General features: G+C 43.5%; 3 protein-coding genes and 1 non-coding gene across 5 annotated transcripts; 1 reads left to right on the top strand and 3 right to left on the bottom strand.

Moving 5' to 3' along the window:
* Positions 1 to 23,538: 23,538 nt before the first annotated feature.
* trnat-ggu (transfer RNA threonine (anticodon GGU)) lies at positions 23,539 to 23,611 on the bottom strand. The gene has a single exon. It is a non-coding gene; the product is annotated as a tRNA-Thr (tRNA).
* A 7,208-nt stretch (positions 23,612 to 30,819) lies between these two features.
* LOC142398450 (tissue factor-like) lies at positions 30,820 to 81,808 on the top strand. The gene is made up of 7 exons (XM_075482431.1): positions 30,820 to 31,066; positions 32,408 to 32,522; positions 34,461 to 34,550; positions 48,352 to 48,458; positions 54,568 to 54,746; positions 79,639 to 79,804; positions 81,483 to 81,808. The coding sequence occupies exons 1-7, from the start codon at positions 31,000 to 31,002 to the stop codon at positions 81,620 to 81,622; spliced, it is 864 nt and encodes a 287-aa protein (XP_075338546.1). The 5' UTR covers positions 30,820 to 30,999; the 3' UTR covers positions 81,623 to 81,808.
* Positions 81,809 to 89,943: 8,135 nt separating this feature from the next.
* On the bottom strand, positions 89,944 to 131,199 carry LOC142399498 (uncharacterized). Of its 2 annotated transcripts, none has more exons than XM_075484217.1 (10): positions 130,759 to 131,199; positions 125,941 to 126,102; positions 125,464 to 125,661; positions 105,962 to 106,120; positions 99,922 to 99,999; positions 99,534 to 99,675; positions 98,090 to 98,134; positions 97,347 to 97,805; positions 95,155 to 96,641; positions 89,944 to 92,291 (listed from the first exon to the last, which is right to left on the bottom strand). In XM_075484217.1, the coding sequence occupies exons 1-10, from the start codon at positions 130,984 to 130,986 to the stop codon at positions 92,250 to 92,252; spliced, it is 3,000 nt and encodes a 999-aa protein (XP_075340332.1). In that variant the 5' UTR covers positions 130,987 to 131,199; the 3' UTR covers positions 89,944 to 92,249. The 2 variants fall into 2 exon arrangements, with proteins under 2 accessions (XP_075340332.1, XP_075340333.1); XM_075484218.1 differs by having other exon boundaries at positions 89,945 to 92,291; positions 130,786 to 131,198.
* LOC142398655 (uncharacterized) lies at positions 115,222 to 117,765 on the bottom strand. Its single transcript, XM_075482738.1, has one exon. It carries the CDS (start codon positions 117,763 to 117,765, stop codon positions 115,222 to 115,224), a length of 2,544 nt encoding a protein of 847 aa, XP_075338853.1.
* Positions 131,200 to 131,869: the final 670 nt, after the last annotated feature.

Genomic DNA, 131,869 nt, shown 5'->3' with positions numbered 1-131,869 from the left:
TTTTGGGGCTTTTTATGCCTTTAATGACAGGACAGCCAGAGAGAGACAGGAATGCAAGGGGCAGAGAGAGAGGGGAGACATGCAGCAAAGGGCTGCTCCGTGCGGGACTCGAACCAGCTGCAGCGAGGACTACAGCCTCCGTACATGGGGCGGCTGCTCAACCCACCACGCCACCGACCGCCCCAACAAATTACTTTTTAAAGGAACGTGCCAAACACTGAACATAAGTCTTTGCAAGAGTGATTTCTTCTCAGAAGTTGAATAGTTAAGTAATGTAAACTCAAAGGTTATCAGAAAATGGTCAGATAAGACAGGGTTATGAGGGAACACTGTTAACTGTTCACTCTCAATGCCATAAGTCAGCACAAGATCAAGGGTGTGATTAAGGCAGTGAGTCGGTCTGTGAACACTCTGAGAAAATCCAATAGAGTCTAATATAGAATTAAAGTTCATATTCAGGCTGTCATTTTCAACATCTACATGAATATTAAAGTCACCCACTACAATGACTTTATCTGTACTCAGCACTAACTGGGATAAAAACTCTGAGAATTCAGACAGAAACTCAGAATAAGGGCCAGGTGGACGATACACAACAACACATTGTGTTTAAAACAAACCCAGTGGTAACTCAAGTAAGACTCTAGGCTTGCAAATGCAAAAGGCAAAACTACTACTTTCCATCATTTGCAAGTTGTAGACAGTTTGTTTGCGTATGGGGCATAGGGAATTTTGTTTACTGTTATGACCTTCAAGAATAATTAAAGAACGAAGTTGACATTAAACAATTATTGTGATGCATTCCGTCTCCCAACAATGCTTCCCTTTTGTCTTCTTTGATAATCAAAGGTTGTGTGGTTGTTTGGTTTAGCTTGAATCAAAATGACAGAGTGTTTACTTTCCACACAGCTCAGTGCAGTTCCCAAGAGGTTCACAGTAGCCCTAGGCACCTGACTTCACCCTCAGACTTTCACAGATTTGCAAGACAGGCTTTATGGTCACAAACATTTTTTAGTTTTCTCTTTGCCACTCCTGACCAAGGACTGCATGCATCCCACCATCTCCAACAATGCACCTCAGCACTACTCTGTTTTTGTTGGTGTTTTACAATTACATTTCACCCTGTTAAAAGTGAAAGAAAATCTAATGGTGAAAATACAATTTTTATTCAATAAGAAAATAAGATATGGGTATTATTTATTATTAAATTAACCAAAATTTGAATCAACTAAAAAGATAATAATTATTAGATGAATTAACTTCTTTAAATGAATCCCTGAGTGTCCAAAGGCAAATTGGTCTTCAAGACCTTTAAAGGTCCCATGGCATGAAAATTTCACTCTCAGAGGTTTTTTAGCCTTAAAATGAGTTCCTCTAGCCTCCTTAAGTCACCCCAGTGGGTAGAAATGGCGAAATGTATTCACTAAGCAGTACAGCATTTCCTCCATGTTTTGAAAATGTAGCATGTAGGACTGAGGGCAGAGTAATCCTGTCATTTGTTTTCCCTTTCTATTAGTTTTTTGTTGGTTATCTTCCAACCTAGTCCGGTGTATCCGTTGTCCGTAACACGAACGTGATTGGTCCGCAATTAAGTGCTGGCATCTATATGGGCACCTGGGGTCCTTGGGCAGGTAGCATTCCTCCTGTGTTAGCTGGGTGGCTGGCGGCGTTGGGGTGGCGTGTTTCACAATAAGGTATGCTGCAGTTTATCTTCCTTTTTACCGGGGATAGCCTTTGATGGGTACATTGCTGAGCATTAAATGATATTGTTTGGTTGGTCTAGGGAGAAGTAGCGGGAGCCTCTTTCCCTACGCTCGTGGCATTATCCACTGCCTTGGTACTGAAAAATTGCTTGCGTTTGGCTGAGTGTGTGGCGTCGACGAAGGCACGTCTGCGTAGGCATCTGTATGGTGTGCGTCAAGGTATGCTACCGTTTTGGTTGCTGCCATGCTTTCTTGGTTGTAAGCTTGAACGTTCAGCAGTATAATGCTCTCTTGCTCTTTCTCTCCCTCGCGCTCTCTCTCTGCTTAACCAGTGTCGGCCTGAGTAGTGGGGTTGCCTATGGAGCCTTCCAAACACTTGTGTGTTTAATGAAAGATAGCCACAGGTATGTTTTAAATGATGTCAGAAACAGTGTTGTGTTTTGACTACCCTGTTTTTCTCACTGGGTGTTACCACCACCGGGGGGGGGGGGGGTGTTGGTAATTATGTAAAGGGGTGATTAATCAACTTCATAGTGAAGTTTTATTGACAATTTTGTATGATCTTGTGTTTTAAACGGGGGGATCAAAGTGTTATATCAGTTTGGTAATGTTTCATTTGGTTTTTGTTTCTTTTTCTTTTTCTTTTCTGACCAGATTCTTATGCTGCGCAGTTCAGCTGCTGTTCTTTTAAATTAGTTTTGTGGAGTGCATGAGGTGTGTGTGTGCATGCTGCTAGCTGCTGCATTTTGGGTTTCATCCCCCCATGTTTGTCTGTTTATTTTGTCCTCCTGTGCAACACTTCCTATGGGAAAAAGTATTTTTGATGTGTAATTTAATAAAAATGTGTATTTTTATACTTTTCTTAAACATCCTTGTCGTGTGGGTTTCTGACAGAGTTCCCCTTGCTCTAAGAGTGTTAATCAAGGGGCGGCGTAGTCTACTGCGGGGGCCACTGCCGCTACATAGTCTACAGTAGGGGGCGCTACATTTTGGCGTTGTCGGCAAGACCACCTTTCCTGTGAAGTGTTGCATTAGGGTTCTCTTTTTGTTTTGTTTTTGGCGCAGCAGTGTGTGTGTGTTTGTGTGTGTGGGTGTAGAGAACAGCAGCTGATGAGAAGATGACGGAGCTCCAGGAGCTACGCGATCGCCTGGAGCAGCTTCAAGTGGAAAATCAAAGACTGTCAAGTGCTAGAGGTGATGCTGCTCAATCTGGGCAGCGTGACCAGGTACTGTACATTCCCAGAGAGAGACGTTGTCCGAAATTCTCTGGTACTCCTGCAGGTGCCTCTTTATCGGTGGAAGAATGGGTCGAGGAGGCAGAGGGCTGCATTCGGGCAAGACACATGTCCAACTATGAAAAAGCCATGTTTTTGTATGATCACCTGGAGGGTGAAGCCCGAAATGAAATCAAATATCGATCCACGGCAACTAGAGAAGACCCTGTAGAAATTGTTAAAGTCTTAAAAGAGGTTTTTGGATGTGCTAAATCTTATGTATTATGGCAACAGTGTTTTTTCGATAGGAAGCAAAAAGAAACCAAGTCCTTGTTTGAATTTTCACATGCACTAATGGAATTGATGGAGAAAGTTAAATGATTTAGTTTTGCGGGACCAATTCTGTGAAAATTTCCATGACCCTACTCTGCGAAGAGAGCTTAAGAAGCTGGTGCGGGATAACGCACGTTGGACTATTTTGGATGTGCGGCGGGAAGCCATTAGGTGGGTGGAGGAGGGTCAGACCGGGCGTGATCGTGGCCATCGCACGGTGGTGCGTAACAGTGAAGCTCAGTACCCATCTCAGTGTGAGGCCACCCTTGCGCAGACCTCTGAGCTAGCTGAGTTGAAAGGTTTGGTGCTAAAACAGCAAGCCCAGCTAGATTTGCTAGTGAAACATTTGGGGCAGCCACATATGCAAACTTCTGCTTCCCAGCCATACAGGGGGGGTCGTTTTAGGCGGGCATCTGATGGGCGACCAATTTGTATTAAATGTGAACAGGCTGGCCATATAGCTCGTTATTGTCCGACCTCTCGCCCGCTAGCTGGTAGGCCCACCCATCAGCCGTCTGTTGATGCTACCACTGCGCAACCCCCTCATCCGTCTGTTAGCACCACCGGCTTGCCGGGAAACTTGTGACGCCCAGTGTACAGAGCCATACACTGGGGGGAAATGCATCTGGCTCTGTTTGTCTACCCTCTCGTAGCCAGTTAGTGGGGAAATGTCCTATTTTAAATGTCAGCATGGGGGGGGGGGGTAGTTGTCCCTTGCCTTGTGGATACTGGTTCCATGGTCACCACCATTACGGAGAGATATTTTAATGAACATTTTGCACATTTACAGAGGAAAGAGTGTAATTGGCTCGGCCTGAAGGCAGCGAATGGGCTGGACATACCGTATAGTGGCTATGTGGAGATGGAGATAGTGGCGTTGGGGCAATGTATTTCGGGGAGGGGGTTGCTGGTAGTCAAGGACCCTGAGGATGCCGCATCCATGTACCGTAAGGCAGCCATACCAGGTATCTTAGGTATGAATGTACTTGGGGAATGTTACCAGGCCCTTTTTGAAAAGTTAGGCTCTCAGCTCTTTCATTCCCCTCTGGTTGAATCGGCAGGCCCGGCGGCTCGACAAGCTTTGAAGCAATGTGAAAGGATCAAGGCCGTCGTCAACGCCATCAAGCCCTTTAGGGTCAGAGTTCAAGGGAAGGCATCGGTCTGCCTCAAGGCGGGTGCCCTTACCATGGTCCCAGTGTCATGCCCCCACCTGGAGACAGCAGATTTCCTGCTGGAGCCTCCCAGTTTCGAGGAGGAGCAGTTGCCGGAGGGTCTCTTGATGTCACCCACCCTCGTCTGTGCCCGTAAGGGACTCCTGTATGCACCAGTGGTGAATGTCAACCAGGCTGAAGTGTGGCTCCCCCCACGTCGTGTCATTGGCACAGTGCAGGCTGTGGCAGCAACTCCTGTCCGAGGTACACCCATCACGGTAGACCCCACCTGGGAAGAATGTTGTGCGTATGTGTCTGCTCAAGAGGTGTCTTCGCCAGTTGCCCCTCTTGACTATGTCCAAGACTTTGTTGGACTCACTCAGCAGCAGGCCACCCAAGCTCAGTCCCTTGTCCACAAGTATAGCAGTATATTCTCCCAGGGCGAGGCAGATCTAGGCTGTACCACGCTGATCACTCATGAAATCCCCCTGTTAGAGGATGCCCCTGTTCGCCAACCATACCGACGCATTCCGCCCTCCCAGTATGAGATGGTGAAGGCGCATATTCAACAGCTCCTGGACAGTCAGGTAATTAGGGAGAACGCCAGCCCTTATTCTTCCCCCATTGTCCTTGTCACCAAGAAGGACGGCAGTCTTAGGCTTTGCGTTGATTATCGCCAGTTAAACTCCAAGACTTGGCGTGATGCCTACCCCCTCCCAAGGATAGAGGAGTCGCTGGATGCATTGTCAGGGGCCAAGTGGTTTTCCACATTAGACCTTGCAAGCGGTTACCATCAAGTCCCAGTGGCAGAGAAGGACAAGTATAAAACCGCCTTCTGCACACCATTTGGCCTTTTTGAGTTCAATAGGATGGCATTCGGCCTCTGCAATGCACCCGGTACCTTCCAGCGCCTCATGGAGCGTATATTTGGGGATTGTCGCTACCAATCTGTTCTCCTGTATTTGGATGATGTCATCATATTCTCCTCCTCGGTCGAACAACACCTCGAACGGCTGGAAGAGGTGTTCCGGAGGCAGGAGGAGCAAGGACTGAAGGCTAAGCTATCCAAATGCAAATTCTTCCAACGTGAGGTGAGCTACCTGGGGCACATCGTCTCTGCTGAGGGGGTATCCACCGATCCGTCAAAAATTGAAGTGGTGAAGGAGTGGAGGCGTCCAGGCCACCTCGCAGAGCTCCGGTCTTTCCTGGGCTTTGCGAGTTATTATCGCCGGTTCGTGGAGGGCTTCGCCAAGCTTGCAGCCCCCCTACACCAGCTGGTGGGCAAGCTCAGTGGGCCCCGGCGGAAAGGGAAGACTCCACCTACCCCTCTGGGCAAGGCGTGGGATGACGCTTGTGAGGATGCCTTTCAGTCCCTGAAGAAGAAACTGACCTCTGCCCCTGTGTTGGCCTATGCTGACTTCCAGAAGCCCTTCATTCTGGAAGTGGACGCTAGCCATGGTGGGCTTGGGGCTATCTTGTCGCAGGAGCATGGTGGAAAGGTCCGGCCAGTGGCGTTCGCCAGCCGTGGGCTCAAGCCGACAGAGAGGAACATGGAAAACTACAGCTCCATGAAGTTGGAACTCCTGGCAGTAAAGTGGGCAGTTACAGAGAAGTTCCGAGAATACCTGCTTGGGAACCAGTTCACCATCTTAACTGATAACAATCCCCTTAGTCATCTCCAGACGGCGAAACTGGGTGCACTCGAGCAACGATGGGCCTCACAACTTGCCTCTTTCAACTTTGTCCTCAAGTACCGCCCAGGCCGGTGCAATCAGAATGCCGACGCCCTGTCCAGGCAGTACTTGGAGCGGTTCGCCTTCGGTACGGCGGTACCAGGACTGGGTTCCTTGGCTGAGAGATGCCAGCTTTCGGCTCTGGAGGGCCACTGTGACGAGGTTACTGCCTTGCCAGGGCGCATGCCTCAAGATCTTCAGAGACTGCAGGAGACTGACCCAGTCATTGGTCCTGTCCGGTCGCACCATCAAAAGGGGCAGTGGCCGTGTACTGAAGAACGTGAGTCACTGCCGCAAGCCAGTCGAAGTCTTCTCCGTCAGTGGGACCGGCTGGTGGAGCGAGAAGGAGTGATGTACCGCCTTTTTCAGGCCTCGAGTGGTGGTCCGCAGGTGCCCTGACTGCTGCTGCCCCAATGCCTGAAGGAGGAGGTGCTGCGAAGTGTGCATGATGACCAGGGCCACCAAGGAGCAGAAAGGACCCTTCAACTCCTGCGAGCCTGCTGCTTTTGGCCGAACATGGCTCAAGATGTGGAGCAATGGTGCCAGAGGTGCCAGAGATGCGTGCTGGGGAAGGCAGTACTACCGAAGGTGCGGGCTTACTGGGGCACACTACAAGCGAGTAGGCCAAATGAAATCCTTGCCATGGACTTCACTTCCCTAGACCCGGCAAGCGATGGCAGAGAGAGTGTGCTTGTCCTTACTGACGTCTTCACAAAGTATGCGCAGGCCATCCCGACCCACGACCAGAAAGCGACCACCGTTGCTCGTATCCTGGTGCAGCAGTGGTTCCATAGATTCGGCCCGCCAGCGCGGATACACTCTGACCAAGGGCGGAATTTTGAGAGCCTTGTGATCAAGCAGCTCTGCCAAATGTACAGTATTCAGAAAAGCAGGACGACTCTGTACCACCCACAAGGAAATGGTCAGTGCGAAAGGTTCAACAGGACGTTACATGACCTGTTACGCACATTACCAGTGGCAGAGAAGCGCCGGTGGCCCCAGCACCTGCCCCAGCTCACTTAAGCCTACAACACCACCCCGCACCAGACCACTGGACACTCGCCATACTTCCTAATGTTTGGCCAGCACCCCAGACTGCCCGTGGACTTCCTTCTCGGGAACAACCGTGCATCTCATGAGCATGACAGCCTGGAGGAGTGGATCCAAAAGCACCAGCAGAGCGTACATATGACCGAAGAACATGTCAGGCAACGGGCTGCCGACCAGGCGCGGAGGCGGAATCAGGGCCACAACGACCAAGTGAACGATGCCGGGTTTCGAGAGGGCCAGCTGGTACTTCTGCGTAATCATGCCCAGGGTCGGAACAAGATCCAGGACCACTGGCATGCCAACACTTTCCAGATGCTACGGAGTGCAGGTACTGTGTACACCATGGCTCCATTGGGCGGGGGATCCTGCCGGCAGGTCCATCGGACTGAGTTAAGGGCCGTACCGGAGGGGTGGCAGTCGGAAACAGATGGGCACATCCGCCCCTTGGCGCAGACCAAAGGCCAGCGCATGGGAAGGAACCCTTCTCCCACAGACGCAGACCCAACTGATGGTATGGTGGTTCTGTACAGTGAGGGGGGATGCCAAGAGCACCCAGTTCCGATCAGACCCCCGGCCCTCGGAGAAGGGGAAGCCCTGGGAGTCCACGAGCCCATGTCTTGTACTGGAGCGGACCAAGCACAAGCCCTGCCCCCAGATGAGGTGCCTGGGCCGCTGGAAGATGCGCCCTTGCCCTTGCGGCGTACAACCCGAGTCACAGCAGGCTGCCATTCAAATCCCCACCATCTCCCGCGGAGCTGTGTCGTAGCCGGTGGAGAGGGTGGCCCACAAGAGGAGGGCAACCTGGAGGAAGAGTAAGCTGTGATCGTCGGGCCGCCGATTCAATTGGAGGGGGTGAATGTAGCATGTAGGACTGAGGGCAGAGTAATCCTGTCATTTGTTTTCCCTTTCTATTATTTGTTTGTTGGTTATCTTCCAACCTAGTCCGGTGTATCCGTTGTCCGTAACACGAACGTGATTGGTCCGCAATTAAGTGCTGGCATCTATATGGGCACCTGGGGTCCTTGGGCAGGTAGCATTCCTCCTGTGTTAGCTGGGTGGCTGGCGGCGTTGGGGTGGCGTGTTTCACAATAAGGTATGCTGCAGTTTATCTTCCTTTTTACCGGGGATAGCCTTTGATGGGTACATTGCTGAGCATTAAATGATATTGTTTGGTTGGTCTAGGGAGAAGTAGCGGGAGCCTCTTTCCCTACGCTCGTGGCATTATCCACTGCCTTGGTACTGAAAAATTGCTTGCGTTTGGCTGAGTGTGTGGCGTCGACGAAGGCACGTCTGCGTAGGCATCTGTATGGTGTGCGTCAAGGTATGCTACCGTTTTGGTTGCTGCCATGCTTTCTTGGTTGTAAGCTTGAACGTTCAGCAGTATAATGCTCTCTTGCTCTTTCTCTCCCTCGCGCTCTCTCTCTGCTTAACCAGTGTCGGCCTGAGTAGTGGGGTTGCCTATGGAGCCTTCCAAACACTTGTGTGTTTAATGAAAGATAGCCACAGGTATGTTTTAAATGATGTCAGAAACAGTGTTGTGTTTTGACTACCCTGTTTTTCTCACTGGGTGTTACCACCACCGGGGGGGGGGGGGGGGGGGTGTTGGTAATTATGTAAAGGGGTGATTAATCAACTTCATAGTGAAGTTTTATTGACAATTTTGTATGATCTTGTGTTTTAAACGGGGGGATCAAAGTGTTATATCAGTTTGGTAATGTTTCATTTGGTTTTTGTTTCTTTTTCTTTTTCTTTTCTGACCAGATTCTTATGCTGCGCAGTTCAGCTGCTGTTCTTTTAAATTCGTTTTGTGGAGTGCATGAGGTGTGTGTGTGCATGCTGCTAGCTGCTGCATTTTGGGTTTCATCCCCCCATGTTTGTCTGTTTAATTTTGTTCTCCTGTGCAACACTTCCTATGGGAAAACGTATTTTTGATGTGTAATTTAATAAAAATGTGTATTTTTATACTTTTCTAAAACATCCTTGTCGTGTGGGTTTCTGACAGAGTTCCCCTTGCTCTAAGAGTGTTAATCAAGGGGCGGCGTAGTCTACTGCGGGGGCCACTGCCGCTACATAGTCTACAGTAGGGGGCGCTACAAAAAGATCGCGTCCAAGTGTCTCAGTGATTCACGGCCCCTGGTTTGACGTCATGCCAGGATGAGCTGATCAAAATTCCCCACGCCCTCTCTCCGCCACGCCCTCTGTCTCCACCCACTGCTGGTAAACTACCTGTATTACCTTACCCGCCCAACTCATGTGGAGTACACCTAGACTCGCCAAAGAAGAAGAAGACTCGCCAGTTACGACTGAAGACAGAAGATACAGCAATGGCTTCCAAACGACTTTACCATGCGAAATGTACTGTGCCAGGATGTGAAGATGAAGAGAAGAGTCTGTTTGCGCTTCCATCCTCTGTCCCTTTGAAAACGGAATGGCTTAATTTCATTTACACGGGACAGGTGCCCATGCATGTCCCAAAGAGCGTCAATGTTTGCGCGAAACATTTCACAGAGGAATGCTTTTACAACTTGGGACAGTACAGGGCAGGTTTTGCCCTACACCTGAAGTTAAAGCCTGGATCAGTGCCAAGCCTTGCCGGTCCATCAGCTACCCACACCGATCAAGTAAGTCATAATTATTTGCTAGCCGCTAGCTACTTTATGGTTGCCAGCTAACTAGCCAACATTAGCTGTGGAGGTATTTATCCATGAAACCTACACTGCGCTACAAAACCAATACTCTGTTAAACTGGTTAGATTTGGAAAATTGGTTGTAAAACAAGACATTTGTCTTTTGACCAAGTATCTTACGTGTAGGGGACTACATAAAGCATGAATACTTAGGTAAGCAAGTCTAGTTATTGGCATGTTCTGCGGCTAGACACTTGTCTGTTACACGGAAAATGACGCCCGACGAAAACAATTCATATTTTGTAAGCCTTTCTTTCGATTGGTGACTTTATATTTTGTAAGCCTTTTTTACGGTTTGGTGACCTTTTAGTATTTTTTTTTTGTTTACGTCGAGTCGTTTCTGCGTCTTTCGTGTGGGATACGCGATCGGGTGTTGTGGCTAGGTGAAGGGTAGGGATGTTTAGCAAACGTTTGCTGACTACCCTCGAACATACACCATTATGTATCTGTCAATTCGAACACAGTTTTGACTTCAAATCTGTCGTGACTCGTCAGTTTATCACGAGTGTAGTGCTCGGCTTTCGAACCATGAGATGTGTGCTCTCTGTCTGCATCAGGTTCACTCTTCACTGGCCAGCACATCAAGTGCTCACGTCCAGACATCCCGGACCAGGGATGCTGCCTGCCAGACTGACCCCATTGTCACTAGGACTGCAGCCACTCAGAAATCTTTGAAGAAGCCCCTCTTCAAGAGTGAATGTATGTACTTGTCACTTTCAGTATAGTTACTGTAGTGTAGTTTCAAAATTGGTATTTCTCTTATCCTTTGTGTAATGTTTCATTACTTTCCTCACTAAAATGTCTAAAATATCTTTCTGACTCAGCTGTACAGGCAACTGTCCGTATGCATGATTGGGAGGGTGGGACATCCAATGTGGACCCGTTGTGTCTGTCGTCAACACCTGTAAAGAGACCTGCAAAAAGACCTCGCCGAGAGCTGGAGGAAGAGCTGGATGATCCATTCGAGGGTGCAAGCTCTACATTCAGTGTTCCAATGGAACAGGATGCCACATATGATCCTGCCAAGACAGCAACTACACTGGATTCTACAATACAGTCGTAAGTTACTGTATAAATGTGCAGCACACTAATGATCAAGTTTTTGAGCACCATGTCTTTTCATAATCACTGTCTATTCATGACATGACCTTTTACAATATAAAGCTATTTACTGGACATGCATGACTTGAATTGATACCCATACATTTAAAATTTAAAACTTTTGACTAGTTGTGTACATATTACTATCACTCTCCAAGTGCCATTTTTACATGTGTAATTTAAGTGACACTCGTGTTTATAGCATTACTTATTTTTTAGAATTGTATATCTGCATCTTGTATGTTGAAGGAGAAGATTGTGCACATCCCAGGAAAAGGTGCAGGACAAAGGCTGACTGTAGTTTTCGGAGTGAGAAGTCAGCACACTTAAAATCCTTTTTTGTTGTCTTTTATTATTTCATGGCTGGATTACGTTTCGACTTCAACAGTCTTCAGAGGAGAAATGTAAGTGTGCAGACTTCTCTCTCCGAAAACTGCATCTTGTATGTAACATGGGGTTTACTATGTGTTTCCATGCTATTTCTGTATCCTGGCCCATCACTGGGCCACAGACAGAGCTTATGCTATAAAGACTTTCCCATTTTTGTTATAGGCTACAGTTTCAGACAGTTATTGGGGATCATTGATGTACAGTTATGTACTGTTTTTTTTCCCTAATGACTAAACAATTCTCGTCTACAGAAACTCCAGTCTTCGACAAGGTGGATAAGGTGATGACCAGCACAAGAACGCTGAATGACGTGGCAAAGCTCAGCCCCCACCTCCAAACCTCGTCGTTGGAGGCTTTCCATTCTGTCATCCTCCGATTTGCACCGAAGAATGTTGTCTTTCCCTATATTGGAATGCTTTGCAGGTGAGATGTTTGACCTTGTAGTTCTTGAAAGTTCTTGTAGTCTGAAATGTCATTATTGAGCCGGGTTTCTCCAGCACTATAAGGCACAAAACACCTAGACCAGGTCCCCTGAAAAGATTGTCTTGTGAATGTAATTTATATTTGATTTACCAAAAAATTTATACTTTTAGGGGGTTTTCAGATCATAGTTCCTATGAAACTTCACAATATATGAAAAGCTTTTTCCAAAATGCTTTATACCTACTTTCAAAAATGTTGTTTTATTTGTTACTACCATTAAAAGCAGCATTTAAATGTTTCAACATGTTATGTAAATCTCAGCTAATATCACTTTTCCTGATGCTGTCTTGAAATCAGATTTAAAAAAAGTAATGAGAATGGCTTTTATAGCATTTTGGAAAAGAGCTTTTCATATGCTTTCCCATGATGATGCATGTGTCTCTACCAGCTAACCCCCACCACCATGACAAATGAAAATTCTGTGAGAAACACTGTTTACACATTGTTTCTTGTACTTTCAGACTGTATTTGGCGGCGATCCACTTTAATGAAAATGCGAACCGACCACAGGCCCAGACAGCAGACGGTGTACCTCTCTTCAAAATCTCCTTTCCCAAATCCAAGAAGGGAGAGTGCAGTCAAATGTCAAAAGACTAAGCCAACCTTTGGTAAGATCTCAAAAGTTCAAGAATTCAAGTCCAACTACTTTTTATCAAATTTTTTGTATTCCAACAAATAGGAATACAAAAAATGTGAGAAATAGAAATCTAAATAAACATAAATATATAGAACAAATATAAATATATATAAATATAAACATTGAAATGTACAAATGTTGTGCGTGTGCGTGCGTGCGTGCGTGCGTGTGTGTGCGTGAATGTATGAATGTTCTGTGTGAAAAGGGTATGTGGATGTCCTGATGGACCTAATTTTGGACGAAGTCTTTGTGAATCCTGCGCCGTACACCAGTGCAATGTTGGCCATCCGTGTCCCTGAAGACCTGTCGGCGCAGTTCAACAGGCCAGACAAGGAGGAGGTCATCGCCAGCTTCCTGTCAAGGTTCACACGTGAGGCAGTCTAAACCCGGTGAAGAGTCCTTCATCATCGGGGTACTCGGCACGGATACGCAGGACCACACAGGCAGGAATGACCACTCTGATCCGGCGACCCAAAAAGCCCCAGCACCACGCCACGAACTGCCTGTAGGCCAAATACCTGAAGCGGCTGGAAGAACAGACAGAAAAAATGACACTTGCAGAGAATGTTGTTGTTCTTCTGTTATTGCTATGTTGTACATATTTACATATTCCTATGGATTATTCTTGATTGTGTTTTAATAATGTCTTGTAAATAAATCTACAAACACTCTTCATACTGTCTGCATAGTTGAATTATCAGGCTCTATTGGGTGGGTATACTGTAAACTCTATGTATCTGGCTATGAGTAATTATTTTACAGCGCTTACCGATGCGTTCTTCTCAGGCGTAAACTGCCAAAATGGTCCCTGTAGACTCGCCCAGCGGTTTGTAGCGAATATACATTGAGACAGACCGGCTCAAACCCTGGATGATCCAGCATACATGCTGGCTCTCCCGCCACTTCTCCTAGTAGTGCTGTGACCTAATAAAGATTAGAACTAGACATGGTAAGTGTCATTTCAGGAACAGGTAGATCCAAATGTTGTAGATCCAAATGTTTACAGTGTTACCTGAGGGATCTCCATGCAGCATCTATTCTCCCTTTCTGTGGGCATTGTCTCGCAAATTCCACATATTATAAAAAAAAAGACAGTGTAAGGATATTCTGTTTTCAGGTAATGCCGGCAAATATAACAATGAAACATCTTTAGTGGCAAGTAAATGAGTTAACAGGTGAGCATGGAGAATAATTACATGCTGGTCAGAATACTATCATGTTTTTTGCATGCCATAGGCTACTGTATAACTACATGGGCAACGCACAGCTGGCTGTTCCCAGTGAAGACAGGCTACTAAAAAGGTGTACACAGAAATATGTGGCATAAGTTTCACTTCGTGTAGTTACACTTTGGATCCAGCACATGGTCAGGATATGATGAGGTATGTTTTTTTTGTATATTATAGCATGTAAACCTTATGTCAACACTGGGTTGATCATAAGCGGGTGGAGAATCATTTGCCAAACAGGACAGTGTTTGTGGGGGTAAAAAGTCCATTGCAATTTTCATGAAATTACCCACCGGCGTTTATTACAGTTGTTTTTCATAACATGTTGGCAATGTGTACTATGGGAAATAATTTGGCAGTGTTACTGTTGTACAATGCAAGGCGACATTGAGAAAGTTACTTGGTGTAGAGACTGGAGATGCCAGCAGCCATACTCACTAATGTTAACACTGCAAATACGTGCCCACATTGCAAAATAAGCAAAATAAATAATATATTAGGTAGTCCTGATGTAGTGACTAATTTCTGCTCTAATTAGGCTACCGTAGGCTAAGCGACTAGTATCTGCGCACCTCAGTGGTTCGGACCAACCCAACTATAAACGTTTCCAGACATAACATTTCAAACTCACCATTCTGAGATGTTTTGCTGAAGGCGCTGCTGATCTGCAGTTTGTTGCTGAACTGCCTGAGCCTCGGCTTCAGGGTCCGATTCCGGGTCGAAGGCGAACGGTAGGCTACGATGGTTTGCTCACCTGCCATTTCTATTTTTTTTTTTCTACTAGCAGCTAACATGCGCGTAGCCAAAACAGAGAATCAGACACGCCCCCATTCAGCCATGACACCCCCCTCGCGCTCCTCCTTGCTTCTCATTAGGAAAACAGGGCACTGGAGAAAGCGCTGAAATGCTGCTTTCTTCTAAGAGGCCAAATCTGCGTTTTCCGGGTTAATTTTGAGAACGCCTGCGGGTATAACATCCTGAAGCCTCCGCAAGCCCATTTAAAGCGCCGCTACTATACCATGCCATGGGAACTTTAAGACCTTGATGGAGCTGCACCAGATTGATTAAGTCACCTTGCCTGGAAAAAAGAGATACCAGGGCACACCTCTGGAACTGGGCCATGAGAGACCGGCAAACAGGTGGCAGAGCCTTGGCTCCTGGGGTCGGAATAAGTCCTAAGAAGCAACAGGATGCCATCTCCATGTGTGCTCACCACCTGCGGGGAGGTCAGCTGCAGCGTGGGAGGGATTGGGCATGCTTATTCCACGTGTTGCAAACTGACTCTAGGGACATGAAACATTTCCTTGCTGATGGGAAAAGAGCCTGAGCTGGTGTGTGAGGTGGAGCAACTCCAACTAGATAGGAGATAGATTGGGCTCACTTCCACACACAAGAACCAAACCCTGAGCTTGACTTTCTCATTGCCTAGGTGGAGAGGTGTCAGGCAGGTGTGGGGATACTCACATCCTGAGCATCTCGATGTTGGAGTTCTCCCTGGTGAGTGAGAGGGTCACCTGACTGTGGTTTGTGCTTTTGCATGAGTGCGGTGATTGGCGGGAGCGGCCTCCCCGTTCTCAATGGTGTTTTGTTTTTGGATTTCTGTGCTCATCTATTCATTTCAATTCAGTTTTATTTATATAGCGCAAAATTACAGCAAATGTAATCTCAAAGCACTCAAGATACAATCCAATTCAAGCCAATTAGAATCCAATTCATTGTAAGAAAATCATATATAATAAAAAAAAAATTCCATTTCATAAATACAGAGCCAATTAAAATAATAAATCAAATTTAATAATAAATCAAATTTGTAACGCACTTTTCATGAGCAAAAATCTCAAAGTGCTACAAAGTACAACTAAAATCAGGGATAAAATCAACATCATAAAAATCATGTGGCGGCAGAATAGGCTTGCTTAAAAAGAAAAGTCTTTAAGCCTCTTTTGAAGTCACCCAGTGGTTGCGGAGCTCGCAGATAGACCGGGAGAGAGTTCCAGAGACGGGGGGCTGCCACAGAGAAAGCCCGATCTCCCATGGTCCTTAACCTGGATCGAGGAAGGTGGAGGAGGTTGCAGTCTTGTGATCGTAGAGATCTGGTGGATGAATGTGGAATGAGAAGGTCCTTCAGATAATCTGGTGAGGTTCCGTTTAAGCATTGATGGGTGATGAGAGCAATTTTGTACTGAATTCTGTAAGTGACAGGAAGCCAGTGCAGATCATGGAGAATAGGTGTAATATGGTCAGATTTACGAGCTCTCAATAGAACCCTGGCTGCACCGTTCTGAATGTATTGAAGCTTCTGAAGGTGTTTTCTGTGGATTCCAACAAACAGAGAATTGCAGTAGTCGAGCCTGGAGGAAACAAAGGTATGGACGAGAGTCCCGGCATCAGAGAAAGAGAGAGATGGACGAATTTTGGAGATATTACGAAGATGAAAGAAGCAGGTTTTAAACAGATGCTTAATGTGATTTTCAAATGTAAGTTGAGAGTCCATTCTTACTCCAAGATTTGTAACAGGGGTGGAGAGGGAGATGTCTTGTCCAGAAAAAGAAATAGTCGTCTGAGTTGAAGTTTGAAACTGGTGAGGAGTGCCAATCAATATGGCCTCAGTTTTGGAGCAGTTTAACTGAAGAAAGTTCTGATTCATCCACGTCCTTATCTCCTCCAGGCAGGTAGTGAGGGCAGTGAGTGAAGATGGTGATGATGATGCTCCAGTTCTAATGTAAAGTTGTATGTCGTCAGCATAACAATGGAAGGAGATGCTGTGCGGATTAATGATTTGACATAAAGGCAGCATGTAAAGGGAAAATAGCAGGGGCCCTAGAACTGACCCTTGTGGGACACCACAGGAGACACAGACAGTCTGGGACTTGGCGTTGCCAAGACTAACACATTCCAGCCTATTGGAGAGGAAGGATTTAAACCAGTCCAGAACCGTGTCACAGAGACCGACCTCCTCATGAAGACGGTGGAGGAGGATATTATGGTCCACAGTGTCAAAGGCTGCAGTGAGGTCAAGGAGGACAAGGAGAGAAGTAGAGCCAGTGTCAGCTGCCATGAGGACATCATTGGTGACTCTCAGCAATGCGGTCTCAGTACTGTGAGCTGGACAGAAACCAGACTGAAATTTATCGAACAGAGAGTGTTGTTGTAGATGGAGCTGCAGCTGAGCAGCAACAGCTTTTTCCAGCAATTTTGACAGAAATGGGAGGTGGGAAATTGGGCGGTAATTGGAAAGAATGTCTGGATCCAAGTTGGATTTTTTTCAGAAGAGGTTTGATGATAGCAGTTTTAAGAGGCAATGGAACATGACCAGATTTCAGTGACTTGTTTATTATTTGTGTGATTAATGGGCTTATTGCAGCGTGATTGGATTTTATGAGTGACGAGGGGAAGGGATCCAGGGCGCAGGATGAAGGCTTCATTGTCTTGATGATACTCTCCACTTCACTCTGAGCAACGTCGTCAAAGCAGCTCAGGGACCCAGAATGCACACGGGTAGATGCCAGCCGAAGATCATGAAGGCTATGGAGCTGAGATCGGATAGAGCTAACTTTGTTTTGGAAAAAAGAAAGAAACAGGTTGGATTTTTGTGCCGAGTCCTCAGCATGAGTTTGTTCAGTGGGATTAAGGAGATGGTTTATTGTAGAGAAAAGCTGTTTAGAATTTCCCGGGCAGCTGTTGATGATGTTGGAATAATACTTAGACCGTGCTTCTTTAAGAGAAAAGGCGTAAGCTTTCTGATGTTCCTTATATGCCTGCTTGTGTACAGAAAGACCAGATGATTTTACACGTCTCTCAATAGCACGGCCTGCTGCTTTCATGTTCCGCAGTTCATCAGTGTACCAAGGGGCTGAGCGGGGGAATGACACCAGCTTCGATTTAAGAGGAGCATGGAGCTCCAGAAGCTCCTGAAGAGAATGATTATAGTAATCCACAGAGTCATTTACAGACGAATGATTGACAGCAGTCAGGGAGTGGAGATCAGAGGACAAAGCCTCAAGGGAGATGTTTTTCAAGTCACGGAACTGAATAAGACATTTAGGATTTGGAGCAGACAAAGTTGAAGGCACTTCTAGAGAGATGACACTGTAGTCCGAGACACCGAGGTCATATACAGATAAGTCGTTGATAGTTACAGTGTCTGTAATCACCAAATCCAGCGTATGCCCCCTGTTGTGTGTAGGGGCGTCAACATGCTGAGTTAGATTAAGAGAGTCCAGAAGAGACTTAAAATCTGCTGCCAGAGGGGAAGAAGGATGATCAATATGGATATTTAAATCTCCAAGAATGATATTTTTCACAGAACGGGTACAGAGAGAAATAAAGAGGTCATGCATCTCTGAGTTAAATGAAGCATGTGGTTTTGGAGGCCGATAAAGCAATATAATATTCATCTGGAGGGGGGCTTTAAGATTGAAGGCCAAACATTCAACAGAAGAAAAGTCCTGAAGAGCCAGATGAGACAATTTTAAATTACTGCGGTAAATTATGGCCAGACAACCACCGCGGCCAGTTATCTCTGCAGATAACTGTATCCAGGGGGACAGGCTTCATTCAGCGAACTGTACACATCTGGTTGGTGCCATGTTTCAGTAAGGCACATAAGGTCCAAATTCTTCTCCAGAATATGGTCATGAATAAGACAGGATTTGTTGGACAATGATTGTACATTGAAAAGTTCTATTTTAACACTGGCTGGAGTAGAAGCCTTTTGGAGAGGTTTCAGCAGACTGAAATCCACTCCATGTTCTACTTGCCCCTTCGTTCGTTGTGTTCTTCCAGCGGGAACTACAGACGCAGCGTTCTGATGACGTAATCGATGTGTGGCACGTTCGGTAGACCAGATGGTAACCATGGGACCAGACCCAGCCTGCCGATAATTCAACCTGGAGAGACTCAGACGGAGAGATAGGAGACAATTGCAAGGTTTATTGTCAATATTTCTTTGGCGCTCGGGCCCCGGTGGAGGACATGCAAGCTGAACCGCTGTGAGCTTGCAAGTCCGGCATAGGGAGATAGATGCTGAATATCTTCCCCCCTTGGGACCCGAACCTGGTGGCGGAGTCATACAAAGGAAGGAGATCTCGAAACTTGAGACATCGGGTGGAGATGGGGAGGTGGTGGGATGCAGCTTGCCGATGAACCGGTAAAGCCCCATGCAGGAGCGCCTTATATGTGGATCTGGATGGTTGATGAGCGATTGCCAACACCTGGAGGTTGATGAGCGATTGCCAACACCTGGTGAGTCTGCCATGTTGAATTTGCGGCTAGCCTTCATTTCAACCTGGAGAGACTCAGACGGAGAGATAGGAGACAATTGCAAGGTTTATTGTCAATATTTCTTTGGCGCTCGGGCCCCGGCGGAGGACATGCAAGCTGAACCGCTGTGAGCTTGCAAGTCCGGCATAGGGAGATAGATGCTGAATATCTTCCCCCCAAAAACTGAGCCGGGGCCGAGCTGGTGAGGGACTGGCTGCAAGGTGAGGAAGGAGCCTGTGAGAAGGGTTGCCCACCCTCCAAAAAAGAAGAGAGCCCGCCTGGGCTGCCTGAGGAGAGAGAGAACGAGAGAGTGAGCCCGCCTGAGCTGCGGTATTCTGAGCCCGCCTGAGCTGCGGTATTCTGAGCCCGCCTGAGCTGCGATATTCTGAGCCCGCCTGAGCTGCCTGAGGAGAGAGAGAAAGGCAGATTGAGCCTGCCTGGGCTGCGGCAGACAGAGCCCGCCTGGGCTGCGGCAGACAGTGCCTGAGGAGAGAGAGAACGTAAGAGTGAGCCCACCTGGCTGCCGTGGATTGAGCCCGCCTGGGCTGCCTGCGGAGAGAGAGAACGTAAGAGTGAGCCCGCCTGGCTGCAGTAGATTGAGCCCGCCTGGGCTGCCTGCGGAGAGAGAGAGAACGTAAGAGTGAGCCCGCCTGGCTGCAGTAGATTGAGCCCGCCTGGGCTGCCTGCGGAGAGAGAGAACGTAAGATTGAGCCCGCCTGGGCTGCAGCAGATTGAGCCCGCCTGGGCTGCCTGCGGAGAGAGAGAACGTAAGATTGAGCCCGCCTGGGCTGCCTGCGGAGAGAGAGAACGTAAGATTGAGCCCGCCTGGGCTGCCTGCGGAGAGAGAGAACGTAAGATTGAGCCCGCCTGGGCTGCAGCAGATTGAGCCCGCCTGGGCTGCCTGCGGAGAGAGAGAACGTAAGATTGAGCCCGCCTGGGCTGCAGCAGATTGAGCCCGCCTGGGCTGCCTGCGGAGAGAGAGAACGTAAGATTGAGCCCGCCTGGGCTGCAGCAGATTGAGCCCGCCTGGGCTGCCTGCGGAGAGAGAGAACGTAAGATTGAGCCCGCCTGGGCTGCAGCAGATTGAGCCCGCCTGGGCTGCCTGCGGAGAGAGAGAACGTAAGATTGAGCCCGCCTGGGCTGCAGCAGATTGAACCTGCCTGGGCTGCCTGCGGAGAGAGAGAACGTAAGATTGAGCCCGCCTGGGCTGCAGCAGATTGAGCCCAGGCGGGCTCCCTGAGGAGAGAGAGAACGTGAGAGTGAGCCCGCCTGGCTGCCGTGGATAGAACCCGTCTGGGCTGCCTGCGGAGAGAGTGAGAGAGAGAGAAAGGGAGAGTGAGCCCACCTGGGCTCCCTGCGGAGAGAGAGAAAGGGAGAGTGAGCCCTCCTGGGCTGCCTGCGGACAGAGAGAGAGAAAGGGAGAGTGAGCCCACCTGGGCTCCCTGCGGAGAGAGAGAAGGGGAGAGTGAGCCCTCCTGGGCTGCCTGCGGACAGAGAGAGAGAAAGGGAGAGTGAGCCCACCTGGGCTCCCTGCGGAGAGAGAGAAGGGGAGAGTGAGTCCGCCTGGCTGCAGTAGATTAAGCCCGCCTGGGCTGCCTGCAGAGAGAAAGAAAGGGAGAGTGAGCCCCCCTGGGCTGCCTGCGGACAGAGAGAAAGGGAGAGTGAGCCCCCCTGGGCTGCCTGCGGACAGAGAGAAAGGGAGAGTGAGCCCCCCTGGGCTGCCTGCGGACAGAGAGAAAGAGAGAGTGAGCCCTCCTGGGCTGCGGCAGGAACAGTGAGCCCGCCTGGGCTGCGGCAGGAACAGTGAGCCCGCCTGGGCTGCGGCAGGAACAGTGAGCCCGCCTGGGCTGCGGCAGGAACAGTGAGCCCGCCTGGGCTGCAGGGGAAGTGAGAGAACGGGGAGAGTGAGCTCACTTGATTTGCCATAGAGATCGCAAGCCCCCTTTTTCTACCAAAGAGATAGTGCTGCCAGAGAGAGAGAGAGAAGCGACAATTAGAGCTGAAGGACTCCACCACCAGTAGTTGCGAGAGCTTACCTATAAGCTGAGCGAGCGCTGAGCAGCGAGCACGGATTGAAGGTCTGGACGGATGTAGGAGGAGTAGGCTGCCGAAGACCAGCGACCGAGCTGTTGGAGAGATGCCTCCGGAACACCCTGGATGGCTGCGGAGGTAGCTGCCCCAATCCGAAACTAATGTCCGGAGTATTGGAGAGGGGAAAGGCCAGCTAGAGCCAGGGATTTCCTAAGGAATCTGATGAACCATGCTGCAGTCATGGGGGAGCCGTCGGGAGTGAGAAACGAGGGGCCAATGAAGGGGCGGAGCTTATGGCGTTTGTCAGCAAATTAAATCATGGCTAGGAAGTGACAAAACGGGCCGCTGAGACAGGCTATGGAGATGTCGGCAGGGCCTTTGCCCTTGGAATGTTTGAGGTGGAGGTTAAAGTGATCGGGAACAAAACCAAGTCGTCGGGCATCAGATCTACTGACGGGTTGAAGACGCCCTGAGATGTGAACTCGCCTACCCGAAGGAGTCCGTAGAAGGCCAAGAGAAAACGCTTGACAGAAGTGCTTTAAGGTACGAAGAAAAGGGGGACGACCTCTGGGTTAAAAGAAGGCTCTTAAGAAAAGTGATGGATTTTCTGCCATCGAGCTGGGGAGGGGCGTGCTTAGCCATGCCCTTCAGGAGGGGCTTAATGGCATGGTTAGAGAACAGACTTGGGCATGAGCCCAGATGATAGAGTTTTGCATGGAAGTTAAAGCCAGCTAGGAGGGATCAAATATAAGGTAGCTTGAAACGTCGCTGGTCAAAGCTATGCAGGAGAGCCTAAATAAACTATTAAATGTAAAACGTGTTTTCGTCCTTTACAAAAGGGGAAAATTCAAAGCAAAGGTTAGCAACCCTGCAACCATTGGCATGGATGCAAAACACGAGCCGCTGAAAGACAAAGTAGAGCCAGCAGATCAGCTGCTACACGAAAGCACCCATTTACTTATTCAAGTATTAACAGCTCCGAGTGGCTAAAATCTTTTAAAAACAATATTTCATTGATCCGGGACGAAAGTAGCTGTGTGAGGTGCGCCCAGACACAATGAGAGATGACTGCTGTCACACTGCCTTGGGAGCGGCTGATTGAGAATACGGTGGCGTTGGTTTAAAAACAACTAATAACAAAATCTATCATGCGGCACGATACTCTGCAAATGTCCCGCAGATCAGTGTGGCCTTGTGCAAGAGGCAGAAGCGTCACAACATTCGAGCAGCTGCCAGCAGTAAAGATTAAAGCCCTGTCTAACGGGGCAGCAGCAGGGCATGAGGCAGTGCCAAGGAGCATAGCCGAGCAGGGCACTGCAGAGCAGAGCAGGGCAGGGCACACAGCGCAGAACCGGGCACAGCAGAGCAGGGCACGGGAGAACAGAGCAGAGCCGGCTACAGCAGGGCACTGCAGAGCACAGTAGAGCAGGGCACCGCAGGGTACAGCAGAGCACTGCAGAGCTGGGCACACAGCGCAGAACCGGGCACAGCAGAGTACGGGAGAACAGAGCAGAGCCGGGTACAGCAGGGCAGGGCACAGCAGAGCAGAGCACAGCAGGGTACAGCAAAGCACGGCAAAGCACGGGAGAGCAGAGCATAGCAGGGGAGAGCAGAGCAGGGCAGAGCAGAGCACTGGAGACCAAAGCAGAGCAGGGCAGGTATGTGAGCGCAGTCACTCGCTGTGATGGCTACTACTGTGGTTATGTCCAGCTGTAACAGTTTATGCTGCTCCAGAACACGGCAGCTTTAATGCTGCATTGCAGCAGCCGTCGCTTTGCATCGAGCTGTTGCATGTCATGAACACTAAACAAATGTGCTGCAGCCATAATTCTAACAACGCCAACAGCAGCCCCAGTGACAGCCATTTCATCTCAAGGCTGCACTCACAATCACAGCTAGCTGTTCGAGGAGCTCCTCTATACATTTGAATGCAGTGGTGTAGCTGTGTACATGTCGCCACGCTGAAGGACTCTTTATGTGGTCTGCAACATATCCGCATACCAAACGTATTGTGTCACGCACAGCCCTGACTTCCCTTGTGGGAAATGCAATGTGAAGACCGTTTGAGGTAATAAGAACATTTCCTCCAATTGTAAAGTTCTGCCTTCCAGACAGCAAGAGAAAATACGCCTGCATTTCTCACTTAATACGCACACGACTGTTTTCACATCAGAGTCAACATCATAGTCAGTTCCATCGTTATCGATATTCCGGTCATCTTTTCTCTTCCTAGTCTGATTTAGTCAATATCATTACAAGTTAATAGTCTATCATAGTTGAGCTGCAACACTTATGAAACATGGTGTCACCAACATCTTTACATGCTGATCATGTGTTAACAACGCCTTACCCAAACAGTTTGGTCAGTTCTTGGCTGCAACATCATTTCGTTAGACCAAGAAATAAATGGTCCTTGTTAGCAAGACATCTTTTTATTTTTTGATCATTCAAAGAGGCACCACTGAGGATGCTGCGATGGTGGTAACAGAGCTGAACTTTGACTTCAGTGCAAACATCTGTTGATTATACTGCTACGCCCAACGTAGGGCTCGAACCCACGACCCTGAGATTACCAGTCTCGTGCTCTACCGACTGAGCTAGCCGGGCTGTTACCTGTACGGTGATCAGCTGGGGGAGCGGAGGGGACATTCTTAACGGACTGGAGGGACAGAGGGCGCTACTGTGGCCGACGGCCTAGCATGAGAGCATGGGGAAGCAAACAGGGAGACCAGGTGAGGCATGTTAAAACAACGGAGACAGAGTCCCGCATCTTACCCTGTGATGAGCCGGGGCGAGCTTCGGCGAGGGAAAACGCACCCTGGAGAAGTTGAGAAGCCTGTTGATTCGGCTGCTCCAAGGAAGTCGGAGGGGGGGCTGTGCGGCTAGCTGCTGCGGCGGGCAGGAGGTGTGTGGAGAGAGCTGCGATGGATTGTTGCAATATATCCATGGAGGAGATCAAAGCTGCCGTGAGCTGCTAGGCGTCCAGGGGAGGCAGAGCTGAAGACAGATCGGGAAGCGAGGAGGGGGGAGGGCAGAAGTCGAAGCCAGCGGAGAACCAACCGGGGCGGAATAATCCGAGCGGCTCGCGGCTGAGGTGGGCCCCGCAGCTGGAGCGGAGGAACCGCAGGGCGGGGACGGCCTCGGCTTCGCTTAGCCGGAGGCGGGGATCGCTTCTTGGACCTTACCAGCTGTGGGTGGGGAAGGAGTGGATGAATCGCCGGTTTGGAGAAGCTCTGCCAAAGAAGCGAGCTGATCGGAGCCGAGGCCATCGGCTGGGCGGATGCTCTTGTACCAGAGAACAGATGCTGAAGAGCCGGCAGCAGAGAGAGGAGCGAGCCGGGCGAGCCGGGCGCTCCGACGAAAGGGAGCGGGTAAAGCAGGTTTGGAAATGCCAGAATGACGGCTCGGAGGCCTCTGAGCAGCGTCAGAATCCGAGTCAGACATGATACTCCTGTGGGGTTGACCAACAAGCGAGAGCTAATGCATGCACCGATGAACTGGTAAAGCCCCATGCAGGAGCGCCTTATATGTGGATCTGGATGGTTGATGAGCGATTGCCAACACCTGGAGGTTGATGAGTGATTGCCAACACCTGGTGAGTCTGCCATGTTGAATTTGCGGCTAGCCTTCATTAAACAGTTCTCCTCCGAGAGCCTCAATGGACATAACGGGGTCTACGCAGAAGGCCCAGACGTTTTAAGATGGAGACACAAGGTGGAATGGAGCAGTTGTTAAGTCCAATAAGCTGGACTTAACATCGACGAGCCAGCAAAGCCGGGAGAAGCTAGCACAGAGCTAACCGCTAGCAGCAGTCCCACGGCTCCAAAACAGATATTCAGAAAGCAGTGTGATGTAATCCACAGCTTTCTGCCCGATCACTGATCACGAAAAGTTCAGATAAATTTCCATCAACCTGGCAACAGTAGAGTGGCTTGTTTTTCGCTTGTTTTTTGCTTGTTTATCGCGGAGAAGTGGTGAACATTCAATGCCAGCGTCCTCTCCAGCAACAAGATGATCCACTCAACCACTCAAAGAAAGTTGCCTTGCTAAGGAAACCAACAGATTACACTGAAACTTCTCTTTGATCCAATCCTCCGTTCAGAGCATCTATGAGGCGACTGTGGAAAGAAAAAACCTCCCTTTGTACAGGAAGAAACCTCCATCAGAACCAGAACCAGGAAGGGTGGCCATCTGCCTCAACCAGCTGGGGGCTGAGAGGACAGGAAAGAGAAGATGTTAACATCACCGATAGTCAGACAGAGGAGGCTTGAGGCAGAGGGTCAATGCAGACCAACCAGGTTTTTATTCACCAACAGACATCCAAAGGACAGGAACCCGTGCATTACCACCCTCTGCAGGGCATGTAGCCCTAGGATCATAGCAGCCTAACCAGCTTCTGATCTTAACTGACTGCCTTTTAAAGCCTCCCACTAATTCATCCCCAGGCTCTACCATCTAAAGAGAATAATCCATTTGTTACAACCCCCCCCCCCCCCCCCCCCATACAAATATCTTAGAGACAAACATTTGACAATCAAAAAGACTTTAACACAACTACATGATATGCCTTGCACTCTAAAATCTTACTAACTTTATCCCAACATATTATCCCCCCTCCTTAATGGAGACATGGTTTCACCCGGAACTTTAAAAGGTGTACAGAGGGACTCTTTTAGCCCGAACATTCTGGAACATAAAACAGGAAAGGTAAGAAACTTACATTGGAAACTCAATCATCCCTTATTTCCAGAGAATTGTTAAAAATAATTGTTAATTTAACCAAATATGCTGTGCTTCCAACAGTACAAGTCTCTTCAGTTCCAGCTGAAGAGAGAAAGCCATCAAAACATCTTAATTTCCAATAAAATATCAATTTGTTTGGTGATATCATTTCTTACCTTACTGTATACAATTCATCATATGGCAGAGATGCTACACGTAATGGAGACCTTCATTACAGGGGACGACAATAACACCAGGCCAGGGATACCTGCTGAGAGAGAGAAACACAAGTTAATGACAACAATGATGTCACATGTACATGGAGAGGAAAGAGAGCAGAGGAAGGAGAGGTGCATCATGGGAGGTCTCCCAGCAGTCTGGGCCTATAGCAGATTAACTATGGGATGTTTCAGGCTCACCTGAGCCATCCCTAACTATAAGCTTAATCAGAAAGGAAAGTTTTAAGCCTGGTCTTAAAAGTGGAAAGGATGTCTGCTTCCTGAAGCCAAACTGGCAGCTGGTTCCACAGAGAGGGGCCTGATAACTGAAGGCTCTGCCTCCCAAACTGACAGCTGGTTCCACAGAGAGGGGCCTGATAACTGAAGGCTCTGCCTCCCAAACTGGCAGCTGGTTCCACAGAGAGGGGCCTGATAACTGAAGGCTCTACCTCCCAAACTGGCAGCTGGTTCCACAGAGAGGGGCCTGATAACTGAAGGCTCTGCCTCCCAAACTGGCAGCTGGTTCCACAGAGAGGGGCCTGATAACTGAAGGCTCTGCCTCCCAAACTGGCAGCTGGTTCCACAGAGAAGGGCCTGATAACTGAAGGCTCTGCCTCCCAAACTGGCAGCTGGTTCCACAGAGAGGGGCCTGATAACTGAAGGCTCTGCCTCCCAAACTGGGAGCTGGTTCCACAGAGAGGGGCCTGATAACTGAAGGCTCTGCCTCCCAAACTGGGAGCTGGTTCCACAGAGAGGGGCCTGATAACTGAAGGCTCTGCCTCCCAAACTGGCAGCTGGTTCCACAGAGAGGGGCCTGATAACTGAAGGCTCTGCCTCCCAAACTGGGAGCTGGTTCCACAGAGAGGGGCCTGATAACTGAAGGCTCTGCCTCCCAAACTGACAGCTGGTTCCACAGAGAGGGGCCTGATAACTGAAGGCTCTACCTCCCAAACTGGCAGCTGGTTCCACAGAGAGGGGCCTGATAACTGAAGGCTCTGCCTCCCAAACTGGCAGCTGGTTCCACAGAGAGGGGCCTGATAACTGAAGGCTCTGCCTCCCAAACTGGCAGCTGGTTCCACAGAGAAGGGCCTGATAACTGAAGGCTCTGCCTCCCAAACTGGCAGCTGGTTCCACAGAGAGGGGCCTGATAACTGAAGGCTCTGCCTCCCAAACTGGGAGCTGGTTCCACAGAGAGGGGCCTGATAACTGAAGGCTCTGCCTCCCAAACTGGGAGCTGGTTCCACAGAGAGGGGCCTGATAACTGAAGGCTCTGCCTCCCAAACTGGCAGCTGGTTCCACAGAGAGGGGCCTGATAACTGAAGGCTCTGCCTCCCAAACTGGGAGCTGGTTCCACAGAGAGGGGCCTGATAACTGAAGGCTCTGCCTCCCAAACTGGGAGCTGGTTCCACAGAGAGGGGCCTGATAACTGAAGGCTCTGCCTCCCAAACTGGCAGCTGGTTCCACAGAGAGGGGCCTGATAACTGAAGGCTCTGCCTCCCAAACTGGCAGCTGGTTCCACAGAGAGGGGCCTGATAACTGAAGGCTCTGAATGAAACCCCAGCTGGTCGAGGCGGATGGCCACCCTTCCTGGTTCTGGTTCTGCCAGAGGTTTCTTCCTGTTCAAAGGGAGTCGTTTCTCTCCACAGTCGCCTCAGGCACGCTCAGGACGGGAGATTGGACTGAAGACAAGTTTCAGTGCAATCTGTTGGTTTCCTTAGCTAGGAAATTGTTTTTGAATTGGCTCCATATGAATGAATTGGACTAATATTTTATTTAATGAATTGGATTTGATTGGATTATGATTACAATGAATTGAACTCTAATTGTCTTGAAGTGGACTGTACCATTGAAGAACCCTGAGATGACATTTGTTGTGATTTGGCGCTATATAAATAAAACTGAATTGAATTGAATTGAACATTTTCTGCATCTTTATGATGCAGAAAATGTTGTTGCTTTGTCCATATCTATTTTGAAAGCAGTTTCCAGATAAAGTGATTCAGAGCTACTTTTACACTTTAGGATATCTGTTATTTGAAGTATTATGAATATGTCTGATTCTGTACACAGAAAAAAAAATCATATTCTGAGAGACTGTTAACAAAACAATATTTATGTATGTCAGCAGAGCTCTACACTAAAGTCTGATTTCAATATTTTTGACCATTTGAAAAATAAACTAAATTGGACCTCAGCTCCCTCTATGTACATATATATATTTATATGTACATATGGGGGAGGAAGGGAGAGTGTATAAGTGTTTGGGGACTAAGGAGACCATATATTGGGGTTTGAAAGGTGTTTTTTAAAAGATTTCCACTGCCTAACAGTTTTAGACCTCTGTTGTTGCATTTTTCTTTAATAATGCACCAAATGTTTTCAGTGAGGAGGAGGTCTAGACTGCAGGCAGGCCAGTTTTTAATATGGAACAGGGCTGTTGCCATTTGTGTGGAATGTAGTTTACTTCCATGTTGCTGAAATAAACAATGCATGGCTGTCATCTGGAGGGCAGTGTGTGTTATTATTTGGTTCACTATAAATGGAGCCCTTACAGATGTGCACTAATGTACTGCATGCCATAAGGAAGCCAAATGGTTCCTGTCCTCCTCACTCTGCAGGACATAACATCCATGATTTCCAAAACAGAATCTCAGATTCAGATTTGTCAGACCACAGGATAACTTTCCACCTAAGTTCATCTTAAACTAAGCTCCTGAAAGTGGTTTTTAAAAAAGTTTCCCTGTCCACCACAAGATTGTCTGTTTTTAATGCTGTAATGTCTTCACTGTGAAAAAAGCTTTAATGATTTTTTTTTTTTTTGTAAACTTGTGGTTTAGATGTCACTTTATGGTAAAGGTATGCGACTTTGAAAAGCAAATGTCACGCCCATGGGATTTCTCCCCATGTTTTTAGTTTGGTGTTTTATGTGTTAATCATGTCTTAGTTTTTAAGTCCATGTTTAGTTTTCAGTTTAGCCATGTTTTCCCCATAGTTTCTGATGCTTTGCCATCACCTTTCTTTCACTTCACCCGTCAATATCCCTCATGCCATGCCACGCTGAGTTAAGTATTTATCCATTCTATGTCAAGTCTTTTGTTTTGTTTTGTCGCAATTATTATTCAAGTATTTATTCCACAGTTTAAGTTTTTTGATATCCGGCTCAGCTGCGCCTTTTGTTTGAGCTTTGTTTCTTATGAATAAATCCAAGTTTTGCCTTTTTAAATCTGAGTCCGCATCCGTGGCCTACCACCCCCACCCCAAACCTGACAGCAAAAAGATATTCTTGTGCTCAGAACTAAAAAAATCTTCACTGTAAAATTGCTGTGCTCGTGCATTTTTTTCAGGTCTTTACACATCTTGTGTTGGTCCTGTTTTTAAATGTTTTGTAGACATTAGATTCAAAAGGAGCTGAAGTTTTTCGCTTAATAATAGCAATTACCAGGAACTGCTCAGGAACAGCGGACTCAAACACACGACAGTCATGGTGGAATCAAACTTTTGTGATGCATGACGGAATAAGGTTGGTAATCAGTCTGACTAAAGCTAATCAATCAAAGGGCTTGTTACACAGTTAGATTAAAACTAGAAACCAGATCACACAGGGTTTTAACAGAGCCTGACAAAAACTAAGCTCAAGGAAAGAACAATAGACAAGCGATAGCAGCAAACATGGCTGCTGAGAACCCTCGCTCTGGGAGATGGGAGAGTGGAAGTCATACTGAGCAGAGTAATCAGACATAGGTGTGGGTAAAGTCTGTCGGGCAGCCAGATGAGGTGTAACAGGAGGCAGAAAGTCTGGTGAAAGTGAGGACCACCATGTGTTCCAGAATGTAGCAATAGACCGTCCTCCTCCCAAATATCACCTCCTAGACTGTTGATTCATGCAGACCAAACAAGCTGTAATTAGGTTTAAATATATGGTTTTTACCTCTATTTGTTGTGAGAGCAACAGCATTGAAACTGTAAAAAATGGTGAAGCTGATGGTCACGTTGTAAAAAATATGTACTTTAGCCCTAATCTTTTTCTAACCCTATCCATGTAGTTCTGATTTCTATTTTAAATCAAGTGATGATATTTTCTACACCCAATCAGGAAGTGGCACAGGCCACACCTAAAATCTGGCTGTCATGGGGAAACTTACAAATACAAGTCAAGTGCAAGTGAATACAGCACGTAATATTTTCCAAGAACAACACACCCCACCCCCAGCATGTATAAGCTGTCAAAACTTTTTTGCATTTTATGTAGAAGAGGTTTTTGGTTGCAAAAAACCAAGGAAATCTGTAAAAACTGCATGAATACTTTTTAGATCAAGTAAAACCATTTTAAATTATTCTAAAAGAACTGGTCACTAATTTTAAATGAATTTTTACTCACATGTTAGACATATCAAATTAGAATTGAAATAAAAGAGTCTTTCTGCACACTGATGCTTTTAGAATGAGTTCATGGAGCTCAGTGGCACAGAGCAGAAACAGCTTTTATGGATGGTTAATGCTCGGATCATAGCTGCCGATCACTTGTTCAACTCTGCATGTGAAAGCTATTACATGAAAATCAGTTGAACACAACTTAATATAATTTCAAAACAATTGGCAAATACACCATTGAAGAGTTGGCCTATGTATCAATTACTGGAAATGTTCCAATCTTTCATGATGGAACTTACATCCCATATATAAGTCTTGATGTTGTGTGGAATTAGAAATGAGCAAAGTTGCCGCCCACAGAATAATTTGGACAAAGCGTCAAGGCAACAAGGCCTAAAGCTGTACGCCTCTCACAGAAACACTATTCAACAGATGAGCCGTCATGCATGCCTGGGTGAAAGGAGGAGGAGCTGAAACTGAGCCCCATTTCCAGGCAGACATGTGGGAAGGATCAGCAGGCAGAACCCCCCCGTGCAGCTCCCACACTCTCTGCCCTGCTGAACGGAAACGGCACTCACACTGCGCAGCCCAAAGCTACAGCAACGTCTTCCAGCTTACTCTGAGATCGAATAGTTTTCCCAGGACCACGGAGTGACTGAGAAGGGACCCAGCTGTTGTCTTACCATGGCTTCTATAATAACTCTGCTGTATATGGGAGTCTGTGTGTATGCGTGGCGCATCACAACTGCAGGTAATCTATCTATCTATCTATCTATCTATCTATCTATCTATCTATCTATCTATCTATCTATCTATCTGACAGTACAGGTGAAAGAAGTTTCCACAAACTTGACTGAGGACAGTCAGCATGAAAACTGCACGTAGTCTACCTCGATCATTTAACTGATATATTTGAGCTGAGTTGGATACTTTGCTTTGAAAACACTGGGTACACCTTCACTTAGTAGGTTAGGAGCCACACATTTTACCAAGTGTCAATCATTTTCATGTTTGATGAAGAAATGTAACATCTGATGTTGGATAAAGATTCATTTGGGAAATAGAAATGACTTCCAAACATTGCCTGAAGAAATGCTGAACAGTGAATCTGGAAAGATCTATCAAAGTGCAGGGCAAGTTGTAGCATTCAGATTAGATTTGCTGAATTTAGATAAACTCAGCATGAATGCACAAGTGAGCATTTTACTTACTCCACAGCAGAGATTATGTAACTAATCTGATAGAATTCTTTCTTTTTCATGGAACTGTTCATGGTGTTCCAAACAATATGCTAACTCTAAAGCAAGCCTGTTTTGAAATGAAGTTCTTGCCAGTGTTGGAGTCGACAGAGTAAAGCTCCCCTTTGTTTTGTGCAATATTTTTCATGTGATGACAAGCTCCTCTCTGACGTATATCTCAGTCATATCACACTGAACATACCATTGTTGTTATCAGCAGACTCACAGTGTCTCAGCTACATAACCCATCATCTCTGGAAACTACATTATTGCTTTATGTGAAAATGACTACACTTAACATCAGTGAACATTTGACTTGTTTTCATGGGACAAACCCAATAAAACTCCTGAACACTTACCTCCATGTTCCCCTCATTAACTCTACAGTATCAGGCAGCACTTAGAGCTAAAGAATGAACTCCAACAATCTAATCCTTTTTTTGCCAGCTCTACATTTTTCAACCACAGAGATGACTCATTTTTTCATTAGGCATGTGTTAATGTTACCGAAATGAATGAACCTATATTGTTTCCAAACATTCATTTAACATGGTAAGATACAAAAAAATGGGAGAATGAATGTTGTTTTACTGCTGAACACATTGTTTCTATTATGTAACTGAGTCACTATGATGTCATTTCCAGCTATGCACATCCGCAAAGTCTGACTTTAATTAAGCCTTGTTTATGAGAAAGTAGAAAATGATTTATCAACCTTTACATAAGGCAAATGTTTTGGTGGGATACTTGATTACATAATGTCACTGAAAACCCCCCAAAAGAAAGCATCTGAGGTAGAATATTAAAAGGTCAGGGAGGAGTTGAAAGTAAATGTTGTGTGATTGGATTCACAGATGACAACCCTATCCCTAAAGCAGAGAACGTACACTGGACGTCTCTGGACTTCACCACCATCCTCACCTGGACTGGCAAACCATTTGACCACACGTACACAGTCCTGTACGCTATGTGAGTTCACACACAAACACATGTTACCTGAACCATAACCTTCCCTTAACTTTAGCTTGAAATGAAAAAGATTAGCTGCCTCAGCTGTGGGAGATCATATTTGAATATAAAAGGACACTCGGAATTGAAGTACAATAGTGTGTTCACCTGTTAAACGGGGTGATCTGTTTCATAGAGCTAGTGCAACTTTAATGACATGTGATGCCATGAATGATATCTGGTTGGAAATAGTTTAGGCAAAAAGGGCCTTCTTATGTTTTCCAAAGTACTTTTATTCTTTTTTCCAACATACTTGGGTTAAGGATATGTTGCAGGATGCCAGACAGCTGGCTCACAGAGGAATGATGTTTGGTCCAATCTGGAAATACTAATGAGCTGTATTTACCTCCTGTTGCTTGTGAGGGCAGTACTTTTAAAATAATCAAATTTCATAGTTTTAGGTTCATTTTTATATAATTTCAATTGTGCTATACTGAGTAAAGATTGACATTCAAAGAAAATGTCTCCAAACGTCTTACTACAAAAGTCACGGCCCTTACTTTGGAATATTTGTACAATAATGTAATAATAGGTGAAAGAGATGCTCTAAATTGTGCAATTGTCATATTATCATAAGTGTACATGTATTATTCAACTACATGAAGAAATGAGAAAAAAGTGAAACCCCATTGTAAGCTCAATATTAATTTGCTGTAACTTTATTGGATAAATGTAATAATCCACACCTGAACCGGTTTACGCGCGCTCTAGCGAATGGGGATGCACTTCTCGGCAGGCGTGCACTTCTCAGCATAACACCGCCACAGAGCACGGAGTAAATAAGCTGTGCTGACGTCCTCCCAGTAGACGTGTGTGTAGGAAGCCCCCCGATAACAACAACACAGCAGCTCTGAGCTAACAGTGCAACAGTACTCGTTCGTTTATTCATTCATTCAGCGTAAAGTATTGGTGAAATAAAGACAGATAATGCCTTATTTTTATTGTGATTTAGTTGTTAGATTTTGGGAGAATTTACTCAAAAAAATCATCTTAATCATACAAACTGAGTGTGAATTTTTACACCAGGTTTCCTTGTAATCTTCCATATGTCTGTTTTTACATGTCTTTCCTAAGGTTAATTGGAGCCATGCTCCAATTAATACTTACTCAGGGCTGATGTATTTGTATTAACACAAGGATTGTCATAAACATAGCCACCAGCGCGTATCAGACTTTTATTAATCTTACATGAAAGTTTTAACACAGAAGAACATGATTAAAATCTTAGTTCCCACCTAAAAGTTTTTTTCTGCAAACCTAGAGCTCCTAGGACATGCTCATGACTGCAGATTACAGCAGATAGGTTCAGTTCATCACCTATCCTGCAGAATGAGTGCATACAAGGTGTCGCTTGACAGAAAATACATTTCCACATTGATTAATCATAATTAACTACGGATAATTGACAAGCAACCACATAAACTTTTGTTTTATGTGCAAAGGATGACTGATCAACTGTAATCAATGTTTTCATTAGAGCATTTTAAAAATGTATTCAGATGAGTTCTTTACATAAACAGAAGGAGAGGGTCCTCTTTGATGTGCCTGTCATCTCGTAAAAAAGAATTGAAAAATTAAAATAAAAAACATGACAATGCATATTATGTAATGCAAACTTTTTTTCATATAGATAGATAGATAGATACTTCATTGATCCCGAAGGAAATTCAAGCATCCAGGAGCAAAACATAATAAAGCCATAAAAATGTTTATACAATTATAAACAATTTAAAAAACAATTTAAAATTAAAATATATATATATATATATATATATCTCAACCTGCTGTATATTGCTTTGTATTTAAAACTGTACATTTTGCAACAAAACAGGTTTGATGATTTCAGATTATAAGCACTTCTTGGTTTTGTTAAAATATGTTTTGGCATGTGCCTGTCAGGGATGACGGTAACTGGATAGAGAGTCCTGACTGTAGCCAAATATCAGAGTCTGTATGTGATCTGACGGACCATCTCAAGCCTCTGGACAGGTAAGAACATAGTTCTGTCATGTCAAGCTTTCCATTTCTATAAAATAACCCCCAGGTCTAGCTACTTTTTAGTGCTAAACATACAGGCCTTCATGTTTCTTTGACTTTTGACACACCAAAATTGTTGGGATAATCAAGGTCTTCCTGGCCCATCCTGGTAGTAAGACTGCTCAACTGATTTACTGGGTGATAACCCACAGAGCACCAGCCAGACAGGTTGAAGAAAGTGAGCTTTTATAACTACCCACACAAAAGTGGGTGAATAATTGTATCAAATGAAAAAACAAACAAAAAAAGAACAAGTTTTCCTCTGTGTGAGATGTAGACGTAAGTAATGTAAATAAAACCGGAATTCAATTCAATTCAATTCATTTTTATTTATATAGCGCCAAATACAACAAATGTCATCTCAAGGCACTTAGATAGTAAGTCCAATTCAAGCCAATTGGAATTCAATTAATTAATAATAATCATAATTCATAAAATAATCCAATTCGTTCATATAGAGCCAATTCAAAAACAATTTCCTAGCTAAGAAAACCAACAGATTGCTCTGAAAACTTTTTGTTTTTCGGTCCAATCTCCCGGCCTGAGCGTGCCTGAGGCGACTGTGGAGAGAAACGACTCCCTTTGAACAGGAAGAAACCTCTGGCAGAACCAGAACCAGGAAGGGTGGCCACCCGCCTCCACCAGGTGGGGTTTGAGAAGACAGAAAGGGGGGGGGGGGGGGGGGGGGGGGGGGGGGGGCCGCAGCGGCGGCGGCACTGTAACACCATTCAAAGGATATCTGTTGGAACAGGGAAACACGAGTTAATGACCACAATAATGTCACATATACATAAAGAGAGTAAAGTGAGGAAAGGTGTGACAGATGAGGCCCCCCAGCAGTCTGGGCCTATAGCAGCTTAACTATGGGATGTTTCAGGATTACCTGAGCCATCCCTATTCAAGGTAAACACAAGAAACTTGTGCTAACGAAAAAATAAATAAATAAATAAATAAAGGACCAGACTCAGTGAGTAATTCCCTATACTCCCTATATAGATCTGCTCCTCACACCACAACAACCATCTTTTTACAGCCACAAGCTACCTCAGCCTCTCACCAACTGCACACCAGTCACAGCGGGGTGGGGATGCAAACCCTGGTTCGGGTAGGGGGAGAAATAAAAGAGGTAAGATAAGCGGGAATGGGATTCAAACCCTGGTTCAGGTAGGGGGTAATGAAAGTATAGAGGGTGCCAGAGGTGGAGGCAGGACAAGACACACTAGCAGATACACTAGCAGATTCAACAGACCTAACTATAAGCTTTATAAAAAAGGAAAGTTTTAAGCCTGGTCTTAAAAGTGGAAAGGGTGTCTGCTTCCCGGACATTTACTGGCAGCTTATTCCACAGAGAGGGGCCTGATAACTGAAGGCTCTGCCTCCCATTCTACTTTTAGAAACTTTGGGAACCTCAAGTAAACCTGCAGTTTGGGAACGAAGTGCTCTGTTAGGAAAATATCTTACAATGAGATCTTTAAGATATGATGGAGCTCGGTCATTAAGAGCTTTATATGTGAGGAGAAGAATCTTAAATTCTATTCTGAATTTAACAGGGAGCCAATGAAGAGAAGCTAAAACTGGAGAAATATGATCTCTCCTGTTAGTTCTCATCAAAACTCTGGCTGCAGCATTTTGGATCAGCTGGAGGCTTTTCAGAGAATATGTGGGACAGCCCAATAATAAAGAATTACAGTAGTCCAATCTTGAAGTAACAAATGCATGAATTAGTTTTTCTGCATCACTCTGAGACAAGATGTTCCTGATTTTAACAATATTACGAAGATGAAAGAAGGCAGTCCTAGAAACCTGTTTTATATGCGAGTCAAATGATAAGTTCTGGTCAAAAATAACTCCAAGGTTCCTCACTGTAGAACTAGAAGCCAAGGAAATACCATCTAGAGTAACTATATAGCTAGACAATTTCTCCCTGAAACGCTCAGGTCCAAAGATAACGACTTCAGTTTGTCTGAATTTAGAAGCAGACAGTTCTGAGTCATCCAGGTCTTTATGTCTTTAAGACATGCTTGTAGTCTGACCAACCTATTGGGTTCATCTGGTTTTATAGATAAGTACAGCTGAGTATCATCAGCATAGCAATGGAAATGTATGCCATGCTGTCTAATAATGTTACCTAATGGAAGCATGTTTAAAGTGAAAAGAATCGGTCCAAGCACAGAACCCTGGGGAACTCCATGACTTACTCTGGTGTGTGAGGAGGATTCTTCATTTACAAGAACAAACTGAAATCTATCAGATAAATATGACTTAAACCAGCCTAATGCAGTTCCTTTAATCCCAATAACATGTTCAAGTCTCTGTAATAAGATACTGTGATCGACCGTATCAAATGCAGCACTGAGATCCAACAGGACAAGCACAGACACAAGTCCGCTATCAGAGGCTAAGAGGAGATCATTGGTAACTTTCAGCAGTGCAGTTTCTGTGCTATGATGCACTCTGAATCCTGACTGAAACTCTTCAAACAGATTATTTCTGTGTAAGTGATCACAAAGCTGAGCTGCAACTATTTTTTCAAGAACTTTAGACATAAAAGGGAGATTGGATATAGGTCTATAATGAGCTAACACTTCTGAGTCAAGAGTAGGTTTTTTAAGTAAAGGTTTAATTACAGCAACCTTAAAAGGCTGAGGTACATATCCTGTCAACAAAGACAGATTGATCAAATCCAATATGGAAGTGTCAATTAATGGGAAAACCTCCTTGAACAGTCTGGTTGGGATTGGGTCTAAAACACAAGTTGATGGTTTAGAAGAGACTATTGCTGTTGTTAGTTCAGAGAGATCAACTGGGCAGAAGCCGTCTAAATACAAATCAGGTTCTAAAGATACTTCTAAAGCTGCTGTACTTGATGATACATCACTGATAATAGTGGGAAGGACTCCGTCAATCTTCTCTCTGATAGAAACAATTTTATTAATAAAGAAGCTCATGAAATCATCACTGCTGAGAGTTAAAGGAATACCTGGCTCAGCAGAGCTCGGATTCTTAGTCAGACTGGCTACAGTGCTGAAAAGAAACCTGGGATTATTCTTATTCTCTTCTATCAATGATGAATAATAAGCAGTTCTAGCTTTACGAAGGGCTTTCTTATACATTGTTAAACTATCTTTCCAGACTAACTGAGACTCTTCTAAATTAGAGGAACGCCACTGTCTCTCCAGCTTTCTTGCAGTCTGCTTTAAAGCACGCAGCTGTGAATTATACCAAGGAGCCAACCTCTTCTGACTGATTACCTTCCTTTTCAGAGGGGCAGCATTGTCCAGTGCTGTACGCATTGAAACTATAGTGCTGTCAACAAGAGAGTCAAGTGCTGCTGGAGTAAAGTTTAGGTAGTCGTCCTCTGTCATATCTGCACATGTCAGTGAAGAAAAGGATGATGGAATTAATTCTTTAAATCTGGTTACAGCATCCTCTGATAAACACCTTCTATATGTACATTTCTTCTCAGAAACTGGATAGTCAAGTAATGTAAACTCAAAGGTTATCAGAAAATGGTCAGATAAGACAGGGTTATGAGGGAACACTGTTAACTGTTCACTCTCAATGCCATAAGTCAGCACAAGATCAAGGGTGTGATTAAGGCAGTGAGTCGGTCTGTGAACACTCTGAGAAAATCCAATAGAGTCTAATATAGAATTAAAGTTCATATTCAGGCTGTCATTTTCAACATCTACATGAATATTAAAGTCACCCACTACAATGACTTTATCTGTACTCAGCACTAACTGGGATAAAAACTCTGAGAATTCAGACAGAAACTCAGAATAAGGGCCAGGTGGACGATACACAACAACAAACACAAGAGGTTTCTGGGATTTCCACTTTGCGTGGGAAAAACTGAGAATCAGAGATTCAAAAGAGCTCAAACTAATCTTGGGTCTGGGACTGATTAGTAACCCTGATCTCAAAATAGCTGCCACTCCTCCTCCTCTGCCTGTGGTTCCAGGAACGTGAACATTTAAACAGTCAGAGGGAGTTGCTTCATTAATGCTAACATGATGCTAACATGATGCTAACATGATGCTAACATGATCCTCCTGCTGCAGCCAGGTTTCTGTAAGACAAAATATATCAATATGATGATCACAAATCAACTCATTCACTAACAGAGACTTGGAAAGGAGAGATCTGATATTCAGCAAACCACATTTAATAGTTTGATGTTTTTGTTCAGTTAAAGTTTTTGTTTTAATAATTTCTTTTTGCACAAGAGGATTTGCTCCTTTTGTGTTAATTGATTGGGTGGGTAGCAGCAGGTGGGAAGCTGCAGAGAAGTGTGTAAGACTACAACTCTGCATCCTGGTCTGAGCCCTGGGTTGTCATGTTTTAGGGTGGCAAATAAATTCATCCATATTTCTAGAAATGAGAGCCGCTCCTTCCAAAGTGGGATGGATGCCGTCTCTCCTCATCAGACCAGGTTTTCTCCAGAAAGATTGCCAGTTATCTCTGTAGCCCACGTTGTTTGCTGGACACCATCTAGACAACCAGCGATTGTAAGACGACATGCGGCTAAACATGTCATCACTGGTCAGATTTGGCAGGGGTCCAGAGAAAACTACGGAGTCCCACATTGTTTTGGCAAAATTACACACCGATGCAACATTAATTTTAGTGACCTCCGATTGGCGTAACCGGGTGTCATTAACGCCGACGTGAATAACTATTTTACCATATTTACGTTTATCCTTAGCCAGCAGTTTTAAATAGGATTCTATGTCGCCCGCTCTGGCCCCTGGAATGCATTTGACTATGGCCGCTGGTGTCTCTAATGCCACGTTTCTGACTATGGAGCTGCCAATTACCAGGGTTTTGTCCTCAGCGAGTGTGTCGCTGAGTGGGGAAAATCTGTTTGAAGCGTGGACAGGTCGATGGTGAACAACGGGCTTGACTTTAGAGCTATGCCTCTTCCTGACAGTCACCCAGCCACCTTGTAATCCTGGCTGCTCAGGTTCTGCTAGGGGGAGGCTAATTGAGCTAGCTACGCTAGGTGGCTCCACACTGGCAAAAGGGGCCTGGCTCGCTATCGGTTGATTTTCAACAGTGCAGAGCCGAGCTTCCAATTCAGATAACCTCGCCTCCAAAACTACAAAAAGACTACATTTGTTACATGTACCATTATCGCTGAAGGAGGCAGAGGAGTAACTAAACATCTGACACACGGAGCAGGTGAAAGCAGGAGAAGGAGGAAGAGAACCGGTAGCCATGCTAAGCTAGAGAACCAGACACACCGCTAAAAAGTGAGAATAAAGATCTGTAGGAGTGTGTTAGAACAGAACGGTAAGCTATAGAGTTTAACTATGCAAAATTGTGTAAGTTATAGATTGAAATAAAGTGATTATCAGTACTCCAAGCGGAGCAAGAAATTCCACAGTGCACAAGCAAGGTAACAGGAAGTGATGCAACACGTCTTACCGCAAAGCGTCACAGCGAATGCATTGATTTTCAAATCTCAACAAGGAATATTTTCTATTAACAATATAACATAAGAGAACATGGAGCAACGTATCAAGTGTTGAAAGAGAAACATATTTTTATTCAATGACAGCTATTTTTTTTTTTAATTTGACGTTAGCAACATCTTTCAACCAATGTATAGCAACCCTTCTTCTTTTAGCAACAGTCTGTAAACATCTGGGAACTGAGGAGACAGACCAGCTGTTGGATCTTTGGGAGAGGAATCAGAATCAGAAAAAAGGCGAAGGGAGGGCGAAGAGCATTGCATACATTTAAGAGCAAGAGAAAAAACAATGAAATAAAGAATAAGAAGAAATAAAATAAAATATGTACAAAAATACACAAGATGGCTGGGGCAAAGCAGCTGATTGTGTGCATTGGCAGGCTTGAGGACCTTTATCGTTAAATTCCTTCGTTTCCAAGAGAAAGAAAAGGTCTTGAGATGGGCCAGACAACACAAGATGGTTTACCGTGGCTCTGAGCTGAGAGTTTATCCAGACATCAGCGCTGCTCTGGCTAAAAAGAAAGACATGGGACATTAATGCATATCCCAGCTCGCATACATCTGAATAACCAGGTGTGGCACTAATGTGAGGTATGGATGTATGTCAGTCAGCTCTTTCATTGCAATATATTATCTCTCTCCTTAAAACTATTATTAACTTTTCTACTGTAAGTTAACATTTTTACTTTATTAATTTATCTTGTTTGATGTAATTACCACAGCTACTTATGTTATTCCTTTGTGACTCAGATGCTGATGTGGGTGAACTACTGCTCCCTGCTATTTCCTTTTATTTTGCGCCTACTGTGCATTGTAGACACATTTGCAGATATAGGAACCCCAACTGCTAGGTGAGTGATTAGTTCACAGATTTATGTCATACCGAAGTAACAGAGTTTATAGAGTCCCGCTGCTAGTTTTTGTTCTTAGGACAAGCTTAGGGAGGTTTAGGTGTGTTTGTGTGTTTATCTGTTCCCTGTTCTGAGGGGTTTTGTTTTGGGGAATTGGGGTGGTGGGTCCTACAGATTCGCTTTTATCTTTATTATTGTCTGTGTGTTTTTAACACTATTTCCATCTACAAAGCATTGTTTCTTCTCACCATATACTTACAAGTTTGATTATGGCTAATACAACAAAAAAAGGGGTATCGCGTTTGAGATTTGTCTCTTAAAGGGATCAATGGCCCAGTCAAAAGGGGTAGAGTATTTTCGCACTTAAGGTATCTTAAAACGGATTTTGCTTTCTTACAGGAGACGCTTTGATCATGAAGGATCACCATAGGTTAAAGGCTTCATGGGTTGGCCAAAATTTCCACTCCAATTTTAGTAACAAAGCAAGGGGTACAGCGATTTTAATACATAAAAAATTCAGTTTAGCCCAACAGATGTCATAGCTGACCACCAGGACCGGTTTGCTATAGTCTCAGGCTCCCTTAATAATGAATCTGTTGTTCTTGTTAATCTCTATGCACCCAATTGGGACGATGAGGCATTTATTAGGAAAGTGATCTCACTTTTACCAGATGTAAGTTCCCACCATTTAATCTTAGGGGGTGACCTTAATTGTACAATAGACCCTTTGTTAGACAAATGCAGGATTCTCCTTCTAGAATAGCCAAAGCAATTTCACCATTTATGGATCAGATGGGAGGTGAAAAGTAGGACATGGAGAAGAGATGTGTTTTTAGATTATTTTTGAACTGTAATAGAGAGGGGGCAGAACGGATGTGAAGTGGCAGATTTGTCCATAGGGTAGGGGCAGCTGAACAGAAGGCCCTATCTCCATATGTTTTAAGTCTGGTACGAGGAACGGAAAGTAGGTCCTTGTCTGAGGAGCGCAGAAGCGGCGACTGGGAGTAGGAGTGGAGGAGATCGGAAATGTACTTAGGTGCAAGTGAATGGAGAGATTTGTAGGTCAAGAGAAGGATTTTATAGGTGATGCGTGCTTTGACTGGGAGCCAGTGAAGTTGCTTTTTTTACAAAAAACACGCCCCCTGTGGAGGTTGAATTGCACATTGTTGAACAATGATGAGTTCTGCAAAACAATTTCAAAAGTAATTGACGATTTTCTTATTACTAACAAGTCTAATCTCATATCCCCATCTCCACTTTGGGAGACATTAAAGGTGGTAGTCCGAGGAGAGATTATATCTTATTTTCAAGACTAAATAAACAAAAACAGGAAGAGTTCATGGAAAGTACAACAGAATTGGACAAAAAGTTATCAGTATCTGCATCCCCTGAATTAGACAAAGAAAGACAAAACCTTCAAATGAACTACAACTTACTGTCACACAAGAAACTGAAGAATTACTCTTACGATCATGTGGATTTCTTTATGAGCACGGTGAGAAGGCAGGACGCCATCTATCACGGCAAATTAAAAGCCAATCAGTTTCCCAGCAAATTAAACGGATTAGAACCCCTTCAGGTGAGCTTACAGTAATGCCATCTATCATAAATGAGACCTTTAAAACATTTTTCTCTGAATTATATACGTCACAATCCCCAACCGACAAAACAAACACGGTGAGTTTCCTAGATAATCTGGAATTTCCACCTATATCTTCTACTCAGAAGAGCGAAATGGATTGACTTTTAGAAACTTTTAGAAATGACACCACAGATTCAATTAAACTAATGCAAAGTGGCAAGGCCCAGACGGCTATCCTGTAGAGTTTTAAAAAAAATTTGCTGATAAATGAATCCCTCTCCTTTAAGACATGTTCAATGACTCTGGACCGGGGAGCCCTCCCTCAAACTTTCACCAAGGCGTCAATAACCTTATTACTAAAACCTGGTAAAGAGGATTCTGATTGTGGTTCCTACCGTCCCATTTCTCTTTTAAATGCTGATTATAAGATTTTGGCTAAAGCACTGTCCTTACGACTTGAATCGATTATTATCAACATTCACTTTTTTCCAGCATCCGGGGAGACACCAGAAGTGGTGGTGTCCTTGGATCCAGAGAAAGCTTTCGATAGGGTGGAGTGGAGTTATCCATTGGAGGTCTTAAAGAGGTTCTGCATTGGGTCTAAGAGTATATCTTGGATCACACTTTGATACTCTTCCCTTAAAGCGTTAGTAAGCACTAATGGGATGAAATCCCAATTTTTCACACTTAGCAGAGGAACCCGTCATGTTGTTCGCCGTGGTGATCGAACCTTTATCTATCTCACTTAAATCGGCCAGTTTTAGGAGAGGAATCCACAGATGCGGTTTGGAACATACACTTTCCTTATATACGGATGATTTATTATTGTTTATCTCTGACCCAATAACTACCATCCCTAAGATAATTGATTTACTAAACAGCTTTGGAACATTTTCGGGTTATAAATTGAACTTTTCAAAGAGTGAAAGCTTTCCTGTATATAACTTGGCCCTTGGGATCCTCGAGGTGTATCTCCCATTTAAAATGTCTAAATACAGCTTTAAGTATTTAGGTGTGCATATCTGCCATAAGCTATCAGATCTCTACAAAAACAACTTTCCACCCCTAATCGACAAGCTTAAGTCAGATCTGGACAGGTGGAATAACTTGCATATAACATAGCAGGCAGGGTAAATTGCATCAAAATGAACCTCCTTCCGCGCTTTCTGTATCTTTTCCAATGTCTGCCGATTTTTTTACCCAACTCCTTTTTTCGTATTATAAACAAACTAATTTCATCTTTTATATGGAAAGGCAAGACCCCCAGGATAAGGAGAGAATTTTTACAAAGGCATAGGTCGTAGGTGGTTTGTCACTCCCTAACTTAAGACTGTACTATTGGGCAGCTAACATACACAAAATGACTCTCTGGATCCAAAAACCTGAATTAAAATGGTTTAAACTGGAAGCTAAATCATGTTATACCTCACTTTTAGCTCTGCTCACTTCGAAGTTGCCCCTTCGATCATCCCAGTTCACATGTAACCCAATTGTCATCTCCACCCTTAAAATTTGGTTTCAGTTTAGATATACTTTTGGACTGCAGGGATTGTCTAATCACAGCCCCATCCATAATAATCATCTATTCCTTCCTCCCAGCACAGATGCAGCCTTTTCTTTCAGTTCAGGCCTTGTCAGGCTAAGGGACCTCTATATTAATAATGTCTTCGCTAGCTTCAGTGAGCTATGTGAAAAATGTAACCTTCCAAAATCCCACCTATTGCGATACTTCCAGGTCCGTACTTTGTTAAATCACAAAGCACCGCTTTCCTCAATACTCCACCTACCTCAGTAATTGACTCGATTTTGGACATTCCCACAAATCAGAAAGGCCTTATCTCCAAAATGTACCTTAATTTCCCATCTCAGTGAGTCTGTTGACAAAACCAGAAAGGATTGGGAAGAAGAACTTGGCAGAGTTATAGATGACAGTGACTGGGACTCTGCATTAACTCGAGTAAATAACAGTACATCTTGCTCCAGGCTTAATTTGATACAATTTAAGGTTGTCCACTGTATTTATTTTACCAATTCCAAACTCTCAAAAATTTATTCCAATATCGCAGATACATGCAATAGATGTCACATGACACCAGCAAACATGACACACATGTTCTGGTCCAGTCCCCATCTGCAAGGTTGGACAGCTATTTTTAACATCTTGCAGAGGCACTAAATATAAAACTGACGCCATGTGCAGAACTGGCCATTTTTGGGGTATTGTCAGATCCTCAAATAATTAGGAGGAAGTTTAAGGATAGTATCGCCTTTGCATCCTTATTAGCACGTAGAAGAATGTTGCTGGAATGGAAGTCACCATTTGCCCCCAAAGCTTCCTGGAGAAAATTAAGTTTGATCTGAGGGGTAAACCTGGAAAATTTGATCCTGTTTGGGTATGATTAGTTACATAGTTAAATTAAAGACACTACAGGACATTTGAAATGCTCACCTCTGACTTGTCACCACATTCCATCCATCCATCCATCCATTATCTTCCGCTGGTCCGGGGATCGGGTCGCGGGGGCAGGAGCTTGAGCAAAGAGACGCAGACGTCCCTGTCCCCGGCCACTTCCTCCAGCTCTTCTGGGAGGACTCCGAGGCGTTCCCAGGCCAGCCGAGAGACATAGTCTCTCCAACGTGTCCTGGGTCTCCTCCGGGGCCTCCTCCCAGTGGGACGGGCCCGGAACACCTCACCAGGGAGGCGTCCAGGAGGCATTCTCACTAGATGCCCGAGCCACCTCATCTGACTCCTCTCGATGCGGAGGAGCAGCGGTTCTACTCCGAGCCCCTCCCGGATGACCGAGCTTCTCACCCTATCTCTAAGGGAGAGCCCAGACACCCTGCGGAGGAAACTCATTTCGGCCGCTTGTATTCGCGATCTCATTCTCTCGGTCACTACCCACAGCTCGTGACCATAGGTGAGGGTAGGAACATAGATTGACCGGTAAATCGAGAGCTTCGCCTTCTGGCTCAGCTCCTTCTTCACCACGACGGGCCGTTCACAAGTGGGGGACGAATGGAGGAGGAGTCACCACATTTCATCTCCTTATCTGCCCCATCTCAATGCATTGACAAAGCTACCTCTCTGCATGTTATCATCTGCTGTGTAATTATTTATTTGTTTATCTGCTTATGGTTAGAAGGAAGGATGTGTTTTATTTCTCACTTTTACTGATCTGTAACAAGAATATGTAGGACCGGGGGTGGGGGGATAAGTGGTTGTCTCATTGTATGTACTTTTACCTGTCCTGTCCTTTTTACCTTTTACCTGAATGAAAACATTTATGAAAAAAAAAGAAATGCAAATATATCAGAGATGTTGCTATCTATGTGAAAATGGAAATGGTCTGAAATTATTATTTAGTCTAACTTTGTTGTAATTTTGGAAAAAAGTTCACCAATTTCTTCTAGATCTTAGTTTAGAAGACTTTGATGGAAAGAAGTACAATATATCAAATAAGTGTCAAAAGATTTGTAATTAAGAGTGTCCCTGTATAAGACAGCAATCCAACCTGTTTGTCTGTAGTTAGTGGGTGATGCTTCAATCATCTTGTGTTACCAAGCCAGGTTTCAGTTAGAAACATAAAGTCCAGTTTATTCCAATTTTTCTGTCCACATCATTATTATTAATAAACTCATAAGTCTAACATGAAGCCTTGATATGAGCAACTTTTTGAATCTTTGAGCATTGAGTTGCTTGTTACTGATCTCTGGTCTGTTTATGAACACTTTGAAGAGAAAGTTGTGTGCTACTCATGGGATGTCATAGGATGAAGTCACAGATTTTCTGTCTTTACAGACTTACAGACTATACAGTCCACCCCCTCCACTATCCTGAAATGGATTAAAGGAGAAGTTTTTTTTTTTTTTTTTAAACCTGGACCTTATTTCTGGCATAAAATACGTTCATCTACTCACCGTTAACAGTTCTCTGAAAGTCGGCGTCCTTCTGAAGATATTTAGATCACTGGAGATGACATCATCGACGCGCGCCGCTGCAGCACAGCTTATTCACTCCGTGCTCTGTGGCGGTCGGCTAACTTCACACGCAGTTTGCTACTGTGCAACATGGAAGGATATTTATCAGATTTTAACGACATGGATGATGGACGTCCTTACCAGAGTGAATGAGCTATGCTGCAGCGGCGCGTGTCAATGAAGTCATTCCACTAGACGCGTGTGTAGAAAGCTCCCTTCATCCCCCCGATAGCACCGGATAACAACAGTACGGCAGCTATGAGCTAACAGTGAAATAGTACACGTTCATTCATTCATTGGTCTTAAAGTATTGGTTAAATAAAGACAGATAATGCCTTATTCAGAGGCTGTATTGTCTCTCAGAATCAAGTTTATTGCCAAGTAAGTTTGCACTTACAAGGAATTTGACTTGGTGTAGTTGGTGCAAACAATAAAGATATATTTACAGAAGGTAGATATATATACAAATAGAGACTGTGCATAAATGTAATGCAGAAGGTCTGAAGATGCTACGTTAATGTAGCTTGTAGGTCTGGAAGGGGAGAGGGAGAGAGTCAGTGTCAGGGGGGGCTCCGGGCCTTGTTGATAAGGCCAGTAGCGTGAGGTTTTGGTCCTGATGGACCGCTACCTCCTGCCAGAGGGGAGTGTCTGAAAGAGTTTGTGACCGGGGTGCGAGGGATCAGCCACAATCTTCCCTGTCTGCCTCAGAGTCCTGGAGGCAAACAGGTCCTGGAGAGACGGAAGATTGCAGCCAATCACCTTCCTTGAAGACCGAATGACACGCTGCAGTCTGCCCTTGTACTGGGTGGTGGCAGCAGCGTACCACATGGTGATGGAAGAGGGGAGGATGGACTCAATGATGGAGGAGGAGAAGTGCACCATCATTGTCCTTGGCAGGTTAAATTTCTTCAGCTGCCGCAGGAAGTACATCCTCTGTTGGGCTTTCCTGATGAAGGAGCTGATGTTCAGCTCCAGCTTGAGGTTTTGGGAGATGGTAGTTCCCAGGAAGTGCAAATACTCCACAGTCAAATATGGAGTCACAGAGGGTGATGGGGGTAGGTTAGGCTGAGTTCTTCCTGCACCAGGTCGCCAGATGGTCAGCCTCCCGACTGTAGGCGGACTCGTTGAGTCCGCCTACAGTCTGATGAGAGTGGAGTCTGATGAGAGTGGTGTCGTCCACAAACTTCAGGAGCTTGACGTACAGTTGCAGTTCATCCAGTTTGTTTGACAGTGAACGCACGTTTGAAAGAAATATTCCCGGTGGCGTTGTGCGTAATCTGCGCTGACGAAGACGCAGAAGCGCACCGGCGCGTTTCCCTCTCCTCCGGCGTTTCACTGCGTGAGCAAAGGTGAGCACACCTTTGACCAGAATGTCCAAAATCTCCAGTGTAGGGAGAAGAAAAGTGGGGAATAAATCCTCTGGTGATGTTACCCTGATGTTCATGAGCTCTGCTCTGGTGAAAGAGCTCCGGGTACCATCGCAAAAAACAGAGTTAAAGCGCAGAACAAAACAAAACAACGCGCACCAACACACCGAGGCAGCCGTCCGCGGCGCCATCTTGAATGTATGCCCTGTTCTCTATGTTATATGGATATACGCAGATCTCGAGTAATCTAAATATCTTCCGAAGGATGCCGACTTTCACCAAACTGTTATCGGTGAGTAGATGAACGTATTCTATGCCAGAAATAAGGTCCAGGTTTAAAAAAAAAAAAACTTCCCCTGTAAGTGGATATAAAAAATTGATTGGTGAAAAAATGCATTTTGGGTTTTGTTGTCAATTTAAAAACATTGAGTATATACATTTTTTTGTTTGTATTAAACGTCTCCAAAGATAATTTTTACATTATATTTCTGTCAAACAGGATCTACCAGGCTGACATTAAAACAGAACCTGTGGTCGTAGCATCTGATTATGACATGGAGGAATTTCCTCACACTTATTCCCTGGAATTCAACCCTTATAGAGAGAGTATGTATCACACACACACGTACCCACACACAAGCCTTTGAAGCTAATCTTATTGGGAATTTTTATTGTTATTGTTGTTATTTTTTGTTTTTTATTGTTCCATGTGTACAGCTGTTATTTAAAACATTACCAGGTCAGGGCCATCTTTGACCCTGAGCTTATATGCCAACTTTTATCAAAAATGCCTTATTACAGCAATATTGGTAAACAATATAAAGTTCCTTCCAAGTGTTTGTTGGAATAGCCAAAAAGACACTGGAGAGAGTAAAAAATCCAATGCGGTGGAATTTATTTGGGGTTCCTTCTGGAAAAAGACACATTTTATTGGAACATTGTGCCAGCTATTATATTCTCAATCCCAGGTAAACCCCTGCCTTTTACTGAAAAAGAAGTCTCCGTTTGGCCCTGAAAATGATGGCTTCACACCCAGTGTGAGTTTCAGCCAGCAGCCCACCTACTAAATTCTTTCTGCTTGACTTATTAGTGTCACATGTACATTTTTGGGCAAAATTATACTGCTTTTTTAAAACTTGATTTATTGTGCACAAGTATATAATAATGTGTGTAATAATGTGTTATAAATATGTGTAATTTTCATAATAACCCTTGAGTTATTTCAATGTAGTGTCCCAAGTTGACATGGTAACTTGTTTCAGATTCATATAAAGTAACCATTATCAGAGCCTATAGTGAGGCTTTTCATTTTTACTCTTACATTCCTCCCTTTGGGATGTTTAAGTCACATCTACCTCTATACAAACAGGTCTCACTGACAGTACTTAGACGTAACATGAAAACACTCAAGTTATAACTTGACAATATATGATCAAGCCAGGACTTCATCCAGCAGTCTAGACCCACTGCCTGTGACCCTGGTGAAGGCCTGTCTCTCCACCCTGGGCCCCTTAGTGGTGACCATCATCAATGCATCACTCAGCTCTGGCGTGGTACCACTCGCTTCAAAACGGCAGCTGTGATTCCAACCCTCAAAAAGCCTGGACTGGACCCAGATGACCCTAACAACTATCGCCCGATCTCCAACCTCCCCTTCCTGAGTAAGATCTTGGAAAGAGCAGTGGCTGCCCAGCTCCAACACCACATGTCCCACCATGAGCTCTTCGAACCCCTCCAGTCCGGTTTCAGAATCCACCACAGTACTGAAACCGCCCTCATCAAAATCATCAATGACCTCCTGGTTCTTGCAGATAATGGTCTTATCACCATCCTCATCCTCCTAGACCTGTCTGCAGCCTTTGATACTGTCTCCCACACTATCCTCCTCACCCGTCTCTCTAAACTCATTGGCCTCACTGGCACAGCACTCTCTTGGTTCCAGTCTTACCTCTCAAGCAGGAAACAATACATCATTCTGAAAGGTTCCAACTCCATCACTGCAGCAGTTAACCATGGCGTCCCCCAGGGGTCTGTCCTGGGTCCCCTTCTTTTCACCATTTACATGCTCCCCCTAGGACAAATTATCCGAAACCATGGACTCAGTTTTCACTGCTATGCTGATGACACTCAGATGTACATCAGCACAAACCCCTCCTCTCAGCTCCCACCCATGCAACTCAACAACTGCCTGCAGCAAATTAAAGCTTGGTTGACCTCTAACCTTCTCAAACTCAACAGCAGCAAAACGGAGCTCATGGTGGTGGCTCTGGCACCCCTGCTGAAGAAGGTTGGTGATCTGGCCCTGGTCATAGATGGCTGTTCCATCTCTCCATCACCAGAGGTACGGAACCTGGGTGTCATCCTGGACTCCACTCTCTCATTTCGGTCCCACATCAAGAGCATCACTAAATCTGCCTTTTTTCACCTCAGAAACATTTCAAGACTCCGGCCCTCATTATCTGACTCAGTAACAGAGACCCTCATCCACTCATTTATCTCCTCCCGCCTGGATTACTGCAACGGTGTCCTGTCTGGGCTACCCAGTAAGGCCCTTGACAGGTTGCAGTATGTCCAAAACTCAGCTGCCAGGGTGCTAACTCACACCAAGCCCTGGCAGCACATCACCCCCATCCTAAAGCAACTTCACTGGCTCCCAGTCAAAGCACGCATCACCTATAAAATCCTTCTGTTGACCTACAAATCACTCCATTCACTTGCACCTAAGTACATTTCCGATCTCCTCCACCCCTACTCCCAGTCGCGGCTTCTGCGCTCCTCAGACAAGGACCTACTTTCCGTTCCTCGTACCAGACTGAAAACATATGAGATAGGGCCTTCTGTTCAGCTGCCCCTACCCTATGGAACAATCTGCCACTTCACATTCGTTCTGCCCCCTCTCTACTACAGTTCAAAAAGAATCTAAAAACACATCTCTTCTCCATGTCCTACTCTTCTTAAACCCACCCCCCCGGCCCTACCCTTCCCCCCTTCTTTTCTCTTGTTAAAGCGACCTTGGGTACCTTGAAAGGCGCTATATAAGTCCAAGTTATTATTATTATTATTATTATTTTTATCTACACTACTGTGATACCAAATCACTAAGCTGTTTTGCTAACATAAAAATAGTAACCATTAATCTTACTACAAGGATTAATTAAAAGAACAAATTTATGAAACAACTTGGAGGTACAATGTCATGAGTAACCTACACAGATATATTGGTACGAATAATGATCATAATGAAGTTGTCATGTGTCTGAATGCAATAAACAAGCCTTAAACAAGACAATATCAACCATGGTGTGTGTGTCCATGAGGATCATCCAAGGATTCCCGTAGATCAGATGATGTGCGTAGGCAAAGACCTTGCAGTATGTGGCAATGAGTTCATTTTTCAGTCAGGAAATTCTTTTCGCATTTCAGGCCCTTCAACAACTAAAAAAAACAAATTCAGTTTGGCTGCGTACATCTGGCTGCAGTGACGGCGCTGCACCCTTCAGCATTCTGCAAGCATGCCAGCAGCTTCCTGAGGTGTCGCTCTTGCCACAGCATGACAAAATTGAAGGCATTTCATAAATGCATGGGATTTTGAATCTTCACTGTCATCCTGCAAAGAGTGTCTGGGGCTCGGTGTGGGAGACATTCACCCTGCACAGGCCCAGTAATCATGATCTGAGTACCAGCATCAACAGTGGATTTGTCAACTTTAATTCTGCAGGAAACAACTCTGTGTTGAGGGCTTAGAGACTGGTCCTCTGAATCGATGCGGTTATGATGTCACAATCAGTGCAGTTTTCCTCCTTCACTTGGGATGTAGTGATGGCCGACATTTTACCATGTGCAGCCAACTGGTCGGCAGTGCTGTGATGTGCTATGGTTGGAGTGAGGATGGGCTACTTAACCATTACCCTCGTATAGTCGTGGACCTGTCGGGTGACCTCATAACGGAGTCATCGGACTGGGCTGGAGTCCATATGCAATGGCAGCTGCAAACCCCATGAAGTCCTCAGCTGATCCAGTGGCTCACCCATAAGCAAGTAAAGGAAAGATTTTCCTTCTCCACCTGGTCATTGGAATGGCCCCACTTCCAATGGTCTTGCTGATTTAAGACGTTGAGCCAATGCCACCTCGTGGATGTTGATTCATTTGCCAGGATTCACCTGGTTCCTTTATAACTAGTAATGGCAGTCCTCATTCTGCTGGTGAAGGATAGTCTGGCTGGAACCACTGGTGGATAGCTGGCTATGACTCGCTGGGTTCTTGAGGTGAAAGCCTTCAAAGACGATGGACCCATCACCACCAAAGGAATAGTGGGAACAAGAGCCCATTCCCCCACCTCTTGGTCATAAACAGTGAGGTCACTGCTCATGTGGTGACCGGTGGCATAGCAAGCAGCTCTTTTATGTTTTTTATGTGTTTGTATGTTGTTTTTAAAGACTATTCTGGCGTAACGCTATCGCTGACGGCTCTTTGTCCCTTACATTCGGACATTCTGCGTGAGAAGTTGTCGTGTGTGGTTGAAGGCGGTGTGGAGTACGGAAGCTAACGTGGCTAGTGCCAGCTAGCAGTAGCTCCGTGACACGGAGGATGGATTACAGTAAGATTCTGTGGATTACGGTGTTCCTGCTGCAACTAATGGACTATTGTCTCTGTCTAACAAGCGGATACAGTCTTCCGGACATACAGCGGATCGCATATTCCCGGGAATTACTTCTGCAGCTGCGGCTGCTGTCCAACCAAGTTGTTTTCACCGAGAAGCTACCGGAGGTGATACAACGTAAACATACGCCTGGACATACAGACACAGCACAACACAAAAAGAAGGTAACACGGAGGGGGAAGAAAAAGGCAGGAGGCAGAGCAAGACTGAAATGGGGTAAAGTGAAACATCGGACTCTCCCGTCAGTTATTTTAGCAAATGTACGTTCACTTCGCAATAAGACTAATGAACTGCAAGCTAACGTCAAGCATATGTATGAATATCGGACGGCATCAATTATAGCATTTACTGAGACTTGGTTAAATGGGAATGACAGTAATGATGCCCTGCACATAGATGGCTTTGGCTCTCCCATAAGGCTTGACAGAGACTCTCTACTCACTGGAAAACATCATGGAGGGGGGGTCTGCATCTATATAAACACAAACTGGTGCTCCTCTGTCATGGTTAGGGAAGAGTTGTGCAACTCTGACATTGAACTGCTGGCTATTTCCCTTCGCCCATTCCACCTACGACGGGAATTTTCACAGATTTTCATTGTATTGGTTTACATCCACCCCAAAGCAAAAGCCTCTGTTGCCACTGAGCATATCAAGGACAGTCTGAACAGTTTAGAATCAGTTTCTCCAGATGCCCCCAAATTCGTTATGGGTGATTTCAACCATTGTTCACTTGACAAATCCCTGAAAGGGTTTGATCAATACATTGACTGTACCACACATTTTGGGAAGACATTAGACAAATGGTATGGCCCAATTCCCAACGCATACAAAGCTGCCCCCCCCCCAGGCTCTGCGGACCATAACAGCGTTCTGCTTGCTCCTGCCTACCTACCTGTTGTCAAGAGGTCAGATAAAATAACGAAAAACATCAAACAATGGACATCAGACAGTATCGACAGACGACAGGGCTGTTTTGAAACCACCGACTGGAATTGTTTACTGTCCTCGGGCAACATTGATGAGCTAGTGGATAAAGTGACTTCATATATATCCTTTTGTGTGGACAGTGTAATCCCAACCAAGACCATCAAAATATTTCCCAACAATAAACCCTGGGTCACTAAATAATTAAAACATGTACTTAACAAGAAAAAAAGGGTCTTCTTCACTGGCTCGGAGGAGGAAAAGAAGGAGGTCAATCGTGAGGTCAAGCGTGCCATCAAAAAGGCCAAGCATGAATATAAGAGGAGGCCTCCTTTTCCCAGGGGAACCTCCGCTCTGCCTGGCAGGGCCTGAAGAATATGGCAGCTGTTAACAATATCACATCCAGTCATAAACCCATCCAGGTTGATGGCTGCAACATAACATCTCTACCTAACGACCTCAACTCGTTCTTTTCACGATTTGAAAAGGACATCAGCGCAACATGACCCAGAGGCAGATGTAACGTGGTCAAAGAAGAACTGCTCACTGTGATAGTGTATGGACTTGTATTGAAGCACACGGAGACCCCTCTATGTAGATTGACTTGTGTTGTTATTTTATTAGCTCTTCTTTTTGTCTTCTTCGTGACGCCCAGCAGGTTAACAACAAGACAGGCGCCAGAGTCATGTGACCCACCGACATACGTCACAGTCACCAATCATCACACCCAAGTTCCTTACGACCTTTGAGAATGATAATTACATTTTTATGTAATCTGTGTAACAATGATAAAATATGTCATGTGACCAGATGACCAGACTTGAAGAGGTGGTGTATAGTGCAAAGAGAGAGGTCACAGTACCAACCCTTGGGACACCCCTGTTGAGAGGTCATGTGCAGTAGGATTCAAATCAGATATTTTGTGTAAGATGCCAATCTCAGAGAGTACATATAGTTGGATCTCTTGCTGATTTATTGATTATGTACAAAATAAAGAACATTTTTGAGGTTCAATGCTTGATGTGAGAATTTTTTTTAGTTGTGATATGCCCACTCGTCTTCTAAGAGTGTAGAATATGATAATCACAGTATAACTAACGCTTTCAACACTTCTGATTCATCTCTCCAGGTAATATCAGTGCTGTGTTATTCACGTTGGAAGATGTGGATGAAAACACAGTAATTGTCAACATCACAGATCCTGTGACATCCATCCATGAGCATGGGAAGCAGCTCAGCATCAGAGATATCCTCAAAAACGATCTCAAGTACAAAATCAGCTATTACAAGTCTGGAAGCACAGGAAAGGTACAGTAACCATCTGTCAACAGTTACAGACGAAATAATGACTGGATGCTTGAAACTTAAAATATAAGCTTTCACTCTTGGCACCACTGTAATACCCCAACAGGATTGTCTGTCATGAAACATTATTACTAAACATTACTAAACTAAACAACTAAACATTACTACATTACTACTACTAAAGTGCCAGTTCAGAAAGGGATTATTCCAGCATTCAGCCGTGACTCTGTGCTCTGGACCTCACTGGCAGCCTTTGCTTTCATTTTTACAGTAAATGCCACAAATTTTCCCAATAAACATATCATATTACAGCTTGCAGTTTACAGCATACATTTTTTTTCACTGGAAATCAACCAGTAGTCATACCATAGTTTATTCTTCACTGTAATTTTTGCTGTTGAATATCACAGATTTCTCAGTAAACATACAATAAAACCTGTACCAGTAGTTACATCAATGTGTTGCATTATTGCTCTAACGTATGATAAATTGATACATTTATTCATAGTATTTATTTACAGCATTTTCACTATGCTGTTAATTTCCTGTTCACACATGATCTGTCATGGGTCACAAGAAAGAACAGTAGGCTGAGGATAACAGCAGGACTTCCCAAGGGAGGTGATAACAAATAAGGTTCAGGTGTGGCAATCAGAACTGAAAAACAGGTGTGTACAGGTAGTAAATATTACTGAATACAAGAGGGGCTCAACTCTACAAAGGAAAACACGACACAAGTAAATTAAAGAGCAAAAAGTAAATAGTGAAAAGAAAAACTCATAGACCATAACATAATCAGTAGCACAGCTGGGAACTCAGAACAGACTAAAGCAAGACACTAATAACTAAACCAGAGCAAAGACAAAGACAAATATAGTTTTGTGTCATTCATGGTCGATAGGATTTGAAGTGAAAATATGAAAGTTACTCAATTGTAACCTGACACCAGTCTCGTGATCTTAAATCTGATCTTAATGCAATTGCCAAAGTTAAAATCCTAATAGGTAAACTAATATATTTTCAATGTCTGTGACATAGTACTTTCACATACAAACTACAGAGGAAGATTAGCTGTTACTGAAATGAGAACGGCATAATGACAAACTGTCAGAAAAATTAGGCTCAGAGTCACTGGAGACAATCAGCACAAAACATTTATTCTTGCAAGAAGGAGAAGGATTTTTCTAATTTACAAGCTTCACTTAAGCTACCAATTCAGCTGCTTGAGCAGAGTCATTTTTTGGCATTTTTAGCATTTGTGCCATCAGTGTTTTTCCTGTATTTTACTCATTCTACTCAATGTTTTACTGTTTAATTGAATTAATATTCATCTGCAGGCTCAGAAGCTGCTGACAGTAATAATATATTACTCCACTTGTGCAGCTCTCTGGTCACTGTGGCGGTTTTAAATGCAGCATAAAAGCAAACCTTGACTTGACTTGCTATGACTCAGACTCACTGCATCTACCTTTAAGTTTCTCTTTAAAGCTGCAGTCTGCAAGATTTGTTGTTGTCATACGTAAAGTCCTACTTTTTGGCATTTTAAGAGTTTACATGATCTATCAGAACGCTTGAAGTTGAAAACGGTGACCTCCATAGTCGCAAAATGCAAGAAATGCTTATTTTTTAACCGAAAAATAAAAAGTTATTCAACTTCCTGTCCCGCCCCTTCAAAACACATGAGAACTCGTGCACGTCTACGTGCACGCCAGATGCGCCTACACGACTCCTCATTCATCAACTCACCTGTCATTTGCGATCATGGAAGACACAGTAAGTAGACTAGCCCGTGATGAAGTTCAATAGTCCAGATAAATAAGCGTGGGGACGAGCCTACCTTGTATCGCGCGTGCACAATCGGTGATTGACAGGCAACAGAGCCCAGCTCGTAAACCTGATTGGTTACCTTTTACCGGTCCGGTCTGCAATTTTGTAAACAAACCTGCTGGCTTTGGAGGGACCTAGCGGGACATATAGGGGACCTAGAGAACTCTTTTTTTTTGTATTGGGGTATTTAATGTACTACTTTCAGAATCCCTGGACAGTTCCAGGCATTATGCTTGAAAAAGAGTTGCAGACTGCAGCTTTAAGTAAGCCACTGGTGATCTGACTCCTGTAGCATATTTTATTACTGTGTTTTCCTTAATATCCTAACGTTCACTTTAACCCTTTGTGGAAAGCACTTTGCTGCTCTGTTATGAAAACAGATAAACTGCCTCACAGATGTGCTGCAGATAAATAATTAAGAGGTTTAATAAGATCAAATATAAATACTGATTTCATAAATATTAACTCATAATTGGTGAAAATATCTCTGTCCCTTTACAGGATGTCAGCAGATTTAAAGGGATAGTTCGCCTCTTTTTACATGAAGCTGTATAACATCCCATATCAGGAGGGCCGCTGACAGGTTTGGCTGGGCCCGGGACAAAATTCTCTGAATTATTTTAAACAAAATAAGGTTAAACCAGAGCCGCGTTACACTGGCTGTCATTCAGCTGACCGGGGATGATTCTCAAATCAATTCAGCCTGATTGGCGTGCGTGCCTGAAACATTTGGACATATTTGCGGACTAGTGCGCATATTCCTTTCATGATATAGTTATCTCTGATGAATATGACATCAGTTCCTGTAAGTTTAGGGGAGTTAATCAATCAGATGTAATGAAGCCATCAATATGTTCAATTCTCCATTTCCTTATGTTTCTGCTAAACTTGTGATGTTGTTGCAGAAAAGCTAACCTCAAATTTCGAAAAGCTTGAAAATCATTTGCACCTGAAAGGTTTGACTGTCTGGTCTCAGACCTGCTTCAGGTGGAAATGATTTCATTTTTAATGCCTTGAACTTTGTCATTAAAGAATGTTGCAAACTCATTACACTTGGATGTAGAAATGAGTTCTAAAGGCAGTGAAACTGGAGGGTTTGTTAATCTGTTTACTGTAGCAAACAGGACACGAGAGTTGTTACTGCAGTTTTTGATGATTTCAGAAAAATAACTCTCCCTTGTTCTACACAAAGTCTGCTTGAACACACATAGCTTTTCTTTGTAAGTCTCATAATGAACCTGGAGCTTTGACTCGGCTCTCCGGCACTCCCTTTTCTGTGCCCTGACCGACTCTTCTTTCCTCCATGGCGCCCTTTGCCTACTTTTAACCATTCTAACCTTGACAGGAGCAATGGTATCCAAAACATTTAAGAGACTTGAAGTGTAAGAGTTCAACAGATCGTCAACATTAGAACACAGGGTGTTCTCAAACCTAATCATTTCCATAAACTGTGTCCCTGTTCTGTCATTTATTCAATTCAATTCAATTCAAAAATACTTTATTTATCCCAGAGGGAAATTAAATGTTGATGTAGCTCAATTAAATCAAGGAGTTATTATAGATGCTGATGGCTGTGGGCAGGAAAGATTTCCTGTAGCGGTCCGTTTTGCATCCAAACTGAAGAAGCCTTTGACTGAAGAGACTCTGTTTTCCGATAACAGTCTCATGGAGAGGATGTTCAGGGTTGTCCATAATTCTCTTGATTTTATGCAAAATCCTTCTTTGCATTATTGTCTCCAGAGGTTCCACAGTCGTCCCCAGAACAGAACCAGCCTTCCTTATCAGGTTGTTGAGTCTTTTTAGGTCCCTGGTTCTGATGCTGCTGCCCCAACAGATGACGCAAGAGGAAATGACGCTCTCAACAACAGACTTGTAGAAGATCTGCAACATTTTGTTGCAAACCTTGAAGGACCTTAGCTTCCTCAAGAAGTACAGTCTGCTCTGTCCTTTCTTGTAGATTGCTTCACTGTTGTGTCTCCAGTCCAGTCTGTTGTCCACATGAACACCAAGGTATTTATATTCCTCAACCACCTCCACTTCTTCTCCCATGATGGAAACAGGGTTTGATCTGACCCTGTTTCTCCTGAAATCTACAATCACCTCCTTTGTTTTGTTAACATTCAAGATGAGATGATTGTTCCCACACCATGCCACAAAGCGGTCCACCAGCTCTCTGTACTCAGCTTCTTGTCCATCTCTGATACACCCGACAACTGCAGAGTCATCTGAATATTTCTGTGGATGACAGGAGTCTGACTTGTACTGGAAGTCTGAAGTGTACAGAGTGAAAAGGAATGGTGAGAGTACAGTCCCCTGTGGTGCTCCTGTGCTGCTGATCACCTGGTTAGACACACAATTCTTCAGTCTGACAAACTGTGGTCTGTTTGTCAGGTAGTCATTAATCCAGGTGATTGTTGAGGCCTCCACCTGAGTCTTCTGGAGTTTCAGACGAAGCAGATCAGGCTGGATTGTGTTAAATGCACTGGAGAAATCAAAGAACATGATCCTCACAGTGCTGCCTGCTTTGTCCAGATGACAGTGGGTTTGTTGAAGCAGGTGTATGATAGCGTCTTCAACTCCAACTCCATGGCGATAAGCAAACTGCAGGGGGTCCTGATATGTGCTGGTTTGCTTACACAGGTGGGTCAACAGGAGTCTCTCCAGGACCTTCATGATGTGGGATGTCAGGGCAACAGGTCTGTAGTCATTGATGTCTGAAGGATGAGTTTTCTTTGGTGCCGGAACCAGACAGGATGTCTTCCACAACAGTGGTACCTTCTCTTGGATCAAGCTAAGGTTGAAAAGGTGTTGCAGAATCCCACAGAGCTGCTCTGCACAGGCCTTCAGGACTCGGGGGCTGACACCATCTGGACCTGCAGCCTTGTTCCGGTTCAGTCTCTCCAACTGCCTCTTCACCTGACTTCTAGAAACAGAAAAGTGGGAGGGGGAGGCAAAGGGGACAGCAGCATCTCCTGATTTGGTTGAAGACAAACTAGTGGAAGCAGAAGAATCCATGACTGAGGTGGAGGTGGAGATGTTACAGGAAAGCTGTGGGTCAGAGGAGGGTGGGATGTCTCTTTGGCTGGGAACAGGAGGGGAGGATGGTGAGCTTGTTCCTGAACTGAACCTGTTGAAGAATGTGTTCAGCTCATTTGCTCTGTCCAGACTTCCATCCATCCGATCCTCCCTCTGCTTGAGGCCTGTGATCTTCTTCATTCCTGACCACACATCTCTGATATTGTTCCTCTGCAGTTTACTCTCAAGCTTCTTTCTATACACCTCCTTGTTCTCTCTGATCTTGACTTTGAGCTGCTTCTGTATACTCCTCAGTAACTCCCTGTCTCGCTCCCTAAAGGCTCTTTTTTTCTTGTTCAATAGTTCCTTTAGCTCACTGGTGATCCAGGGTTTGTTATTAGGGAAGCATCTCACTGTTCTGGTGGGGATGGTGTTGTCCACACAGAAGTTTATATAGTCAGTCACACACTCAGTCATGGCATTAATGTCCTCTCCATGTGGCTTACAAAGAGAAATCCAATCGGTTGCATCAAAACAACCCTGTAAGGCTTCTTCAGCTTCATGTGACCACTTTCTAACAGTCCTTTTTGTGACAGGTAGTCTCTGGACAAGGGGTTTATATGCTGAACAGAGAAAAACAAGGTTGTGATCTGATTTACCCAGGGGAGGTCTTGATTTGGAAATGTATGAATCCTTGACATTTGTGTAAAACAAATCCAATGTCTTGTTTTCTCTGGTAGAGCAGCTGACAAGTTGAAAAGTTGGCAGTGTAGCAGAGAGTGAGGCATGATTAAAATCACCAGATATTGCCACAAAAGAATTGGGGTGTTGTGTCTGTATCTGAGCAACAACGGAACTGATGACATCACATGCAGTGTCGGCAACAGCTGAGGGTGGAATGTAAACAGCCACCAAAACAACACTGGTGAACTCTCTTGGCAAATAATATGGACGAAAACCTACTGCCAATAGTTCAATGTCAGGACTGCAGAGACGACTCTTCACAGTAACATGTCCTGGGTGACACCATCTGTTGTTGACAAGCACTGCCAATCCACCCCCTTTCCTTTTCCTGCTACTCTTTAAATCTCGATCTGCTCGTACAGTCAGGAAGCCCAGCAGAGAGACACTGGAGTCGGGGATATGATCCTGCAGCCATGTCTCAGTAAAACACATAATGCTACATTCCCGATATTCTTGCTGAGTCCTTGTCAAGGCTAGAAGTTCATCCAACTTGTTAGCTAACGATCTTACATTGCCCATGATGACGGATGGCAGAGATGGTTTGAACTTCTTCTTTCTTTCTCTCCTCTTTGCTCCTGCTCTGCATCCACGACGCCTCCTTTTCAATTCCAGTGGGATTTCTGGCTTCAGTTGTCGAATTATTTCTGCTTTTCCAATGTTAATCAGCTGCTCCCTATTGTAAACCACCTTGTTGCTATGGTTATGCATCATAACAAAAGAGCAAAATATGCAGAAGTATTGGGAAAAATCAATCCAGCTGCACAGCATCCAAGGCAGGAAGGAACAGTTGTCCAAAAAATGCAATTTCTTCCAAGAAAAAACAGGAATGAAATTTAGAAAAAAGAATAAATCTCAATGTGAGGTACAGAGCTACTCCAACGTGCTGCCACCCTCAGCAGCGCATTCTAGAACATTGAGTCTTCCCCGAACAACTGCAGACCCAGCTGCTGGTTTGGGTGTAACAGACAGGTCGAAGAAAACACAAAAATGATCAGATAAAGCAACATCGACGACATCCACATTTGTAACAACAATACCCCTTGAAATGGGCACATCTAGAGTGTGCCCTCTGCTGTGGGGGGGCTCAGTCACATGCTGAGTTAGACCAAACATTTCAAGGACAGCAGTGAGCTCTTTAGCTTGCTTGTTATGGGCTACATCCACGTGCACATTCAAGTCCCCTGTTATGACTAAACAGTCAAAAGCAGTGCACACAATTGAAAGTAGTTCAGTAAAATCATCAGTAAAACAATTCTGTGGTGGTTTATAAATGGTGATATAAAGTATGGAAGATTGTTTTATCTCCATTTTGAATGACACATACTCAAATTAACCTCCTAAGGCCCAAGGTGATTTTTTACATGCATTTTTTATTTCTCTTTGCTATTGGGGCTTATTGGGACCTAATTAGACTAGAAACTAAGCATCATCTTTTGACACTATGTACTTTTGGAGAAAAATGATGTCCACGTATGTGGACTCATGTTCTGAATTTCAACAAAACATAACAAAGTCACCTATTTGTGACAGAGTGAAAAACTCTTTATTTCTACCTTGAACCCAGTCCTTTTTTCCTGTCATGTACTAATAACACATACATGCATAGTTTTTAAACAAACAGCAACCAACAAACAGTTGCGGGACAGCATTGTATGCCGTTAACAAAATATAAAACATTCAAACCATTTAAAAACATTTCATTGTTGCATCAGGCTACAAATGTGTTATGAAAAAAATCCTCTAGTAGAATTATGTGTGTCAAGTGTTTCGCTTCTTTACTGTGCTTTTTCCCCACTTGAAAGGTTGTACATTAAACTGGGTTCCACTCAATGACCAGACTGTTGTTCCGTTTCTTTCCTTTTATTTTCCTCTCTTGTGATATTTACAGCCAAACATTAAGTTAGGTGAAAAACCTTAAAAACCAAGCAAAAACAAACATTTACTATATTGCACATTGTTGTAAAAGGTTGTTCTGACAAATTTAGCATTAAACACATGTATGAAAATAGACTATGGTTTTACCTTAAGTTAAGGCACTTAGTTAAGACAAACTACTTTTCAAATGAATTATGAAAATGCACCAAAAATATTAAAAAATAACTACGGGAGCCATGATGAATTAAGCAGGTTACTAAATCCAATAGGCTACATGAATCCCCGAACAGTAATGAATTACCAGTCAGTAAATTCCAATGAGTTTCAAATATACATATCCACAACCATCCAACCCATGAAACTACACTTTAGCAGTGGAACACTCCAAGTCCATTCCAACCGCCATATGCGGGAAAAAAGACGCACACTTTAACCCGTTCTCACCAGCCAACATTTTCACAAAACACCGTGTGAGTTTTCACAAGCTAAACCATGCTACAAACACAAACATTTCCCCCATGTCTCAACGCCTCGTCAGCGCAGCAAGTGCCATGCGTTCGCAACAAAGGTTTAAACGTGAGCTTACCGGCTGTATGTTCAGTTCTTTGTTCCTTGATACAAACGTCGCACAGCTCTTTTACCTGCCCGAGTAGAATGGCAGACTTTTTTATTTAGCGCTGCTGTCCCTGCACTCAAACCAGGAAGTTAGTCTCCCCTCGTTATTCTTGATTGCACGCAGGTGAGCTGCATGCTCATGCTCAGACAGCTGATGAGAAGGGCCGTTCGCCGCAACAATGTGAAATTATGTGTACTGTAGGAACATGTACACCCATTGCAAATCACTGTCGTCACCTATGTGTGAAAGGTTAAGTAACATGCGGTCGGTTTGCAAGCACAGGAACACTTCACAAGTCACACAACGCACTCGGGTTCTTCCAGTGCAGCCTGGTAGTCTGCACCGCATTGCATCTTCAAGTTGATCATCTCTGGGAGGTGGGCATTAGCCCTCCTGCGGACCGAGACATGAGGCAACTGCGTTGTGTGACGTTTCACCCCCTGATTTGAATCTTCTTCTTACTCTGACTGTGTGGAAAGGTCTGCATCTGCACCGTGATGCTGGGCCAAGAGGATTTGAGCCACTTCCATACGGAACTCAAGGAACTGTATGGGTCTTGTCTTTGGTCCAGCACATATTGGATGGTCTTTCCGGTAAAGTAGCCAGCTATTGGCTAAAGCCAGGTCTGTGAAATGCATTATCATCCGCATTGTCCATTTCTTGGTACGAGTGCTCATGCGATAGTAACTAATCATTCGATCAATCTAATCAACTCCACCCATCTTGAGGTTGTACTCACGGACAATGCAGGGTCGTGAGACAGTGACATACTGTTTCAGTTTCTTGTCCCAGCGCTGGCAGGTATCTTCAGGTTGTGTACCATGAACAACAGACATCATCAAGACTGGGTTGTTGTCATACCACTTCACCACACACAACTTTCCATCTTCAGTGGAAACTTCTGAGGAGGTCCCTCTTTCTGCGTCTTTCATGGCTTTGTCACTGGGTAACTTGTGCTTTGCTCCAGCGAGTCTGTTCTTTATTATTGTACCAGTCATGTACAGCCCTTTTCCCATCATTTGCTGCGCACCTTTGATAGTGGTGAAGAAACAGTCGCAATACACTTTAGTACCACAATGGAGAGTTTGACACGGACGCTCCATTACTAGGCTTCCCAAACCCATGCCCTCTGGTTTTTCAACCTTTCCAATGAGGGAATTTGTACCTTGGTAGAGCTCAAAGTCAAGCACAATGCCATCCACTGTAGCACAAACAAAGTTCTTTATGCCAACTGGGTTTGGCTTCATTGGCAGATATTGTCTACATGGACAGGCTCCTGTGAAAGGAATCGTCTGCTCATCTATAGATGCACAATCAGGTCGATTCTGAGCCCAGCAGCCTCGCAGAATCCGATCCAGAAAAGGTCTCCCCTTCCAGAATTTATCCAAAACCCTCAGATCTTCTGGCACATCATCATCAATCACCACTTTTATTGCTTCTCTCAATTTAAAGAATCTGGTACATTCTAATGGTTGGGTAGCGGATGCAGGACATCAAAATACAGGCACCAAAAAAGTGGTATACTTCATCTACTGTCATGTTGAGTAGGTCCCCACTCTTAGACAGTGACATAGCATTTGAGCATTCTGAAATCAGTGTCATCAAATCTCTATCAGGGCTCTAGAGTGCGACCTATTTTGTCAATGGTGCGCCTAAAAAAAATCTCAGGTTGCACCTGTGGAACCACCCGTTCGAGGGGGAAAAAAAGTCTACGCGACTCTGAAAGTCTCCCTGTGGTTCAACAACAGATACACATTAGACCCATATCGTGGTCTAAACCAATCAGAGATAGTGAAGGGCGGGACCCCCCTCTGATTGGCCCGTGTACGTTTGAACATGCGCATCCTATAGTCAGACAGATGGGTGATGAACCTCGGCCCGTCAGATAATCAGTGGATGTAGCCGCGGGTGATAAGATGAAAAGAACGATTGACAACTTTTTGGTTAAGTTAAGGCCTGATTCGTCCAAAAATAACCACAACCAATGCTCTGACACGGAGCCATCAACCTCCCATGTTATGTCAGGCCCTGGTCCAGAGCTAGCATCAGATAATGAGCTAGCATCCGGAGCTAGCATCAGATAATGAGCTAGCATCCGGAGCTAGCATCAGATAATGAGCCACATACGATCGACTCCGAGCCAGAACCAACTGAAATTAAAAGGGGTAAAGTGTATACATTTGACCAGTTTCCCTGGTTAAGATGCAGTAAAGCCGATAATATAATGCACTGCATTTACTGTAAAGTGTGGCAATAGTACATTTGTGACTGGTTCTAATACATTTCGAATTGAAACGCTGAAAAAGCACAACGCATCTATGAAACACATTACCTGCTCCGGTGTCCCCTCTCCCCGCTGCCTTTCAGCGGCAGCCAGCAGCAAACACATCATCGGACGAGGCCCAGATGATAATCAAGTTTAACGTTGCCTACAATATTGCAAAAGTTCCCTTCACTAAGTTCAAGTCCGAAATAATTCTTCAGAAGAAAAATGGCTTGAACATAAACCCGACGTACAGCAATGATGTCGCGTGCGCACAATCTATAGGAGTCATTGCAGATACATTGAAAAAAAAAAAAGAAGTCTGTGCTAATTGAACAGTGAGTACATGGCATTCCTGATCGTTCAGGAATGCGTCAGTGTGTACGGCCGTATCTGAGGAGAGGAAGACCGGTGAATATACTGATATATATATTTAACCCTCTCGCCCATTGACTGCTGGGATAGGCTCCAGCCCCCCCGCGACCCGACCGACGGATTCAGCGGTATAGATAATGGATGGATGGATGGATATATTTAACCCAACCACAGGAGTTGGCCATCCGAGGGGCATGTGACTGCAATGGAGGATAGTCCATAAGACATTATGCCATGAGATGTTCAGTTTAAAGCCCTTAAAACACTTGCAATTTTAAGTTAGATCTTCTTTTTATTTAATTTATCTTGAGATATTTTAAGTTTAAATTTCAGGTCAGTGAATCACTTTAAGCACCAACACTTTTTCAGTAAGTTTCAGTAAGTAGTTAGTAAGTTAAGTTCAGTAAGTTTGTAGAATTGTGTCTCAAATAAAGAACTTTATTTTGACCAGATTGCTAGTTAATAGACATATATGGACAGTGATTTTAAAATAAATAAATAAATAAATAAATAAAGTGAACCTGTAAAACTGCGGTGTTAAATGCAATGCGTTTGAAAATTTGGGTGCACCTAACTTTTGTGCTGGTGCACCTAAGAAAAAAAGTTGGGCACACCAGTGCAACCAGTGTAAAAAGTTAGTCTAGAGCCCTGCCTATCTATATACTGTTCAAAATAGTCTAATGGGGGGGGGGGGCGCTGTTGAGCAAGACATGGAGTAAGACGTGTTTGTGAGCGCTCCTGCAGGGCCACAAATAATTTAACGTTTTAACGGCATTCAAACTTCAAAAAACAACTTAAACCATATACCCTTGATGTTGATAACCGTCAGTGTTTGATACCAGTCGTGTTCGCTGCTATACATGGCGGCAAACCTTCGAAAATACAAGTTCACTACCTCCTCCGTTACAAGGCCAGAGGCCTCGTCTTCAGGTGCTCAAGGTAACCCCAATCAACCTGTTGCGCAGACGAAACCGGACGCCTCGAGTATGGATTTGGACGTGATAAAGTCTGACATCCTCTCTTCTCTGAGATCGGATATATCCATAGTGATACGACAGGAACTGAAAAACGCATTAGCTGAAGACTTTGACGCACTAAAATGTGAGTTACAAGCGGTAAAATGTGAAATTATGAACAACGCCACCGCCATCCGGACCGAAATGGAGCAGATGAAGGGAAACAGAGACATCGAAGGGGGACTCTCAACATGGTCGGATGAAGTTGTTTCCCTTCAAACCACAGTGAGCACTCTTAGAAGTGAAGTGGAAGATCTGAAAGGAAAATGCGAGGACCTAGAGGGGCGGATGAGACGAGGGAATATCCGGATCGTGGGAGTCCCAGAACAACCGGGCTCTAGCTCCACCACAGCAGTTTCTAAAATCCTGAGAGAGATACTGCGGATGGACAAAGATATAAAAATTGATCGATCTCATCGCAGTCTTGGGTCTAGAAAGCCGGGAGACAAACCTCGTGCCATTATTGCAAAACTACATTACGACGGAGAGTGCATGGAGATCTTGAGAAGAGCTCGGGACCAGGCTCCACTGAGGTACAACGGAAATCAGGTGGCCATCTACCCGGATTACACAGCCAGTGTGGCAAGAGCAAGAGCGGCCTTTACGGATGTCCGAAAATTACTGAGTATGTGCAGACGGTTGTGTGTGCGTTGTCGGTGCTGGCGCGCACGTTTGATGAAAGGGTTATGAGTATATTTTATTTACAGTAAGTTGTTTAGGTTACTTCAAATTAAGATCACAGGATTTACTAAACACTTTTACTTTATTTATTTTGGTAAGCCCACAGTGTCCTCAGTTAAAGTCTCATCTTACATCCTGTGAGTCCTTTAGTTAAGATACTGTGAACATGATTGTGTTTTATATTCAGAAAATAATCTGGGATGTGTATAACCTGTGGTGCCATTGTTATGCCTTACTTTTATCTTGTATTGTGGTTCTGCAGGGGTGGGTGTAGTGAACATCTGATAACCCCTGTCCATATCTGGAGCTGTAAGCACTAGCAGCTACTAACACAATTGGTGGCTTAATAGGTATTGATTGTAGTATAGAGAACGGCCTACATAGCTGCCTGTTCGCCTGGTGCGGCTTGGGACTAGGTCCCAAAGAACTAGCTCAACACCTATGTTGTTGAGTTCAAGAGAGTTTCCCATGGCTCTGTTTGTTCTGATCCCAGTGTTCCCCTTGGGATCTAGGTATGTTAGGAAAAGTGACAAGAGAAGCAAATCATTCCTAAACACAGACTCACCATTATCACAGTGCTTTGTATTAATATTATGGTTTTATCGCACAGCTGTTGATCACTTGACTACGGTATGTCCACCCCCCTCCTTTTTTTTTTTGTTGTTTTTGTACACCTCTACTACCTCCCTCACTCCCAATGTAACCACGCAGAATTTTGAATGGGGTTACTAAAGGTAATAAGTTATAACGTTAAAGGACTTCACAGGAAAAAGATCCTGTGTCAGCTGAAACAATCTCAGTGTCAAATAGCATTTTTACAAGAAACACATTTATGTGACGCGGAGCACGAAAAATGAAAGAAATCATGGGCTGATAAAGTGTACTTCTCTTCTCATCCGTCGGGGAGAAAAAAGGGTGTATCTATCTTGATCCATAAACAAGTCAATTTCAGTTTAGTCTCAGTTCATAAGGATGCAGAGGGGAGATTTATTTTGTTAAATGGTTCCATTGATGGTATAGATGTGTCCTTTATGAATGTATACGCTCCAAATGAAGACAACCCAGATTTCATTAGAAAAGTCTTCAGCGTGATAACACAGCATAGTTCTGGGATCCTGTTGGTGGGTGGAGATTTTAATTGCGTTATGTCACAATTCATGGATAAACAACCAGTCTCCACTACTCCGTCTTCCCGAATGAGTAAAACATTAAAGTATCAATCCTCAGAATTGGGACTTGTCGATGTATGGAGAGGCATATACCCCAATTGTAGAGACTTTACATTTTATTCGCATAGACATGCATCCTATTCTAGAATTGACTATTTTTTCACCCCCAGAGCTGAACTGTATAGAATAACTGATTTGAAGATTTTACCAATGACAATCTCGGACCACTTGACTATTGAACTCTTATGGAACATAGGACATAAGTCCACATCTAAACAATGGCGGTTAAATGCATCTCTCCTTAATGACAAAGAGTTCATCAACCTTATCACAACAGAACTTAAGTTCTACCTGGACACCAACTCCTCCCCAGAAATTTCAGGGTTGCCAACTCTCACGTATCTGCCGTGACACTCAGCGTCTAATCCCTCTTTGATTGTTTTTTTTTTTTTTTTTTTCATTGAAAGAAACAACCGGTACAAATGCAACATGAATTAAACAACATACCAATAAATGCAGACTATCTGCAAAGTTGGCAAATGTATAAAGACACACAAACGTAGAATGAACAGGAACATACTAGAGGTGGTTACGAATATTGAAAATAATACATTTTAAACGAGTATCAATAGCTTTAGGACAAATAGAGTGATCATTGGAAGATAAATAATGTTTTAAGTCTTTCTTAAAAATGAAAAATAAGGGTTTTCTTTTTTTGAAATTTACATTTGTGAATAAAGAATTTTGCCAAAAAAAGAAAAAGGTTTATAAAATAGTCCCGGTTTGTTATAGTGTTCGTGTCCTCTGGAGTACCAAAATACATGACCTGCATGGTCATAGCAAAGTCCTTGTCGATGATTTCATTAATAAAGTCAGCAAAAAAGATCCAGAAAACTTTTGAGTGGTTACAGCTCCAAAATAAATGATCAACAGTTTCAGGATGAGAAAGACAGAAAGAACAATCAGGAGATACAGGGGAGAATTTTGACAACCTATAGTTACAAGGGTAACACTTATGTATAATCTTGAGAGAGACTTCAGATACTTTATTTGTGATCATAAATTGTTTCCTGAGAGACCAAAATCTTAACCAATCAATATTTTCAAAGCGATTATTCCAGTAACTAATACAAGCAGGGGTGGATATACTGTGTTTAAGCAGCCTATATCTTATTTTTTTATTAGTAAACTTATTGCTAATAAAAAGATCACCATCAATAAAGAGAGAGGAAGAATTAAGGTCTGGAGGAGACTGACAGAGACCTTTAGGGCAGGTGTCAAGAAGAAATCTGACACCAGATGGGATCCCATCAAAGACTATAGCATATTCTTTAGGTGGTACAGGAAAAGAAAACTTATCCATAAAGTCTCTATATGTATATAATACACCATTCTCATCAAACAGTTGTGAAACTACAATGATATTCTTATCAAACCAAGAATGATAAAATAAAGTTTTGTTCTTGTAAGTGATATCCTTATCATTCCATACAAAATATGAGTGTGGTGAGAAATTGTGATTGTACATAAGAGACCAACAGGAAAGCATTTGCTTGTGGAAGTTTGCTAGGGCCAAAGGAAGCTTAGATATGTTATAATTACAACGAGTAAGGAAACCGAATCCTCCCACAGATTTAAAAAGATGGTTAGGGATACAGTTCCAAATGGAAGAAGGATATTTTAGGAGTAGCTTTGCCCATTTTATTTTAAACGAGTTGTTAAGTAAAGAAAAGTCGATGAGATTGAAACCCCCTGAAGAGTGATCAGCCATCATAACATTCTTTTTTATTAAGTGAGATCTAGATCTCCACACAAAATCTACTATTAATCTATCTAACTTGCTGCAAAAATCTTGTGGGACATCTAGAACCATAGCTGGATAAATCACTCGGGATAAGGCTTCAGTTTTTGCAAGTAAAACTCTTCCAGTGATAGATAGATCCCGCTGCAACCATGAATTCAGCTTTTTTTTAATTATTGGAATGAGAGGGTCAAAGTTTAATAGTGTTCTTCTTTTTTGATCCCTGCATAAAATGATGCCCAAATATTTTACCTCACTTTTCACCGGTATATTGTAAATGGAATCAATTGTTGAAGGTTTCAGAGCAAAGATTTCACATTTAGAGAGGTTAAGGGTCAAGTCTGAGGCATCTGAAAAAGGTTTTATAGTTTTTATAGATAGAGGAACCTGATCTCCATTTTTTAGGAATAGGGTGGTGTCGTCTGCTAGTTGACTGATTAATAGTGACTGATCAGCAATAGAGATTCCCTCTATTTTACTGCATTTGATGTGAGTGGCTAATAACTGCATAGGTAAAAGGAAAAGGAAAGGAGATAACGGGCATCCTTGTCGGATTCCACGTTTTATGTCAAATCTCGATGTTGTACCATTTTTTAATTTGATGGAGGCATTACTGTTTTTATACAGCGTCTCTATAGCATTAAGGAATTTTTCACCAAAACCAAAAACTTCCAAAGCTTTAAAAATAAAGGGATGTTCAACTGTATCGAACGCCTTGTAAAAATCTAGGAAAACAAGGAAACCCTCATCAGAGGTGAGGTGGGCATAGTCTATAAGGTCAAGAACTAGTCTAATATTATTTGATATTAACCTTTCTTTAACAAAACCCGACTGACATTCATCTATTATGCTATTTAGCACATTTTTTAGCCTTTTGGCCAGTATACTTGCCAGGATCTTATTGGTCTCCAATTCTCTAAATAGAAGTGGTCTTTGTGGGGCTTTGGAAGTAGGGTAATGATACTTTGATTCATGGAAGGGGGGAGAACCCCAATATTTAAACATTCTAAATAAACTTTATGTAGGAAGGGAACAAGTACTTCAGTAAATTTCTTATAAAACTCAGCATTTAAGCCATCATTACCAGGTGACTTATTTAACTTAAGCCGGTTAATTGCTTCCCTTATATCATTGGGTTGGATAACGGAGTCACAAAAAGTTTTGTCAACTTGGGAAATAGAAGCTAGATTGTTAGACAGGAGGGGGTTAAAGAAGTCATCAGCTTTCGACTGTGAATAGTGAGAAAGATAAAGGTTTTGGTAGAAATCCTTACAAGTATTAGAGATATCACTATGAGTTGTCAAAACAGTACCATTTGAAATTAGTTTGTTTATAGTGTTGTATTGAGAGCGCTGCTTTTCTAAGTTAAAAAAATATCTTGTATTCTTTTCTCCTTCCTCAAGCGATCGTCTTCTAGAACGAATAAAAGCACCATTAGCCTTACAAGAATATATATCATCCAGTTTATGTTGCATTTCCACCAATTCGGCTTTTTGGTTTTCATTTAAGTCATGTATTATTCTATTAATAACAACTGTCTCTACTGATTTGTTTAGTTTAGCTTTTTTAGCACCAGCTTTCCTGAAAGTAGATTGAATCTCAAATTTGAGAAGTTCCCAGTTGCTGCAGAATTTGTTTTCATTACTAGCTTTAATGATATATGAACTTATTGTGGCGTTAATGGCTTCTATTAGCGCCTCATCCTCAAGAAGTGAAGAATTCAGTTTCCAGTATGCAGTAAATTTGCCAGGCTGAAGGTTATTATCAGCTAATTTAACTACAATGCAGTTATGATCAGATAACGGAGAAGGTAGGATCTCACACCTAGACACATATGGAGACAAAGAACATGAAATTAACCAGTAATCTAATCTTGATTTAAGCGACCCTGATTTATTTGACCAGGTGAACTGAGTAGTGGTGGGGTTTCTATTTCTCCAAGCATCCAGCAACCCTAAACGAAATATCACACCAGAAAGAGGGGATTTCCCTCGAGAGGACCTTGCAGGAAAACGATCAACACTATTACAAATGGTTTCATTAAAGTCTCCGCCCAGAACTACACGAATGTTTGGATATCTACTGCAAATATATTCCACTTGAGTTTCTATGTTATCAAAGAAAGTTGTGTTTTTTTTGGAAGAGTTGTGGCCATATATGTTGCCCAGGAGAAAGAGAGAGTCATTTAGAGATACCACAAGAAAAAGATAGTGACCTTCAAGGTCAACAATGGATTCCATTATTTTACCCTGAAATCTATGTTTTAAAATTAAAACCCCTGCCGAGTGTGTAGAGCCTTAGGAAAAGAAAATATCATCGCCCCATTGGGATTTCCAGAATTTTGCATCATTGGGACTAACATGTGATTCTTGAATAAAACAGAAGTCAGAATTTTGCCCTTTTGCATAAAGAAAAATAGCTTTTCGTTTTAAATCATTTCGTAAACCTCTAGCGTTAACAGAACACAGCGAAATATCAGGGAACATAGAGTGTTGCGAGAGATCACTTAGAGCAAGGGAGTGATCATCTTCATGTTTTCACTATCCTCATGGTAACAGGAATAGAGTTAACCATCAAAAATAGAGTTAACCATCAAAAATAGGCTATAATAGATAAGCCACCTTTCAATTTTAAGGTATCAGTATGCATACAAAAGAGAATTGAACAGGAGAGAAGTTGGAACAGATGCCACAGTGAGTACTTAAATGTAGCCTAAAATAAAGTAGGGATTACCTTGTGGACCTGGCTATTCGGAAATAAGTAAAGTAGATTCAATTAGTGGAAGAAGTATGAAATATAGGGCCATTTTCCTATCAAATTGAGAGAAAAAGAATAGGTCAAGTGAGATTAACTATGGCATTGCGTGGGATTGGCCTAATACCATTTGTTGTGGATCTTAACCCACAAATCTGCGTTTAAATCTAGTGCACATCTGGATGCACTGAAGCACTGGACCCTTTCTTCGTCATTATAGACTCCAGCAGTGAAGGCGTCAGTTCTTCGCCATCCACGAAAGCCTTTGGACCGGTGAAGTAGGCACGGTATCCTCCCGCGTGGGCCTTTTCAACAAGAGGCCACAGCTGTTGGCGAGATTCACGGTCAGCAGGAGGGAGATCCTCAGCAAAGCGTAGATTGTTGTCGGTCAGGAAGCGGCAGTTCTTTGCCGCTTTCCACACAGCGTTGCGAAAGTGACGCATTGTGAATTGAAGAATTATCCCTCGTGGCCTTGTGGTTGTGTTGGTTACTGCGTGAGGTGCTGCGTTGTCCGTCGACCGCGGCGTTGTAGATTTCTTCAATTTCCCCAGCCTGTGAACGGAGTCGATGAGGGTGTCGGCTTTGTGTGCAAGACCGGGAACCACTGATTTGCACACGTCCACTGCGCGTTGCCTCACATTTTCCCCTTGTTGCTCCGACACGCCATACTAACGCAGGTTCCAGCGTCTTTTATAACGTTCCAATTCAGCCACCTTGCTCTCCAGATCAGTAATCTTATTTTCTGTAACCACGACGCGTTTCTCTGTGCGATCAGCATTGCATTTAATGTCCTTTATTTCATTAGTTATAAACTCAACCGAGGCCTTTAGACCAGGGGTCTTCAACGTTTTTCAGGCCAGGGACCCCCCAAACTGATGGAGAGTTGGAGCAGGGACCCCCCTACTTTTTATATGGCATACAATTGTGTTTTATATTTAACGGGGCCTAGTGCCGTGTATAAACATAGCTACTCTGTTATTGTACATTCAATACTAAGCTATTCAAATAATACACAGGTTAATATATTCATGTTTCATTTTAAACATGTGCAAGGTACAAGATGGCCGTGCCACTGCCATTTATAAACAAACATCTTGCATACGACAATGAGCTATTCAAATAATCCACAGATTTTAACTTTAAACCTGCATGTAGATGGGACAATGAATCCTCAAACCATCTGTGGATGCATATGCCAACTATGCGGTCGCTTAGGGCCCCCACGCCACCAGGGGGCCCCGAGAACAATTTTGAATTTAATTTTAATTACAACTTTATTTTTCTGTAAGATAATGTGAATGTCATTTGATTCTATTTTGTATTTGGATTTTGAACATTTTGCACACCATTGCACTTCTGAAAGAAATTAAACTATTTAACGTGTTTACTATAAATGCAGTCTCCAGCCTGCTGTTACTTTCAAATAGTTAAATTAGTGAGCCATACTTATACATCACTCTTTATGTAGAAGTTAATTAAACCATATTTATGAGTTTGCTTACACCTGTATAATGTTAGATGATTACAAATAATGCTAATGATTGTGGGTCCGTTACACACATAACAGTGTAGCCTATGGAATAATGAGGCATCTGGAGTTGAGGTGATGGTAGGGCAGCCCCAAATGAAATTCTGCTTAAGGCCCCATAAATGCTTGGGCCGGCCCTGTGTGGATGGCACACGTTTGCACACAATTTGTGAGAAAAAACTGTTTAAAAAAAAAAAAATAAAAAAATTGAATTTTTTTTTTTAAAAATAATTTTTTTTTTTTTTTAAATCGTCTAAACAACCAAATATTTCGCGACCCCCCTGCAGTACCTCCGCGGACCCCCTGGGGGTCGCGGACCCCCTGTTGAAGACCTCTGCTTTAGACCCTCGATACCTTGGTCAAGCATATCCGCTCTATCATTAATGACTGTTTTGAGGGAAGAGATGATGGCCATAGCCAAGTCTGGGTTAACATCATCAGAGCTATCACCGCACCTGCCCTTTTTTGAAGCTGGCTCTTTGCTCGGCGTTTCAGGTAGCGGGAGCCGCAATGCGTCCAGATCCTCGGTGTCCACAGTAAGATTTGCGCCAATTTCCATGGAAAAGTCCTTTGATTTGCGCTTGTTCTCCTTCGATGGCATACTTCGTTTTATGCTAGTTCTTGTGAAGTGAACACGTTAGCAAGTAGGCTAAGTAATGTGGTAGGATACGCGTTCACAGAAAAAAAAAAACTTTGATGAAAGTAAATAGTATAACAAAGCGTTATTGTTGAATAATGATGGTTTTGTAGATGATGACAGGTAGATAAGCTACCATTGAGGATGTTGAATAAGTCCAAAAGAATGTTCTTGTGAGGAGCTCCCTCTAGCGTGTCACTCACACGTCATTTTCCCTCCTCTCGGCTCGGCTCTCTTCTACTCCAAGTCCAACGTTTGTTCTTACGTTAACACGCTTCATGACCCTCTTTGATTGTTGATTCGCTGGAAACGGCTTGTCATTACGTCAGTCGGTACGTCAGTGACGTCGGTCTGCCAAGGCGAAATCTGATTGGTAACGCAGCGCTGTCTCACTACAGCAATGTAGTGTTATTCGATTCAAGTGAGCGCGGCCAGTTCAGTCTGAGGGGAAGGACAGAATTTGTCATTTCACTGAGAAGCCGCGAAATCAGTAAGGTAACACAAGAAATAGGCTTTCACTCGATGGTACCCTCTCTTCCATTATGTGCATAAAAATGAACGACCTAGAGCCGTGCTACAAGTATGAGCCCCCAGCTCAGATAGTGAAAGACGCAAAGTCTGCCACAACCCGCTATAACAGTTCTTTACGATGTGACGATTAGATATGCACACACTGATATCTTCTGGGGTTTTTTTGTTCCTGGTGGTGTCTGTCTGTCTCTCTGTGTCTGTCTGGTGGTGTGTGTGTGCCTGGTAGCCTTTTGGAGGGGACTGTACTGTATGAGTTGGAAATTGATAAGAGACACTTTGGATATGGACATTAAAGGCAAAAAAAAAAGAGACAAAAAAGGCAAAAACAAACAAAAAAAGAGACCAAGAAAAGGCAAACAAAAAATGGATCAGCAACCCTGATGAATGGTTATTTTTTGATGGTCACAATTGTTACAGATTGTTAATGTTTATATTAATATTATTAATATTTTGATTTCTGATTTGAGTTTATATATTGATATTTGTAATATATTATATTTCTCTCTGTTAAACAACATTGTCTTTTGAAGGGCAGCTGAGGATGTAGGCTATGAATGAGATGTGGATTTAGGATTTGACATGTCTAACTAGTCACCCAAAAATCGACTAGAATGGAAGAAATTGCATTTAAGAAATGCAAAATTTTCTAGAGGAAGGCCCCACACTCTGCACTATTGCATATTCATAAAATGTATACATTTATCTACATCATATCTACACAGATATATATATATCTGTACTGTGGAACAACTCCTGAGATGCGTGTCGCGAACCGACCCGCTGAAATCTCACTCCAAGGTTTTTGGAAAAGTTGGCAACCCTGCATCCAAATGTAGTGTGTTGTCACTATATACCCTGTGTCTTAGTCACCTCAGTCAAACTGGGATGATGGGTTCAAAAACCTTGAATGTTCTCAAAACTAGTATTCTGTAATATCAGTGGCAAAGACTGAATCAAGAGACAAAATAATTGACTCAATATCATAATATTATCGTCACCTAAACTGCAGTAGATTTAGTTAATTAAAGATAAAGTGTAAAAGGTAAAGTATTTAACTTTCCACAGAAGTTCTGAAGTTATTCATTGTTACGATGGCCCTTAGCAGCAGGCTTAAACAGGAGGCTTGAGGCAGAGGAAAGGTGCAAACCCACTAGGTGTTTTATTCACCGACACTGAACATTTGCAAGGAGGAAACCTCATCACACAAGTCACATATAATCCTCACTACAGCCAACCCCAGGTTGTCAACCGGTAGCCTTTTATAGCCCCTCCCATTAACAAACCTACCATGACAGGGGAAACAAACATACATACAAAATAGCTAAAACATCACTTTATTTAACAAACACCATCACTAGACATCTGAACTATCACCAGACATCTAAAAACAAGTCTATCTAGGTTCTAGGGTTTTAAACACCAAACACTAAAAATGCACATAATCTACTTCTCCCCTTCCACTCATAATGGTCTCTTCCGGAACCTTTAAAACAGTGCTCAGGCTCCCGGGGAATCTTTTAGCCTGAACACCTACAGAGGAAGAGACAGAGGCTGTGTTCGAAACCGCCTACTACATACTACATACTTGAAAACGGCATACTGATCGATCAGACAGTATGCAGAGCGTTTACACACAGTGCACTCCACTCCTGCCCGAGCCGAAATCAGCCTGCCTGAAAAGCTGATTTCGCTTAAGCTATAAACTCTGTAAATATATAACTTTAGCAACATTTGAAACATTTTCAGGCGAGAAAGTAGTCATTTAGACCCCCAAGGTGTTGAAAATCTGACAAAATACCGGCTATTTACAATTTTGTTCCCACAAATTCGGCGCTGCTAAAGCTAGCCGCAGTGAGCAACGCACTTCCGGTTATGCCGTTTTGACTGCTCTCGTCCCGTTAACGGAATCTGACCGTTCAAATGGCGATGGGCGACGTCACGTTGCGTTGCATCGGTTTCGAACACAGCCCATGGCTGTGTTCGAAACCGCCTACTTCTCCTACTATTCCTACTAGTCCTACTTTTTTAAGTTCCCGGATGCACACTAGATGCATACTAGATTCGCCGAAATGTTGAGTATTCATCATGAGGTTACTTGTCACACTCAAACTACCCAAGATGCAACGTAACGTGACGTTGCCCATCGCCATTTGAACGGTCAAATTCCGTTAACGGGACGAGAGCAGTCAAAACGGCATAACCGGAAGTGCGTTGCTCACTGCGGCTAGCTTTAGTAGCGCCGAATTCGTGGGAACAAACTTGTAAATAGCCGGTATTTTGTCAGATTTTCAACACCTTGGGGGTCTAAACGACTACTTTCTCACCTGAAAATGTTTCAAATGTTGCTAAAGTTATATATTTACAGAGTTTATAGCTTAAGCGAAATCAGCTTTTCAGGCCGGCTGATTTCGGCTCGGGCAGGAGTGAAGTGCATTGTGGGTAAACGCTCTGCATACTGTCTGATCGATGAGTATGCCGTTTTCAAGTATGTAGTATGTAGTAGGCGGTTTCGAACACAGCCAGTGGTAAGTCATTTAGTTCACAATACACCTTCAAACAAAGATTAGTTACAATACTAGTGTTTAATTTATTCATTTGGTTTATTCCACAGGACAGGTCATCCTCAGTACCAGCTGAGAAGAAACTGCCTAAACCCCACAAACTAATAAAATACTCCAATCTCTTTCAGTGTAATCTGTTCTTTCAATAATACTCCAAACATCATTTTAAGTGTCCAGACAATGTAATGAAGCTCTTCATTACATTTCATATCTAGAGAAAATGAAACATCTATTAACATGCTAAGTTTGAACGTGCAATACCCACAGGCAGACACACCGAGATGAACTTATTTGAAAAACACATCTTTATTGGTTTTGCTTTTTTCATAAAATAACAAAATAAAAATGAACAGTTTACCTGCTCTCCCTGAATGACATAAACAAATACATTTTATGACATTCTTTACATAAATCAAAACTGTGAAACCAATAGAACCACTAGTCCAAAAACAAAAACAGAATGAAAGTACCCTATCTGCGATTTACTATTCACCTCTAACTAATTTATAAACTGAAACTCTCGATAACATTCAAAGAAAAAGTGCATATGCTATATAGAGTTTGATTTTTTTCTCGTAATACCTACCTCGTTTCTTAAAACGTTTCAGTTTTGATTAACATATCAAAGTAATGGATCATTACCTTCTCCAACAGTAACTTTAACTTTGCAAACTCACACCTATAGCTGAATATTATGTGGGCATACTTACCTTTGCAATGATTTCAGGATGACTTGTCTGCAAATGTCATTTCAAGTTTGTTATGTTTTTGTGGGTTTTTTTGTCGGTCGCTCCACACGAGTCATTAAAGGTCGCATCATGTGTGGAATGTGTCTATACACCAGCTCTTCTTTTTCTCCCTGGAGCTGACATTTTGTTGCATTACTTTCATCCCGATCGGAGCTGGTTGGACTACCTTCCCAGATAACCAGGCGTGTGCCTCTGATTGGATCTCTTTGTAACTCGTCCTGCCTTTCGACACAAAACAGTTGTTCTGATTGAATCTGGTTTCTGATTCTGTTTTTTGTGTAGTTTTTATCCATTGATGAAAGTGTCAATACATTTCGTCATAGTTTGTGTCCTCGTACGTTAGTTTTTATTAAATTATTGTCTCGTATTCTTTAGAAAAAAACAGGTCGTTGACGAAAACTATGACGAAAAATTTTCGTCTACAGAATTCACACTAGTTAGTACAATACATAGATAAAAATATAAATGCGGCACTCAGCACTCCAAGTGGAAACCGTATGCTGCCCTGTGATGCTGCTTTACTTTGAATAAAGGTGAAGAAAAAAAGCCAACACTGTGTATTCAGCACAAATCACTATGGAATCACTAATTGTCCTGAAAACACAAGTAGAGATATCAGTTAAGAATCCAGCTCAAGGTCCAGTGTTTTAATCAGTGAGCACTAAAGGAACCTGTCAGATGGTTCTGTTGCTTTCAACAGCTGAGGTATAATGTTCAGATAAGTGACTGCAATGTTGTATTCTCCCGCGACAGAGAGACATTGTATCTGACTCCAGCAGAGCAAAGATAGTGGGGCTGGATGCTGGACAGAGTTACTGCATCATGGTGGCAGCTTTCATCCCCTCCAGACCCAAGGCCACCCAGCAGGGAGCCTGGAGCACACAGCTATGTACAAAGGGACACTGGAATATCCTGCAAGGTGCACACACTCTGCTTACACAACACTTACATAAACTACACCACAGCACAGAACACTACACTACAAGTAGTTTGAGGGAAACAACTGGTTGCAAAGAACATTTGTCTTTGACGGGAATTTCTGACACAACTGCTTGAGTTAAAACTCTCCACCAATAGAAGGAAACCCTGAGGTGGATACGCATGTCTGGAGTCCCAGTGGGCATTAGGTGTTTCAGAATTTTCAGCTTCAGACCCATTCTCCCTGGTGGCCTGATTGGGAGTGATCAGTTTGAAGAGTTGTTGGAAAAGTACTTTCCAACCTATATTTCTTCAGTTCAATTCAGTCAGTTTTATTTATATAGCTCTAAATCACAATACATGTCATTTCAAATAACTTTAAAGGACAAGACCGTTTTTTTGACATTGGGCCCTTGATTTCACATTATAACATGATGTTCTACTCACCCCTGCTTGTTGTTGGTAATTTGGAGCTGTTCCGAAGATATTCGAGAGGCGTCTGGCTGCTCTCTTGAGATATTCGGCCATGAAACGGTTTCCTATGGGCAAGCTTATACAGGCACAAACTATGCTGTTTATAATTTATTAATTACTGTACACTAGCACTGATAACGTGGAGGTGCGTCGCTTACTTAAAAAAATCCGGGTTACTGTAATTTTGAATTTTTGTCGTAAAGTCTGTGTGTGTTTGTCTGTGGGCTGTCTGTGGTAGTAGCACGACGATGACGTCAGTAACACCCACTTTACGACAAAAATTCAAAATTACAGTAACCCGGATTTTTTTAAGTAAGCGACGCACCTCCACGTTATCAGTGCTAGTGTACAGTAATTAATAAATTATAAACAGCATAGTTTGTGCCTGTATAAGCTTGCCCATAGGAAACCGTTTCATGGCCGAATATCTCAAGAGAGCAGCCAGACGCCTCTCGAATATCTTCGGAACAGCTCCAAATTACCAACAACAAGCAGGGGTGAGTAGAACATCATGTTATAATGTGAAATCAAGGGCCCAATGTCAAAAAACCGGTCTTGTCCTTTAATGATACAGTCCAATTCAAGCTATATATTTATTTTATAGTTATTACAACTGATTCAATTAAATGAATTAGAATTAGTCCAATTCATATGATACCAATTTATAAAAAGTGAAAAAATAAAGAAAATAATAATCTGTAATCTGGCCTTGTTGGAATAGCAACTCTTAACACAAACAGTCTTCTTTAAGATATGTATATTTTTATTCATTCAAATGTTGTATCATAACTTAAACATATGTGTAAAACATACACACATATGTATACACATATATAAAAATTCATTTTGATATCTTTGATAATATGGAAAAGTAGGTATTGGCCTGACTTTCAAAGCAAGTTAGATCATCTGTTTTAAGCAGAGAAGTAACTGTGGTTACTTTTAAATCTTCCTGCACAACTCCTACGTTCAAAGACAAAAAAAAAGAAGTGGAGAAGTAGCTGCTGTATTTCAGGTGTTTTACAAGGAATATAGAAATATCACCAGTTCTTCCACCCAGGAGGGCTAGATTACTCTGGAGCACTATTTTCTTTTTCAAGTCAATGATACAAGCTAGCTTAGCAGCAAAGGAAGCTACTGTTTGAAAGATTCTGCTCTCTGTGTGTGAAGTGATCTGTATTGTCTACTTGTGATTGTCTCTTCAGACTTGAGTCTTGGAGCGTGGATTGGTGCAGTCTTCATCCTGCTTATAGTCCTCATCATCCTCATCACAGTGACAGTCATCTGCTGCAGATGCCAAAGAAACAAGCGCCTCCAAAAATCGCAGTCGTCAGCACCTGTTTAGAGTTTGTGTTATTTGTGTGTGCATTTTTTTTTTTATTCAATTAAATTCAGTTTTATTTGTACATAGCATCAGTCACAACAAATGTCATCTCAAGGCACTTCAAATATACAGTCACATATTATCATCCAATTAACTGTCACCCATTTATGATAGCAATAAAATCCAATTCATAATAATCAAACCAAATGAGTTCAATACATTATTATTTTTATTATGTCAATGTCAGTTTTCTTTAAAAACATTTCCTAGCTCAGGAAACCAACAGATCCTGAGCATGCGCCAGTAATTATAAATGAGAACTCCCTTTTAACAGGAAGAAACCTCCATCAGAACCAGCACCCGGAAGGGTGGCCATCTGCCTCCACCAGCTGGGCTGGCTGCAGCGTTTTGGATCAAGGCTTTTCAGAGAATATGTGGGACAGCCCAATAATAAAGAATTACAGTAGTCCAATCTTGAAGTAACAAATGCATGGAGCAGTTTTTCTGCATCACTCTGAGACCAGATGTTCCTGATTTTAACAATATTACGAAGGTGAAAGAAGGCAGTCCTACAAACCTGTTTTATATGCGAGTCAAATGATAAGTTCTGGTCAAAAATAACTCCAAGGTTCCTCACTGTAGAACTAGAAGCCAAGGAAATACCATCTAGAGTAACTATATATAGTTACTCAAGATGTTATTTAGACAATTTCTCCCTGAAGCGCTCAGGTCCAAAGATAATGAAGACTTCAGTTTTGTCTGAATTTAGAGTCATGGATTTCTTTATCTTTTAAAGAAATGGGGTTGTGGAATTCTATGAGTGAGTCCGATGCTTCATGTGAGCTTTTACCACCGGATTGTACATATTTGCATTTCAAAATCAATAAGCTCCATCGTTCACTGTGAGGAGTGGAACGGAGCCGGAAGGTAAACAATCAATCAACGACTTTCACGATAGACGTTGCGAGATTGGGTCGTCTAACGTAGCGCCGCCTAAGTACATTCTTTCAAAAATGGCGTTGTTGTTTTTCTGAGAGGAAGGAGCTAAACCGGAAAAGTGTTTCCGGTAATGATGTTGTTAGCCGTCCAATCGGAACCCTTGTGGTCTCCGCGAGTCTTGGTCGCCTCGATGGATAGATAGGAATGTTAGCCGACGCACGCAAGCGACGGAGAGCATCTCCAGAAGGGTCTCCGCCAACGGAGAGGGCTCTCCGTAAGCGACCATAAATCAGGCTTAAGTTTGTATAGTAGCTGAAAAGAGCAAGGGACAGAAATCCCCAAATATCTGAAGTGGGACGTCACTCTCTTAAAGGGGAACATAGAGGCAGGGATATTAAGAGCAGTGGGGTTCACAGGGAAAACTTTGCTTTTTTGCATATTGACCTTGTAGCCGGAGATCTTCCCGAACTCTTCCAGCCTCGACAGAATGAATGGAAGGGATATCGCAGGGTTGGTAATCACTGTTAGGATATGCAGAGCCTAGATCTATGAGGTCGAGTTACCTGAGGAGTGTTTATCCAGACTCTCCAGTTGCTTGGTCTTCTTTCCCTGTGGAGTAACTTTTCTGCCTTTTCTGATCAAAATCAGGCTTCTCTGAGCATGGCTATTTTTAAGGCCTGATCTGTTACAAATAAAACGTTCTTGTTGAACGATTTTAGACTCTTTCCTACTATTTCCTGTTTGTTACTGAAACATGGCAGCAGGTGGTTACTCCTTCATTGGCCAGCCTCTGACATGTAGTCACGAAGGAGGTCTTGCTGTGGTCTTTGGGAGTCGGTTCTCATGTCGTTCAGCAAACGGCAGCCACTTTTCATCATTTGAACTACAGCTGATTTGAAATGGGGAATAAAAATCCTTCTTACTGTTCTGTGGTGTATCGTCCACCTGGCCCAAACAGCCTGGGTTCAGTCCCGTTGAACCTTCCACCATGAAGCTGTCCAGTCTGGTTGTTGGTGATTTTAATATACACGTTGATGATGAATCTGACCTATTTCCTCGAGGTTTGATCAATGTCCTGGATACTTTTAATTTTACCCAGCATGTGACTGGACCCACACATGGTCACACACTGCACCTTGTTTTTACTTTAGGTTTAAATATTGATTATATTTGCTTTGAGAACATTTTTATCTTTGATCTTCACCATATTCTTGTTAACTTGTCTTTTTTTGTGCCACTCTCTCCTGTTCGCAGTGAGGTCAGCTCTCGCATCCTAAACTCTTCTTCTGCTGGTGTGTTTTCTGTTGCTTTTAATTTGATCTTATCCCCTTATAATGATGTTGATTTTTCAAGTATCTTTTTAATGATTATTGTCTTTCCATTTTAGATAAAGTCTGTCCTGTTAAAACAAGACTAGCTCCCGTTTTAAAGTTATCCCCTTGGGTAAATGACAGCATTTGCTGTCTAAAAGGTACCTGTACGAAAGTTGAGCACTTATAGAGAAAAACTGGCTTGCACGTTCATTAAAGAACCTTCTAGTTTCTTTGCCGGTTGCACGGGTAAATGATAAAGGTCAAGGAAATGTGTGCCAAATTTTTTTTAAGAAGTGCACAGGCTTGGGCCCATCTTATTTGGATACTGGTTTACACCAATAGCTTTTCTGAGGCGGTTATTTACCGTTTCATTGAAGGTAGGTGTTTTTGGATGAAATCTTGCTCAATAGAGTACACAGCCAAGACGTTCAGTCTGTCCTGTCACATATAAAATCCATTAAAGGTAGGATTTGGGCGTTTGTCCTTTTGTGTTAATGGAATATCTTTTGGTCGATGTGTGGTGATATTGCTATAAAAGTTTATACCACAACATAAAAAAAAGATATTTTCTTCTCTGTTCATTGTTCTCACTGTAGTGACCAGCATTAACGTTCAAACTAAACTGTATTCACTTCCACTTTGTTCCTGATGTAATGGATGTGAGCCTATTACTGTTCAGAGAAGCAACATTCTTTTGAAGTTGAAAGGTGCTACATAAGTATAATAATAATTTAAGGTAACGTTATTTATATTTCATATTTTAATAATATAGCATAACATATCAGTGTAATTTACATGAATAGAAGGAACATTCTGAAGAACAAAAATTCTTAAATAGCTTACAATGAAATAACAATTTGGCATGATAAAATTTATGGTATGATGGAAGTCACGTTTCTTATTCATATGCAAATGAAAATAGAAACGTTTTACACCTGGCTTTTCTTGTAGGTTGTGCCCTCTTCTGGTAGATGAAGGTAGTATACAACACTGACCAAAACCACTTAAAAAAAAAAAGTCAGTTAAAAGGGCTAAATCTAAAGTCTTCAACAATGTTATTGGATAAATAATTGAATTCCAAAATGTGACTCATCTGAGGAGTTATAGCATGTGCAGTCAGAGAATGGTCAGTTAGTGTGGCTAGGTACAGTAGGATGCTAAAAACTAGAGTGCAGTGCTGTTTATGTTAATGATTTCTAAAATTACATTAGCTTTATGCTCTATCTATGACAGCATTTGGTAATTCTTAATATTACAAGTGGGCTATGGGTTCAATCAATTGATCATTCAATCGCAAATTGATTCAACAGCCTAGCTAGACAGCTAGGCTAAGATGCTAAAGCCAAATTAAACTGTGCCTTTTGCTAAGACAGGCCTGTTTGAAATTATTTTACTATAACAAGTTTCAAAAGTACATTACTAAGCAATACAGAAGACCACAATAGCTTATCATACATTTGTTTCAAACACGTTCTCCATTTCCATTGCCAGCTGTGCGGATAACTCCATGCAGACCTATGGCACCTTTTGTCGCAAAGTTTAGCGGTTGGCATAAAATTAGCATATGCATCAAGGAGTGTTATTAATGTAACAGGCTACGACCAGCCCACAGTGACAAACAACTGAGAGACGGCACCTACCGGTGAGAAGTGGCTTTTACCATTTCAGAGCAGTGGAAAACCATTGAGGAAGCAGCAACTGCCTATCCTACAGAGGCTGCTGTCAGAGTGGCTGACCATTAGCCACTTTTAGATCTTGGTGTCTTTCAGAAAGTGTGTAGTTAGTGTGATAAGTGAAATGACAAACATAACTAAAATAACTATAATAACCCCTTTTATGTAAGGCCCCAAGTATGGACAAAGCCAGTGCAGCCTTACTACAACCAGCACCTTTGTTTGTATGGGATGTAAACTGAAAGACTCATTTCTGCCTGGGACAGTTCAGAGTGTCTTACACCCATGGACTTTAAGCAAAGACGAGTGTTGCTGATGTCATAAACATTGCATAGTTGAGGACTTTGTTACAAAGTTGACTGTGGTTTATGCAAGGGACATAACAGTTACATAACAGTTTTGACATTTCTGCAGATATGGGACAATGACTAGTATGTGTTTTATAGTGTATATAATGGAGCCCCAGTCATGAGTGTGAAAAACATTGGTGTGCAAGCATGCATTAAATCAGACGATCCATTAGCTTCTTATGCCCACTGCAATAGTCACAGCTTAAATTTAGCATCAATTGGCAGTGTGAAAAGCATCCCTGAAGCTTATTGTTTATTTTCCTTTTTGCAGAAACTTTATGGTTTTGTATCGAAGTCAAATGTCAATTCAATTAAATTCATTTCAATTCAGTTTTACTTATATAACACCAAATCAACATGAGTCACAGAATGTAATAAAGGTAGCTTGAGGTACAGAGGAAGATGTTTGAAGGGGCCCCGAGAGTTACTAAGAAACATGGTGGGCATGTTGGTACAATGCATGCAAGATGGTGAGGGACAGACTGCCAGCCATGGTTAGAACTATGGTTGGTCTGGCTGTTATAAAGAGGGCTGTCTCTTTTATGATATTTGGGACAATACTTTGACCCTTGCAGAAAAGTGCAACATCAGTGTTGCTCCTCCAGACCATCAGGTCACACCGAGCTCGAGGCTAGAAGAGCATTACCTATCCACTCCAATAGTCTATAGAAAGGTCAGTACAGAGAAGGAGTCATTTCATACAGGTTCACTTATCCCAATTATGGATATGCTCCTCTCTGAAGTGAGGATTCTACAAAGATAACTTTGTCCTAATGCAAGGGATACATGTGTTGGATCCCCGCAGTCCCACAATTTGTGAAAAAAATATGGTGTTTCCATTTCCCTGACAAAACAACTGCAGCACCAAGGATCTAAAGTATGAGATCCCTCATCTGAAGCAAAATTGTGACTCAGAAACACCTAGATAGATGCTTTATTAATCCCGAGGGAAACTCAAAGTATTCAGCAGCTACATAGATGCCCGAAGGCAGCTTAGTATCAACAGCAAAGAAAAAAACTCAGTTAGTAACAACATACAGCAGGATGTAGGTGTATAAAAAAATCTAATAAAAATGTGCAATGTGCTCATGTGACAAAATATCTTTTTTACAGATGTTAAAGGACCCCAGTCTTCTCAGGAAGTAAAGACGACTCTGTCCTTTACGGTGGATGCTGTCTGTGTGAACAGTCCGGTCCAATTTGTCATCCAGCTGCAGTCCCAGGTACTTATAGGACCTGACCCCCTCCACGTCAGAGCCCTCGATGGAAATGGGCTGGAGATGGGGTCTCTTCCTCCTGAAGTCCACCACCATCTCCTTGGTCTTGGAGGTGTTAAGCTGCAGGTGGTTACACCAGCACCATCCCACAAAGGCCTCCACCTGGTCCCTGTACTCCGTCTCCCGTCCATCTGCAATACATCCAACAATCGCAGTGTCCTCAGAGTATTTCTGGCAGAGCTCTGACTCGTGCTGGAAGTCAAATGTATAGAGTGTGAACAGGACAGGGGGGAGCACTGTCCCTGTGCTGCAGAACACGGTGTCCGAAGTGCAGCCCCCTAGCCTCACAAACTGTGGTCTCTCGGTGAGATAATCAACAATCCAGGAGACGAGGTGCGCGTCCACTCCCATGCTGCTCAGCTTGTCTCTCAGTAGGATGGGCTGGATGGTGTTGAAGGCGCTGCTGAAGTAAAAACACATCCCCCTGTCCAGGTGAGAGTGAGGCTTGTGAAGCAGGTACAGGATGGCGTCCTCCACCCCCACCTTTTCCTGGTGGGCAAACTGGAGGGGATCCTGGGCAGGTTGGACCTGGGGCTTGAGGTGTTGAAGCAGGAGCCGCTCCAGGGTCTTCATGACGTGCGACGTCAGATTCCACCGGTCTGAAGTCCTCTGGCTGGCTCGGGTGTGGCTTCTTGGGGACTGGAACCAGACAGGATGTCTTCCACATGGAGGGCCCCTTCCCCTGAGGAAGGCTCATGTTGTAGATTGGTAGGGGAGCAGGGTGGTTTGGAGACACATTAGCATTCCAGTGAAACCTGTTGAGGAAGTGGTTAAACTGGTTTGCTCTCTCTGCGTCCCCCTCTGCGGTGCTGCGGCTCTTCTTGCAGCCTGTGATGGTCTTCATCCCCTCCAGGACCTATTTTAGGTAGTTTCGATGAAGTTTCTGCTCCACCTTTCTGCTGTAGGACTGCTTGGCCCCCCGCAGACAGACTGTTATAAATTGGCTTTATTCTTAGACTTTATGTATTCATATTCTGTAGTTCACTAAATAATCTATGTTCCTAGTTTGTATGTGTACGCTCAATCAAACGCAATGTATGTCCAGGACTTTAAGATGACGTAGCGGGATAAAATAACTGGGTCAGATAAAGCGTCTCTATTAGGACAGATAGGTCTGGTACAGTAGATGCACGCCTGAAACAACACTCACACACACACATTGTTTATCACATCCAAAGAACATGACGAAGATGGTGGATGGCCTGCTCACATCACTAGTAAATGTTCAATGATACGTCGTCAAATGTAGGTACAACCTCTGAGATAAAGGTGAACATAAATATGAAATGTTTCCGGATATCGGGGCTTGGTCGGACGGATTTCATGCGAGAACTCTGTCTCTTTAAGTCCAGCGCTGATACTTGACTTGTGACCACCAATAAGACTTCTCCTTCTTGTTCTTGGGCTTCCAATAAAAGAATCGGGCAAACACAGACCTTTAGTTCCTTCTGTGCTTGCTTCGGGCCCTCTCAATCTCCATCTCTGAACGCCCTCTATTTTCTGTTGAGGACATCCTTGGTGTCGCTTGTGATCCAGCGCTTGTTGTTTTGGAAGCAGCGCACGGTGTTGATAGGGAGCACCGTGTCCCTGCAGAAGTTCATATAATCCGTAATGCAGTGTGTGACCCCCTTGATGTCACCAGGAACACCAGGTTGTAATCCGACTTTCCTAGTGGGGGGAGGGGGGTGGCTGAGTATGCCTCCTTAGAGTTGGCATATAGGAGGTCTATCGTCCTGTTCAGCCTGGTGGGGCATTCAACAAACTGGTGGAAATCCTGAAATGTATTGTCCAGTGTAACGTGGTTGAAGTCTCCAGAGACAAGAATCCAGGCCTCAGGGTGCTGGCTTTGCAGCCTTGACACGGCGGAGTGAATGTCGTCACACGTTGTGTCCGCATGAGCTCGCGGAGGAACGTAAACAACAATGGCGATGGCGTGGGATTGCTCCCGTGGCATGTAATACAGCCGGAGACTCACCGCTAGCAGTTCAGTGTCCTGCGAGCAGAACGTCTCCTTCACAGTCACATGGCCCGGGTTGCACCATCTGATGTTCACATGCAGTGCCAGTCCCCCTCCCTTCCTCTTACCGCTTTGTTTACAGTCCCGATCTGCTCTAACCAGAAGGAAACCGGGCAACTCCAAATTAGCATCCATTATGTTGCCTGTCAGCCATGTTTCACTCAGTGGGTCTACATGATGAGATTAATTCCATTGTAGCTATAGTTGGGTTCTGCTCCTTATTTGAGCAAGGGTAATTCTCCTTGGATATATGGCGGTGAATGAATCGAATCAGAGGCACAAAGCGTGTCATACGATAGGTGGCGCTGTACCCATTTCAACTGTTGCTAATAGAGCCACTTCCTGTTGACCTCTTCACCACCAACAACAACAACAAACTCAGGCATTGGAGAAAGATGGAGAACGCAGAGCAAGATGAAGCTACGTCCCTCTACATTTGGTCTGTGATGAGCTGCTTGTTGCACAAACTCGATGCCCAACGGAGCATTCTCCATCGCGTTGTTTCTTTCTTTCTGACGGCGACAACAACAGGAATATCGTCTCCTTTGACTTCCGGGTCACGACCCCGGGAAAACATCTGGAGCATGCGCAGAACGCAAAGTCTGATTCCCCATGTGCTTCAATGTCTACAAGCGTCTACAATCTTAATCCGATCGTGAGTAACCCGATCTGGTCCAATTTCTTGTCAGATTCAGGTGTATATATCATTTAAGATTGAAAAATGTTGGTAAACTTCTTTTTTTCTAGCTCCATGTGATGTAAACTAAATATTCATAAAAGATAAAAGATACTTTATCCCAAAGGGAAAGTATACAATTCTAACTCGTTTATATTTTCTCAAAACTTAATAATTAGCTAAATGTGTAACATCTGTTGTGTGCTATGGGCTGGAATCACGGGAAAACAAATACATTTATTATAGAAACCCTGTATATGTAAACACAAATGTACTGAAGAAAGCAAGTTTACTTTGTGAACATTTAATGAACATATTCAAATATCCCCTCAAATTTCAACTCTTGAACAAATTTGGAATGTCTTTTCAAAGAAAATTCACAGGTGGAGATTGCATTTAAGGATAAAGGTAATTATTTGAAAATCATGTCAGTTTCAGACTACCAGAAACACAAATACTTGTGATAGTTTTATTGTCCATATGACTTGATGCAGATGTCAATAAAGAAGTACTGTTGATGTTGGTGCTGGGATTTGCAAAAGGCATCTTTTTGGCAGCAAACCTGATACTTTGGCTATGATGCCAGTAAAACGTTGTATGCGCAATGAGCCATGGCTCTATATGGTTCGGTTTTGGTTAAGCAAGCATCATCTTTCAGTGACACCGAAGATGACTGGGACAGGCAGTTTGAAGTGGCTGCAGCTGTAGCTGTCGAGCTCCAACTACTGCATCATTCTCATTGTACCCTTACATGTATCACAGATGGATTATTTTACACCATTTGCACTCACAGTGAACATGTGCTGACAGCATGTTAGCATGAATTTGTTTGCTTAAACATTTCCCTGTAATCATGACGTGAACTACTGTGTTGCTTATATATATGTATATACTGTATATATTCAACTCAATTCAATAATACTTTAATAATCAAAGGTAAATTCTATTGCTGCTGTATTAATTATTATTTAGGATGTGCTGTTTTCATGGATAGATAAAAAAATATAATAATAAAAAGTGGTAAACATGTACAAAGTGTAGCAGAGACACAAGTGAACTCTCAGTGGGCAACGTAAAAAGTGTATGTGTGTATATACTGTATATATCTACATATGTGTATATGCACAACTATAAACTTGACAGACAAATTAGCGTTTACATTTTTTTTTCAAGATGGTTTGTTAAGTTTTGATTTTGTGTGTGTGTGTGCAATTTTCAGCTTTTCAAAGCAATAAACTGACTCTTTTAATCATAGATTAAACATCTCAGAAAACAAATACTCTCAAAATCCTGGAGAATTCTTGTTCTACATGGATTTTATTTATTAATTTCTTTATTCATCTTGATGTTAGTATTAGTTTTTCCACAAGTAAATGTTCATCTTGTCACACGTTAGCATCGATGGCTTTGATAGTTACAACTAATATTTACTTCATGCCTTTTTTTGGTGTTGTTATTCGTAAATAGTCTGGAAATAGCAAAATGTTGAGGACAGTGAACTGACAGTGCTCTCAGGGATTAACCTATTGTTTGCCATTAGTTAGGTTTTCACTGGATAAATTCTTTAAAAAGAAGCTAAACACCCACTGAAAATGGGTGTTTTCTCCACCAACAGAGTAGGAACTCGACTCTGTACTCTCGGATGCAGTGACATTCCTGCCGAGTGTAGCTGCAGGTCCAACCAAGCTAACTTCTGAGCAGAGCTATCACTTCCCAGATTAATCACCTCTGATCATTTAAGCCAGAGTTGGTAGTAATTGATGCTTCCCAGTTTGCTGTTTGGAGGCTTTTCGAATGAACTGAGCACTGGGAAGTAACTGATCAGTATGGATATGTTTTCATTGCACAGGCTGACCAAACTCCACAGCTCCATTTAGATCTAAACTACTAGTTCACGATAAAATTTCATAATCACAATAGCACAAGATATCATATACACATTTTTTTCTATGTGATAAAGTTTACTAACACATCTTCTAAAATTGCTGTGAAATCAAAATCACATCTTTTTCAGAACGGACAATTCAGCCCTGTTAGAACCCTTAGAAAATCACATGTCCAGATCTTTTCTTCAGGGCTGAAAACAACTGAGAATACATTTTCTTATGTTAGAACAAAATCAAAGATATTGTAAATTTCTGTTCATTTTTTTTAAAATTCTGGCTTCCATAAATCACTGGAACCAGACTGAAACAATGAGCCAATAAGGCTGCAGTAGTAATCAATAAATATCTTAGTTAACTGGTCCCATGCTAGTTTCCTTTTCTTTTCTATTTTTTTTTTTACACCTTGCCCATATCTTTTTCCTGTATGGATTCCCATTATCTTCACTTCTTATGTTGCATTTCTCATGTCATTACTGCAAACATGGCAGTCCCCACATGGACGTAGACTGATGAGAGATCACTTCAGGTCGATGCCCTGGGCCAGTGCCTTTTCCTTGGCCTAAAACACACACACGCACACAAAAACACAAACATTATGATCAGTAACGGCATATCCAAGAATAGACCTTTACACGACATGATCAACTCGCAAGCAGTTTTATCCTTCTAAAAATATATAACTTGCTTGTGGTTCCCAGAGTTTCTAAAAGTAGAATGGGAGGCAGAGCCTTCAGTTATCAGACCCCTCTCTGTGGAACCAGCTGCCAGTTTGGGAGGCAGAGCCTTCAGTTATCAGGCCCCTCTCTGTGGAACCAGCAGCCAGTTTGGGAGGCAGAGCCTTCAGTTATCAGGCCCCTCTCTGTGGAACCAGCTGCCAGTTTGGGAGGCACAGCCTTCAGTTATCAGGCCCCTCTCTGTGGAACCAGCTGCCAGTTTGGGAGGCAGAGCCTTCAGTTATCAGGCCCCTCTCTGTGGAACCAGTTGCCAGTTTGGGAGGCAGAGCCTTCAGTTATCAGGCCCCTCTCTGTGGAACCAGCTGCCAGTTTGGGAGGCAGAGCCTTCGATTATCAGGCCCCTCTCTGTGGAACCAGCTTCCAGTTTGGGAGGCAGAGCCTTCAGTTATCAGGCCCCTCTCTGTGGAACCAGCTTCCAGTTTGGGAGGCAGAGCCTTCAGTTATCAGGCCCCTCTCTGTGGAACCAGCTGCCAGTTTGGGAGGCAGAGCCTTCAGTTATCAGGCCCCTCTCTGTGGAACCAGCAGCCAGTTTGGGAGGCAGAGCCTTCAGTTATCAGGCCCCTCTCTGTGGAACCAGTTGCCAGTTTGGGAGGCAGAGCCTTCAGTTATCAGGCCCCTCTCTGTGGAACCAGCTTCCAGTTTGGGAGGCAGAGCCTTCAGTTATCAGGCCCCTCTCTGTGGAACCAGCTGCCAGTTTGGGAGGCAGAGCCTTCAGTTATCAGACCCCTCTCTGTGGAACCAGCTGCCAGTTTGGCTTCAGGAAGCAGACACCCTTTCCACTTTTAAGACCAGGCTTAAAACTTTCCTTTCTGATAAAGCTTATAGTTAGGGATGGCTCAGGTGATCCTGAAACATCCCATAGTTAAGCTGCTATAGGCCTAGACTACTGGAGATCTCCCATGATGCACTGAGAACTTTTTCCTTATTTTGCTATCCTTTTTCTCCATGTATGTTGCTCTCCTTTAACCTGCTAGATCACCATGGTGACTTAGATTGAACTCATTTTAATCTTTCATAAAAAATAAAAATAACGTCCTTTTACCGGAACTGAGTGAGGAAGCAACAACTCACGGTGTAGATTCTCAGCTGTGAAAACATGTTAAATATCCAAACGTGTTGACCCATTAAAGAAGCTGAAGTTACAGTAAAACAACATGTAGGTTGTCATGTTACCATGGGAACCCTGCAGTCAGGTACAGAATCAAACTTAGCTGTAACTTAGGTTTGCCCTGATTTGCAGATAAGTCTGTTTTATTCTGCTGATATCAGATCTAACACAAATGAGTCAGTCCAAGCCTTTATATAAGAGAATTGTTCACTGTGATTTGGTCAATGACTTAATGATTTCCACATTATTATGGGACTGTGTCTGAGTTAAATGTACTTTGCTTTTTGCTTCAGATCTTTATATGCTGCTGTCATACATGTATTAAGTTGACGAAATGTTTTCCTGACAGCTGTCCTCTCTTGTCTTCACTAAAGCAACTGTTTTTTTTTTTTGGTGATTTTGATATTTTTCACACTTCATTCTGACAACCTGCCCATTTAATAAAGTTTCAGATGATGGAGTACAATGTATGGAAGAAGCAACACACAAAACCAAAATGTCTTGTGAGCACACACACAAGCTGAAGAGGAAAGCCCGAGTTAACAAAGAAAGATTCTAATCTCAGTTGCAGAACCTGTTATCTCTGAGAAGAGATTTAGGATTTGTTGAGCCAGCTAACTCAAAGAAAGCCTGGCCGTGTTAAAACCTGCCTTTTAGTACCGCTGTCTAATTCACAAAAGTTGTTTCCATCCTACCTCATGAGGAACATCAATCTCTTCAGAAAGACTAAAACCACCTTAAGTTGAGTTTATACTATTGTGGCATGATTTCAGATATCTTTGTTAGCAATAGCAGTACCATTAGCATTTACATGAGAAGCTACAGTTGTACAATAGCCAAGTCATTTTGATATACTATGTGGTGCATGTTAGTACTGATCAGTTACAAGAAACAGCAACAATGACAGTTTAATTAAAATATATTTATTTTTCATTTAAACCAGAGTGGGGGGAGCCCAAATGTTTTTAAAGCGCAGAGTTTTGGGGGCTTGTGAAAGCTAGCAAGCACTAAAGCCCCATAGACAAGGGTTGAGTGTTAGATATGGATTTGTTTCACATAAATGATTTGAGAATTTATTATACTTTATTTGTCTTAGTTTTTGTTGCTACATTTTTTTCTTCTACAATGCACCCCTTGCACAACAGCTCATTTTACTTTACTGGGGAACAAAATAAAATCAACCAGCAGATGGTATCTGAAGCCTGTAACAATTTAATCACAGCGATTCGAACATAAAGTTAACACATAACATACAAAAAAACTTTTTTTTCTCATTTCAGGTTAGGCAGTTAAGTAATAATTTCCAAAACAAGCTTTAAGGACTAGACTATGCAATGAATTCTACTCAAGGATTGAAATGATTTTGTTATTTTTTTGAATAAACAGTTGAACATTTATGATGAAACAAACAAATGGGTTAAATTGACACCACTGAAAACGCATGTGCTAAAGTTCCAGCTTCAAAGCAAGAAAAGTCAGTTAACTATGGTAATTGCAATGAAAGTAATGAGAAATGTAACTATATGTGAAATGTAATAAAAGAGTCAATGAACATTACAGCTTTATGGTTTAGAACTTACCCTAAGAGATGGCCGAGGAGGCCTAACTGGTCTGACTGGTTGCGCTGGCTCCTCTTCTGGTTTTTCTTGCCTTCTCTCCCAGGGTTCTAGGTCATCAGCAACATCAGGACAACCAATGTATCCTCCAGCACCAAACACTGATCCCAGATCATCTTCTAACAAGCTTGGACAGTTCGGAGCAGTAGAAATATTCACGTCCCGGATGGCTGACCTGTTGCTGGAAGCCACAGTGAAAGTGTCAGCTGTAGCAGTGTTTGTGAAGCTGGCACCACAGATACTTGTGTTGTTGAGTTCCAGTCTTTGTAGGTCTTCAGATGCCAAATCACTGTCTGAACTGTTATTGGTGGAACTGAGATTGAGTTCTGCTTTAACGATGCATTGATTGTTCGCTTCAGGTAAAATTTCCCTATTCAACAGGTCTGGGACCTCCTTTTCGTCATGGCTACATAAATCCTGATTTTCATTGCTTCTGAGATCCTGGAGTTCGTGTTCATCATGGCTACCTGTTAAAAGCACTTCCTGATTTTCTTTGCTGCAAAAATTCAGTAGTTCTTGGTTTCTATGGTTATCTACATCTAGTACTTCCTGATTTTCAGGATGGGAGAAGCTAAACCTATCCTGATAGCCATGGCTAGGTTCCAGCACTTCGTGGTTATCATCATTACAAGGATGAAGTAGTTCATCATTGCTGATATTAGGACAGGGCTCCACCATCTCTTGGTTGTGTTTTTGGTTTTCATGGATAACCAGCTCCCTGTTTTCAAGGTTGGGTAATTCAAGCACCTCTTGGTTTCCATCGTTTCTGCAGTCCAGCAGTTCCTGGAAATTAGGGCTGCCATTTTCAAGCAGTTCTTGGTTTTCATAAGTATGTGGTATCAGTACTTCCTGGATGCTATGCTTAGAGTTCTCCATTTGTCCATTGTTTTCATTGGTGTAAAGGCCCATTACCCCCTGGTTATCATGACAACAAAGGTCTAATACCTCCTGATTCTCTTCCTCAGGACTGAGCTTAAAGCCATAGGGGTCAGAGTCACGTACCATCTGAGAAGCAGTGATGTCAAACCCATAAGGATCAAAGTTCAGTGCATGTGGTTGAGACAAGGAGAGTGCAGGATCAAAGCTCACAACATTTTCAGTAGGTTCTGGGCTCAGTTCAGCTTCATCTGGGTCTAGGAGGGTGTGACTGGAATGCTCTGGACTGAGTTTAAAGCCATAAGGGTCACAGGAAGACTGACTAGTTGGCTCATAGCTCAACTGAAAGCTGTTCTGATCTAAGTCAGACTGAACAACAAGATTCTGGGAATCAAGTGAGTTCTGCGAAGTCACAGGGTTCGGGGGATCCTCTTCAACATTACTAACCCATTCTGTTTCTTTACTGGAAGTGAAATCATGAGAATGAATTTGCCCCATGCCACCAGTCCAATCTGGTTCCAACAGGACATGTTCTTTGTGCTCAGGAACAACATGAGCTGGATCAGAACTCAGACCTAGTAGAAGAAAACAACAAGAGGTCAAAGCTACAAATATAAACATCCCCATGTGAGAATATTCAGACAAGATCCTAACTCCCTAAAACCTAAGGATGGTAAAACAGCCGCTTCAAACATTTGACAGAACTATCACTGTCTACTAAAATCTTTATTTCTCAGCTTCTGAAGAAACTTGAAATATAACATAAAACAACCCAAAAAATGAGACTTGAAAATGATCATCAGTCTAATGCAATGCACAGTTAAAGGCTTGAGTTAAAGTAAACTAATGTAAAAGGGAGATACACGTGTATGTTACATCTGGTTTGAATAGGTTAAGTGTTCGAAAACACTGAATATGGCTTGTTTTAGAACAAGGTTTCCATTAGCATCTCTCTCCCTCCCTGCTGACAGGCACGCTTTAAATGCAAATGGACAGACCTAGAATGATCCAAAAAGCAAGCAGTGTTAATGCCACAGAGGTGACACTACTTGTAGACTGAAATTAGTTTGAGCTGTGAGGGACCAGTGACAACTGAATTCCTAACATAGAGGACCCTGCCAAAAATCATTAAATAGTAATGAAACTCCCCCCAGGTTGCAGCAAAATAGAAATAGAGAGACTGTATGTCCATGCCATTTGAATACACACTAAAGTACTAAAACAATGTTAAAAAGTAAAGTGTTGAATGTGAAAAGTGACTGTAGTGAAACTTACTGTACCTTGCTGTAGTCCTGTTGCCTCAGTGGTCACTTCCCTTGCTTGAGCCCCCTGTCTGTGTCCTCCCATGTCAGAAGGCAGGGAGACAGGACAGAGATCAAGCTCATACCCATTCGGGTCGGATTCTACAGAATACTGACCCTGAGACCTCCAGCCCTGCATTGGCTCTGGTACCAGCTCTTCTGGTGAGCTCTGAATGGGTTTAAACCCCTGAGAATCATCTTCCACAGCCATGCTATCCAAGTCCTCTCTGCTGTAGCTGATCTCTATGTCACTGTCTTCATTTGGGAATTCAGACTCAAAGCACTGAGTTCCTGTTGAGGCTTTGTTCTCAGCACATGAAAGACTGGTGTCTGCCTCAGCACCAACATTTGCTTCATCAGTGCCAACATCTACCTCTGGAAATAAAATATCAGTGGCAAAAGGGTTGCTGCCTTTGAAAGGGTCTGAAGCAAATCCATCTGGAAAACAGACAATTTAACAAGACTTAGTGCTTCAGGTGGCTGACTAAATAATTACATAGCATAAAGTTGTAACCCCAAGGAATGGCAGATAGTCCTGAGGAGGAATTTCTACATATTTTTATGTTGACTTCTTGTGAATTCTGTGGGAAAGCCCTCACTCTTGGTCTCGTAAAACTAAAGTGCAAACTGAGGGGAAATGCAAAATATGGAGAAAGTCATCTTAATCTGTAAAATCAAGAAATACGAATCATTTACATGAACTCACAAGGATTGTTACTCACCAGAGGAGTCCGTTTTAGGGAACAGGTCTTCACTGAAGGGATCATCTACAAATCAAGCAAGAAAGAAATAGTTTCTTTTTTTTATAGAACAAGTTACATGTACATGGTACATGATACAAATGGTTGGCTCACTATTACAGAAACTCAAGGTGTGTGTGTGTGTGTGTGTGTGTGTGTCAGACATGCAAGCTGGTGAGTTCTCTTTAACTTTTCAGGTTTCTCAACAACCCCAAATGAGTTGAAAGTACTGTAAGAAACTATAAAATACATACTTTTCTGACGCATAGTAGGGTAGAAACTTGCTATTATTTTCATTACTGAGAAACCTGCAGATTACTTTAAAAAAACAAAAACATTTTTTGTTATTTTGTCAAATGATTTGCATTTAAAAATACTGAACAATTCACAAGTCTGATCTGATGTTCAATTGGCTAGCTTTCTAAGCTCAAACATTTTGGTAAACCATAACGCAGAACCGCATCACAGGAGATGCCATAGCAACAATAATGCATCTGGTGCTTAAACATCTTGAAAACCCCGCAGGTTATGCCAGACTTCTTTTTGTTGATTTTAGTTCCGCTTTTAAATCTTATCCAGCCACACATTCTTCTTGAAAAAGTAACTCAGCTAAATGTAAACCCGTTTTTAATTAGGTAGTATTATTCTTTTTTATCAAATAGGCCACAACAGGTCAAGTTCAATTCTACTTTGTCTGATATAACCTCCTGCAGTATTGGTGCGCCCCAAGGTTGCGTCAGCTCACCATTTTTGTTTACGCTATACACTGTGTCAGTTCTGGGCCAAATCAATACATTGTCAAATTCTCAGATGATACTGTTATTCTTAGCCTGCTCACTAAACATGATGATTTGAACATTCACCAAACAGCAATAGATATGTTTGTTAATTGGTGTGATTCACACTTCTTACATATTAACACAAAAAAAACAGTAGAGATGGTGTTAGACCCTAAATCCCTCTGTGGCCAGGGTACAGTGGCTGCTGCTGTACTGTGCTACAGCTAGCTTACCTGATATGTTAGCAAAACAGCTTTGTGGCAGAATCTGTATTACAAGTAGCTGTTTTGCCAATTTGTAACAAATGAAGCTTTGGTGCAAACTCATTAAGTCTGATGAACACATTGGTAGATGGAGTTCAGTGTCTTGCCCAAGGACACTTTGACATGAGAAGACGCTGAGTCAGACGCTGACTGCTCTTTCTCCTGAGCTACAGCCGCCCGAGCTGGCAGTGAGTGAATTCAGTCTTATGTCTATGATAATACATAATATCTATGATATCCATTTATCATCTTTTTTTTCTTCCCCTTTTTATTCAAGGCAGTTCTTGGATGCAGTGAATTTGTATTCAGGGCATTGTATGCTTTGCGCCATGACAACAAAGAATCTGAATCTAAATGTAATTGAGCTTTATGTCTGAAACGCACGGTCACTCTGGCAGTGAATAAAGGGGTTCTCTTGGTAGAAGTCCATTTGGCTGAGGGAGTTTTGGTTAAGAGTTGGCTGTTCTCTCTCTTTGTCTCCTTCATTATGAACTTCTTCTTCCTCTATGTCAGATCTGTCCATATCCTGATGAGAGATGTGACATCAAATGTTAGCATCCCAAACTAAAGAGGACAAGTTATAAAAACAGTGAGAACTGCTGCTCCCATTAGCCTTATTAACAGTTATACCTCAGTGTACAAATATCACCTGACTGCAAATTTTCTCAGAATTTGAAGTGATTTCAGTCTAAAACAAGCCAAATGGTTTTACTTGGTATACACATAATTTGCATTACGCAAGATAATTGGTGCTCTGTGGTAACAGTACTACCTTTGGGGAGCTGGTCCCACTGTCATTTTCTTCTCTGGTACCTGCCAGATTATTGCAGAAAGATAAATCACCGGCCCCCTAGAAGACAGAGAGACAAGGGAGAAAAAGACATTTAATGAAGTCTAGAGGTAAAAGTAAATGTAAATGAATGAGTTGGACAAAGGCAGTGTTTGTGCAATACAGGAATGTTGTATACATCATTTAAAAGGTTTTCACAAACAGCTAAAGTGATGATTACTTTAGGTAAAGCTATTCTGTAATGAGGCCACAGAAGTGAGAGTGAAAGGTTGTTTTCCGCTTTATATTCTAAAATGCAACAAAATACCTGGGATCTTGTTCAGAATCCTGTGTGACAATGAACAAAAAGACATTCACCAAATCTAACTCCCTGACTTAACAAAAACAGGAGGAAACTTTCAAAAAGAAAATGGCAGTTAATCCCTACAGTTTATTAACAAAATGAGACTGTATATCCTTCAACACGACTTTTATGGATGTGCAAATAACAGTATCAATGCTGAAATGCACAATACACAATGGGCAGCTAAATTCTGAGGTAATTTAGCTAGAACTGTATTACTGAAGAAAAAGAAGAGTGATTTAAACTAGATAGTCTAAAGATTCACAAATCCTACTTTATGTATCACTCTCTAGAACCTTTAAAGCAAAAAGGTAAATAAATAAATATTCCTTTCAATTAACTAAACTATAAAACAGATCATTTATCTTTACCTTTACGATACTAACTTTTTTTCTCCTGTGTCAGCTTTGACAACTTTTGACCAGAAGGAGATATGGATGTTGGCGGCATGCATGAGTACAGTGGCTCTATAGTGTGCGTATGTGTTGTTTTTGTTCAATCTCTGTCGGGCAACACATGAAGCAACATGTACACACAGTTGTAAAAGAAAAGAAGAAGCAGGGCTACAGTGTGGACATACACACCAGGCTTAAGAAAAATCAACACAAATCAGGGGTTGGTGCTGGACCCTTGGGCAGTTTGGAACCAAACCCCAGTGTATATTCACAATAAAGAAGGCTGTCCCACATATTCTCTGAAAAGCCTTCAGGTGATCCAAAATCCGTCTGGAGTCGGTCGTCCAATAACCTTAAGGTTGGAGGTTTGATTCCCACTCTCGCCACTCAAAAAGATTGGTGAAACTGACAGCTGGAGGGGTGTCAGTCCACCTCCTTGTCACAGCCGAGGTGCCCTTGAGCAAGGCACCGTACCCCATGCTCCCTGGGTGCTGTGAATGGCTGCCCACCGCTCCAGTGCACGGCATCTGTCTGAGTGTGCATGAGTGTGTCTACAGGTGCCAACCTGGATAAAAGCGGAGGACAAATTTCGTGTGCATGCATGACAATAAGTCTGATCATATCTAACTAACAGGAGAGATCATATTTCTCCAGTTTTAGCTTCTCTTCATTGGCTCCCTGTTAAATTCAGAATGGAATTTAAGGTTCTTCTCCTTACATATAAAGCTCTTAATGACCGAGCTCCACCATATCTTAAAGATCTCATTGTAAGATATTTTCCTAACAGAGCACTTCGTTCCCAAACTGCAGGTTTACTTTAGGTTCCCAGAGTTTCTAAAAGTAGAATGGGAGGCAGAGCCTTCAGTTATCAGGCCCCTCTCTGTGGAACCAGCTGCCAGTTTGGGAGGCAGAGCCTTCAGTTATCAGGCCCCTCTCTGTGGAACCAGCTGCCAGTTTGGGAGGCAGAGCCTTCAGTTATCAGGCCCCTCTCTGTGGAACCAGCTGCCAGTTTGGGAGGCAGAGCCTTCAGTTATCAGGCCCCTCTCTGTGGAACCAGCTGCCAGTTTGGGAGGCAGAGCCTTCAGTTATCAGGCCCCTCTCTGTAGAACCAGCTGCTAGTTTGGCTTCAGGAAGCAGACACCCTCTCTACTTTTAAGACCAGGCTTAAAATTTTCCTTTTTGATAAAGCTTATAGTTAGGGATGGCTCAGGTGATCCTGAAACATCCCATAGTTAAGCTGCTATAGGCCCAGCCTGCTGGGGGGCCTCATCTGTCACACCTTTCCTCACTTTACTCTCTTTATGTATATGTGATATTATTGTGGTCATTAACTCGTGTTTCCCTGTTCCAACAGATATCCTTTAAATGGTGTTACAGTGTTTGTTGTCCCCTCTTTTCTGTCTTCTCAAACCCCAGCTGGTGGAGGCGGATGGCCACCCTTCCTGGTTCTGGTTCTGCCAGAGGTTTCTTCCTGTTCAAAGGGAGTCGTTTCTCTCCACAGGTTTCCACAAGTTTCAAAGAGTCTCTGAAATCCCTCACCGAAGGAATGACCTGACTTAAGGAAACTGTTATTGATCTCTGGGCTTGAAGTATTTGGGACAACCTTGTGTTCTCAGGAATCCTGGAGCAGGTGGAAGAGGATCCACAAATGACAACAAAAAACTTGATCCAAACTTACCTAAAACTCCCAGTAGACATTGAGAAGAACATTTCCTTTCATCGTGTTTAACACCTGGAAGGGAGGAGACCAGATGGAGCAAGACTCATTGTGGCCAAATCTGAACACTTCAGACAGAATGAGCAGGTGAAGAGCCATGGCAGGGAGATGTGGAGGAACAGATTTCAATGTAAACGGCCGGTTTCCCAAAGAGATCTTGGAAAAATGCAAGGTCCTTTCCAGAGAAAGTTTATGAAAGCAGGCTTCCGTGTTGTCATTGCGATGAATAAATGATATGTCAAGGAGCAGCTGTACCAGAACACCACTCCTTGGCTCCACAGATTCCAGGTGATATGTCTCTATTCAATTTGTCGACAGCACAGACTTCCACACACCAGCACACACTCACTCTCCACACAAACACTTTATGTAGGTTTATGAGGTTTCCAATATTTTCAACAGTTGCTTACACACTATTTTCTCTAAACTCTTTGATGGGAAAGGCAGCTTTGAAATTAATAAGAAATTTAGTTAAAAAAAAGCCTTTCGAGCCCTTTACATGTTAAGCTAAATTGAAAGTTGCCTCAGTTACTGTAGTTAAAATAACAATAATTTCAAGGACATTGCTTTATAAACTCTCTCCCCTGGTCTTCTAGATCCCCATACCCCTCTCCCTTCTGGCTCCTGTACACCAGTGGCGGCTGCTGACTTTTAAAACAGGGAAAGCCCATATTACGCGTTCAGGGTTGTAGTGGCTCGTGCCATCCCAAAGCAGAAGATGGCAAAGTTAAAAAGAATTAGTTATAACATAGCTGTGTCTAGTATGACAAGTATGCCCAGCAAATACACAGAAAGAAGTTATAGACTTTGAAAATTCACACAGCAAGGCCAAAATCAAGTATGATCGAATCTAAGGCCTGTAAATGGCTGGATCTGTGGCTGGGTCAGAATCTGTGGAGCATTTTTTCTCTCTCATGATGGACAAACACTAACTCCAATCATCACGACACAGCCCCTCATATTGACACGCCCACGTCTAATCTACCCCCAGAGACGCCGGGCTTCCGGAAGTGATGATTTTTTGTCGATTTAGCCAATGATGACCTAGAATTGTAGAAAAAAACTTAACTCTCCCGCCCCCTCCTGAAGCCGGGCGTCCTCGGCTCGGAAGCCTGGCTGTTAGTGGCGGCTTCATAACATGATTTCCTCAGTGAACGGCGGCGATTTCAGAACAAATCACTTCAATAAGCTACAGGACAACATGTTGTAGTTATGAAAGTAAATGCAGTATTGGGCATATTTTGTGTTTTGTGAATAACTGTTTTATCGTCAATTTAACATTGAAGATGTAGCAATTTCGCCAGAGAATGGGAGAGGCTGTCCGGCTTCCCGTGTTGTCTCTGAATAGCCGCGGCTGCTGTACACAGCACACATTTACACACGTAGGGTTTGAGGGCGGGTGTGTTCTGTGGGGGGCAGCGGATGGGTCCACGTAGGTGGTCCCCTTTGCTGCACTCTGCAGCCCCCGCCCTTGTTTTAATTACACCTTAGACATCACTAATCATGAGACACACACACACACACACACATTAGGTTTTGGGGGGCGATAGCACTGAGTGGTATCTGGTGGGCGGGGCTCTTTGGGTATGTAGGCTGCCCGGAGGGCCATGCTCCCAGTTCCACAAGGTTGCCTGCCCCTCAATTTTAAATGCTCACTATTAGAAAATATCAAAGAGCCAGAGGGGAGAGGGGAGGGGTCTTCCCGCACCCCTGTTGCCTGGTTGCTGCCTGGGGCGGGGGAGCCAGGAGGAGGAGTTGTCCTGCTGGTTCGGGGTCTGTGGTGGCTGGGGGGCTGCTGGCCCCCGGATGTGCCCACTGCGCCACACTCCAGCGGAGGTGGGGGATGGATGCATGTGCTGTGTGAGTGTGTGTGGATGTGTTTTTTTTAATATTATTTTTTTATTTTTTCATTTTTTTTATGTTATGTTATTTTATTTTTTATTTTTTCTTCCTTATATGATTTATGGGGTGACTGGGTCTGGGTCCTGCTGTCCTCTGGCCTGCTTGTGCTGTTCCTGATTGGGGGGGGGGGGGGGGCATTGCTTCTCCCCGCAGCCTCACCCACCTGTGGGCACGTCTTGACTCCCGGGGCGCTTGCCCAGGGGCACTGGGGCAGGCGCTGGCCCACTGCGGTTGGCTGTCTGGGGCGCCTGGCCCTCTCGGGTGTTGGGCGGGGCCCCTGCCGGGGGGTTTGGGGGCGCTCGGGCTCGCGGGGGCCGGTTCCGGCGCGTGGCCCATGTCTGGGTGGCGGGGGCCTGGCGGGGCTGGTAGGCTGCCGCCTCTGGTCGCCGGGGGGGGCTCTGCCCGATGCTTGTGGGGGCTTTGTCCGGGGGCTTCCTCTGCTGTCTTCTGGGGGGATGTGTGGTTGTCCCTATGATGGGCTTCCCGGATTCTGTGCTCCTTGGGGGCTGTTGGTGGCCTGGGTCTGGGGGCCCTCTTGGCCTGCTTCTGATTGCTGGGGGGGGGGGCTGTGGATGGTGGCCCTATATGATATTTAAGCATGGTTATTATGTGGGACCATCTATGTGTATTGCATGTTCATGCACACACACACACACACACTCTCACACACACATACACACACGCACACACACACACACACTCTCTCACACACACACACACACACACACACACACATTCATTAGCCCAGTAGCATGCTCACTAAGCAGTTGTTGTGCTGTCCTGTGGTTTAAGGTCACCTGTGTATCATATGAGATTGCTGCTGCTTGTGTTTTTTTTGTATGTGTGTTTGTTCTCTGCTTGTCTGCTTACAGGTGCTCCTGGTGCTTCTAAGGTTGGATTCCCCACAAAAGCCGTGAATCGTCTTCAGTTTTGTTTTTACAGGTGTAGCGGCTGGTTGTCGGATTTTTCGTTGTTTTTTATGTTTGTCTCTTCATGTTTCTGTTCCTTTTTTCTCTTCTTCGCTTTCCCTCTCTCTCTGTCCCCCGGTTCGGTTCGGCACTATTATCACATCATGTTAAATATTGTAACAAAAATAAATAAATAAAAATGAGGAGTTGATAGGCATCAAGGGGAGCTTTACATTCATAAATCTTCCCTTGGCATAGCAAATGTGTTTAGCATAAACGGTATTCAGATTACAATTCTGCTGCCATAATGCTGGACAGGACAAGGGGAAAAAAAATAAAAAATAAAAAAATAAACTGACTACATTCTCCCTTCTTCAGCCCTTACTTAATTAAAAGGAAAAATATCTAAATGCATGGACATTATAGAATTGTTTAAAACAAAACTTTCACTGGAGAGTGATCAAATATTTGAACAAACTAAACTGATTCTTTGGACTTGTATGGAAATAACCAAGCCTCACTCTGAAGGCTGCTGCCACAAGGAATTGTTGGAATTGTTCAATGGCTTTATTTCCTTTTCTGTGGTAGATAATGGCTTATCAGAAAACAGCATTTAAAAAATGTCACAAGTTTTTGTCATGGTTGCAACTTAGATTGATCTTCTGAGTCATTTCATTAACTGAGAACCTTTCTGAGTAGTACAGGACCCACTGTTATTTGTAAAGCTGTTTGCAGCACTGTCATTCCAGTGAGTTACCATTATTAGGTCAGCATAAGCAGGCAGTGATTGGCTCCTTCCCCATGGCCTCATTGGAAGCAGATCATCTTCGGTTGTATCTGCAGGAGATGCTGACTCCTCAAGTTGGCTCTCTGGTGTTACTCCACCACCTGACATAGAACACAGAGTGTGCTCTTCCTACAACAAAGTACAAGAATGAAGAAGGATCAGTAAACCACCCGACCTAAATAACCTGATTTTATACTTAATAGACCACAGTTATCAAAAATCACCTCTGTTTAAGACTCTTGATGGTGATTGGCTAAAAAATAGTTTTCAGTGAAAATCAAGTTTTTAACCTTTTTAACATATCCATTTGGTGGTTTGCTCATGATATGTTTTCTAGCAAACCACCAAATGGATATGTTAAAATATGTTAAATATGGAAAATACTTTATTTATTAATTTTCAGAACATCAAGGTAAATAACAACCCAAACAATTACCCCCGTCTTCCCACCCCCCCCCCCCCCCCTCCCAAAGTTGGTTGGGGAAAAAAAAGGAGAAAGCTGTACTCTAACATGACAGTTTCTGTGGCCATCCGCGACTGTAATAAAACTATACTTAAAAAATTACAGATAAATAAATAATCAAACACAATCAGGACATTGAGGTGTCATGAGGGTCCTCTCCGCTGCGCAATATGACCGTGAAATGGTTGCCATATCTGATGGAATCTGTCTGATGTCCCTGATAACTCAAATATAATGTTTTTCCATATGTAAGGTATTTGTGAGCCAAGCTTCAAAACATGGAGAAATATCTTTGTTCCAGACTTTAAGAATAATTTTCTTAGCAATAACCATCCCATACTGGACTGACAGAGCCTTCCAGTGACTACGAGTCTCGAGCTGGTGAGTCCAGCCAAGGATGCCCGTCTCTGGGTCTGGAAGGAAATCATATCCATAAACCTCAGAGTAGAAGTGGAAAACCTACAAAGTTTTACACATAACGGTGAAGTGGATGAAAAGAATGAATGTAGTTTAACACGTGAGTAATGGAGTGTGTACAACCTTATATTGAAAAGAAAAAGCTGTTCCTGCGAAACGGCAGTGAGAATGCTCATGAGCTGAATGGGGATAGCTGACCATGCTAAAAAAGCTGAACATTTAGGAGAAGTCAAGTGAGTAATAGTTCAAATGGCTGCAGTGTAACATGTAGATAGATAGATATAGATATAGATAGATAGATAGATAGATAGATAGATAGATAGATAGATAGATAGATAGATAGATAGATATAGATATAGATAGATAGATAGATACTTTATTGATCCCAGAGGAAACAATCGAAGAATTTAAAAACTGTTTAAGAATATAAAATATAAAAATATAAAGTGACCAGTGAAGTGACATGAAAGTGAAATATAAAGTGATCAGTGAAATTCAGAAGTGCCATCACTGAGAGCTGTTGTACAGCCTGATGGCCGGAGGAACAAAAGAGTTTTTTAGTCTGTTGGTGGAGCAGGACTGAGACAGCAGTCTGCCACTGAATACACTCCTCTGTCTGATGGAGGTGTTGTTCAGAGGGTGGTGGGCGTTGTCCAGTATGGACAGCAGTTTGTCCAGGGTCCTTCTCTCTGCCACTGTCACCAGAGAGTCCAGCTCTGTGCCCACCACTGAGCCAGCTCTCCTCACCAGTCTGTCCAGTCGGGCAGAGTCCCTCTTCTTGCTGCTCCCTCCCCAGCAAACCACAGCGTAGAAGAGGACACTGGCCACCACAGACTGGTAGAACAGCTGCAGCAGTTTTTTGCAGATGTTGAAGGACCCCAGCCTTCTCAGGAAGTACAGACGGCTCTGTACAGAGTCTATGTTAGCTGACCAGTCCAACCTGTCATCCAGCTGCAGCCCCAGATATTTATACGTCCTGACCACCTCCACATCGACCCCCTCGATGGACACAGGTTGGAGCTGTGGTTTCTTTCTTCTGAAGTCCACCACCATCTCCTTGGTCTTGGAGGTGTTCAGCTGTAGGCGGTTGGACTTGCACCACCCCACAAAGTCCTCCACCAGGCTGCTGTACTCCCCCTCCCGTCCATCCTTGATACAGCCAACTATCGCAGTGTCATCTGAGTATTTCAGCACGTGGCAGAGCCCAGAGTTGTACTGGAAGTCAGATGTGTACAAGGTGAAGAGGACGGGAGAGAGCACAATAGCAGAGGAGTGGAAGAGAGATGTCCTCACAGTGATAGGAATGTGTGTAAGCAGCTGCAGCTTAACCAGCTCACTACCTCCTGTGAGAAAAGTTTAAGAGCCAATCCCAACCAGACTGTTCAAGGAGGTTTTCCCCTTAATCAATACTGTCTTTGTTGACAGGATATGTACCTCGGCCTTTTAAGGTTGCTGTAATTAAACCTTTACTTAGGCTACGGCTACACGAAAACGAAACGAGGTTTTTTTTGAAAACGGGTACGAAAATTCTTGCGACCACACGGAAACGCGCTGCTGTAAAGACTCAGGTCCAGACGAAAACGGATGAAAACGATGAAACGATGCAGTACACACGCCACTGTGTCACGCCACGCTGTGAGACAATAGAGAAGTGTTAAAATTGGCTCACAGCGTCAACGTGTGACTGACGCAAAAACGTTTTAGCTGTAACAATGGAAACGAAACGAGGCCGTTTTCAAACTTTCCCACTCTGGAACCCGTTTTCAAAAACTATCGTTTTGGGGTAGTGGGAACGCCGGCTCCGTGTGGCCGCGACAGCGAAACGATAAGAAAAAGTATCGTTTACAGTGAAAAACGTTTTCGTGTAGCCGCAGCCTTAAAAAACCTACTCTTGATTCAGAAGTGTTAGCTCATTATAGACCTATATCCAGAGATGTATAGTAACGAAGTAGAACTACTTCACTACTCTACTTAAGTACTAAAATGCTGTATCTGTACTCTACTGGAGTATTATTTTTTTCTCCTACTTCCACTTTTACTTCAGTACATATTTTCAATGAGTTTAGTACTTTTACTCCGATACATTTTTTTATGTGCTGCATAGTTACTCGTTATTATAAACGCACACACACACATAAAAACGTACACTCATTCATGCACAAACACACCCGCACGCATACAAACATACAAACATACAAACATACATATAAAAACACACAAGCAAGAGACACACAAGCATGCATATAGTTTAAGGCTATATACACACGTAGCCGGGTATTTTTAAAACCGAATGTTTCCCCCCCTCCGTTTATAAAATAATCTGTATCCACATTACCTCGTTTTCGAAAAAAAACACCTTCCACACATAACCGAACATCTGCGTTTTCACCTGTCTTGACAACCCAAATGCATTTGCTGTTTTGCGCAATCTGCCCTTGTCAGCTAAATAATAAAGTGTGCACGCAACTTTTTTGAGCACACTGACAGGTGATCGCATGACAGTGGACTGCCCCTCGATATGAGGACGTAATAATTCCGACAGCGACAGGAGTGAGGACACCGGGACATGCGAAATTGTCACGCCATTCCTCTGGGAGTACGACTTGGGCGTGTAAAATCAAGGCAGTAAACAGCGCCTGCACAATAATAACCACCACAGTTCTGAAGACATCCATGCTTCTTCAGTAAACAAAGGTCGCACTTTAGACTTTAAAGCAGATTTGTTGTTGTTTTGGCGCATATTGTGACGATCGAAAACGCAAAACTCCGGTTATCTCTGTCTACACGCAGCTGCATAAACGGAGTTTTCAAAAATCTTCACTTTGCCCGGAGTTTTTAAAAACATTCGTTTACGATGCGTTTTTATGCGTTTTTATGTGGATGACAGGTCCAAATGTAGAAAAATATATTCGTTTTAGCAGATACCCGGCTACGTGTGGATGGGGCCTAAGAAGGGGAAAAGTTGTAGAGAAAAAAAGCACAAGCAAGGAAGAGAGGGGAGGGATGCTTTAAATGGAGAGGGGACATGCTTGATCTCAGTGTTGCCAATTTAGCGACTTTGTCGCTAGATTTAGTGACTTTTGGCCATCTCTGGCGACAAAAAAAAAAATCTAGCGACTTAGCGACTTTCGGGCTCAATCTGGCTGAATCTAGCGACAATTCAACTTGTTTTGTGAGTGACAAATCAGTTGCCCCGCGACACCATACAAGCCGAGACAGAAGCACTGCAGGACTGCGGCAACCCGGCATACCGTCATTTCCTGTCAAAACGGCAGTTTCAAGCTAGCTACAACGAGGGTAGGTTCACTTCCTGTTTTCAAAACAAAAGCACCTTTTTATCGTAATGGCTTTCCCTATGATAAAAGGCAACGGGTATTTTATTTTGTCAAAATAACCGGAAGTGCGTTGCTCACTGCGGCTAGCTTTAGTAGCGCCGAATTCGTGGGAACAAAATTGTAAATAGACGGTATTTTGTCAGGTTTTTAACACGTTGGGGATCTAAACGACTACTTTCTCACCTGAAAAGTTTCAAATGTTGCCAAAGTTTACAGGGTTTAGAGCTGAAATCAGCTTCAGGCCGGCTGATTTCGGCTCGGGTAGGAGCGAAAATATATAATATGGGCGTGGTTACGTCACTTTTGACGTCATGACGCAATCTAGCGACTTCTAGCGACTTTTCAGTGAGCCAATAGCGACTTCTTGTGATTTTTTTTTTTTGGCAACACTGCTTGATCTGTCTGTTCACAAAGAGTTAAGCCCAGTGTTTTCAGGTGTTCTAATCACTTTTTGTTTTTACATGACATTTGTATTTGTATGTGGCCTACTGGCCTTGAGATTTTTTTAACAAGTTGAAAGAAAATGACAAGGATGAAAAGAAAATGTGTAATGTGTGAAGTGATGGGAGATGCTTTAAAGGGGGAAGGGACATACTTGCCAATACATATTCTTTCGTTCAAAAGAGTTAAGCTCAATGTTTTAAGGTGGTCTTGTACATTCCGCTGTATTGCTGTTACAGCCAAACATTTTGAATAATATAAACAATTTGATTTTCAAACTTTCAACTGATTTCTTTAATAACTACACTACACAATACTTTTACTTTCAGTACTTGAGTAATAATTTTAAAAATAAACTACTTGCAATACTTAAGTACAAAACATGTTTAATACTTTAGTACTTCCACTTAAAGGGGAACTGCGGTATTTTCAACATTAAGCCTCATTTATGAGTCGTCTGCAATGTTTTAGAACCCCCCTCACCGCTTTTTTGATGTTTACTGCTGTCTCCGGTATTTGCCTAATTTTGATTCATCTCAACCTGCTTCAGAATGGCAAGCATGGTGCATGTCCAAAAAGGTCCGTAAAAGCACCATAAACGTCCGTTTTCAAAATCATCAACTTACCGGAGTGGTTACTGGTGTGCACTGGTAATACACATCAAATTTCGTTGCGAAAAGTTGCTTCTGTCGTGTTTTATTTGACATTTTGTACTGGATGTTCGTTGATATTAAAACCGCTAAGAAAATAGTGCGAGCATGAACGAGCTGCCAAATGGTTGGGTTGGAATGGTTGGGAAACACTGCCTTAAATGATGCGGGCTGATATGAAAGTTATCTCTACAAGACAAACAAATTGCAGTTTCAGCTGTTAGACCTCGACAGAAGTAAAATCTGATGCGGAGAAATGTCGGGTTCTCCAAAATCTGACATTTTCAGCTTGAGTCCGTTCTTGGAAAGGCTTTAAGAACACTGAGAAACTGATTATGAGCATTCAAGAAAAGATAGTCATCTCGTTATCTCGAAAACCATCAGAAAAAGTTTATACGTACCACGTCCGCTCTCGGCTTCTGTAGTAAGAGGAACGCGGCAATGTAGTTTTTATTTCAATGGAGTGAAAGATTTTTAAACGGCAGCGAGTTGAACACACTTGAAGCTGTCTGCTGTGTCACAGCAAACTTTCCATTGGAGTTGGTGAGAGAATTTGAGAGTTTGCTCTCGCTTCAAGGTTCATAGCTGAAATTCTGTAAATGTGAGCTCTTTAGTAGTTACATTGGCTGAAAGAGGACAAATTGTCCTACACATCAGCGCTCACTCTGCTGGCTGCTCATTCATAAAAACCAAGAAGGAGCAAAATAAAAGTGAAAGTGAAAGTATAAAAGTCCAAAAGATAGAGCATAAATCTCTTGAACGAGCTGAACATTTTGAGACTAAAATTGGTGAAATTGGTGAAAGTATGCAGAAGTAGTTAAGGACAAAAAACGTACGGAAGAACTAAGATTATGGAATAATAATAATTAAGGGAAACAGAAAAACAATAGTAAGAATGCTTTATCAGCATTCTCACAATAATCTGGTGTATTGAGTTAATTGAACATGTGTGTATGCTATAAAGACATTTACACCATGCATCCTCTGAGATGACAATACCTATTTCCCTCTCCCAACACTCTCTCAGATGTTGTGTACTTGGGGCAGTTTGAGCTGCGAACACATTTACAAACATGGACACCAGCTTTTTGGTCTCAGGTTCCTTTGCTAGAAGAGAGTAGACTTCATCTGGCGAGTTATAAATTTCAAATCTTAAAATATTTCCTCTGGTATAGTTCCTGACTTGCAAATACCTGAAAAAGTGAGATGGTTGTAAATCAAATTTGCCTTTAAGTTGGTCAAATGAGGCGAAAACATGGTCAATATACAAGTCTTTCACAGTAACCTGGTTTTTTCCTTTCCAGATAGAGAAAACAGGATCTGACAGAGAAGGATGAAATGCACAATTGAGACAAATAGGGGCAAAAATAGAAGTGCTGTTAGATTGAATGTTTTTTTTATTTGGTACCGCAACTTTCACGAGTGTTCTACTGTAAAACCAATCCTTTTAAATGGTCCAGGACTTCTCTTTGTTGTATTAAGTAGTGCCGGGAGGGAGGTACCAGTGATGTCCTGTTCTATGGCCAGCTATGATGGGGTAGTGTCATTAGGTTCTACAGGATAAGCTCGCTGCAAATATACAAGGGAGCCCAGTTCTATTGACTTGCAAAGGTGCTTTTTCTTATGCGATGTGGCTTGTATCCCCAAATGAAAGGCATAATGACATGCCAATCCTGGTGTTGCAGAGCCTTAGCTGATGTGCAATACCAACCAAGCTCCCGGAGAGGGGCTGGACTCGCTCATATTCGGGAGTTGCCCATGGAAAGAAGCGTTGGGTGTGTGTGGGGATACTCACAAGTCATACACTATATTGCCAAAAGTATTCGCTTATCTGCCTTGACACGCACATGAACTTAAGTAACATCCAATTCTTAATCCATAGGGTTTAATATGACGTCGGCCCACCCTTTGCTACGGTGGCCCTGAAGTGCAAATCACAACGGCAAAAGAGAAAACACAACAGCAAATCAAAAAACTCAACGACATTAACCAAAACGGAAAAGGTAGGTACCCTCAGGCGACATGAATCGTCGCTGATTGGACTGGTGGTGGTCCGTCCTTTGAACCGAAAGGACTATGGTTTACATGTTTTTAAAATATGAGCGCTGCTAGTGACAACGTACGTGCAGCTATTAAAGAATATTTTGATATAATATTATAATATAATAAATATAATATCCCATCTTACATGCTGCTTTATCTCTCAATGTTAACAAAAAAAAAGCCCTCATAACGTCCACGCCTTGTAGTGGTGTGAGGGCTTGCGTGTCTCAATGACCCCAAGAGCTATGCCAGCGGGAGTGCCTCAATGCTTAGCACCCCCGGCAGGGTCACCCATGCTGGACAGGTCAAAGGGTAGAGGCCAGACAAAATGTGGACCACCTCACCCCGGAGGTAAAAAGGGTTAGCGTAGGGCCAACTACCCTATCTAGAAAGATACATAAGTTACAGAAGCACCGATGATAAGAATCCAAGAAACACAAGTCATGGGAAAGGAAGGGCCTCCAAACAGGAGGCTTATGACGCAGGGCAGTGAAAGCCGAAAGGAAGCTGCAACCCCGACTCCCCTTCTGACACCCAAGACAACCATAAAGATAGGTACATGGAATGTTAGAACAATGTACGAAACTGGGAGATCAGCACAAGTAGCAAAGGAAATGAGGGAGTATAAAGTCTCTCTACTAGGGCTGAGTGAAACAAGATGGCTACAGGCAGGAAAGATTAGGCTAGCAACAGGAGAGACGCTACTGTATTCTGGTCACACAGAAGATGGAGCACACCACTCAGAAGGAGTCGCCCTGATGCTGGCAAAGGAAGCACAGAGGGCGCTCATTGGCTGGGAGCCGGTCAGCTCACGCATCATAACGGCCAAGTTTGCTACAAAGAAAAGCAACATCAATCTGAATGTCATACAGTGCTATGCTCCTACAAATGACACGGAAGAGGAAAAGAAGGATGCTTTCTACCAGCGACTTCAAGCTGTGTTGGACAAAAGTAGAAACAAGGACATCACTTTACTTATGGGCGACCTCAATGCCAAGATAGGGTCAGATAACACAGGCCATGAGGAGGTAATGGGAACGCAAGGGCTAGGTAAGATGAACGAGAATGGGGAAAGATTTGCAGATCTGTGTTTGCTCAATCAACTAGTGATAGGAGGCAGCATCTTTATGCACAAACGAATTCACAAAGCCACATGGAGATCACCCGACCACTTCACAGAAAACCAGATCGACCACATGTGTATCAACCGGAAGTTCCGACGACTGTGGAGTGATGTAAGGGTGATGAGGGGGGCAGATGTGTCATCAGACCACCACCTTATTGTGACGTCAGCACGGCTGAGGCTGAAGAAATACTCCACAAACACCAATCCACGTAAAAGATTCAATGTAGGCCTGCTCAAGGATAAGGACATCCAGACATTACATTACATTACATTACGGTCATTTTGCAGACGCTTTTAACCAAAGCGACTTACAATAAGTGCGTTCAACATCGGTAGGCAAAAGAACTTCAGGTCACAAGAAATCACAAGTGCATTTCCTTCTAATACCAAACAGCTAAGAGCAAAACTAGTGCTAGAGTAAGTGCGATAACCAACCAGCCTCTCACCAACTGCACACCAGTCACAGCGGGGTGGGGATGCAAACCCTGGTTCGGGTAGGGGAAGAAATAAAAGAGGTAAGAAAAGCAGGAATGGGATGCAAACCCTGGTTCGGATAGGGGAAGACATAAAAGAGGTAAGAAAAGCAGGAATGGGATGCAAACCCTGGTTCAGGTAGGGGAAGAAATAAAAGAGGTAAGAAAAGCAGGAATGGGATTCAAACCCTGGTTCGGGTAGGGGGTAATGAAAATATAGAGGGTGCCAGTGGTGGAGGAAACAATAAGTGCGTAAGGAACTAGGACGGCGCAGATGCTGTCCTAAGAGGGCGGATCAGGGTAGTTTTCCTTGAAGAGGTGGGTTTTCAGCCTACGGCGAAAGATGGGCAGCGACTCAGCTGTCCTGATATCAGTCGGGAGATCGTTCCACCATCGGGGTGCCAGAACAGAGAAAAGCCGTGACCGTGTCGATCGTGCGCAGGGACCCATGAGTGACGGGGCAGCCAGGCGCCTGGTGGCCGCAGAGCGAAGTGGTCGGGCGGGGGTGTAGGGCTTGACCATAGCCTGGAGGTATGAAGGAGCTGTTCCTTCCACTGCCCTGTAGGCCAGCACCAGAGTCTTAAACTGGATGCGAGCAGCTACAGGGAGCCAGTGTAGAGAGCGGAGAAGGGGAGTGGTGTGGGAGAACTTGGGGAGGTTGAACACCAGACGAGCAGCAGCTTTCTGAACCAGCTCCAGAGGTCTGATGGCAGAAGCCGGGGCGCCAGCAAGGAGGGAGTTGCAGTAGTCCAGGCGGGAGATGACAAGAGCCTGGATGAGCACCTGTGCTGCCTTGTCGGTGAGGAAGGGGTGAATCCTCCGGATGTTGTAGAGGAGGAATCGGCAGGAACGGGTCACTGATGCGATGTTTGGCGAGAACGACAGTTCGTCGTCCAGGGTCACACCCAGATTCCTCGCGGTCCGGATTGATGTCACCACGGAGTCATCCATGGTGATGGCCAGGTCTCTGAATGGGCAGCCCTTCCCCGGGAGAAACACCAGCTCAGTCTTGTCCAGGTTGAGCTTAAGGTGGTGCATCGACATCCACCCCGAGATGTCTGCCAGGCACGCAGCAATGCGTGCTTCCACTTGGGTGTCAGAAGGGGGAAAAGACAGAATCAGCTGGGTGTCGTCTGCATAGCAGTGGTAGGAAAAGTTATGGGAGTGGATGACAGAACCAAGAGATGATGTGTAGAGGGAGAAAAGAAGAGGACCCAGGACCGAACCTTGGGGAACCCCGGTAGTGAGCCTACGTGGCTTCGACACAGACCCTCTCAGTGTGACCTGGTAGAAGCGATCTGTCAGGTAGGATGAGAACATGGAGAGTGCAGAGCCAGAAACCCCCATTCCCTCCAGGGTAGAGAGAAGGATGTCATGGTTCACTGTGTCAAATGCTGCAGAAAGGTCCAGGAGAATCAGGACAGAGGAGAGAGAGTTAGCTCGAGCAGTTTGGAGTGACTCAGTTACTGCTAGGAGGGCCGTCTCAGTTGAGTGGCCCACCTTGAACCCGGACTGGTAGGGATCCAAGAGGTTGTTCTGGTGGAGGTAAGAGGACAGTTGTTTAAAGACAGCACGTTCAAGAGTTTTGGACAGAAAGGGTAGAAGGGATACCGGTCTGTAATTCTTGATCTCTGAAGGGTCAAGAGCTGGTTTCTTTAGAAGAGGAGTGACTCTGGCAGTCCTGAAAGCAGAAGGAAAAGAGCCTGATGTCAAAGATGTGTTAATGAGGTGGGTCAGGTAAGGAAGAAGATCAGGTGCAGCAGAATGAAGGAGAGGGGAAGGGACTGGGTCAAGGGAACATGTGGTGGGGCGGCTGGATGTTACAAGGTGAAGGACCTCATTTGCAGAGAGGGGAGAGAAGTGGGACAGAGAGGGAGGTGAGGGAGAAGGTGGTAGGGAGGGAGGAGTGGGAGGGCGACAGGTGTGGGTGGTGTGGACAGGTGGGAGGTGAGGGAAGGAAGATCGGATATCGTTAACCTTCTTGTCAAAGAAGTCGGCGAAATCGTCAGGGAGGAGGGAGGAGGAGGGGAGAGGGGATGGGGGTTGGAGGAGGGATGAGAAAGTTTGGAAGAGTTTTTTGGGGTTGGAAGCAGAAGTTTGAATTTTGTTACAGAAGAAGGCAGTTTTTGCAGCAGAGAGAGAGGAGGAAAAAGTGGAAAGCAAGGACTGGAAGGCAAGAAGGTCTTCAGGAAGTTTACTTTTCCTCCATTTGCGCTCGGCCGCCCTCACGCTCCGCCTCTCAGTACGCACTGAGTCCGACAGCCAAGGGGCAGGTGGAGCTGAGCCTGCAGGCCTGGAGGTGAGGGGACAGAGTTTGTCCAGAGAGGAGGACAGGGTGGAGAGAAGAAGATCAGTAGAAGTGTCAGGGGAAAGAAGAGAAAAAGATTCAGGGGCAGGCAGAGCAGAGAGAACAGAAGAGGAGAAGTCAGTGGGGGAGAGAGAGCGGAGATTGGGACGAGAAGATACCAAGTGGGTGGGGGAAGGTCGGGAGGGAGGAGAAGAGAGGGAGAGGGTGTAGGACATGAAGTAGTGGTCAGAGAGATGAAGAGGAGTGACAGAGAGGTTGGCGCTAGAACAGTGTCTGGTGAAGATAAGGTCCAGTGTGTTGCCAGCCTTGTGGGTAGGAGGAGATGGGGAGAGAGCTAGGTCGAAGGAGGAGAGAAGAGAAACAAGAGGGTGAAGCTTCTCTGTCTGGATGTTGAAATCACCGAGAAGGGTGAGGCCGGAGCCATCATCAGGGAAGTGAGAGACAAGAGTGTCCAGCTCTTCCAGGAAGTCCCCAATAGGGCCTGGTGGGCGATAAACTACAGCATTCAAACTCAGCATTTCTAACAGGTTTCAGCCACTGCAGGAACTCTTTAAAGAGGAGGATATAGATATTGAGAACCAGTGGCAACAGGCCAAAAAGGGCTGGCTGGACACATGTGAGGAGGTCTTGGGCAAGACGAAACAACATCACAAGGAGTGGATGACCTTCCACACTATGAAGAAGCTAGAAAGGAGGAAACAAAAGAAGGAGGTTTTGAACACAAGCCGGACAAGAGCAGAGAAGGCAAGGGCACAGGGGGCCTACACAGCAGCAGACAAGGAAGTTAAAAAGAGCATCAAAAAGGACAAAAGAGACCACTTTGAGGACCTAGCCAAGCAGGCAGAGGAAGCTGCAGGGAAGGGAAACCTGAGGGAGCTCTACCTGACGACAAGAAAGCTAGCAGGTAAATTCCAACAAGTAGAGAAACCAGTTAAGGACTAAGAGGGCAACCCACTTACAACAACAGAACAGCAACTTAGAAGATGGACAGAACACTTTAATGAGCTATTAAACAGACCAGCCCCAGAGGCACCTCCAGATATACCACCTGCAAATACAGAGCTACCTATCAACACTGGAAAACCTACAAAGGTAGAGATCAAGAAGGCCATCATGTCTCTAAAGAACGGGAAGTCAGCAGGACCAGATGAAATACCACCAGAGGCCCTCAAGGCGGACATAGGGAGCTCAGTCAACATGCTGCACAGCCTTTTCAGTAGGATTTGGGAAGAGGAGCAGGTTCCCCTGGAGTGGAGGGAGGGCATACTCGTTAAACTACCGAAGAAGGGGGATCTTGGTAATTGTAACAACTACAGAGGGATTATGCTACTGTCAACAGCAGGGAAAGTGTTCAACAGAATTGTCCTAGAGAGAATGAGGGTTGTAGTGGATGTCAAGCTGCGAGATGAACAGGCAGGTTTCCGGAAGAACAGGTCCTGTGCTGACCAGATTGCCACCCTACGCATCATAATAGAACAGTCACTGGAATTGAACTCTCCTCTCTACATCAATTTCATAGACTACGAGAAGGCCTTTGATAGCATAGATAGAGACACCTTGTGGAAGTTGCTGCGGCACTACGGGATACCAGAGAAGTTTGTATCTCTAATCCGGAACACATATAAGGACATGAAATGCAGAGTAGCCCATGCAGGACAGCTAACAGAGAGCTTTAATGTGAAGACAGGAGTACGTCAGGGATGTTTACTGTCGCCATTTCTTTTCATACTGGTTATTGACTGGACTACTACTAGAGGAGGGAGAAATGGGATCCAGTGGACACTTTGGACACAGCTGGAGGATTTAGATTTTGCAGACGACCTGGCACTCCTCTCACACAACCACAAACAAATGCAAGATAAAACAGCCCATCTGGACAGAACATCAATCAGTACAGGACTCAAGATCAGCAAAAAGAAGACTGAACTCATGAAGATTAACACTACAAACAGCACACCAGTCACAATTGGAGGGGAAGAGGTGAAGGAGACAGAGTCCTTTGTGTACTTGGGAAGTGTGGTTGACCGGCAGGGGGGCACGGATAGGGATGTAACAGCCAGGATAGGGAAAGCAAGAGCAGCCTTCATCATGCTTAGGAACGTCTGGGCCTCCAGAGTGATTCGCATAGCCACCAAACTCCGGATCTTCAACTCCAATGTCAAGTCAGTATTGCTCTACAGATCCGAGACATGGAGAACCACAAAAGCAACACAACACAGGATACAAACATTTATAAACACTTGTCTGAGAAGGATCTTTAAGATTAAGTGGTCAGACAAGATCAGCAACCTGGAGCTGTGGGATAGAGCAGGACAAAACCCGGTGGGAAGCCAGATCCTCAAGAGAAAATGGTCTTGGATAGGGCACACCCTTAGGAAGACACCATCCAGCATCACAAACCAGGCTCTAACCTGGAATCCACAGGGTAAACGTAGGAGAGGAAGGCCAAAAAACAGCTGGAGAAGAGACACGGAGGAGGAGATGAGGAGCATAGGCAACAGCTGGCAAGACCTAAGGAAGAAGGCCCAGAGACGAGTGCAGTGGAGGACAATCATCGGTGACCTATGCTCAGGCATGAGTAATGGGCCTAAGTAAGTAAGTAAGTAAGTTAACAAAAAGGTCTCAAAAGATGTTGACAAAATGTTCTGAAACTTTATATGGAGGAACAAAAACCACTATATTAAAAAAATCAGTAATAATGAACTCATATGATAATAGTGGCCTTAACTCTTTAGACTTTTACACTTTAGATAATACTTTATCTAAAGCATGAAAATGTCCAAAATCTCTTGGTATGCTGAAGCATTCAGAGTTCCTTTCACTGGAACTAAGTGGCCAAGCCCAGCTCCTGAAAAACAACCCCACACCATAATCTACAAACGGCGAAACAAATCCAACAGTAAAACGCTGCAAGAGAAAAATGCGGCAATCACAAAAATGACCAGAGCACACGCGCTGCAAACCCCAAAACACATGTAAGAGAGAAATGCTGCAAACCCCAAAACACATGCAAGAGAGAAATGCTGCAAACCCCAAAACACATGCAAGAGAGAAATGCTGCAAACCCCAAAACACATGCAAGAGAGAAATGCTGCAAACCCCAAAACACATGTAAGAGAGAAATGCTGCAAACCCCAAAACACATGTAAGAGAGAAATGCTGCAAACCCCAAAACACATGTAAGAGAGAAATGCTGCAAACCCCAAAACACATGCAAGAGAAAAATGCGGCAAACCCCAAAACACATGTAAGAGAGAAATGCTGCAAACCCCAAAACACATGTAAGAGAGAAATGCTGCAAACCCCAAAACACATGTAAGAGAGAAATGCTGCAAACCCCAAAACACATGCAAGAGAGAAATGCTGCAAACCCCAAAACACATGTAAGAGAGAAATGCTGCAAACTTCAAAACACAACGGAAGTTCGCTAGGCCACTAGGGGGTCTCGACCTGTGGGATAGGGGATCGACTATGGGAGATCGACCATATTAATGAAAGAGAAGAAAGTCAAAAGGTACGTTGTCATTTATGTCTTTTTTAAACACTTGGCCGCAATATTTTACTTTATTATAGAAGAGCAGCGGAGTTATGTCGCTTTAATAAGGTAAAAGATTACGGCCAAGTGTTTAAAAAAGACATAAATGACAACGTACCTTTTGACTTTCTTTTCTTTCATTAATATGGTAGATCTCCCATAGTCGATCCCCTATCCCACAGGTCGAGACCCCCTAGTGGCCTGGCAAACTTCCGTTGTATTTTGGAGTTTGCAGCGTTTCTCTCTTGCATGTGTTTTGGGGTTTGCAGCGCTTGTGCTCCGGTCGTTTTTGTTATTGCCGCATTTTTCTCTTGCAGCGTTTTACTGTTGGATTTGTTTCGCCGTTTGCAGCGCGTTTGCACGTGTCGGCCACCGTAATAATCCCCCCTCCACCAAACTTTACACTTGGCACAATGCAGTCAGGCAAGTACTGTCTCCCTGGCAACAGCCAAAGCCAGACTCCTCGATCAGATTGCCAGATGGAGAAGCGTGATTGCTCACTGCTCTAGAGTCCAGTGGCGGCGTGCTTTACACCACTGCATCTGACGCTTTGCATTGCACTTGGTGATGTATGGCTTGGATGCAGCTGCTCGCCATGGAAACCCATTCCATGAAGATCTCTACGCACTATTGAGCTAATCTGAAGAACACATATTTCCCTGTGTCAGTCTGCTTTTAGGTCCCACCTTGTGTGTATTGGCTTTTTCATAGCCATGACAAATACTTGTTCTCAGAAGCATTATTCCAGTAAGAGAAAGTTTGTCCTCATTCTGAAAGAACCCTAACCAAAATTAAATAAAAAAATACTTTATCTATCCCAAATGAAAATTATTTCTGACAAAGAACATAGAGGGTGCTTCTACTACAACAAATCATGTTATGATAGGTGCAGAGCATACAGTATATATAGGTAACCAAGATTAAGAATTAAATGACTGGCAATGATTGTAGCAGGTCCACATTAATAAATGAGAAATATTTAAGTTAAGTTTCTATCCATCCACCCATCCATCATCTTGTCCGGGGATCGGGTCGCGGGGGCAGCAGCAGCTTGAGCAAAGAGACCCAGACGTCCCTGTCCCCGGCCACTTCCTCCAGCTCTTCTGGGGGGACCCCGAGGCGTTCCCAGGCCAGCCGAGAAACAGTAACCCCTTTCACACTGCCGAATAACCCGCGTTTAATCCGCGAATTTAGCGTGTCCGCTGTTGCGTTCACACTGCCGACCCGGGCTGCCGCGTCAACTCGACTCGCCTTTCGACCCGCGTCGGACCCTAGTCTTTTTGCCGAGCCGAGTTTGGTGTGAACGCAATCGACGCGGGTCGGACGTGGGCGTGGCGTGACGTGAGGAGTTTAAAAGACAGAATGGACAGCTGATTCAGAACAACAGCGACAGGTGAGGACAAGTTTCACTCTGTTTTAGCCTACATCAAGTTCGAGACATTTTTGAAGATGGCCAACTGGGGAGACAAGGAGGTCCGCGAGCTCCTCAGCCTCCGAGCAGAGGACGTTATTTACCGCCACATTTCGGGGACTATAGTGCTCTTGTATTCTCCACATATGTTCTTCGGCGGCATCCCACGTTGTAACCATCCACACCCCGTAAAATAACATCTCCATGAACTGCATATACAATTGCAAAAACGAGTCCTCAAGGTGTATTTAACCCTACCTCCGACGCATAGCTTGTGCCTACGTCATTGTACACGCCCAGCATTTTATGTGTTTCGTGTGACGCTCTGCCACTAGGCAACGCCCCCTGAACTCGGCTTCAGGCGACACGTGTCACCAACACCCCAAGCTTTCACATTGCTCGACGTGGGTCGAAGGTGCAATTTGGACCCGCTAAGGTAGCGGGTCGCAGTGTGAAAGGGGCTACTGTCTCTCCAACGTGTCCTGGGTCTTCCCCGGGGCCTCCTCCCAGTGGGACGGGCCCGGAACACCTCACCAGGGAGGCGTCCAGGAGGCATCCTAACCAGATGCCCGAGCCACCTCATCTGACTCCTCTCGATGCGGAGGAGCAGCGGTTCTACTCCGAGCCCCTCCCGGATGACTGAGCTTCTCACCCTATCTCTAAGGGAGAGCCCAGACACCCTGCGGAGGAAACTCATTTCGGCCGCTTGTATTCGCGATCTCGTTCTTTCGGTCACTACCCACAGCTCGTGACCATAGGTGAGGGTAGGAACATAGATTGACCGGTAAATCGAGAGCTTCGCCTTCTGGCTCAGCTCCTTCTTCACCACGACGGGTTAAGTTAAGTTTAATTATCCCTTATTAACAGAGATGGTATGAATTTCATATCCAAAGCAGTCGGGTCATATTGCCCACAAAGTCATTTTTCACCGACTTTGTGGTGATGCAAGTGTAACTTATGTCTTTGAGTTTGGAGTACCTTCAACTGCAAAGTGTTGTTATTTAGGCAAGTAAGAACCTGATTTGTCTAGTATTGGGGCTTGCTACCTACACACTCTCACTTCAAATTTGGGCCAGAACTGGCTGAGACTTCAGGCTGTGGACTGTGTTTAAGTACAGGTGACAAATACCCATATGTTTACAAAAAAAGTATGAAAGAAAAAAAGGGCGGACATACATTTTTTTCAGTATGTGCAAATATCTGAAATGCAGTCAAAAATACCTAGAATGATTATGACTGTTGAGGCAAAAATATTAGGGTCATCTTTCAAAATAAATAATTTACTCCAAGTTGTTGGAGTAACAGCTCCCACTTTCATTTGAGTAGTGGTTATCTAGCCCTTCAGATGGCATTTTGGGGCTCATCTGAGTGGCTAAATGACTATTACTCCTGCTTCTTCTGATCCCCAGAAGAAAAACGACACATTATCCCTGAAAAAAGTGAAGTGATAGGGCAAATGGGAGAAATTGGGACTGGACCTGTGATGAAGGGCACCTGAACTAGGGCTCATGGAAAACTTTCTTATTAATCAAATATGCACACTGTTTCCAGCTGTCATTTTAATGGTAAATTCTATGTCTCTTAGAACTGCTTCAGAAACACTCACAACAGACTTTCCAATTGTGTTTAACCATTTGCCTCTTAATTAACACCCAGACACAATATTTGTTTTTAACTATCTGTAATCGGAGCAACAGACTGCACACATATACGCATCAAAGCACCCGTGCTGTTGTGGAGCGCACTGAGCTGAAGGCCAGGTGGGTGTGTCTCCATACAGCGGGGGGCAAACTGCTCTATAGCCCAGAGAAGGCATGCCAGATTTGCACAATATTGCCATGAACGAGGGTCTCCCACTACCTGAACCAGCCCAGGCAGACAACATGCCAGATGACCCCCCTCATGGACCGCCCCATCAAAGTGCCATCATGATGAGGCAACAGCTGATTGCACGGCTTTAGTTGCAGTCATCGAGCGCCTGCCCATGGCGAGACGGTTTTTTTAAAGCCATTTTCATATCAAACCATTTATTTTTTTTATTTTCGGTCACATTACGAACTACAGGTGACACGGAATTAACAGCACTCTTAATAGCTTCCCATTTCTTCACTTTAGCAGGTCCCGTAATTATGCTGACAGAAATGACAGATTTTTCTTTCTGGATCTCTGAAAGCAGAACTTCAGTCTCAGAGCCCCTAAAGTTTTTCTTTTTGCACCTTGATGCCATTCTCATGACTCAACACTTCCTGGCACAGGAGAGAGGAAGCACAGCCTTATATGGTGTACCGAGCAGGCTTGGAGACTCAAGTGCAGAGATCAAACACAATTTAATACAGGACGAGTAAAGGTCATACACAGGAAGGCAATCTGCGGGGCAAAAGTACAGGCAGGGATGGGTCAAAAAACAGTCCAAGTCCAAAAACCACTGGCAAAGGTATCAAACTGGGCAAGGCAAGAGCAGGGTAAAAAAAAACAGGAAAAAGGTCAAACACGGGTATACATACACTTTGAGAACGCTCGAGAGCTTGGAACAAAGGAACCTAGACAATCTGGCAAGGTAGGTCTGAAATGCTAGGAGTGTGATGGCCACCAGGTGTGGCTGAGACTGGTGGAAAACTTAACAGGAAGTGAAATGAGGATGACACAGAGGTTAACAAAATAAAACAGGAAATGAATTGAGTCCAGAAAATGTCTATAATCTGTGAGCGTGACATATGGTATTATTTTGGGCGTGGAGTATGCAAATTTACTATCCTCGTGCACTTAAATACGCACGGGTGGCATTCATCATTTATCATTTTTACGCAGGTCATTTACAAACTTTTTCCTAAGTTAAGAGCGTTTGTTGAATCTGACGTGGCGTGTTCGTACGAGACCGTCATACGAAAAAAGTGAGAGAAATTTAGAATAAGAATATGGAAATGTTCTTGCTTGAGGCCCAATCTGTTTTTCAACCCCTCCACCAGTGCAGCATCAACCTGAAGGCTTCAGGACGAAATAAAAGGACCAAAAATATTTTACTCATAACTTCAAAATCAAATCGAGGAAAAGTATGCACAAGGAGTGATGAGGCAGCAGCCTAGATGTCAAACTTAAATCATGTACTTTGATAAAAGTTTATAACCATTCACACGTTAGTTGTCTGGCAAACATACACCGAATTGAACCGAATTAAATACAAATACAAGCTAAACATGGGACTATTTACCTTGTATGTTCTCCTTTTACAGCAGGTAAGATAACGTCCTTAAAACATGTTTTTAATCTTACCTGCAGGATCTCTTCATAGGACTGTCTGATGGAGTCTTGCAGAGGAGTGTTCCTTTCTCCAGCCTCCTCCACCTTCCTCTTAGCTTGTTTCACCTCTTCTCTGAGCTTCTTAAGCCTCCACCTGGCTCTGGCCAGTTCTCTTTCATACTCATCCACCTGGCTTTCCTTTTGTACCTCCTCTGCTTGTAGAGACAAGATCTAGCAAGAGAAGACACAGCTACTCATGTTGTTAGAGTACTACAAGACTGACCTCTGTTCACTGATAGATTCGAATGAAAGGAGCACCATTCCAGCTTCATTTGAAAACAGAAAGAGCATAGTCTAATCCCTTCATTCCCAAGACATCATATGGATAAGGTTAGCTTCTTTCTAAACTGAAACAATTTTCATCAAGACTACAAAATACAGTAAAATAGTCTTCAGAGGGCATCTTAAAAAGTGTGCACACTGAGCGGTAAAGAACAGCCGGGTCATTACCTGTTGACTTTCTTCATAGCAGAATTGTCTGGTTGCCTTTATTTGCTGAATCAACTTGTCTTTGTGTTTCTCTAATTTCACCAGCGTTTCCTCCAGCTCCTTGCGGTCTGACTGCTGCTCCTGAAGCTCCTGGCTCTCCACTGCCACTGCATTCTCTAGCTCCTACACACACCAACACACACATTTGTCTAAAACCCCTTGTACACTTCTATCTGCCACACACAGAGAAGCAGAGTCTGGCCCAGAATGCCACCTCCAGCAGTTTCACGCCAGATATTGAATGAGTTCTTTTGTTGTTTTACCCAGAGTCTGATTTGGACACAATGGCATCAGAGACCAACCAACAAAGAAATACCTCTGCTCTGCTCCGTGGCATCTCCTCTTTGAATAAAGCTACACGTATACTACTGTTGTAGTACAGACTTAAAAAAAACAACAACATATTTTTGTATCAGGTCTTATTTCCATTCTGGAGGAAAAAAAAAACATTAAAGGGGAAGTTCTTTTTTTTTTTAAACCTGGACCTTATTTCTGGCATAAAATACCTTCATCTACTCACCGATAACAGTTTGGTGAAAGTCTGCGTCCTTCTGAAGATATTTAGCTCACTGGAGATCGGCGTATATCCATATAACGGGAGAGAACAGGGCAGAGACAGTACAGCCTCTGAATAAGGCATTATCTGTCTTAATTTCACCAATACTTTAAGACCAATGAATGAATGAACGCGTACTATTGCACTGTTAGCTCAGAGCTCAAAATCTGATAAATATCCTACAATGTTGCACAAAACTAGCAGTAGCAAACTTCGTGTGAAGTTAGCCGACCGTCACAGAGCACGGAGTGCATGAGCTGTGCTGCAGCGGCGTGCGTCAATGACGTCATCCCAGGAGACGCGTGTGTAGAAAGCCCCCCCATAAGCCCCCCGAACGCCTCGGATAACAACAACACGGCAGCTCTGAGCTAACAGTGCAACAGTACGCATTCATTCATTCATTGGTCTTAAAGTGTTGGTGAAATAAAGACAGATAATGCCTTATTCAGAGGCTGTGTTGTCTCTGCCCTGTTCTCTCTGTTATATGGATATACGCCGATCTCCAGTGATCTGAGTAGAGAGTGAGTGAGTAGATGAACGTATTTTATGCCAGAAATAAGGTCCAGGTTTAAAAAAAACGAACTTCTCCTTTAATATGCGGCTTTATTCCACAATTGTTAAGTTTACGAAACTGTTGTGGGTATTTGTTCTCTGCGTGTTCTCCGAAGTTTTCGGCCTCCAACCCCCTCCCCCTCACACCCTTTGTTAAGTGACCTTGGGTATCTTGAAAGGCGCTATATGAAACCAATAATAACAATAATACTACTAATAAAAGTCTTTCCAGGTAGCCACACACAAAAGACTAGCAAGTAAAGAGGAAACTGGATGGGATTTTCCCAAAATAGGGCAACTACTATCTCAAGCCCTCAAGAGACTGACTCGTCAGCTGAATGAACTTCAGCAAATTTAAAGCAGAGTATTTTAGAATACAATAACAAATATTAAGGCGACCATTTTCCCTCTTCCAAAGAGCACAAGGTCAGTCAGAACTGCAAAGACTGCACAGTTCCCAAGACACAGGGCCATCTCAAGCCCTTTCTTTGTGGACCACATCATCTCTTAAAGATGGTGGTAAGAAACACACTGGGGATTAGAGTTAGCATTAGCGTGAGCATTAGCTACATAGTGCAAAGCACAACAGTGCTATAACTATACTAACTAAATTTACTTTAATGCTGTGTATCGTGACGCACAGGAAATACACAACATTAGAGCAGCCTGTTCATCCCTGTTATGTTATTTATCGGAGACTGAAACACAAGTTAGAACCTTTCCTGTCCTCTCAACCCTGCCGACAGCCACGCCTGTTACTGTGTTTGCTGCTCGGAAGCAGGGGACTGCTCGCTCTGCACTTCGGTCTGCACGGTCTACACAGCAGGCAGTGATACGAAGGGAGAGAAAATAGGGCCAAGCGATTGTGAGGTCTGACTTTTTCCTGGAGAACGATTTTGTGATGCAAATGTATTACTCTGTTGAATGCATATTGTTTTGAGAAGCAAGACGCTTTATTTTTTAAACCCCAGCCAACTAGCCGGACTACCTTCATCAACACCAAAACGAGGCTGGAACTCTGCTCACAGGACGCAGCAGGGGGTAAGAAGATGTTCATAAATGATATGTCACACCGCGGTGAGGTCAAGCAGGTTTTTTTGTCTCGTCTCTATGTCAGGTCTTGGACGTTGATTTGGACTGGGTTTCGGTGCCGAAGATCTGTGAGCCCGGTCAAGCTTCAGTTGATGCGGCCTTGGCTCAGTGGTTAGAGTCGGTCGTCCAATAACCAGAAGGTTGGCGGTTCAATTCCCACTCTTGCCACTCAAAAAAGATTGGTGGAACTGATAGCTAGAGGGGTGTCAGTCCACCTCCTTGTCACGGCTGAGGTGCCCTTGAGCAAGGCACCGTACCCCCCATGCTCCCCGGGCGCTTCATGGCTGCTCCAGGTTGGCATCTGTCTCTGAGTGTGTGACCCTGTGGATGGGTTAAAAGCGGAGGACAAATTTCTTATGTATGCATGACCAATAAATCGGATCTTAATCTTAATGTTGTTATTTGAAGGTATTTGGGGATCCATTTCTCTAAGAACTTTACCGGGTCAGGTCCTTCAGTATCCTCAGGCAATCCAACCATACGGACATTGCATCTGCGGCCTCGGTTATCAAGATCATCGATATGCATCAGCATGTCGCGCACTTGTTTTTCAAGAGTCGTTATCCTAGCCTCTGAGGACGTAGCCGTAGTTTCAACATCAGCGATTCGCTCTTCAGCTTCTGCAACACGCGTGGCAATTGCTTGCACCTGCGAGGTCTGCTCTCTAATAGCCTCTAAAACCGTGGCAACCTTGGTGTCGATGACTTTAGTGAGGTTGTCAGTTATCTTATCCAAAGCTTGGATAAGACCTGGCTCCGTAGCTCCTGAGTTAGCATCAGTTAGCTCACATTCATCGCCAGGGCCCGAGGGAGAGCTGGTTTTTGCCGTTTTTTTCTTTGTTTTCTTCATACTGTCTGAGGTTTGCAGAAAATAAGTGTCCAGGCTCATGATAGGATACCTCCTGATCAAAATGTCGTATTCTTATCACACAGTCATAGATAATACACACATAACCTGGTAAATGCCACTGGAGCAGTCCTGTTGTGGTGCTCACTTTACGCCGCCATCTCATGATTGTTTTCTAACTATTACCAAGTAGTGTTTATTCTAATCACTAACAAAGTGATGTTTTTGTTTAAACTCAACCAGGAAGTGGCAAATGTGCTTCAGTAAAGTGCTGTTTGTTGTGCTATTAACTGAATGGAAAGTTTTTTCTGTTTGTGGAACCTGGCTGAAAGCATTCCATGGTTAAAGCACTGCACATATTCTTACCATTTGCCTCACCTCCTTCCTCTTTAAGAGGATTTTGTGATTTGTGAAAGAAAACAATTGAAAAATAATTTTGTTCTGGTGTGGAAACAATTATACGAGTCATATTTCCCTCCAGTACTGTATAGCATTTCCAAAATGGGGTCCCCATCTCCCATAAAGGGGACACCAAAGATCACAGCAGTCATGTGAGGCCTTCACTCCACAGAGACTATAAATACTAGATTTGAACATGGACTTAATCAAAATACATTAACTCGATCATCAAAAGTCTAGGATGTCTATGTTTTTTTTCAAATTGCAGAAAATACAAGAATTCTTAAATGAGTGCATCTACAGCTCTGCTTGTGCAATTTGTCTTAAAACAGCATAACTCACAAACACACTCATTTTACAATGAGACCAACAAGCAGATCGTCCTGAGTCGAACATCCAGCAGAAAGATGCCCTAATATGCAAACTGGAGTATTGTGGAAAATTCTCAAACGGAGGACCACTGCTGATAAAACAGTCCAGTGATATTGTGTGGGCCTCTTTCCACACCAATTTATACCATGATTTATGCAGCATATGCTTTGGGAGTACATTAAGTTTTTTTTTTTTTTTACCAATGCTTCTGTGTATTTATCAAAGGAAGTGTGAGAGCTGGACCTCTACATTTCCAGACTCAAAGACATGGAATCTCTGGGCTGGGATGATGTGTTTATTCACCTGAAACTCATTTTTTTACGAAAGAAAAAAACCCTCTCAGAATATGGAATCTGAATCCTTTTTGTGGAACAGGGATATGGATCTGTGGCACCAGTCTGATATTTAAACAGTACATCATGTCATATGTTCTATTTGATTTGTCCCAAAGGCTGAGAGTTGAAAAAGTATGGCTCTTATTTTGTGTATGCATATTTATTTACATTGAGATTCCGATTTTTACTGTGTGTTTACAATCTGCGGACAAAAGTAGTTTTTTTTCTAAATTATTTAAAAAAAATCTTCATAACAACATGGTATTTCTAAATAATGGCCAAGAAAGCTAAGACATACTGTATCATGACCATGTCAGAAGCATGGGAATCAATTTGGTGATGAACAGCTAAGGCTCACAGACTGAAACACACTCTCACTTAGGAACATTCATAATTTAACATCTTGTACATCAATCAGTCTTGATTATTATAAATATGACCAATGGTTGATTTACGTAGCTCACAGCACATGTGAGAGCATTGTGGGAGCGTCTCAAACTGGAAACAGCATGTGATGTATGTCCCATTCACATTACTGAACAAATGGAAAAAAAACTATACTCGCATTTACAAAAAAAATCCGACACACAGAAACATGCACAAATTGATCCAGGCACACACACACACCAGTGCTAGGTGCTGCGGTCTTCTTACTCTGATCTCGGCTGCCTTGGTGAGGATTCTATCATCTGTTTCCACGATGTCTGTGTCCCTTGGAGATGACCAGCACAGAAAACAGGAATGTTTAAGAAGGTTGGAAAGAGAACACTCATTTTTCCAGTCTGCCTTGCCTCCATCATCCCCTTGTTCCTGCAGTCCTTCTATTTTATCCTGCTGCACTGCTGGCTCCTCCATTGCTGCTCTCCTTGGTTGTTGCTACACTGCAGAGGAGGCGGAGCTGCCTCTCAGTGTGTGTGCACGTGTGTGCACGTGTGGCGGTCTGCCTGTGTGTCAGTGCAGATCAGTGCATGAAGGCAGAATGCACCACTTTAAGGACACAAAGAAACGGAGGGATGAGTCAGACAGTGACAGTAAAAAGCTGAAGGCTTCCATCTGTAGAATATCCTTTCCTCTTGTTCCCTGCCTTCATCTTTTTTCTTTTCTTCTCTATTTTCCCTGTCGTTTGTAAGCTCTCTACTCCTAAGGTCTCACACCTACTCACGTGTTCCCTCCCCCACACTGTATCACCATCATCACTGGCCTTTGCGGTATGCATCAGTCCATACACAGACACTCTGAAAGCTCCAAGTGAGTCATTCATAAAGATTGCAGAGAATACTAAAACAATCAGGACGAGGCTCGAGTGCAAATTGATTAATAATCATTCATGAAGGTAATTTATATATGTGACCGGATGACAAACTGTACAAATCCTTCCTCTGCGCTTCAGTCATCATCACCATTCATGAACTCATTCTAAGGGTTGTTATTCTACTACAAAATGGATTATTAGTCAAATACCATGATAATAATAGTGTACATATTATTCACAAAACATTTTGAAGCACAATATTGGATTCTAATTTCAAGGAGGTTCATAGTAATCTCACATTAGTTGTGTGTTGGAGACTTCGCTCTATCAACGTATTACATTAAAATATGAGAGGCAATATCTACAAATAAAATCTATTTCTCATTCAGCTATTGTGTATGTCTGAATTAATGAGATAGATGTGAAAGCAGTCTTACAAATAAAAAGCATTTTAATTACATTAAATCAACGAAAGCTCTAGGTTAG

Source organism: Odontesthes bonariensis, chromosome 14 (genome assembly GCF_027942865.1).
Source record: "Odontesthes bonariensis isolate fOdoBon6 chromosome 14, fOdoBon6.hap1, whole genome shotgun sequence".
NCBI lineage: Eukaryota > Metazoa > Chordata > Actinopteri > Atheriniformes > Atherinopsidae > Odontesthes > Odontesthes bonariensis.
This window is presented reverse-complemented; position numbering and strand designations above follow the sequence as displayed.

Excerpts from the sequence above, each read along its gene's own strand:
- LOC142398450 (XM_075482431.1), top strand. The coding sequence starts at position 31,000 with ATGGCTTCTATAATAACTCTGCTGTATATGGGAGTCTGTGTGTATGCG. Across the intron at positions 32,523-34,460 it reads TACACAGTCCTGTACGCTAT|GGATGACGGTAACTGGATAG; the intron begins GTGAGTTCACAC and ends TGTGCCTGTCAG. Across the intron at positions 34,551-48,351 it reads CATCTCAAGCCTCTGGACAG|GATCTACCAGGCTGACATTA; the intron begins GTAAGAACATAG and ends TCTGTCAAACAG.
- LOC142399498 (XM_075484217.1), bottom strand. The coding sequence starts at position 130,986 with ATGGAGGAGCCAGCAGTGCAGCAGGATAAAATAGAAGGACTGCAGGAA. Across the intron at positions 106,121-125,463 it reads CCTATGAAGAGATCCTGCAG|GAAGAGCACACTCTGTGTTC; the intron begins GTAAGATTAAAA and ends ACTTTGTTGTAG. Across the intron at positions 99,676-99,921 it reads GTGGGACCAGCTCCCCAAAG|GATATGGACAGATCTGACAT; the intron begins GTAGTACTGTTA and ends ATCTCTCATCAG.
- LOC142398655 (XM_075482738.1), bottom strand. The coding sequence starts at position 117,765 with ATGCTGAGTTTGAATGCTGTAGTTTATCGCCCACCAGGCCCTATTGGG.